Source organism: Phaseolus vulgaris, chromosome 8 (assembly GCF_051622355.1).
Source record: "Phaseolus vulgaris cultivar YP4 chromosome 8, ASM5162235v1, whole genome shotgun sequence".
NCBI lineage: Eukaryota > Viridiplantae > Streptophyta > Magnoliopsida > Fabales > Fabaceae > Phaseolus > Phaseolus vulgaris.
Genome location: NC_143505.1, coordinates 41,048,332 through 41,192,510, shown reverse-complemented (window position 1 = coordinate 41,192,510; position 144,179 = coordinate 41,048,332).

Here is a 144,179-nt window from a genome sequence, read left to right as displayed (position 1 = left end):
CCTTTCACATTTAAAACGCGTTAAAGCGCATTGAAAGCATATCAAAATATTTCTTGGAACGTTTGAATCTTAACTGAATTAGCGCGTACCTTTCACTGAAACCTTTAATGAGCACGTGTGCATTGCCACATGCCCTTCTGACTTGATTGTTATTCTGCGTAGAGGGTCCCACAGCGCCGCAACCCAACTTAGGGTTATTTCATGGTGTGGGCCCTTCTTCTTTCGAAGTGCTTCTGGCGCGTGGGGTGACTTTCTGGGTGCCAACTCATGCGCCCCAATCGCTAGTCACTTGCCCTGGGGGTGCATCTACCTTTCTCTCGTATCATACACGTGGTTCTCCCCTGATCATGGCCCTCTCATGGGTCGTATCTGCACCAGGGTCTCCCAGCAATGGCATGGATACTTCATGAGTCAAGTTTACCCCCTACTGGTATTGGAACTTATGGCATTGAAGCCACCTTTCTTTGTTACTGTTCTGAGCTATTAAGGTCCAAAGCTTCCTCACGGTGTCACCCCCTCCACGGTCTTTCCTATCCATGGGCATCGGGGGGTAACACCATCGATATCTCCGCTTGGCTATGTCTTCTCTTCGCGACGCCTTATCTTGGCGACGCCTTCTTTCGGCGACTGTTCTTCTTGGGCGAAAAGGCACGACGATGATATTGCAGTGCTTCCTTGCACCCTAGGGGAGCCGGTGTGCGGGGATGAGGGGTCAACAACGGGGTCCTCTTTTTCTATTTCTACCAGGTGGTCTTCAAGTGCGTCGGCGTGCGCTTTCCTTTAACACTCCCCTTCATCGCGTTCGACTTTAACCCTTTAGGTAGTGTACCGATCGGGTAATCGGAAGTGATGACGTGGCAGCAAGCGATAATATAGGCGTGTTGAGCGAAACACCTGGCTGACAAAAGGGAAGTACATTGGGAAGTTTGGGTAGTCGCCAATTGTTAGCTTGGTGTTCTCCGATCTCTAGCATGTATAACCGGCGGCCACCAGGCTTGCGTCATGTCGCCGTATGTAAGTTTTAGGCGATCAAGTGGTTAGAGACCGCCGAAAGGGGCACATCGCCGAACGATCAGGAAAGCTTGCTGAAAGCTTTCCAGGGATACAAGTACGAAGGACGAGATTATCAGACGATCATTCCCTAGCCAGAAGTCGGGGCAAGGGAACAGTTTACCAGAACATGCACGATGTGTAAGTGAAGCAGATCGTGATAGCGGCAGGCGAGACCACAGAGAAGGTGTGCATGGTGACACCCCGTACTCGCCGCTTAAGGGGTCGCGCTCCAAGGAAGCTGTAGTTACTCCTCGCATGGGTAACTTAGTCGAATAGCTTGAAGAGTAGAAGTGACGCTCAAGTGGAGAGGGATCCAGATGGTGACACGTGTACAGTTGGATGTGAGCCACGTGTCCAGAGGTGTAACCGTCAGGAGAGAGAAACGCTCAGGTATATAAGGAACTCTTAACAGATTTTGAGGTACGTTTTCCGGAACACTTGAGTACGCTGAGAGAATACTTGCACGGTTCCTTGAGTTTAGATTTTCTCTCCTAGTATTTGGTGATTCCGTCACTGACTTGAGCGTCGAAGCGCGATCGGCCGCAGCGGCGCCACTTTGTCTTTTTCAGGTTCTTGCGGAGAATCGAGGTGTGAAGGACATAAGCTAACGTGGTGCAAAGCTGATCCAGAAGAAGAAACCTTTGACGTGGCAAGGCATTTGCACTCAGGTCAACCGGCAGGATCATCAGGCGCCCACCGTGGGGCCGTGTAAAACGTGTTTCCCATCCACAGCGTGAGTTCTTGAAGTTTCTGCGATTCTTGTGTGGTTGTGTGCTGGTGCAACCATTTTCGGCGTTTTTCACCGTTTGTTTGACCTTTCAATCGGTAGTTTGAAGTTTTTCACCGTTTGTTTGAGCTTTCAATGGTAGTTTGGAGTTTTCCACCGTTTGTTCGAGTTTTAAATCGGTAGTTTGAAGTTTTCCACCGTTCGTTCGAGCTTTCGATCGGTTTCTTGAAGTTTCTCACCGTTTACGCGGGTTTCAATCAGTGAATCGGGAGTTTTGGTGGAGAAGCGGTAGGTTCGCATTGAGATTGCAAGTTTCTGTGGAGGTTTTTGCATCCGAAACAATTTCGTGCTATTGTGGTTGCGTTCTTGGAAGTTCTTTGGAGTTTAAGAATTTTTGACCGATTGATTGCTGGATCGATCGTTCCGCTGGTGAAGGTTTTGGTCGCTGAAGTTTGATTCGTTGATTTTTCATGAGAAAGATGAGAAGTACGCGTTCCAGTCCCGTTGTGCCAGCTGCTGCAGAAGGCGCCATGACCATGGCGCAAATGATGGAGATCATGCGTGCGTTGCAAGAAAATGTGGAGGCATCGCGCATAGAGCAGACGAAGATGCATGAAGACCTGGTCGCCTCTCAGGCCAGAAATGAAGAGCTCAGCAAGGTTACTGAGGAATTGCGTCAAGCTCTTCACGAGCAGAGAGGACACACAACTGTGGAGGAAGTTGTACCGTCATCGCCACCGCGCGTTTTTCCGATGTCGTTCGCTCAGGCGATCACGGACACGCCGATCCCTACGAGTGTAGTACCTGTGAAAGCTTCTTTCACCAGCATGGAGGATCCTGAAGCACACTTCACTGCGTTCCACACGCAGATGATGCTGTCAGGAGGCTCAGATGCTGTCTATTGCAAGATGTTTATGAGCACATTCCAGGGAATAGCGCTGGAATGGTTTGTTAGCCTGCCTACCGGTCACATAACCAATTTCCAACAGTTTTCGAAGCTTTTCGTCGACCAGTACATTGTGAACAAGGCGCCACCTAGGGTGTCTTATGACCTGTTCGACGTGAGGCAGTACCAGGGAGTTCAATCGCCCACCCAGGTGCAAGTTTGTCATGGGGTTGGCAGACCTGATCTTCATTCCCAACATAGCAGCCAGGCTTAAAGCGCCTGAGAAAGTTGGCGACAAGGTGTTAGGGCCAAAACCAAACGCGTGGTGCGAATTCCACCAGAGTTTTGCTCACACCCTTGACTCGTGTTTGGCCCTGGGTTACCAGCTCGACGACTTGGTCAAGAGTGGCTTCTTGAATGACTACCTGCTGGACAAGAGGACGGGGGGTGCGTCGAGCTCTCAGCCGGCGAGAAGTGAGGGCCAGCAGCATGAGATGCCCACTCATGGCGAGATCCACACCATCGCTGGAGGTTTCTCAGGTGGTGGATGCACTGCATCACAGCGGAAGAAGTATGCAAGGTCTGTGATGGCAGTAGATGTGTTCGAGGATCACTCGCCAGATGTGGACATTACGTTCACGAAGGAGGATCTGAGGGACGTTGTACCTCATGACAACGATCCTGATCCGATCGGTCATCAGTAGTCGATGACGTCAGCAGCAGAGAACCACGTGGACCACTCGCAGGGTGACACGTGGACCAGGTGGCAGAGAGGTCAGGGAGACGATCGCCAAGAGCGGTGATCGGTGGTCAGTAACCAAGTGACCACCGACAGATCAGGCGGCAGAGAGGTCGGGGGACAGATCATCCAGAATGGTGATCGGTGGTCAGTAGCCAAGTGGCCACCAACAGACCAGTTCTCAGACTAACGCCTGAAGGCAGAACGCGAGAAGCAAATAAACATTGATCAGTCATCGGGTGTATTGTCATCGGGGTCTCGTGTTACACGCAGTTAAACTGGGACTGAGGTTCCCAGCGAGAGCGTTACGCATGGATCTCGCATGAGCACACCTCAGGGAATCATGCACGAGAGTGGCCTGAGGGAACTAGTAAACCAGTCAGTGATTGGTGATTCCCTCAACCCATTACGTGCGTGACATCGTGAAGGGTAAGCTGTATACGCAGAGAGCAACGTCTGGTGAGTGTGCCTAGACCAGCCGCACCCGACGTTCTCCTAAGAGTATGCGACTTACCCAGATGAGAGAAATATCCTAAGTTACTCTGCAAGGGCGTAACTTAGGCACACAGAGAGAAGCGCTAGAGCCCTTCCAGTAAGTGACACGTGTGTGGTTAGATGTGAGTTGCAGGCCTCCACGTGTCACCATCTGAGAGGGGTGCGGTCCAGACAAAGTGCACTCCGTACCATTAAGGGTACAGACAGGCGCAGCCCAGCGCAGAGACGCACGGACACGCACAGACACCCACACTCTCTGATTCTGCAGGTACACTGTCTCTGAAAAGCATAACAGGGTTCTGACACATGCCAGAAAAGCATAACAGAATTCTGTTATACCCAGAAAACAGAGAGAGAGAGATAAAAAGAAGGGATTAGGGAGAGAAGGGGGGGACGAAAAACAGAGAGCAAGAGTTTTTCACACACACTACTAGTTTTCTCATTTGGTGGTTCTGTGGACTAACTTGATCGTCGGAGTGCAAACGGCCGCTAGAGGCGCCGTCTGTGTGTTTTGCAGGTCACGTTTGGAGATCCAAGAGAAGGTTCTGAGGGTGATTCTGTAGAAAACGCAGTCGTGTAGACGGGACAGAGTGTGCTACAGAGCGATTCCTGCACGTTCGAGTTGCCGGCAGGATCATTTGGCGCCCACCGTGGGGCTCGAGTGAATCGTTGTCCCATATACACCACAGTTTTTGAAGCTCACCAGAGTTTTATCAGTTTCTTTGATAGAGAAAGATGCCTAGAAACAGACAACCATCACCTGCGCCATCTGCTGACGAAGGAGCTGTGACAATGGCGCAGGTCCTGGAAATGGTGCGCACGCTGCAGGATAACGCCGCAACGTCGAAAGTTGAACAAGAAAGGATGCAGACGGAGTTGGCTGCGTCGCAAAGCAGGAACGACGAGCTGAATCGCGTCAACGAAGAGTTGAGAAGGACGCTGCAGGCGCAGAGGGAACGCATTGTTGACGAAAGGGTGTCCAGGCAGCCCTCACCTCCAAGAGCATTCCCCATGCCATTCTCCCCTGAGATCATGGGAACCATGGTGCCTCCCAACCTGGTGGGGGTGAAGGCATCGTTCAAGGGGGTAGAAGACCCGGAGGCGCATCTGACGGCGTTCCACACCCAGATGATGTTGTCTGGGGGCTCAGACGCTGTGTACTGCAAGATGTTCATGAGCACCTTGAGCGGAATCGCCATGGAGTGGTTCGTGAGTTTACCAGAAGGACATATCACGTCTTTCTCTCAGTTTTCAAAGCTCTTCACTGAGCAATATATCGTCAACAAAGCACCTGCAGTGGTGTCATACGACTTGTTCGACGTGCGTCAATACCAAGGTGAGTCGCTAAAAGACTACCTCAACCGCTTTGGGGCACAAGTGGTTAGATTGCCCAGCAAAGATGAAAATATGCTGGTGCACGCGTTTAAGAAGGGAGTGCTGCCTGGCCCCTTCAGCGAGTCTCTCATCAGGAGCCATCCCAGCACCTTTGCAGAGATCCGACGACGGGCGGTGGCGCACATAGTGGCAGAAACAGAGGTTTCTGAGAAGAGGGGAAGTGCTGCACCACCAAGACCGCGTCGAGGGCAAGGAAAGCCACAGCAAGCAAGGGTGCATGAGGCCAAAGAGGGGAAGAAGGTGCGGGAAAAACCTCGTCCCTATGCACCAGGCAAAGATCAGAGCAGGGGGCGTGCAAGGGAGAATAACGCACCCCCGAGATACAACTTCATGGTAGGATTGGCGGATCTCATCGCCCTTCATGCTGTAGCAGCAAGACTACGAGTACCAGAGAAGACAGATAAGGTACTTGGAAGGAAGAAGAATGAATGGTGCGAGTTTCACCAGGCCTTTGGCCATACACTTCACTCCTGTTTGGCACTGGGACACCAACTGGCAGAGTTGGTGAAGTCTGGTTTTCTAGCAGATTACTTGCGTGAGCCGCAGGGTGATCGCGCGTCAGGATCCCAGACTGGAGAACAGCAGCATGAAGTCCCTGTGCATGGGGAAGTGCAGACGATCGCAGGAGGCTTCTCTGGTAGGGGATGCACAGCTTCACAGAGAAGGAGATACGCTCGATCGGTGATGGCGGTAGATGCGGTAAATGAGAGTCACTACCCTGAAGTGGACATTATCTTCAGGAAAGCTGATCTACGGGACGTTGTCCCGCACGACAACGTCCCTGTGGTCATTTCTCTCATCACAGCGGGAAGACGAGTGCATAGAGTACTCGTAGATCAAGGAAGCTCGGCAGACGTCATGTTTTGGCCAACATTCAACAAGTTACAGTTGTCCCCTGATCAGCTAAGACCGTATACCGGGTGTCTCTACGGTTTTGCAGGAGATCAGGTAGAGGTGCGGGGATACATCGAGCTGAGGACAACGTTCACCGACGGAACGACAGCCCGCACTGAAAAGATAAAGTACCTTGTGGTGAACGCCCCTTCTGCGTACAACGTCTTGTTGGGGAGGCCAACACTCAATAGATTGGGCGCAATACCATCGACGAGGCACATGAAGTTGAAGCTGCCGTCGATGGAGGGGACCGTGATAACCATCAAGTCGGATCAGGCTGAGGCAAGACGCTGTTATGAGAACAGCTTGAAGCAAAAGAGAAGTGTGTGCCACGTCACCACGAAACCACCACCAGGCGTGCGGGAAGAGCGATCGGTGGTCAGGGAGATACATGGTGCTCAGAGGATGGAGGATGCTGCGATGGGGGGCTCCCAGGTAGCCCAAGTTGAAAAAGAAGAGGGAGGCGCGATCACTCCTCGCGAGTCAGGGATCGCGAGGGCGGTCATCACCAATGAGAGAAGGCCCCACCCAGCTGAAGGATGGGTTGAAGTGGACATCGGGGAAGAAAGTTCAAGTTAGGGGGATCCCTCGTTGAAGAAGAGCGAAGGCTGATCATGGGTGTGATTGAGAAGCACATGAATGTCTTTGCATGGTCAGCATCCGACATGCCAGGAATCGACCCCGATTTCCTCTGCCATCGTCTGTCGATGGACCCTATGGTTCGACCTGTGCGGCAGAGGCGAAGGAAATTCAACGAGGAGAAGAGGAAGGTGATCCACGACGAAGCGCAGAAGCTCCTTGCCGCAGGGCACATCAGAGAAATCCAGTACCCCGAGTGGCTAGCGAATGTGGTACTGGTTCAGAAGGCAAGCGGCAAGTGGAGAATGTGCGTGGACTTCACTGACCTCAACAAGGCGTGCCCCAAGGATTCTTACCCCTTACCCAGTATAGATGCTCTAGTTGATAGCGCATCGGGGGGAAAGCTACTCAGCTTCTTGGACGCTTTCTCGGGGTACAACCAGATCAGGATGCACCCCATGGATGAGTGCAAGACTGTGTTTATGACGGAACGGTCTTGCTATTGCTACAAGGTCATGCCATTTGGGTTAAAGAATGCGGGGGCTACCTACCAGCGGCTCATGGATAGGGTGCTCTCGCCCATGCTGGGAAGGAACGTACACGCCTATGTAGATGACATGGTGGTTACGTCCCAATAGAAGAAGCATCATGCAGTTGATCTGGAAGAGCTATTCACCACCATTGCCAAGTACAGGCTGAAGCTCAACCCTGAGAAATGCATTTTTGGTGTGGAGGCTGGGAAGTTCATGGGTTTCCTCTTAACAGAGCGGGGAATCGAAGCTAACCCAGAGAAGTGTGCGGCGATCGTGGCAATGAGGAGCCCAACGACGGTGAAGGAAGTGCAGCAGCTCACCGGTCGCTTGGCAGCTTTGTCCCGGTTTATGTCCGCTGGAGGGGAGAAAGGTCACCCATACTTCCAGTGTCTCAAAGGCAACAGCAGATTTCTCTGGACGCAGGAGTGCGAGGAGGCCTTCATCAAGTTAAAGGGGTATCTGGCGAGCCCACCAGTCTTGCGGAAACCTCAGGTAGGCATCGCTCTTCGTCTATGCTTTGCTGTGACGGAGAGAGCAATCAGCTCAGTCTTGGTGCAAGAACAAGACCAGACCCAGAGGCCTGTTTACTTTGTGAGTAAGGTGCTGCAAGGCCCTGAAACAAGGTACCAGGCCCTCGAGAAGGCTGCTCTAGCGGTGGTGTTTTCAGCCAGAAGACTCAGGCATTACTTCCACAGCTTCACACTGGTGGTGATGACTGATCTGCCTATCCAGAACGTATTGAAGAAACCTGATGTAGCAGGAAGGATGGTCAAATGGGCGGTGGAATTGTCAGAATTTGACATCCAGTACGAGCCCCGAGGACCGATCAAGGGGCAGGTGTTCGCGGACTTTGTCGTCGAGCTGTCGTCGATTGCAACACCTACGGAAGGATTAGACTTCTGATGGGTATTATCGGTGGATGGCTCCTCTAATCAGCAGGGGAGCGGCGCGGGAGTCATCCTGGAGGGACCAAACGGGGTACTGATCGAGCAGTCCCTCCGCTTCGCTTTCAAAGCTAGCAACAATCAGGCGGAGTATGAAGCCCTGATTGCAGGAATGTTGCTAGCAAGAGAAATGGGAGCAAGAAATCTGCTGGCCAAAAGCGACTCTTTGCTGGTCACCGGGCAGGTTACAGGGGAGTTCCAAGCAAAAGATCCCCAGATGGCAGCCTACCTGGAGTATGTGCGGCTCCTGAAGACGTCCTTCGCCGAGTTTGAATTAGTGCACGTGCCAAGAGAGCAAAATGCCAGAGCAGACCTGCTTGCCAAGCTGGCCAGCTCAGGCAAAGGGGGGAAGCAGAGGACCGTCATTCAGGAGACCCTGAAGGTGCCGCGCGCGTTCGTGTCAGACAACCAGGTACTTCATGTATGCAAGTCGATGGAGCGTCTAACGATCGGTCATCGATCGTTGACCCAAGAAACGCTGAGAGCACCAAGGGTGAGATCGGGACCGTCAAAGACCGATGAGTCGATGGAGGTCCATGCGGAGAAGGAACCCGACACCTGGATAACGCCATACCAGCTATACTTAGAAGATGGTGTACTCCCGCTCGATGCGGCAGAGGCCAAAAGGATAAAGAGGAGTTCAAGTAAGTTCACTCTTGATCCTGCCGGCAACTCGAACGTTGAGGAATCGCTCTGTAGCACACTCTGTCCCGTCTATGCGACTGCGTTTTCTACAGAATCACCCTCAGAACCTTCTCTTGGATGTCCAAACGTGACCTGCAAAACACACAGACGACGCCTCTAGCGGCCGTTTGCACTCCGACGATCAAGTTAGTCCACAAAACCACCAAATGAGAAAACTAGTAGTGTGTGTGAAAAACTCTTGCTCTCTGTTTTTTTTTTTTCGTATCCCCCTCCTCTCCCTGATTCCTTCCTTTTATCTCTCTCTCTCTGTTTTCTGGGCATAACAGAATTTTGTTATGCTTTTCTGGCATGTGTTAGAACCCTGTTAGGCATTTCAGAGACAGTGTACCTGCAGAATCAGAGAGTGTGGGTGTCTGTGCGTGTCCGTGCGTCTCTGCGCTGGGCTGCGCCTGTCTGTACCCTTAATGGTACGGAGTGCACTTTTGTTTGGACCGCACCCCTCTCAGATGGTGACACGTGGAGGCCTGCAACTCACATCTAACCACACACATGTCACTTACTGGAAGGGCTCTAGCGGTTCTTTTTGTGTGCCTAAGTTACGCCCTTGCAGAGTAACTTAGGATATTTCTCTCATCTGGGTAAGTCGCATACTCTTAGGTGAACGTCGGGTGCGGCTAGTCTAGGCACACTCACCAGACGTTGCTCTCTGCGTATACAACTTACCCTTCACGATCTCACGCACGTAATGGGTTCAGGGAATCACCAATCACTGCCTGGTTTACTAGTTCCCTCAGGCCACTCTCGTGCATGATTCCCTGAGGTGTGCTCATGCGAGATCCATGCGTAACGCTCTCGCTGGGAACCTCAGTCCCAGTTTAACTGCGTGTAACACGAGACCCCGATGACAATACACCCGATGATTGATCAGTGTTTATTTGCTTCTCGCGCTCTGCCTTCAGGCGCGAGTCTGGGAACTGGTCTGTCGGTGGCCACTTGGCTACTGACAACGATCACCATTCTGGATGATCTGTCCCCCGACCTCTCTGCCGCCTGATCTGTCGGTGGTCGCTTGGTTACTGACCACCGATCACCATTCTGGATGATCGTCTCCCTGACCTCTCTGCCACCTGGTCCACGTGTCACCCTGCGAGTGGTCCACGTGGTTCTCTGCTGCTGACGTCATCGACTACCGATGACCGATCGGATCACAAGCCCCCCAGTCTCGAGTCGAGAACTCGTTCTCAGCGAAGAGACTAAGTGGTCGTGCCCTCAGTCCACGTGGCAAGTGGGGCCGCCTCACGTGCCACCTCACGTGCTGCTTCTTTAACGTTTGGACTTCCTTTCTTGATCTCGCGACACGTGGCCCCATCGACGGCCAGCGCTGTGCGTCGCTAGCGCTTCTCTTATTCAAATTGGCGCGCTTCTTTACTGTTCTTTCATCTTCTTCATTCGACTCCCAGACTCTCTACGAACCTTTCCTCTGCGCACCTTTCTTTCCTCAAATCCTTTGTTGCCCAATCTCTTGCGATCATCCAAAGGTATGGTTTTTCTTCTCCCTGACCCCTTTTTGGTCATCTTTACCGATTGCATTTATCATTCTGGTTATCATGCATTCATCTTCTCTATTTCCCTCTCTCGAACCCGCGCTAGGGTTTTTTCACGCCCTCACTCTGGCTTCTGCTTCTTCTTCTTCCTCTTTTCACCTGGGCATCTCCTTCTCCTTTCCTCTTTCTGTTTTCACCGGAACATTCATCATTCCCTCTTCTTCCATTCATTCTGACTTTCGTTTTTCCTCCATTTGCAGCTATCTCGCGATGGCTCGCTTGAAACAAACTGCGCATATAGTTGCCTCGTCCTCTGGTGCACAGCCTTCCGCGAGTGCGCCAGCTTCACCACCGCCTGTTGCTACCTCCTTCCATGACAACGCCAGGGTCTACGAATGGGCCTCCCTGGCGTTGCTCGCTGAAACCTCCACTCTATTGCCCCAGGGCCACCTCACGTCCTTGCTGAGCCACAATCCTGATGAGCCTTCCTGCGCCATCGATAGGGAGAATGACTTCAATATCCGAATTCGCATTCCTCCTCGAGGAATGCCCATCTGCGCGGATGACAGGGCCACCAATGGGGTGCCCTTCGTCTTCATCTACTCCGCTATCTTCAAGAGGTTGAAACTGCGCCTCCCTTTCACCTTCTTCGAAAAGGAGCTGATGATGGAGTTAAACGTCGCGCCTTGTCAACTCCATCCAAATGCCTGGGCCTTCATCCGGGCATTTCAAATCCTCTGCAGTCATTTTGGGCACAACGCCTCCGTGGACGTGTTCCTCTACTTCTTCGAAGCGAAGAACCCTGGGGACAGGTCCTGGGTTAGCCTGAACGGGGTTGCTGGGCGGGTACTCCTGGGCCTGTACCAGCAATCCTTCAAAGACTGGAAGGGCAGATTCTACATGATATCTGCTACCCCTCAAAGTCCAAATCTGCTCGAGGGATACCCCCTCTACTGGGTTCCTGGAGTTGAATTCAAGAAGTCCAGGGACCTCGAAGCTATGGCCCCCTACGAGCGCGAGCTATGTGGGCTGCTCCTGGGGGCCAAGTACAACTCCGCCCGCCTCATCAAGGATGAATTTGATGTGGTGGCTCTGAAAAAATATATAGGTAGCTCTTCTTGCACTTCTTAGGATACTTGTCTCTTCTCATGCATGTTTTTATGTGCTTTTTGACTTACTTGCATAACTTGGCCAACTAACCCTTCCTTTTCTCGTCTATGCAGACTCAATGACGGGGAAAGACAGGAAGCTGGCCTTGCTGGAGCTTGCCAAGCGTCGGGGAACCAAAGGCACTGGGTCCTCCTCTTCCACAACTGAGCCCATCGCAGCCCCTCCACTCTCGGTCGCGCCAGCTGAAGGCCCCGAGCAAGGAAAGAAGAGGAAGAGGCTGGTGGAGGCTTCCACTTCACTTGCTGCTGCTGCTACCGTCGCCTCAACTGAAGAGGAGAGCTCTGGCTCTCCTCTTATACACCGTCAGAGGAAGAAGGCAGCAGTTGAGGGGGCTTCGTCTCTCCAGCCTGGAGAGATCGAGGTAGTGGAAGTAGAGGAAGGGTCTTCCCCACCTCCCTGTGCTCAACCTGCCTCAGAGCCCTCCAGTCTTCCTTCTCCAGGCCAGCAGTTGCCTCCAACTACCCCACTGCCATCTTTCCCCCCAGCAGGCCAATCACCTGGTCCACCTGCTCATCCTGCTGGGGGTCGACCACCACCACTGCCAATCCCCACCGCCACTGCTGAAGGTGGGGGGTCCAGCTTGCGCCCAAGCACTTCTGGGGCCAACCACGAAAACTTCAGCAGGGTCATCACCCTGGTTCGACAACTCATAAGCAACCGGGAGCTTGTCGAGTGGAGTGGTGATGAGGTGGATATGCACCTGGCCAAGCAGGTAGTGCTCTCTCTGGAGTTTTCCACCCAGCATCGCAAGCAACTAGCCCTGGAGAAGAGGGTGAAGGATCTTGAGCACGACAAGGAGTCACTGCGAAGTGACTTCGAAGCTGCCCAAGAATTTGTGGAGTTGATGCGGGGCATGGTGGAGAAAGCTAGGAGGGAGTACCTGGCGCAGGTCCAAGAGACCATCAAGACAGAGATCTTGATGGGGCAAACTGTTAGCTCTTTGGACTGCACGGTGGTGGAGCTGCGGGCCGAGACCTCCTCCCTACGCCAACTAAATTCTCAATTAGTGGGGGAGCTCGAGTCCACCAAAGAAGCAGCTGCTGCTGGGGAGAAGAGACTTGAGGAGGTGGTGGGCAAACTGTCTGAAGCTGCCTCCTCCCCGCGAACTAGAGAAAAGGTCGACCGAACGGGAAACTCTTCTAGGCAAAGTCGAGCAAGATCGGGATAAGGCAGCCAAAGAATTGAATGAGACGGCTACCGAGCTTGCCCGGGTTCGTGAAGAGAACAGCGGGTTCAAACAGAAAGCCGACGAGCTTGAGCTTGAAGTCACCCGGGTTCGCGGAGAAAACAACGGGTTTAAGGAGAAGATCGACGAGCTTCAACTTGAAATCACCCAGGTTCGCGAAGAGCACGACGGGTTCAAGGCAAAGATTGATGAGCTTCAGCTTGAGGCTGCCCAAGTTCTTACTTTCGGCTTTGGAGCAGCTCTGCAGCAGTTTGCTTGCAAGTTCCCTGATCTCGACCTCTCTGAGTTTTCAGTGTACAACGAAGTGGTGGATGGCAAGATTATGCCTCCAACTTAACTGCTCCCATCTGCCACTTCAATTTTATCACTTTGGAACCTCTTGTACTTAACTTTGACTTATATGCAATAATTTTCATTCTGCTCTGATCCTGCCTGTTGACCAGAACGCAAGAGCCTTGCCTCGTCAAATCTGGATCGGCTTTGCACCGTGCTAGCTTCCGTCCTTCACCTTGATTCACCTCAAGAACCTGCAAAAGACAGAACGGAGCCGCTGCGGCCGATCGCACTCCGACGCTCAAGTCAGCGACTGAACCACCAAAATACTAAGAGAAAACTAAGAACTTCAGGAACTGTGCAATGTTCTCTCTCAGCGTACTCAAGTTCTCGCAAGCGTAAAAGAAGTATTCTAAAATGCGCGTACCTCAGAAGTTCGTTAGGATCCCTTATATACATGTGCGCTTTCTCTCTCCTGACAGTTACACATCTGGACACGTGGCTCGCATCCAGCTGTACGCGTGTCACCATCTGGAGCATCCCTGACTTGAGCGTCACTTCTTACTCTTCAGGCTGTTTAACTAAGTTACTCATGCAGGAAGCAACTCAGCGTATAGTTGCCTTGGAGCGCGATCTCTTCTGTGTGGCGAGTACGGGTGTCATCATACACACCTTCCCTGTGGTCTCGCCGGCCGCCATTATATTCTACTTTACTTACTTCACTGTGCATGCTCGGGTAAGCTGTTCCCCGACCTCAACCTCTGGCCAGCTAGGGAATGACCATCTAACGACTTCATCCTTTGCTTCGAAAGCTTGGAACAAGCTTTCCTGATTCTTCGGCGATGTCCTCCTCTCGGCGATCTCCGATCGCCTTATCGCCTGGATTCACATCCGGCGACTACGACACAAACTGGGTGACCGCCGGTTTAGGTATGCTAGAGATCGGGGCGTGCCAACTTAATGACTGGCGACTACACGAGCCTCCCGACTTCCTTCCCTTCTGCCAGCCAGGTGCCCGTTTAACACGCCTATATTATAACCTGCTGCCACATCATCTATTCCAACTACCTGGGCGGTACACAAGCCCTCCAGTCTTAAGCGAAGACTTGTCCAGCGAAAAGACTAAGAGGTCACATCACTGCCGACCTACGTGCCACTGGCACGGAATTCCAAACGTTCGTACCCTCTGCTTTTCTGATGCTCCTCCAAACCCCATTTTCCAATCGCTCGACACGTGGCTTCATCAACGGTCATCTTTAGCTGTCGTTTGCGCTTCCAAAAACGTTTGAAAAACCCTTAAACCCTTTCATTTCTACTGTTTCATCATCTCTCTGCATTCTCAAACGCTCTGAGTTTTCTCTGCGAACCCACGACGCTCCTCAACTCTCTCAATCTCCAACTCCCTTCAACGCTCGTCTGATCATCGAAAGGTACCTCTTTTATTTCCTTTGTTGATGTTTGCTGCATTTTAACCAATTCGCATCATCCATTATCTGTCTGGTGCATACTCTGTGGGTTATTTCATCCTCTTCTTCCTTCTCGTAACTTAGAGCCATTACATTCGTCACAACGAACTCCCGTTCGTTCGTTCTCCATTCTTCGTCCACAATCAAGTCGTTCTCTGTAACCTTTGTTCATCCTTTTTCCTTTTTCCTTTGCAGGTCCTGCGATGGCTCTCACGAAAATCCCCGCGAACCCTCCTCCTCCATCGTGAAACCCTCCACCCCAAGCGCATAACCTACCACGAGCATCTGGTGCTCCCTCTACCCAGGCTGAGAGGCCTGCAACCTCTCACTCCAATCTCGCTCAGGCAACTCCAACTCCACCAGTCGCAGGAGGAGCCTCCATTCCCACACAAGACTACAAAAAGCTCTACCCGTGGGCCACCTCAGCTTTGTTGAAAGAAACCTCTTCCATAAACACAGAGTTGGGCGTGCACCGACTAAGGAAAGGGGACCAATCTGAGCTTTCATTCCATAAGGAGCACGACAGCAAAATGGTCGTGCTGCCTTGCCACCCGGATGAACCAATCTGCGCCGACGACAAAGCGAACAATGGCAAGCTGTTCTGCTTCCTCTACGCGACATTCTTCAAGAAGGTGAAGCTCCGACTTCCCTTCACTCGCTTCGAGAGGGAATTATTAACCGAGCTCGATATCGCCCCCGCCCAGCTTCATCCCAATAGCTGGGCGTTCGTAAGGGCGTTTCAGATCATGTGCGCACACCTTGGATTGCCAGCTTCGGTCGACGTTTTCCTCTTGCTTTTTGAGGCTAAGAATCCAGGAGACCGCCTCTGGATTAGCCTGAACGGGATTGCTGGGAGGTCAATCCTCTCCATCTTCCAGCAATCTTACAAAGACTGGAAAGGAAAATTCGTGAAGGTGTGCGCCAACGACCAAGATCCTTCCCTGCTCGACGGCTTCCCCTTGTACTGGGTACACAAGGGGAACAAAGACGCCAAAGAGAGCTTTAGGAGGCCCAGAAGTCCTAACACCATGGGTGAGCTAGACAGAGATCTATGCCTTTTCTGGAAGAAAGTAGCAGCCGCTAACATCACCTTCCCTACTTCCTCAATAATCTCCTTCGAGTACCTCGAAGGCCAACTTGAAGCTCACATAGGTTAGCCTTTACCTCACAATTTGGGTTTTCGTTTTGCGTTGGGACTGATTTCGCATCTCTGTTATCTGCCATTGGGCATCCTGCTTGTTGCATACTGGTCTTGGCTTTAAGTTCATGTGCTACCTGTTTGCATTATTCGCACATATACTCGTATATTTTGCCTTTGCTTCTGCTTACCTGTCTATTTTTACCAAGTGCAGACTTCATGTTGGGCAAAGGCAAATTAGCTGAACTGAGGGCGCTCGCCCGAACTCATAAGTTGGCGACGGGGTCCCAAACCGTGCCCAACTCGGTGGTGGAGATCGCCGCTACCCAGGGCAGATCGCCTCCTCAAGGTCCAGCTCCTCCAGAGACACTGCCCGCCCCTCAACGAAAAAAGCTCATCTTGAGGAAACCAAAGAGGAAAACCCCTCAAGTGGTTCAAGAGGATGAGGATGAGGATGATGAGGCGACTGAGGACGGCCTTGTCACCAAAAGAAAAAGGGTGGCACACCTTCTTCACCGCCCGTTCTCCCAACACCAACACCGCCCTCTCCCCCAGCTCCAACACCGCCCTCTCCCCAGCTCCAACACCGCCAGTCCAAGCAACACCCTTGGCGGTCGCGCTCCCTGTGGTTGAAGGCAGCGAGCCCAACTTCATAGAGAACCCTCCTAGTGCCTCCACGCCGTTCGTATCTGCTGGAGAGGGTCCTCCTTCAACCACCTCAATTGCTGAAGCCGCACCAGGTGGGGATGAAGGCGCCCACAACACGCCGATACTCATAACCGAGTCCCCCACTTCACCACCACGCCAGGAAGTCCCCCTCGCTCTACCAACTCAAGAGGGTGGTGGCGAAAGTCAGCACCAGGCTCCTTCAGCACCTCCACCAACAGCAGCTGCAAACCTTCCCCCTTGGTCAAAGAAATCTGGGGGCCCTTCACAGCCAAGCTAAAGATGATGGCAGAGGACCTCCCCTCAATCATAACAAAGGCTGTGAAGAGCTCAAACAAGAAGCTTCAGGGCGAGATCTCAACGCTCCAGGAGGAGAATCGCCTGATAAAGATTGAAGCAGAAAAGCTGTCTTGCAATCTGATGATGGCGAAAATCGATCACTCGAGGGTGGAGGACGCCATGAATGCTGAGCTGAGGGTCGCACGCAAGGAGGCCTCCGATCTGCGCCAGAAACTGCACCTCCTAGCTCAAGAGAAAATCGAGCTGGAAAGTAAGCTGGTTCCCTACAGGCTCAAAGTGGCCAACTTGGAGGCATCGATGAAAGCGGATGCAGCCAAGGTAGAGAACCTTGAAAAAAGGTCGGTTGATCGGGAGGTTCTCCTTGGAAAGGTCGAGAAGGAGAGGGACGACGCCATGGATGAGCTCGCCAAGGCTCGAAAGGAAAGCAAGAAAATTGTTGCAGAGCTGGCCCAGGCGCGAGACGAAGGCAAAAGGGTTGCTGAAGACCCTGCTCAAGCTCGTGGGTAAACCGAAGAACTGAAGAAGCGAGCTGACGAGCTGAAGCAACAAACCGAGGGGCTCAAGCAACAAACTGAAGAACTCGAGCAAAGCTCCGCCCAAGTCCTTGCCGCCGGATTCGACGCCGCCCTGGAGCAAGTCGCTTGTCAGTACCCTGAGCTCGACCTCTCCATGGTGTCGATATGCAATGAAGTGGTGGATGGGAAGATCGTGCCTTCTGAAGATTAATCGTCTCCCTCCATCACTTATTTCCTGAGACTTAATGCCTGTTTCTTTTTGCACAATCTTTACTTGTAATAACTTTTCTTTTCTTCTTATGCATTTGAACTGATACCACTTCTATTATAACTTCTTCCGCTTTCGCACCTGGTCTCTCTGTTTACTTCGCTTTTCCTTGTAGAAATCGCTTTAAACAAATTAACTTAGCAATTTCTCGGGCTCAATCGTTTACTCACTGCTTCAAACTCGAGCAAACTATCAGCCTTACATCTACTCATCAATTGTTAACTCAAAGAGAAAAATCGAGCAACTTGTTATTCTTCAAACGATGATACTTAATGTAACTTGCAAACTTAAGGCAATGAACTTCAGCGCGAAACTACTTACTAAACAGTAAGCTTCAAACCAAACTGATTATTTAAGATACATTTCACCTGATCTGCTCCATCGAAATGGGCCCTTACTCCTGTCATCGCCTGGAATTCCCCTGATCGCCATAGGGTTCTGGCGATGTAAGCTCCCTTTGCCTTCATAACTTGGCTATTGTTCCCTCATCTCGGGGGTAGAGGCGCCTTTCGGATCCTGCTCTACTTCCCTGAGTTTCGGAACAAAAAGCCGGATAGCGAGGTGTTCTCTTCGAACCTACCTTACCTATCCTTTAACCTTCTTCCACCCTTCACACCATACCTGAACTCGTTCAAGACGAGAAGGATTTTATCTTGCCTGAACTCGCTCGATGGCGAGAAGGACTTTTTCTTGCCTGAACTCGCTCGACGACGAGAAGGACTTTATCTTGCCTGAACTCGCTCCACGGCGAGAAGGACTTTATCTTGCCTGAACTCGCTCGACGGCGAGAAGGACTTTATCTGGCCTGAACTCGCTCGAGGACGAGAAGGACTTTATCTGGCCTGAACTCGCTCGACAGCGAGAAGGACTTTATCTGGCCTGAACTCGCTCGACGGCAAGAAGAACTTTATCTCTTTCTCGCCTGCACTCGCTCGAGGGCGAGGAGGTCTTTTACTCTTTCTCGCCTCAAAACGCGCGAGGGCGTTGAGGTCTTTACTCTTTCTGGTGCCTCTGATCGTCGAAAGACGATGAGGACTTTAAAACTTTAACTATGCCGCCGATCGCCGAAAAATGATGGGGACTTAAAAACTTTAACTGAGAGCATGCACTTTCCCTACAAACTTCCAACACAAACATGCATGCAAACTCAAAGAACTTAAGCTTGAAAACTCTTCTTTTATTGGGTGGCCTCATTAAAAACCCTCCTTAGGGAAAAAAGAGTGCCCCCTTTAAACTGTTTTAACAGAAAGCTTGCAGATCTCTTCGTGTTTGTTTTTACTTACAAAGCTTTAACTGTAATATAACTTGAGGTGTGTGGCGTTCCAAGTGCGAGGAATCGCCCCTCCTTCCAATGTCTCTAGGCGGTAGGCGCCGTTCCCGAGCGCCTCGATTATTCTGAACGGTCCTGTCCACTTAGGCGACAACTTGTTTTCCATCTCGTACTGGTGGGCTTTCCTCATCACCAGGTCGCTCTCTTTAAACTGCCTTGGCATGACCTTCGAGTTGTATCTTCGTTCGATCCTCCTTTTCACTGCCTCGGCTTTTACTCTCGCCTCCTCCCTGACCTCATCCAGCAAAACCAGATTCAACCTTCTTTCTTCATTCGAGTGTTCCGCTACGAAGTGTTGGAATCTCGACGAGCTCTCCTGGATTTCCACTGGAATCATCGCGTCGCATCCATAGACCAGGCTAAACGGGGTCTCATGGGTTCCTGACTGCTCGGTGGTGTGGTACGCCCAGACTATGCGGGGTACCTCCTCAGCCCACGATCCCTTGGCTTTCTCTAGCCTTCTCTTCAAGCCTCTTAGCAACACCCGATTGGCGGACTCTACTTGGCCATTTGTCTGAGGGTGCTCGACGGATGCGAACACCTGCTGAATTCCCACCTCTTCGCACAGCTTCTTCAGCAGGTGACTTGCAAACTGAGTCCCGTTGTCGGACACCAGGCGCTTAGGCACAACAAACCGGCACACGATGTTCTTCCATACAAAGCTCTCGATCTTGTGTGCGGTGATCTAGGCTACTGGTTCTGCTTCGATCCACTTGGTGAAATATTCAATTGCTACCACCAAGTCTTTCATCTGCCTGATCGCCAATGGGAAAGGTCCCAGGATGTCAATTCCCCACGTATGAAACGGCCAAGAACTGTAAATTCACTTTAACTCTTCTGGGGGCGCTCTGTGCCAATCGGCGTGCTGCTGACATTGCTTGCAACACTGTGCATACTTCTTGCAGTCCTCCCTCATTGTTGGCCAGTAGTAACCTGCACGGAGGGTTCTTACGGCCAGAGCTCGACCCCCGACGTGACTTCCACATATCCCTTCATGGAGCTCGGCCATAATTCTTGTACATTTTTCTCCGTGCACACATTCCAGGAGTGGGTGTGTGAACCCAAACCTATACAACTCGCCATCAATCATTGTGAACTTGCTGGAGTTCTTCTTTATCTTCCTAGCCTCCATCGGATCCAGCGGGAGAAGGCCATCTGCCAGGCAGCGCTGGTACTGGGTTATCCATGTGTCTGGCTCATGCGTGGAACAGACCTGCGTCATGTTCACCCTCTCCCCCCGACATGCTCTTATTCTCGGCGATCTCAAGGTCTCCTGAGTCAAAGGCCTGTGACACCTCGCCGCTTTCTCCGTCGACTTGCTTATTTGAAGGGGTGATCTGCCACAAATGCCCTAGGCGTCTTTAGGGTTTCTTGGATCACCGTCCTCTGCCTACCCCCCTTGCCCGAACTGGCGAGCTTAGCTAGCAAGTCTGCTCGGGCATTCTGCTCTCTGGGCACATGCACCACTTCAAACGAGACAAAGGAACCCTTCAACTCCTGCACATACTCCAAGTACGCCGCCATTTGTGGATCCTTGGCCTGGAACTCGCCTGTTACTTGTCCCGTGACCAATAACGAGTCACTCTTAGCCATCAGCACCCTAGCTCCCATCTCCTTGGCCAGCAAGATTCCGGCGATCAACGCCTCATACTCTGCTTGATTGTTGCTGGCTTTGAAGGCAAACCTCAGGAACTGTTCTATCAGCACGCCGTTGGGCCCTTCGAGAATGACTCCAACACCGCTACCCTGCTGGTTCGACGATCCGTCCACCGAGAGCACCCAACGAAAATCATCCCCTTCAACTCGTGCTGCTTCTGACGAGAGTTCGACCACAAAATCGGCGAAAACTTGCCCCTTGATCGGTCCTCGGGGCTCATACTTGATGTCGAACTCCGACAGCTCCACCGCCCATTTCACCATCCTCCCAGCTACATCAGGCTTCTTCAGGACTTTCTGGATGGGCAAGTCGGTCATCACCAGTATTGTAAAACTAGGAAAATAGTGGCGCAACCTCCTCGCCGAAAATACCACAGGCAGTGCAGCTTTTTCCAAGGCCTGATACCTCACCTCCAGGCCTTGCAACACCTTGCTGACGAAATAAATAGGCTTCTGAGCCTGGTCTTGGTCTTGGGCGAGCACCGCACTCACCGCCCTCTCAGTCACAGCAAAATACAACCTGAGAGGGGTTCCCACCAACGGTTTGCACAAAACCGGCGGGCTCGCCAGGTACTCTTTAAGCCTGACGAAGGCCTCTTCACACTCCTTCGTCCAGGCAAACTTATTGTTTCGCCTTAAACACTGGAAGTACGGATGGCCTTTCTCTCCGCTAGCCGACACGAAACGAGACAGGGCGGCCATCCGACCTGTGAGTTGCTGCACCTCCTTCACAGTAGCCGGGCTCCTCATCGCCAAGATGGCAGCACACTTATCAGGATTTGCCTCTATTCCTCTTTCAGTCAAGAGGAATCCCAAGAACTTCCCTGCCTCCACGCCAAATATGCACTTCTCGGGGTTCAGCTTCAACCTGAACTTGGCGATTGTGGTGAACAACTCCTCCAGGTCCGCAACGTGCTTGCTCGTTTCTGGCGAGGTCACGACCATATCATCCACGTACGCTTGCACATTCCTTCCCAGCATTGGTGCAAGTACCCTATCCATTAATCTTTGGTACGTGGCCCCCGCGTTCTTCAGCCCAAAGGGCATCACCTTGTAGCAGTAGCACGATCTCTCGGTCATGAAGGCGGTCTTCTCTTCATCCATAGGATGCATTTTTATCTGGTTGTACCCCGAGAAGGCGTCTAGGAAACTCAGCAACTTACACCCGGCAGCACTGTCGACCAGGGCGTCTATGCTTGGCAAAGGATACGAGTCCTTTGGGCAAGCCTTGTTCAGGTCAGTGAAGTCGACGCACATGCGCCACTTCCCGTTGCTTTTCTTCACCAGCACGACATTGGCCAACCACTCAGGGTACTGGACTTCCCTGATATGACCCGCGGCGAAGAGCTTCTGTGTTTCATCCCTGATCGCCTGCCTCCTCTCCTCGTTAAACTTCCTTCTTCTCTGCCGCACTGGTTTGACCTGGTTATCCATTGCTAGGTGATGGCACAAGAAGTCGGGGTCGATTCCCGGCATGTCCAAAGCAGACCATGCAAAAGCATCCAGGTGCCGCTCTATCACCTTAGCGATCTGGTCTTGGAGTTCAGCCTCCAAAGATCTTCCCAGCTTGAAGACCTTTCCCCCGATCTCCCTTTCGAGCCACTCCTCGACAGGTTTGGGTCGGGTTTCCCTAGCGATCACCGCCCTGGCGATTCCCAGTTCCCTCGCTTCCTCTGGGCGGTTCCTCGCCTCTTCTTCCCGATCGGCGTTTTCCTCCCTCGCTTCAGCATCTACCATGACGACATCGCTGCCGGCGGTCGCCTCCATCGCCGTCGACCTGGGCTTCACACCGGGAGGCGGGGGTGGTCGTGATGTAACTTACTGACCTCTTATTCTTCAGGCTATTCTCATAGCACTTCTTTGCTTCCTTCTGGTCAGATTTGATGGTGATCACCACCCCCTCCATAGACGGTAACTTCACCTTCATGTGCCTGGTCGAGGGCACAGCTCCTATTCTGTTGAGTGTTGGTCTTCCCAACAGAATGTTATATGCTGAGGGAGCATTCACGACGAGGTACTTGATTTTCTCCGTCCTCGAGCCCGCCTCATCCGTGAATGTAGTTCTTAACTCGATGTTCCCCCTGACCTCCACCTGATCGCCAGCGAACCCATACAAGCACCCTCCATAGGGCCTCAGCTGGTCAAGGGGTAGTTGTAGCTGTGTGAAAGTCGGCCAGAACATCACATCTGCCGAGCTTCCTTGGTCCACCAGTACCCTGTGGACCTTCCTTCCCGCTGTGACAAGCGAGATAACTATGGGATCGTTGTCATGAGGCACAACGTCCCTAAGATCTTCTCTGTGAACGTAATGTCCACATCTGGCGAGTGGTCCTCGAACATGTCCACCGTCATCACAGACCTTGCATATTTCTTCCTCTGTGATGCGGTGCATCCACCACCCGAGAAACCTCTTGCGATGGTGTGGATCTTTCCATGAGTGGGCATCTCATGCTGCTGAGCCTCACCACCCGCCAGCTGGGAGCTCGACGCGTCCCCCGTCCTCTTGTCCAGCAGGTAATCATTCAAGAAACCGCTCTTGACCAGGTCGTCGAGCTGGTACCCTAGTGCCAAGCACGAATCAACGGTGTGACCAAAACTCTGGTGGAACTCGCACCAGGCGTCTGGTTTTGGTCCTAACACCTTGTCGCCCACTTTCTCAGGTGCCTTAAGCCTGGCTGCTATGTTGGGAATGGCGATCAGATCTGCCAACCCCATGACAAACTTATGCTTTGGCGGGCAATTGTACTCCCTGGGGCGCCCTGGGCCCCTTCCCTTGTTTTTCCTTGGATCATAAGGATGGCGAGTCCTTTGATCCCTCTTGGCCGCCGCTGTTTCCAGCACCCTCTGTGGCTGGATCCTAGTCTGGGCACGTGGCCTAGCAGGGGCCACGCTCCCTCTCTTCTCGGCGACTTCACTTTCGTCGGCGATGTGGGCCACCGCAAGTCGCCTAACCTCAGCAAACGTGGCGGGGTGAGCCCTAATCAACGCCTCACAGAAAGGTCCCGACAGCACGCCCTTTTTGAAGGCGTATACCAGCATCTCCTCGTCTTTAGCAGGCGAGCGGACCATCTGTGCTCCAAAACAATTCAGATAGTCCCTGGGGGACTCTCCCTGGTACTGCCTTATGTCGAACAGGTCGTAAGACACCCTAGGTGGCGCCTTGTTCACAATGTACTGCTCGACGAAAAGCTTCGAAAACTGTTGGAAATTGGTTATGTGACCTGTAGGCAAGCTCACAAACCATTCCAGCGCAGTTCCCTGGAGCGTGCTCACAAACATTTTGCAATATACAGCATCCGACCCTCCCGACAGCATCATCTGCGTGTGGAACGTGGTGAGATGTGCCTCAGGGTCCTCCACGCCGGTGAAAGTAGCCTTCACAGGTACCACGCTTGCAGGGATAGGCGTGTCTGTGATCGCCTGAGCAAACGGCATAGGGAAAACGCAAGGTGGCGACGACGGTGCGACCTCTTCAGCGACTGGGCGTCCTCTCTGCTCTTGAAGAGCTTGACGCAACTCCTCAGTCACTTTGCTGAGCTCTTCATTCCTGGCCCGAGAAGCGACCAGGTCTTCATGCATCTTCGCTTGCTCTACGCGCGAGGCCTCCACATTTGCCTGCAGCGTGCGCATGATCTCCACCATTTGCACCATGGTCATGGCGCCCTCTGTAGCAACTGGCACAACGGGACTTGAACGGTTGCTTCTCATCTTTCTCATGAACTCAGCGAACCACACTTCAACGAGCAAAATCCTCCTCCAGCGAACGATCGATCCAGCAATCAACCGGTTAGAAGCTCCCAAACTCTCGAGAATTTCTGCGAACGCAACTGCAACAGCACGCCGGTATATTCGGACGTCCAAACCTTCGCAGAAACTTGCAACTCCACCACAACACCACCACTTCTTCTGCAACTCCCGATTCACTAACTAGAAACGCAATCGAACGGAAGGAAACACCGAACAACCGATTGAAAACCGCGCGAACAGCAAGAAACTCCAAGAAAGCCGATCGAAAGCTTGAACGAACGGTGGAAAACCTCACACTATCGATCAAAACCCAAACGAACGGTAGAAACTTCGAAAACACAGAACAAAATTCGAGCGAACGGTGGAAAACTTGAAATCACCGAACAAAAGCTTGAATGAACGGCGGAAAACGGTTGCACCAGCACACGACCACACAGAAACTACTGAAACTCCAAGAACTCACGCTGTGGATGGGGACAGGTTTTACACGGCCCCACGGTGGGCGCCTGATGATCTTGCCTGTTGACCAGAACGCAAGAGCCTTGCCTCGTCAAATCTGGATCGGCTTTGCACCGTACTAGCTTCCGTCCTTCACCTTGATTCACCTCAAGAACCTGCAAAAGACAGAACGGCGCCGCTGCGGCCGATCGCGCTCCGACGCTCAAGTCAACGACTGAACCACCAAAATACTAAGAGAAAACTAAGAACTTCAGGAACCGTGTAATGTTCTCTCTCGGCGTACTCAAGTTCTCGCAAGCGTAAAAGAAGTATTCTAAAACGCGCGTACCTCAGAGGTTCGTTAGGATCCCTTATATACCTGTGCGCTTTCTCTCTCCTGACAGTTACACATCTGGACACGTGGCTCGCATTCAGCTGTACGCGTGTCACCATCTGGAGCATCCCTGACTTGAGCGTCACTTCTTACTCTTCAGGCTGTTCAACTAAGTTACTCATGCAGGAAGCAACTCAGCGTATAGCTGCCTTGGAGCGCGATCTCTTCTGTGTGGCGAGTACGGGTGTCGTCATACACACCTTCCCTGTGGTCTCGCTGGCCGTCATTATATTCTACTTTACTTACTTCACTGTGCATGCTCGGGTAAGCTGTTCCCCGACCTCAACCTCTGGCCAGCTAGGGAATGACCATCTAACGACTTCATCCTTTGTGTCGAAAGCCTGGAACAAGCTTTCTTGATTCTTCGGCGATGTCCTCCTCTCGGTGATCTCCGATCGCCTTGTCGCCTGGATTCAAATCCGGCGACTACGACACAAACTGGGTGACCGCCGATTTAGGTATGCTAGAGATCGGGGCGTGCCAACTTAATGACTGGCGACTACACGAGCCTCCCGACTTCCTTCCCTTCTGCCAGCTAGGTGCCCGTTTAACACGCTATATTATAACCTGCTACCACATCATCTATTCCGACTACCTAGGCGGTACATGCTCAAATTGTTTTGATACGCATAAATATACGAACATGGTTTCGCCTTCATCTGTTGTGTAATCATCTGATATAACTGACTAACTTTTGTCTTAAAGAAATCAACTTAGCACCAACTGGTGCTTAATTATGTGAAAATCAACTGAACTGAACAAACTATTAGCTCGTAACAATAACACTTAATGCAAGATCACTTACTGGGCAGTAGGCTTGGGTCAATCTTAATATCTGAAACATCGTTCGCCCGAACTGCCAAGTGTCATGCACATTTTTGTGTCATCACCTAGAACTCTGCTAGCTTAGTTCTTGCCATGTACCGCCCTGGTAGTCGAAAGTGATGACGTGGCACCCAGCTACAGTATAGGTGTGTTGACAAGGCGCCAGGTTGGCAGAAGGGAAGGAAGTCGGAGGGCTCGTGAAGTCGCCAGTTATTAAGTTGGCGTGTTCCGATCTCCAGCATACCAGAACCGGCGATCACCAGGTTAGAGATGAAGTCGCCAGATGTAAACTCAGGCGACCTAGTGATTGGAGATCGCCAGAGAAAGCACATCGCCAGAGATGAAGGTGTACCGCCCTGGTGGTCGAGTATGATGACGTGGCACCCTGCCACAGTGTAGGCGTGTTGACAAGGCGCCAGGTTGGCAGTTAGGAAGGAAGTCGGGGGGCACGCGTAGTCGCCAGTTGCTAAGCTGGCGTGTTCCGACTTCCAGTTTACCAGAATAGGCGATCGCCAGGTTAAAGATCAAGTCGCCAGATGAAGACCCAGGGGACCAAGCAGTCGGAGATCGCCAGAACAAGCACATCGCCGAAGATGAAGGAGAAGCAGATTATGAAGGCGGCCGGCGAGACCACAGGGAAGGTGTATGAAGGCCCTAACTCGCCAGTTTCAGTAGAGATCGCACTCCTAAGTTTGCTATGCACTGGGCAGTACCATGCATACGTAACTTAGCCAATGTGAGAGTAGAAGCAGCGCCAAGTCAGGGAACCTCCAGATGATGGCACGTGTATGGTTGGATGCGGGCCACGTGTCCAAGTCTGCAACTGCCAGGAGAGAGAAAGTCACCAGGTATATAAGAGCTCTTAACAAACTTTCTGAGGTACGCACGTTCAGTTCATACAATTTACGCTTGCGAGTGACAGAGCTGTTTGTGAGAGAGAGTTTGCACGGTTCTAGTTCTTAGTATTTGGTGATACCGTCACTGACTTGAGCGTCGGAGTGCGATCGGCCGCAGCGGCGCCGTGTCGTTTCTTTGCAGGCTCTTGAAGTAGATCCAGGGAGGAACGAAGGTGATAAGCGGTGCGCACGTCGATCTTTGACGAGGCATTCTCCAGCGCTCCGGTCAGCAGGCAGGATCATCTGGTGCCCACCGTGGGGCCGTGTAAAACATGCTCCCATCCACAGCGTGAGTTCGTGGAAGTTTTCGAGGTTTTCTGCGCGGTTGTGTGCTGGTGCAACCGTCGTTTGCAGTTTCTTTGAGTTTCGTTCGGTGAGTTTGCGTTTTGTACCGTTTGTTTGGCTTTCAATCGGTGGAGTGAGGTCTTTTGTTGCTTGCGCGCAATCTGTTTGGTGGAAGTTCGGGTTCTTTTGTGGTTTTCTTCGAAGGTTTGCGGTGTTCTTGGGTTCTCGCGCGATTTCTTGAGTTTTCTTCGATTGATCGCTGATTCGATCGTGGTTGAAGTGTTATTTCCTGTATTTCTATGGTTCGCTGAAGTTAATGAGAAAGATGAGAAGCAATCGCTCCAGTCCCGTGGCTCCTGTCGCTGCTGAAGGCGACACCGCCATGACCATGTCGCAGATGGTAGAGATGGTGCGCACGTTGCAGGCAACCGTGGAAGCCTCGCGCGTAGAGCAGGCAAGGATACATGAGGACCTGGTCGCCTCTCGCGCCAGGAACGAGGAGCTCAGCAAGGTAGCTGAGGAGCTGCGTCGAGCTCTTCAGGAGCAGCAGGGACGTTCTTCTGCTGAAGAGGTGGCACCGTCGACGCCACCTCGTGTGTTCCCAATGCCTTTTGTTCAGGCGATTACCGACACGCCAATTCCCACGAGCGTGGTTCCGGTTAAGGCTGTTTTTACCGGCATGGAGGATCCAGAGGCTCATCTGACCACGTTCCACACGCAGATGATGCTGTCGGGAGGGTCAGACGCCGTCTACTGCAAGATGTTCGTGAGTACGCTCCAAGGAACGGCGATGGAGTGGTTTGTGAGCCTGCCTAATGGCCACATAACCAATTTTCAACAATTCTCGAAAATCTTTGTCGAGCAGTACATTGTGAATAAGGCACCGCCCAGGGTGTCCTATGATCTGTTTGATATAAGGCAGTACCATGGGGAGTCCCTCAGAGACTACCTCAATCGCTTCGGAGCGCAGATGGTCAGATCGCCGGCCAAGGATGAAGAAATGCTGGTCTATGCCTTCAAGAAGGGCGTTCAGCCAGGGCCATTCTGCGAGGCCTTGATCAGGGCTCATCCAGCGACGTTTGCTGAAGTCAGGCGACTTGCGGTGGCCCACATCGCCGACGAGAGTGAAGTCGCCGAGAAGAGAGGCAGCGTGGCTCCCGCCAGGCCACGCGCCCAGACCAGGATCCAACCGCAGAGGGTGCTGGAAACGGCAACGGCGGCCAGAAAAGACCAAAGGACTCGCTATCCTTACGATAGGAGAAATAAGGGAAGAAGTCAAGCGCGCCAACAGCCAGCACGCCAACAACCAGCACGCCGAGAGTACAATCGCCCGCCTAAGCACAAATTCGTCATGGGACTAGCGGACCTGATCGCTATCCCTAACATATCTGCTAGGTTGAAGGCGCCCGAGAAGGTGGGCGACAAGGTGCTGGGGTCAAAGCCGGACGTTTGGTGCGAGTTCCACCAGTGCTTTGGCCACAACCTGGACTCGTGCTTGTCTTTAGGATACCAGCTCGACGATCTGGTTAAGAGTGGGTTCCTAAACAACTATTTGCTGGACAAAAGGACCGGAGGAGCGTCGAGTTCCCAGCCAGCAGGTGGAGAAGCCCAGCAACACGAGATGCCTATCCATGGGGAGATCCATACCATTGCAGGGGGTTTCTCAGGTGGTGGATGCACCGCATCGCAGAGGAAAAAGTACGCGCGATCGGTGATGGCAGTGGACATGTTTGAAGATCACTCGCCGGAAGTGGACATTACGTTCACCAAGCAGGATCTTCGGGACGTTGTGCCTCATGACAACGATCCCATTGTTATTTCGTTGATCACGGCGGGAAGGAAGGTCCACAGAGTTCTGGTGGACCAAGGAAGCTCGGCAGACGTGATGTTCTGGCCGACTTTCACGCAGCTGGAATTGCCCCTTGACCAGCTAAGGCCCTATGGAGGGTGCTTGTATGGGTTCGCTGGCGACCAGGTGGAGGTCAGGGGGTACATTGAGCTGAGAACCACGTTCACAGATGAGGCTGGGTCGAGGACGGAGAAAATCAAGTACCTCATCGTAAACGCCCCCTCAGCGTATAACATCCTGTTGGGAAGGCCCACTCTTAACAGGATAGGTGCCATTCCGTCGACTCGGCACATGAAGGTGAAGCTGCCGTCAATGGAAGGGGTGGTGATCACGATAAAGTCTGATCAGAAAGAAGCGAAAAGGTGCTATGAGAATAGCCTGAAAAATAAAAGATCAGTGAGCTATGTAACAACCACCCCGCCTCCCGGTGTGAAGCCCAGACCGCCGGTAACAGAGGAGGCCGCCGGAAGGGATGTAGAGATGGTAGATGCTGAGCTGGGGGAGAGGAATGCTGGCCTGGAGGAAGAAGAGGCGCGGAATCGCCCCGAGGAAGCAAGGGAACAGGGAATCGCCAAGGCGGTGATCGCCAGAGAATCCAGACCCAAACCTGTCGAGCAGTGGCTCGAGAGGGAGATCGGGGGAAAGGTCTTCAAGCTGGGAAGATCTCTGGAAGTCGATCTCCAGGACCAGATCGCCAAGGTGATTGAGCGGCATCTGGACGCGTTTGCATGGTCCGCCTCGGACATGCCCGGGATTGATCCCGACTTTCTGTGCCATCATCTGGCGATGGACAACATGGTGAGACCAGTGCGACAAAGGAGAAGGAAATTCAACGAGGAAAGGAGGCAGGCGATCAGGGACGAAACCCAGAAACTCCTCGCTGCAGGCCACATCAGGGAAGTCCAGTACCCTGAATGGTTGGCGAATGTCGTACTGGTGAAGAAGAGCAACGGGAAATGGCGCATGTGCGTCGATTTCACCGATCTGAATAAAGCTTGCCCAAAGGATTCGTATCCTTTACCAAGCATTGATGCCCTGGTTGATAGTGCTGCAGGGTGCAAGCTGCTGAGTTTCCTGGATGCCTTCTCGGGCTATAATCAGATCAAGATGCATCCCATGGATGAAGAAAAAACAGCCTTCATGACGGAGAGGTCGTGCTACTGCTATAAGGTGATGCCGTTTGGGCTGAAGAACGCGGGGGCCACGTACCAGAGGTTGATGGATCGAGTACTTGCACCGATGCTGGGAAGGAACGTGCAAGCTTACGTCGATGACATGGTCGTGACCTCGCAGGAGAAAAGCAAGCACGTTGCAGACTTGGAAGAATTGTTCACGACGATCGCCAAGTTCAAGTTGAAGCTCAACCCGGAGAAATGCATTTTCGGCGTGGAGGCTGGAAAGTTTTTGGGTTTTCTCTTGACTGAAAGAGGAATAGAAGCTAACCCGCACAAGTGTGCCGCCATCTTGGCGATGAGAAGCCCGGTTACGGTGAAAGAAGTCTAGCAGCTAACAGGTCGGATGGCAGCCCTATCTCGCTTCGTGTCGGCTAGCGGAGAAAAGGGGCATCCTTATTTTCAATGTCTGCGGCGCAATAACAAGCTCGCTTGGACAAAAGAGTGCGAGGAAGCTTTCGTCAAGCTGAAGGAGTATCTGGCGAGCCCGCCGGTTCTGTGCAAACCGCTGGCGGGAATCCCTCTCAGGTTGTATTTCGTTGTGACTGAGAGGGCGGTGAGTGCGGTGCTCGCCCAGGATCAGGATCAGGCTCAAAAGCCTATTTATTTTGTGAGCAAGGTGCTGCAGGGCCTAGAAACGAGATATCAGGCCCTGGAGAAGGCTGCGCTGGCTGTGGTGTTTTCGGCGAGGAGGTTGCGCCACTACTTCCACAGCTTCACAATACTGGTGATGACTGACCTGCCCATCCAGAAGGTCTTGAAGAAACCTGACGTTGCGGGAAGAATGGTGAAGTGGGCAGTGGAGTTGTCAGAATTTGACATTAAATACGAGCCCCGAGGCCCGATCAAGGGGCAAATCTTTGCAGATTTTGTGGTCGAGCTCTCATCAGAGGCGGCGCGGGTAGAAGGAGATGGTTTTCGTTGGGTGCTTTCGGTGGATGGATCGTCGAACCAGCAGGGTAGCGGTGCTGGGGTCATATTGGAAGGACCCAACGGCGTGCTGATCGAACAATCGTTGAGATTTGCCTTCAAAGCCAGCAACAATCAAGCAGAGTATGAGGCGCTGATCGCCGGGATTCTGCTGGCCAAGGAGATGGGAGCTAGGGTACTGATGGCGAAGAGTGACTCGCTGCTAGTCACAGGGCAAGTAACAGGCGAGTTCCAGGCTAAAGATCCACAAATGGCGGCTTACTTGGCGTATGTGCAGGAATTGAAGAGTTCCTTTGCCTCTTTTGAAGTAGTACATGTGCCCCGAGAGCAGAATGCCCGAGCTGACTTGCTTGCTAAGCTCGCCAGTTCAGGCAAGGGGGGTAGGCAGAGGACGGTGATTCAAGAAACTCTGAAGACGCCGAGGGCATTTGTAGCAGATCACCTGGTCCTTCAGATAAACAAGTCGACGGAGAGAGCAGCGAGAAGCCATAAGTCTTTGACGCAAGAAACTCTGAGATCGCCGAGAATTAGAGCATGCCGAGGAGAGAAGGTGGACGTGATGCAGGTCTGCGCCACCCATGAGCCAGACACTTGGATAACGCAATACAAGCGGTGCTTGGCAGATGGTCTCCTCCCGCTGGATCCAACAGAAGCTAGGAAGGTAAAGAAAAATTCCAGTAAGTATACATTGATTGATGGCGATCTGTACAGGTTTGGGTTCACTCACCCACTCCTGGAATGTATACACGGCGAGAAGTGCACGAGAATTATGGCAGAGCTCCACGAAGGAATATGTGGAAGCCACGTCGGGGGTCGAGCTCTGGCCGCGAGGACTCTCCGTGCAGGCTACTATTGGCCATCCATGAGAGAAGATTGCAAGAAGTACGCCCAGTGCTGCAAACAATGCCAACAGCACGCCGATTGGCACAAGGCACCTCCCGAGGAGTTGAAGTCGATCTATAGCCCTTGGCCGTTTCATACTTGGGGAATCGACATCCTGGGACCTTTCCCGCTGGCGATCAGGCAAATGAAGTACTTGGTGGTGGCGATTGAGTATTTCACCAAGTGGATTGAAGCAGAACCAGTGGCCCAGATCACCGCACACAAGATCGAAGGCTTTGTATGGAAGAACATTGTGTGCCGGTTTGGAGTGCCTAAGCGCCTGGTGTCGGATAATGGGACTCAGTTTGCAAGCCACCTGTTGAAGAAGCTTTGTGAAGGGGTCGGAATTCAGCAAGTGTTTGCATCCGTCGAGCACCCTCAGACAAATGGCCAGGTGGAATCGGCTAATCGGGTGTTGTTGAGAGGTTAGAAGAGAAGGCTTGAGAAAGCCAAGGGAAGTTGGGCTGAGGAGGTGCCCCGTATAGTCTGGGCGTACCACACCACCGAGTAGTCAGGAACCCATGAGACCCCGTTTAGCTTGGTCTATGGGTGTGACGCCATGATTCCGGTGGAGATCCAGGAGAGCTCGCCGAGATTCCAGAACTTTGTAGAGGAAGACTCAAATAAAGAGAGAAGGCTGAACCTGGATCTGCTGGATGAAGTCAGGGAAGAGGCAAGGCTGAAGGCTGAGGCGGTGAAGAGGAGGGTCGAGCGAAGATACAACTCAAAGGTGATGCCAAGGCAGTTTAGAGAAGGCGACCTGGTGATGAGGAAGGCCCACCAGTATAAGATGGAGAATAAACTATCACCCAAGTGGACTGGACCGTTCAGAATAACCGAGGCGCTCGGGAACGGGGCCTACCGCTTAGAGACGCTGGAAGGAGGGGCGATTCCTCGCACCTGCAACGCCACACACTTGAAGTTGTACTATAGTTAAGAGCTTTGTAAGTAAAGACAAACACAATGTTATATTACAATGTCTCTGTTAAAACAGTTTGAGGGGGGTACTCTTTTTTCCCTAAGGAGGGTTTTTAATGAGGCTACCCAATAAAAGAAGAGTTTTCGAAGTATAAGGTGTTTTCAGATTGCATGTGCGCTGTTTTCAAAAGTTTTGAAGAAAGACCTTGTCATTTGTACATGATTTAAGGCAAGAAAAGATATATTGCGTGCTTTCTAAAAGATTTTAAGTCCTCATCGTTTTTCGGCGATTAGAGGCACCAGTTAAGTTTTAAGTCCTCATCGTTTTTCGGCGATTTGAGGCACCAGTTAAGTTTAAGTCCTCATCGTTTTTCGGCGATCGGAGGCACCAGTTAAGTTTTCAAAGTCCTCATCGTCTTTCGGCGATCGGAGGCACCAGATGAAAGACCTCAACGCTCTCGCGCGTCTCGAGGCAAGTAAAAGACCTCCTCGTCGTCGAGCGAGTGCAGGCGAGAAAGAGAAAAAGTCCACCGTGTTTCTGGGAGCGAGAAGATGTAACTCCTGGGGCAACGTAGAGGCAAGTTAAAGACCTCCTCGCCGTCGAGCGGGCGCAGGCTAGAAAGTTCCTCAGTGCATCTAGGGGGGAGGAGATGTACACCCTGGGAAAGTTGAGGCACCATATAAAGTCCTTATCGCCGTTGCGCGAGCTAAGGCCAGTTAAAGACCTCCTCGCCGTCGAGCGAGTGCAGGCGAGAGAAAGAAAGGTCCTCAGTGCATCCAGGGGGGAGGAGATGTACACCCTGGGCAAGTTGAGGCACCAGATAAAGTCCCTCTCGCCGTTGAGCGAGTTAAGACCATTTAAAGACCTTCTCGCCGATGAACGAGTTCAGGCGAGTAAAAAGTCCTTCTCGCCGATGAGCGAGTTCAGGCGAGTTAAAAGACCTTCTCGCTTACGTGCGAGCATAGGCAAGATAAAATCCTTCTCGTCGCGAACGAGTTCAGGTACGGCGGAGAGGGTGGAAGAAGCTTGAAAGGTGGCTAAGGTAGGTTCGAAGAGAACGCCTAGCCAGCCGGTCTTTTGCTTTGAAGTTCAGGAGGGCCAAGGAAGATTCCAAAGGGCGCTTCTACCCCAGATAAAGAAACGATTGCCAAAGCATGAGGCTAGCAAAAGCTGATGTCACCAAGGGGTCTTGGCGATCGGGAAAAGTTCAAACGACGGCGAGAAGGTTGAAAGACTTGTTTGATAAAGCAGGTCGAGTGGGACGTTGTTCGAGCCAATGATTAAGTTACAGTTCGTTGCTTAAAGGGTATTCCTGTAATGAGGTTAGTTGCCTTAAGAGTACAAGTTGTTTAAAGTGATTTGTGCTTAAGTTTGAATTGGCTCGAGGCGGTTACGTCAAAGGTCGCATTTGCAAAATCGCTAAGTCAAATCCGACAAAGTTAAACATGCAAAGAAGGCTAAAGCGCTTAGAGGGAGTCAGGGGAGAAAATGTCCAAGTTTTGTGATTAAAATAAGCGTTTGTTCAAAACACATATGCAAGAGTTTTTACAAGGTAAATACAAGTGAATTTATAAAGTAGCAGATGGGGTGGAGTTGGTTGAGCCTTCGGCGGGAACGACTTTTCCATCTACTACTTCGTTGTTTAACGACACCATGCTGAGGTCGAGATCAGGGAATAGGCATGCGAATTGCTCCCGAGCGGCTTCGAATCCAGCAACCAGAACCTGAGCGGAGTTTAGTTTAAGTTCTTCAAATTGCCCTTGAAGTTCTTCAACCTGTTTCTTGAGCTCCTTGTTCTGCTGCTCCAGCTCTTCGACCTGTTTTCGGAGTTGTTCGTTGGTCTCTTGAGCATGGAGAAGGTCGTCAGCAACCTTCTTGGATTCTGTTTGAGCCTGGGTCAACTCGGCAGCCATCTTCCCTTTCTCCTTGTTTGCCTCGGCGAGATCGGCCATGGCGTCGTCCCTCGCTTTTTCTACTTGCCCAAGTAGCTTCTCGCGGTCAACCGACCTCTGCTCCAGCTTTTGCACTCTGGCGGCGTCAGCTTGAATGTGAGCCTCCAGGTCGCTCGCCTTGGTGCGGAGAGGCACGATCTTGCTTTCTAGTTCGACTTTCTCTTGGGCAAGTTCATGGACTTTGCGGCGAAGGTCAGCAGCTTCCTTGCGCGCCAGCCTGAGCTCGGTATTAAGGGCATCTTCCACTCGGGTGTGATCAAGTTCTGCGAGCGTCAGGCTGAATGACATCTTCTCCACCTCGATCTTCATAGTGCTATTTTCAGTCTTGAGGTGGTAGAGATCGTCTTGAAGCCTCCTGGTGGAGCTCTCCACAGTCCTCGTTATGATCGATGGGATATCCTCTGCTATGTTTTTAAGTTTGGCAGTCAGAGGTTCCCACATCCTTGTGACTTCGAGGGAAAGGTTCGCTGCTTGGAGAGGCGCCAGGGGGGCTTGTTGAGGGTTCTCGCCGCCACCTTCCTTAGCAGGATTTTCAGTGTTTGCTTCCTGGCGTGGCGACGCAACCGGGGATTCGGTAATCAGAATTGGAGAGGTGTGAGCAACCTCATCCCCGGTTGGAACGTTTTCTGCAGCTGAAGCGTTTGAAGGGGGGCCCCCTCCAGCTGAGATATGTGGCGTAGAGGCACTTGGGGGGTCCTCTAGAAAATTTGGCTCTTGAGCCTCAGCTGCTGGTGGCCGGTGGAATCGCCTGAACTAGTGATGAAGGGGCTTGTGGTGTTGGCGATGAGGGAGGAGGAGCAGGTGTTGATGGTGGTGTTGAAGCTGGAAGAGGGGGTGGGGCAGGTGGTGAAGGTGGTGCCACCCTTTTCCTCTTTGTAACGAGGCCATCCTCAGTGACCTCGTCGTCCTCTTCCTCTTCCTCTTGGACGACTTGGGGGGCTTTTCGCTTAGGCCTCTTAAGGACCAGTTTCTTGCGTTGGGAGGGTTCCTTGGGCGGTGATCGCCCATGAACGATGGCCTTCTCGACCGCCGAGTTGGGAACTGTCTGGGAACCGGTCGCCAACCCGTGGTTTCGGGCGAGCGCCTTTAAGTCGGCGAGCATGTTCTTACCCAACATATTTTCTGCATGAAACGAAAATGCATGAGTTAGCTCAGAGAAGAAAACGACAAGTGCATGAGGTAATAAAACAGCAAAACAGGTAGTATATGCGGAAAAGGTAAAACCAAAGTCTTGTGCGTATCACACAAGACGCCCAGAAGCAATATCAGAAGTAGTATCAAAGCAACAGTTTGGATGTCCTAACCTATTTGGAATTCCAACTGGTCCTCAAAGAACTCGAAGGAGATCAGGGTGGGGGTCAGGAATGTTATGTTGGCATCTGCCACCCTCTTCCAGAATAGACAGAGGTCTCGGTCCAAAGCTCCCATGCTATCAGGACTTCTGGGCCTCCTGAAGCAGCTCTTGGACTCCTTTTTCCCCTTGTCCACCCAGTACAAGGGGAAGCCATCAAGAAGAGAAGTGTCTTTATCGTTTGCCCGTACTTGGATGAACTTCCCCTTCCAGTCCTTGTACGATTGCTTGAAGATGGTAAAAATGGATCTCCCAGCAATGGCATTCAGGCTGACCCACAGGCGGTCTCCCGGGTGCTTAGCCTCAAAAAGAAACAAAAACACGTCCACCGACGCGGGCAGCCCCAGGTGGTCGCACGTTATTTGAAAGGCTCGAACAAACGCCCAGCTGTTGGGGTGAAGCTGGGCGGCAGCAATGTTGAGCTCGGTTAAAAGTTCCCTCTCGAATCGGGTGAGGGGAAACCTGAGTTTGACCTTCTTGAAGAAAGTTGTGTAAACAAAGCAAAAGGGCCCGTCGGCGCTTACTTTGTCATCGGCGCATACTGGCAGAGCGGCGGGGCAAGGCAGCACCATCATTCTCTCATCGTGCTCCTTGTGAAACGATTGATAGGCCTCGTCCCCCTTTGTCAACCGCAAAACTGCTCCCGCAGTGTTCACCGACGAGGTCTCCTTTAGAAGGGTTGGGGTGGCCCAAGGATATAGTGTTTTGAAGTCTGGCAGAGGCACGGGGGCTCCTCCAGCGTTAGGTGGAGTCGCCTGGGCCAGAGCAGTTTGGGAAGATGCAGGCCTCTCAGCCTGCGAAGAGGAAGCACCACGAACTTGTGTCGGGTCGTGTGCTTGTGAAGAAGGGTTTCGTGCTGAAGGAGGGGGGTTCGGGGTGATCTTTGTGCGAGTCATGATAGCAACTGCAAAGGAAGAAGAAAAAAAAACGATCAGGGAATTACAGAGGCTGACTCGATCACAGAAGGAAGGTGAAAAAACGAACGAGTGTATGTTCGTCGCGACGATCAACAAAGCCCTAAGTTACGCAGAAGGAGAAATGGAAAAACAACCCACAGCGTATGCACCAGGCAGTTACAGGATGATGCAAATCGGTGAAAATGCAAGGAAACCCAGCAGATGAAGGAAAGTAGTTACCTTTCGATGATCAGGAACGCGGTGAAGGGAGATAGTGATCTGGAGCGTCGAGGAACGTCGAGAGCTTTCGCAGAGGGAAGTTAGAGCGTTTTGCAAGCACGAAGGAAAGTGATGGAACAGTGGAGCGTAATGGGTTTAAGGGTTTTCGAAATAAGTTAGGAAGCGCTAACGGCAGATGAAGAGAGTCGTTGATGGAAGCCACGTGTCGAACGATGAAGGAAGGGTTTGGTGGAGCGTCAGAGCAGCAGAAAGTACTATCGCTTGGAATTCTGCGCCAGTGCCACGTAGACCAGTGTTAACGAAGGCTTTTTCAGTCTTTTCGCTAGACAAGTCTTCGCATAAGACTGGGGGGCTTGTGTACCGCCCTGGTGGTCGGGTATGATGACGTGGCACCCTGCCACAGTGTAGGCGTGTTGACAAGGCGCCAGGTTGGCAGTTAGGAAGGAAGTCGGGGGGCACGCGTAGTCGCCAGTTGCTAAGCTGGCGTGTTCCGACTTCCAGTTTACCAGAATAGGCGATCGCCAGGTTAAAGATCAAGTCGCCAGATGAAGACCCAGGCGACCAAGCAGTCGGAGATCGCCAGAACAAGCACATCGCCGAAGATGAAGGAGAAGCAGATTATGAAGGCGGCCGGCGAGACCACAGGGAAGGTGTATGAAGGCCCTAACTCGCCAGTTTCAGTAGAGATCGCACTCCTAAGTTTGCTTTGCACTGGGCAGTACCATACATACGTAACTTAGCCAATATGAGAGTAGAAGCAGCGCCAAGTCAGGGAACCTCCAGATGATGGCACGTGTATGGTTGGATGCGGGCCACGTGTCCAAGTCTGCAACTGCCAGGAGAGAGAAAGTCACCAGGTATATAAGAGCTCTTAACAAACTTTCTGAGGTACGCACGTTCAGTTCATACACTTTACGCTTGCGAGTGACAGAGCTGTTTGTGAGAGAGAGTTTGCACGGTTCTAGTTCTTAGTATTTGGTGATACCGTCACTGACTTGAGCGTCGGAGTGCGATCGGCCGCAGCGGCGCCGTGTCGTTTCTTTGCAGGTTCTTGAAGTAGATCCAGGGAGGAACGAAGGTGATAAACGGTGCGCACGTCGATCTTTGACGAGGCATTCTCCAGCGCTCCGGTCAGCAGGCAGGATCAGAAGGTGGTGCAGATTATGAAGGCGGCCGGCGAGACCACAGGGAAGGTGTACGAAGGCACCCTAACTCGCCAGTTCCAGTAGAGATCGCACTCCCAAGTTAGCTATATACTGGGCAGTACCATGCATAGGTAACTTAGCAAAACGAGAGTAGAAGCAGCGCCCAAGTCAAGGAGGCTCCAGATGAAGGCACGTGTACGACTAGATGCGAGCCACGTGCCCAAGTCTGTAACTGCCAAGAGAGAGAAAGTAACCAGGTATATAAGAGTTCTCAACGAACTTTCTGAGGTACGCACGTTCAGATTATACTCTTTACGCTTGCGAGTTCTAGAGCACACTGTGAGAGAGAATTTGCACGGTTCTTGTTCTCTTAGTATTTGGTGGTTCGGCTACTGACTTGGGCGTTGGAGTGCGATCGGCCGCAGCGGCGCCGCTCTGTTCTTTTGCAGGTTCTTGAAGTGGATCTTGGAGAGGGACGGACGTTTGAAGCGGTGCGCAAGTCGATCCTGTGACGAGGCAAGCTCCTACGTCCTGGTCAACAGGCAGGATCAACACTTAATGCAAGATCACTTACTGGGCAGTAGGCTTGGGTCAATCTTAATATCTGAAACATCGTTCGCCCGAACTTCCAAGTGTCATGCACATTTTTGTGTCATCACCTAGAACTCTGCTAGCTTAGTTCTTGCCATGTACCTCTTCTTTCGAGCTTCAACCACAAAGCCATAGGCTTCCACAGAATCTATTTTCCTTTTAATTGCCAAGGCGTCCTCTGCGGAGCTGTCCTTTTAGCGAGGTGTCCTTTACGATCCTACCTCAGCCAGCCTGTAACCTCTTCCACCCTCTGCACCACACCTGAACTCGTTCAAGACGAGAAGGATTTTAACTACCTTCACAACGACCGCAAGCGTGGAGGCTTTAACTGGCCTTACTAGGTCAATATTGATGTTTCACTCAAGGGAAAAAGCGTCTTCTACCGACCTTCCTTTCCTGCACTTAAGGTCATTAACACCTCTGACCTTTCAGTTTCATCTTGCCTGAACTCACTCGAGGGTGAGAAGGACTTTTCCTGATGCCTCAACTTGCCCAGGGGTTACATCTCCTCACCCCCTAGATGCACTGAGGACTTTCAACTTGCCTCAATTTGCTTACGCAAAGAGGTCTTATGATCTGCTTTTGCCTGTACTCGCTCAGGGCGAGGAGGACTTTAATCTTTTCTCGCCTACATTCACTCGAGGCGAGGAGGTCTTTTCAATCTCTTTCTCGCCTACACTCGCTCGAGGCGAGGAGGTCTTTTTAATCTCTTTCTCGCCAGATAGCGGTCAGAAAGTTTTATACTTGTGCCTCCGATCGCCGGGTGGCGGTGAGGGCTTAAAACACTTTATTCTTGTGCCTCCGATCGCCATGTGGCGATGAGGACTTAAAACTTTTAACTTGCACCTCCGATCGCCAGGTGGCGATGAGGGTTTAAAACTTCATACTTTGAAAACTTTGTACTGGATGAATGCGATTTGGATTCACCATTGTTTAAAACTACACAAGGGCGATAAAGTCTCTTTCTGAAAGCTTAAAAAACGATGAGCATGCAAACTTAATAACTGGGAAACTTTGATAAACTTCGAAAACTTCTTTATTGGGTGGCCTCGTTAAAAACCCTCCTTAGGGAAAAAGAGTGCCCCCTTGAAAAACTGTTCAAACTGAAACATTCTCAACTGTTCAAAGTAATCGCTACTTACAATACTTTCAACTGTAGTAAAACTTGAGATGGGTGGCGTTCCAAGTGCGAGGAATCGCCCCTCCTTCCAACGTCTCCAAGCGGTAGGCGCCGTTCCCGAGTGCTTCGGTTATTCTGAACGGTCCCGTCGACTTGGGCGATAATTTGTTCTCCATCTCATACTGTGGGCCTTCCTCATTACCAGGTCGCCACCTCTGAATTTCCTCGGCCTTATTCTGGAGTTGTACTTACGCTCAACTCTTCTCTTTACTGCCTCAGCCTTCACCCGTGCTTCCTCACTGACCTCATCCAGCAAATCCAAGTTCATTCTTCTTTCTTCGTTCGAGTCTTCCGCTACAAAGTTCTGGAACCTCGGCGAGCTTTCCTGGATTTCGACTGGAATCATCGCATCGCATCCATACACTATGCTAAACGGGGTTTCATGGGTTCCTGATTGCTCAGTGGTGTGATATGCCAACACTATGGAACTTCTTCAGCCCAAGACCCCTTGGCCTTTTCCAACCTTCTCTTCAGACCTCTCAGCAGAACCCGATTGGCCGACTCCACTTGCCCATTCGTTTGCGGGTGCTCCACAGAAGCAAACACCTATTGTGTTCCGATGTCCTCGCACAGCTTCTTCAACAGGTGACTTGCAAACTGAGTCCCATTATCTGATACCAAACGCTTGGGCACACCAAAACGACACACAATATTCTTCCACACGAAACTTTGGATTTTGTGCGCGGTGAACTGGGCTACTGGTTTTGCTTCAATCCACTTCGTGAACTACTCGATCGCCACAACCAAATACTTCATTTGCCTGATCGCTAACGGGAAGGGTCCCAGAATATCGATTCCCCACGTGTGGAACGGCCAGGGGCTGTAGATTAACTTTAACTCTTCTGGGGGCGCCTTGTGCCAATCGGCGTGCTGCTGGCACTGCTTGCAACGCTGGGCATATCTCTTGCAATCTTCCCTCATCGTGGGCCAGTAATAACCTGCACGGACAGTCCTTGTTGCCAGAGCTCGACCCCCGATGTGGCTCCCGCAAATCCCTTCACGGAGCTCGGCCATAATTCTCGTGCACTTCTCTCCGTGTACGCATACAAGAAGAGGGTGTGTAAACCTGAACCTGTACAACTCGCCATCGATGAGGGTAAACTTGCTAGAGCTCTTCTTTATCTTTCTGGCCTCTGTTGAGTCCATTGGGAGCACGCCATCTGCCAAGTAGCGTTGGTATGGCGTTATCCACGTATCTGGTTCGTGGATAGCGCAAACTTGCATCGTTTTTACCTCTTCCGCTGGGCGCGCTCTGACTCTCGGCGTCCTCAAAGTCTCCTGTCTTAGAAATCTATGGCTCCTCGTCGTCCGTTCCATCGATCTGCAAACGTGAAGGACCTAGTGATCTGCGACAAAAGCCCGAGGTGTCTTCAAAGTTTCTTGTATAACGGTCCTCTATCTGCCCCCCTTGCCCGAACTGGCGAGCTTGGCTAGCAGGTCAGCTCGGGCATTCTGCTCTCTTGGCACGTGCACCACTTCAAACAAAACAAAGGACCTCCTCAACTCTTGCACATACTCTAAGTAAGCTGCCATCTGCGGATCTTTGGTCTGAAACTCGCTGGTTACCTGCCCAGTGACCAACAATGAATCACTGTTGGCCATCAGCACCTTTGCCCCCATTTCCTTTGCCAACAGAATGTCGGCGATCAAAGCTTCATATTCTGCGTGATTGTTGCTGGCTTTGAAAGCGAACCTCAAAGACTGCTCTATCAACACACCGTTGGGTCCCTCCAAAGTAACCCCAACCCCGCTACCCAGCTGGTTAGACGACCCATCCACCGAGAGGACCCAACGAAAATCATCCCCGGCGTTCTGTACTGTTTCGGAGGATAGCTCGACCACAAAGTCAGCGAAGACTTGGCCCTTGATCGGTCCTCGGGGCTCATACTTGATATCAAATTCCGACAAATCCACTGCCCATTTCACCATCCTCCCAGCCACATCCGGTTTTTTCAAAACCTTCTGGATGGGTAAGTCAGTCATCACCAACACTATAAAACTCTGGAAGTAATGGCGCAGCCTCCTCGCTGAGAACACAACTGCCAACGCTGCTTTCTCCAAAGCCTGGTATCTTACCTCTAGGCCCTGTAACACCTTGCTAACAAAATAGATGGGTCTCTGGACTTGATCTTGATCCTGGATAAGCACTGCACTTATCGCCTTCTCAGTTATGGCAAAATATAACCTGAGGGGCGTTGCCACTTGAGGTTTACACAGAACCGACGGGCTCGCCAAGTACTCTTTAAGCCTGACAAAAGCTTCTTCACACTCCTTCGTCCAGACGAACCTGTTGTTCCGCTTCAAACATTGGAAGTACGGGTGGCCCTTCTCTCCACTGGCGGACACGAATCGAGATAGGGCGGCCATCCGACCCGTGAGCTGCTGCACCTCCTTCACAGTGGCAGGACTCCTCATCGCCAGAATGGCGGCACATTTGTCGGGGTTTGCAGCGATTCCCCTTTCCGAAAAGAGGAAACCCAGAAATTTCCCGGCCTCCACGCCAAAAATACACTTATTAGGGTTTAGTTTCAGCTTGTACCTGGCTATTGTGGTGAATAACTCTTCTAGGTCAGTCACGTGCCTGCTCTTTCCCAGGGATGTTACAACCATGTCGTCAACGTACGCTTGCACATTCCTTCCGAGCATTGGGGCGAGTACCTTGTCCATTAGCCTCTGGTACATGGCACCCACATTCTTCAGCCCGAAGGGCATTACTTTGTAGCAGTAGCACGACCTTTCTGTCATGAAAGCGGTCTTTTCCTCGTCCATGGGATGCATCTTAATCTGGTTGTACCCTAAGAAGGCATCCAAGAAGCTGAGCAACTTACACCCTGACGCACTGTCTACCAGGGCATCTATACTTGGCAGAGGATAAGAATCCTTTGGGCAGGCTTTATTCAAATCCGTGAAGTCGACACACATTCGCCATTTCCCGCTGCTCTTCTTGACTAGAACGACGTTAGCGAGCCATTCTGGGTATTGGATCTCCCTGATATGGCCTGCTACCAGGAGTTTCTGCGTCTCTTCCTTGATCGCCTGCCTCTTCTCTTCATTGAACTTTCTCCTTCTCTGGCGGACTGGCCTGACTTGGGAATCCATAGCTAAACGATGGCACAAGAAATGTCAGAGGCAAACCATGCAAATGCATCCAGATGTCTACTTATAACCCGGGCAATTTGGTCTTGTGTCTCGCTGTCTAAGGTTTTCCCCAGTTTGAACGTCTTGCCGTTGATTTTCTTCTCAAGCCATTCCTCCACCGGCTGAGGCCTCTTCTCGCTGGAGATCAGCGCCTTCGCGATACCTGACTCCCTGGCGGTCTCTGAGTAGCTTCTCTCTTCCTCCGCCCGAGTAACGCCCTCGGACCTCGCCTCAATATTCTCCATTGGCACATCGGGCACATCGTCCTCGATGACCACCTCCAACGCCATATCCACATCTCGCCGGCTTTCTCGCTCAGGTTCCACTCCAGGGGGCGGTGTTGTGGATACGTGGCATACAGATCTCTTGTTCTTTAGGCTATTTTCATAGCACTTCTTCGCCTCCTTTTGGTCAGACCGGATGGTGATGATCATCCCTTCCATTGATGGTAGTTTGACCTTCATGTGCCTTGTTGAAGGCACAACTCCTGTCCTGTTGAGTGTTGGCCTTCCCAACATGATGTTGTATGCCGACGGAGCGTTCACGACAAGGTACCTGATCTTTTCTGTTCGTGAGGCCAAGCCATCTGTGAACGCCGTCCTTAACTCAATATATCCCCTGACTTCCCATTGATCACTGGCAAAACCGTACAAACAGCCCCCATACGGCCTCAGTTGGTCGGGGGATAATTGTAACTTTTCAAAAGTCGCCCAAAACATCACATCTGCCGAACTTCTTTGATCGACCAGCACACGGTGGACAGTCCTTCCCGCCGTGACAAGCGAGATCACATAGGGTCGTTGTCATGAGGCACAACGTCCCTAAGGTCTCCTTTGGTGAACGTGATGTCCACATCGGGTGAGTGATCCTCAAAAACTTCCACCGACATCACCGACCTGGCGTACTTCTTGCGCTGCGATGCAGTACACCCTCCACCTGAGAATCCACCAGCTATGGTGTGGATCTCACCGTGAATGGGCACCTCGTGCTGCTGTCCTTCATTGCCCGCTGGTTGGGAACCTGTTGATTGGCCCGCTTACTTCTCCAGCAAGTAATCTTTCAAGAATCCACACTTGACCAACTCGGCGAGTTGGTATCCCAAAGCCAAACACGAGTTGATAGAGTGGCCAAAGCTCTTGTGGAACTCACACCACGCGTCTGGTTTTGGACCCAAAACCTTTTCCGTTGTCTTCTCAGGCACCTTGAGCCTGGCAGCAATATTCGGGATGGCGATCAGATCGTCCATCCCCATCACGAACTCATACCTTGGCGGGCGATTAGTCTCTCGGGGCCGCCCCAGACCCTTCCCCTTATTCTTCTTAGGGTCATAAGGATGACGCATCCTTTGGTCCCTCTTTCCCGCCACTGCCTCCATTACCCTCTGCGGCTGGACCCTTGTCTGGGCACGCGGCTTAGCTGGGGCCACGTTTCCCCTTTTCTCGGAGACTTCGCTTTCAGCGGCGATGTGAGCCATGGCACGTCGCCGGATTTCAGCAAACGTGGTGGGGTGACTCCTGATAAGCGATTCACTAAAGGGTCCGGGCAACACACCCTTCTTGAAGGCATGTACAAACATTTCCTCATCTTTACCTAGCAAGCGGACTATCTGAGCTCCGAATCTGTTCAGGAAATCCTTCAGGGACACTCCTTGGTACTGCCTCACGTCGAACAGGTCGTAAGACACCAACGGTGGTGCCTTGTTGACTATATACTGATCAACAAACATCTTGGAAAACTGCTGGAACGTGGTAATGTGGCCAGTAGGTAAACTGGCGAACCAGTCTAGCGCTGTTCCACTAAGAGTGCTCATGAACACCTTACAGTAGACCACGTCCGACCCCCCCGAGAGCATCATCTGAGTGTGAAACGCCGTGAGATGAGCCTCAGGGTCCTCCACTCCGGTGAAACACGCCTTCACCGCCACCGTATTAGCAGGGACCACTGAATCCATGATCTCCTAAGAACACGGCATGGGAAAGCTGCGCGGTGGGGATGGGGGCACAGATTTGTCCCCAACCGCACGTTCCTCCCGTTCATGAAGAGTTTTACGCAGCTCCTCGTTGATCCTGTTGAGCTCTTCATTCCTAGCTTGTGAGGCCACCAGCGCCTCGTGCATCCTTTCTTGCTCAGAGCGCGACGCTGCTACGTTCTCCTGCAGCGTCCTCATCATATCCATCACCTGCGTCATGGACACAACATCCTCATTTGTCGACGGCGCAACTAAACTGGACCGCGTTGTCCTCATCCTCCTCAACAAACTCGGCAACTCAAAGAAACTCCAAACGAACGGTGAGAACTTCGAAAACTGACTGTGACAGCAAGCAGCCGGACATAAAACACCAAAACTTCAACAAACTCGAACTGTGGTTGGGAATCACCTTTTATACGGCCCCACGGTGGGCGCCAGATGTTCCAGCCGGTTGACCTAGCGTAAGAGCGTCGCCTCGTCACGTTCTCCCTCACCAGCTTAGCACCACGTGCCCTTCAAGTCCACGCCACAGATAGCCTCTCTGAGAACCTGAAAAACACAAGGTGGCGCCTCTGCGGCCGGTGGTGCTCCGACGCCCAAGTCAGTGACAAGAACACCCAAAACTTAGAGAAAAATATACTCTGCAGAACCGTACTAAAGTGCACACAACCCTAGCAACGAGCCGTAATGAAAAACGTACCTCTGCAAATTCTGTTAAGTTTACCTTTATAGCTAGGTTTTTTCTCTCTCCAGGCAGTTACGCTTTGGACGCGTGGCTCGCATCCAACCCTGCACGTGTCATCATTTGGGTTGGGGTAGCAGGTAACACCCAAACCTACACGTGTCATCATCTGGCGGGGGTAACTTGAACGTCACTTCTATGTAGCATCGAACCCTACACGTGTCATTATCTGGGTTGGAGTAACAGGTAGCATCGAACCCTACACGTGTCGTCATCTGGGTTGGGGTAACTCGAGCGCCATTTCTACGTAGCATGTAGTTGTGCGACCAAGTGTCCTACTCATGGTGTAACCTAGCACACAACACACTCTGGAACGCCACCTGACAAGGTGAGTATCGGATGCAACAAAGTACACCATCTCTATGATAGTACTTGTCGCAGGTGCCACCTTCCTCTTTGCCATGCCATGCACGTTCTAACTGAGAGGAACTCGCCATCGACGAACGTCCACTCTGGGAATCCTGTCGTCGAGGAGCAAGCTGTTTACTCCAACTCTTTTAACCTTCGCGCCTCATGCTGACGTAACGATCATCTTTACTGAACTCACATGCTTGAACTTCCTCGCCTGAACCCCCAACAGCTACAACTGAGTTTACTGGGAAGTCTGGCGATGTGCTTCTTGCAGTGATGCCAGACCACCTGATCTTCCATTATCTAATACGTCGATGACACACAAACCCGGCGACAACCGACTATGTACACTGCAGAACGCAACTTCCACGAGCGGCGACTATGCTTACTTCTGAACCATTCGTCTTTCTCTTGTCCACGTGTTCTGCTGAGCACGCCCCACATAGTCACGTGCTAGACACGTCATCACACCCGATGACCTGGTCGGTACACTCTCCATACAGCGCCTCTGATTTAGGTTCGCCCTTTAGGTAGCATGTGTGTTTCGTTTGCTGTTCGACCTTGGAGTTAATAAGCAAGAGGGAATGGATGTCTCTCCCCCTTGTTATTTCTACCCCAAGTGAAGGACATTTTCGCGATTTCATCCTTGCTGTATAAATTCAAGGGATATCTGATCTCGACCTTGCTACAAGAGTCAAGGGGCGAGTCTTTGGTATTCGAACCATACTTCTCTTTTCCTTGGTGAACTTATATGAGAGGGCTTATTGGGGAGGCCAAACTACCTCTGCTCTGCGTGTATCACTTCAAGGGAGAAGCTCGTTTAACTAGCGAACCATACTATTCTTTGCCTTGGTGAACTTACACGAGAGGGCTTATCAGGAAGACCAAACTACCTCTGTTCTCCGCGTATCACTTCAAGGAAAGAGGTTCCTTTAGTTTAGCGAACCATACTATTCTTCGCCTTGGTGAACTTACACGAGAGGGGCTTATTGGGAAGACCAAACTACCTCTGCTTCTCTGTGTATCACTTCAAGGGAAGAGGTTCCTTTATTTCAGCGAACCATACTATTCTCGGGCTTGGTGAACTTACGCAAGAGGGAGGTCCGATTGGGGGACCATACTACTTCCGCTCTTGGCTTATCACTACAAGAGAGCGGTTCGTTTAATTGCAATGCACATTTCTTAACTAAATAAATTTTATTCGGGTGACCTCGTTAAAAAACCCTCTCAAGGGAAAAAAAGTATCCCCTTAAACATGTTCAATGCAAGATTAACTAAAATAAAACTTCAGGTTGGTCGCGTTCCAAGTGCGAGGGATCGCGCCGCCTCTCTCGAGCCTGTATGCTCCATTCCTAAGGGCCTCCGTTACTCTGAAAGGACCGATCCACTTGGGAGATAGCTTGTTTTCTAACTGGTACGGGTGGGCCTTCCTCATCACCAGGTCGGCAACCTGGAACTGCCGAGGTTTCAGCTTAGAGTTGTACTTGTACTCCACCCTCTTTTTCAAGGCTTCAACCTTAATCCTTGATTCCTCCCTCATTTCATCCAGCAGGTCCCAGTTCACCTTTCTCTCCTTGTTCGACTCCTCGACCATGAAGTTCTAGAAACGTGGTGAGTTCTCCTGGATTTCTACTGGGATCATAGTGTCCAAACCATACACCAAGCTGAATGGCGTTTCCTTGGTTGTGGACTTAGGGGTACTGTGGTAGGCCCACATGATTCTAGGAACTTCTGTTAGAATATATGGCCTTAAATGAGAGGGGGGTGAATTTTTAAGAGGGATTTTCGCAAACTTTGAAGGTATAATGAAAATCAATGCTGAATTACAGAGAAAAGAATAAAGGAAACAAATACCCAAAACTGTTTTAAGATAATATCATAAAAATAATCGGTTGTTTTATCGAAACAATTGGTTGTTTTTATCAGCAGTTTATAAAAACAACTTAAAAACAGAATTTAAAGAGTTAAGGGTAAGAGATAAGCACGCAAGCAATTTATACTGGTTCACTCTTACACCAAGAGCTACATCCAATCCCCAGAAACCACTGGGTATTCCACTATGCAATCAAAACCATATTACAAACACCACACACCAAAGTAGTGACCTTGAACCCCTCAAGAAACACACTACCTTTGGCAAACCACACCAAGAATGTTGATCTTGAACACCTTAAGAACACACAACATTTCTTGGCAACACAACTACAAAAATAAAGTAATCAAGGAAGAAGGGAATAGAATACACCTGGGTATTACAATGCTTAAAGTTCAAAAGTACAACCCAATCCTATTCCACACTTAAGAAAGATCCAAAGCTCTTTCAAATCTTGGAAAAATTGTTTTGATAAACTCTTTCTGTTACTTCAAGATTAGGAGCGTAAAACCACCTTTATATAGACCCACCAAGTGGTCAAAAGCATTTAATAAAGGAGCCAAGTTAGTTAGGATCATTTAAAACATATTAAAACCGCTTAACAGAATTATGTTAAGGTTTGCAGGAAAATAATCGATTGTTTTGGTTTGACAGCAAAGTCAACCAAGTTTTTCAAAAACAGCTAAGGTAAAACAACCTGTTGAATTTTTGACAGCTTTTAAGAAAACAAATCTTTTCAAAAGGTTAAAGATTCAAATGAACTTGGATAAACTTAAGGAGTTAATTAACAAGTTTCAAACAACTAGACAACACACACACACCCAACAGCAAGGTCTTCAAGCTTTCCTCTTGGATTTGGAGACATCAAAGCATCTTGTTCAACAACTTCTTCTGCCCAGGTCCCTTTGGCTTTGTTCAACCTTCTCTTCAGACCTCTGAGCAGAACTCAGTTGGCCGACTTGACCTGTTCGTTCATCTGGGGGTGCTCTACATATGTAAATACTTGCTTTATCCCCAGTTCCGTACATAGCTTGCCCAATTGCTGGCTTGCAAATTGGGTACCATTATCGGATACCAACCTCTTCAGGATTCCGAAGCGGCACACTATGATTTTCCACACAAAGTGCTGGATTTTATGGGCTATGATATGTGCCACTGGTTCGGCCTCGATCCACTTCGTGAAATATTCTATGGCAACCACAAGGTACTTCATCTGCCGTACCGCCAAAGGGAAAGTCCCCAGAATATCAATCCCCCAGGTATGAAATGGCCATGGGCTGTAGATCGATCTCAACTCCTCCGGGGGCGCTTTGTGCCAATCAGCATGTTGTTGGCACTACTTGCACCGTTGGGTGTATCTCGTGCAATCTTACCTCATGGTTGGCCAGTAATACCCTGCACGAATGGCCTTTGACGAGAGAGATCGACCACCGATGTGGCTACCTCATATCCCTTTGTGTAGTTCTGCCATGATGCGCGTGCATTGCTCACTGATCCTGCCTGTTGACTAGAACGCTGGAAACTGCCTCGTCAAAGGATCGACGTGTGCACCGCTTCACACCTTCGTTCCTCTTCGAGATCCACCTCAAGAACCTGCAAAGAAATAGAGCGGCGCCGCTGCGGCCGATCACACTCCAACGCCCAAGTCAGTGACCGAATCACCAAATACTAAGAGAACAAGAACCGTGCAAATCCTCTCTCACAGTCAGCTCTATAACTCGCAAGCGTAAAGAGTATAATCTGAACGTGCGTACCTTAGAAAGTTCGTTGAGAACTCTTATATACTTGGTTACCTTCTCTCTCCTGGCAGTTACAGACTTGGACACGTGGCTCGTATCCAACTGTACATGTGCCATCATCTGGAGCCTCCTTGACTTGGGCGCTGCTTCTACTCTTGTTTTACTAAGTTACCCATGCGTGGTACTACCCAGTACATAGGCAACTTGGGAGTGCGATCTCTACTGGAACTGGCGAGTTAGGGTGCCTTCATACACCTTCCCTGTGGTCTCGCCGGCCACCTTGATAATCTGCTTCTCCTTCATCTTCGGCGATGTGCTTTCTCTGGCGATCTCCAATCGCTTGGTCGCCTGAATTACATCTGGCGACTTCATCTTTAACCCGGTGATCGCCTATTCTGGTATGCTGGAGATCGGAACACGCCAACTTAATAACTGGCGACTTCACGAGCCCCCCGACTTCCTTCCCTTCTGCCAACCTGGCGCCTTGCCAACACGCCTATACTGTAGCGGGATGCCACGTCATCACTTCCGACTACCAGGGCGGTACACAAGCCCCCAGTCTTAAGCGAAGACTTGTCCAGCGAAAAGACTGAAAGAGTCACGTCAACACCGATCTACGTGGCACTAACGCAGAATTCCAAGCGGTTGTACCTTCTGCTGCTCTGACGCTCCTCCAAACCCCTCGTTCATCACTCGACACGTGGCTTCATCAACGGTTACCTTCAGTTATTGTTTGCGCTTCCCAAACCCATTTTCGAAAAAACTCTTAAACCCATTTTCACTCTACTGTTCCATCACTCTTCTTCGTGTTCTCAAACGCTCTCACCTTCTCCTGCAAAAACTCTCTCTCAGCGCTCTTCAACATCCTGAACCATCATCAACCTTCATCGTCTTCCTGATTATCGAAAGGTACCTACTTTCCTTCTTCTGCTGGTTTTCCTTGCATTTTAACCGATTCGCATCATCCCGTAACTGCCTGGTGCATACGCTGTGGGTTGCTTTTTCCATTTCTCCTTCTACGTAACTTAGGGCTTCGTCAATCATCGCAACGAACCTACGTTCGTTCGTTTTACACCTTCCTTCCATGATCGAGTCAGCCTCTGTAGCCCCTGATCATTTTTCCTTTTCTTCTTCCTTTGCAGCTGCAACAATGACTCGCACAAAGATCACCCTGAATCCTCCTCCTTCATCAAGAAACCCCCATTCTCAAGCACACGACCCACCACGAGTTCGTGGCGCTTCATCTTCCCAGGCTGAGAGGCCTGCGTCTTCCCGCCCTAACCTGGCCCAGGCGACTCCACCTATCGCCGGAGGAGCCCCCGTTCCCTTGCCAGACTTCAAAACCTTGTATCCCTGGGCCAACTCGACCCTTCTGAGGGAGACATCATCTGTGAATACTGCGGGAGCAGTTTTGCGGCTGACAAAGGGGGATGAGCCCAACCAATCGTTTCATAAGGAGCACGACGAGAAAATGATAGTGCTGCCTTGCTCCCCCGATCTGCCCGTTTGTGCTGATGACAAAGTGAGTGCTGACGGGCCCTTCTGCTTCGTCTACACAACACTATTCAAGAAAGTGAAACTGAAGTTTCCCTTCACCCGATTCGAGAGGGAACTCCTTACCGAGCTCAACATTGCCGCCGCCTAGCTTCACCCCAACAGCTGGGCGTTTGTTCGAGCTTTCCAAGTGATGTGCGACCACCTGGGGCTGCCCGCATCCGTGGACGTATTCCTATTTCTCTTTGAAGCCAAACACCCAGGAGACCGCCTGTGGGTTAGTTTGAACGCGATTGCTGGGAGGTCCATCTTTGCTATCTTCCAGCAATCTTATAAAGATTGGAAAGGGAAATTCGTCCAACTGCGCCCTAACGACAAGGACGCCTCCCTACTCGACGGCTTCCCTTTGTACTGGGTGGACAAAGGGAAGAAAGAGTCCAAGAGCTGCTTCAGGAGACCCAGAAGTCCTGACAGCATGGGAGCGTTGGACCGAGATCTCTGCCTCTTCTGGAAAAGGGTCGCGGATGCCAACATCACCTTCCTTACCACCACCCTGATCTGCTTCGAATTCTACGAGGACCAACTCGAAATTCGAATAGGTTAGAACATTCACTGTTGTTTTAATACTGCTTCTATTTGACTGTTTCTGGGCGTCTTGTGCGTTATGCGCAAGACTTTGGTTTTATTTTTCCTGCACCGATTATCTGCTATGCTGCATACTGCCTTGTGCACTTATTTTCTCCTCGAGTTAACCCATGCATTTTCGTTTCATTCAGATAACATGTTGGGCAAAGGTATGCTCGTTGAACTGAGGGCGCTCGCCCGAACCCACGGGTTGGCGACAGGTTCTCAAACGGTGCCCAACTCGGTGGTGGAGACAGCCATCGTCCACGGGAGATCGCCACCTAAGGAACCTGCCCAACGCAAGAAACTGGTCCTCAAGAGGCCCAAGAGAAAGGCTCCCCAGATAGTCCAAGAGGATGAGGAAGAAGATGACGAGGTCACTGAGGATGGCCTCGTTACAAAGAGGAAGAGGGTGGCACCTTCTTCACCACCTGCACCACCCCCTCTTCCCTCGTCAACGCCACCATCCACACCTGCTCCTCCTCCATCATCGCCACCCCCACAAGCTCCTGTTTCACCAGCCCAAGCTATCCCGCTAGCCACTGCGTCGCCTGCGGTTGAGGCCCAAGAGCCAAACTTCATGGAGGACCCCCCGAGCGCCTCCACGCCACATATATCAGCGGGAGGGGGTCCCCCTTCAAATGCCTCAGTCGCAGAGGTTGCTCCAATCGGGGATGAGGTCGCTCATACCTCACCGATTCTGATCACCGAATCCCCGATTCCGTCGCCACGCCAACAAGCGCCCACTGAAGAGCCTGCTAAGGAAGGTGGCGACGAAAACCCACAACAGGTCCCCACAGCGCCTCTGGTGCCTCTACAAGCAGCAAACCTCCCCCTTGAGGTCACGAGGATGTGGGAGCCTCTATCTGCTAAACTAAAGACGATAGCAGAAGACATCCCAGCCATCATCACCAGAGCTGTGGAAAGCTCTACTAGGAGGCTCCAAGACGACCTCTTCAACCTCAAGACCGAGAACAGCACCATGAGGGTCGAGGTGGAGAAGTTGTCTTTCAACTTGACGCTGGCGGAGATTGAACACTCCCGAGTGGAGGACGCAATGAGCACCGAGCTCAGGTTGGCGCGAAAAGAGGCCACTGATCTCCGCCACAAAGTGCAACAGCTTGCTCAAGAAAAGATCGAACTAGAGAGCAAGATTGTGCCTTACCGCGTCAAGGTGGCTGACCTGGAGGCTCTCATGAAGGCCGACGCCGTCAAGGTGCAAAAACTAGAGAAAAGGTCAGCCGACCGAGAGACCCTCCTTGGGCATGTGGAAAAGGCAAGGGACGACGCCATAGCTGATGTCGCCAAAGCCAACGAAGAGAAGGGAAAGGTAGCTGCTGAATTGGCCCAAGTGCAAGCGGAATCCAAGAAGGTTGCTGAAGACCTTCTCCAGGCTCAAGAGACCAATGAACAACTCAAGAAACGGGTTGAAGAGCTGGAGCGACAGAATAAGGAGCTGAAAGAGCAAACTGAAGATCTCAAGAAGAGGATTGAGGAACTTCAGAAACAGATTGAAGAACTCAAGCTAAACTCTGCTCAAATTCTGGCCGCTGGATTCGAAGCTGCACGGGAACAATTTGCCTGCTTGTTCCCCGACCTGGATCTCAGCATGGTGTCGTTGGATAATGAAGTGGTGGATGGGAAAGTGGTGCCCGTCGAAGACTGATTAATTTAATTCATCCATCGCTTTCATACTCTCCCTTGCATTATAACTTGTAATAGACTTTATGTCCTTTTGTATATATGTTTTGAACTGTTATTCACTGTTAATGACAAAGTCCACGTTTTTTCCTCCTTTGACTCCTTCAATCGCTTCAACTTTCCTTGCGTGTTTAATCTCAAAGAAATGTCTTAGCAAAACCGTAGGCACGATCTTTGACTTAACTGCTTCGAACCACTTCAACCTTTAAGCAACAATCACTTTACCGATTCGTAAACTTAAGGCAATTAACCTTATCGTAAAAACGTTCCTTAAGCAACAAACTTTGACTCAGCTGCTGGTTTAAACACTGCTTCACCCGATCTGCTCCACCAAAACGGGTCCTTTAACATTCTCGCCATCGTTTGAACTTTTCCTGGTCACCAGAAACTCTTGGCGATCAGCTTCTCTCTGGCTTCACGCCCTTGCCCTTGCTCTTTGATCTGGGGGTAGAGATGCCTTTCGGATCCTTCTCTGCCTCCTTGTGCTTCAGAGCAAGAGACCGGGTGGCTAGGCGTCCTCTTCGAACCTACCTTAGCCACCTTCCATACTTCTTCCACCCTCTGCGCCATACCTGAACTCGTTCGAGACGAGAAGGATTTTATCTTGCCTAAACTCGCTCGACGGCGAGGAGGTCTTTAACTTGCCTCAGGACGCGCGAGGGCGTTGAGGTCTTTCATCTGGTGCCTCCGATCGCCGTAAGACAATGAGGACTTTTAACTTAACTGGTGCCTCCAATCGCCGAAAAACGATGAGGACTTAAAACTTAACTGGTGCCTCCAATCGCCGAAAAACGATGAGGACTTAAAACTTTTTACAAAGCATGCGATATATCTTTTCTCGCCTTAAATCACGTACAAGCGACAAGGTCTTTCTTCAAAACTCTTGGAAAAAAAAGCAAACATGCAATCTGAAAACGCCTTATACTTCAAAAACTCTTCTTTATTGGGTGGCCTCATTAAAAACCCTCCTTAGGGAAAAAAGAGTGCCCCCTTGAAACTGTTTTAACAGAGACATTGTAATATAACATTGTGTTTGTCTTTACTTACAAAGCTCTTAACTATAGTACAACTTCAGGTGTGTGGCGTTCCAGGTGCGAGGGATCGCCCCTCCTTCCAGCGTCTCTAAGCGGTAGGCTCCGTTCCTGAGCGCCTCGGTTATTCTGAACGGTCCAGTCCACTTGGGTGACAGTTTATTCTCCATCTCGTACTGGTGGGCCTTCCTCATCACCAAGTCGCCCTCTCTAAACTGCCTTGGCATCACCTTTGAGTTGTATCTTCGTTCAACCCTTCTCTTCACAGCTTCAGCTTTCAACCTCGCCTCTTCCCTGACCTCATCCAGCAGATCCAGGTTCAGCCTCCTTTCTTCATTCGAGTCTTCCTCTACGAAGTTCTGGAATCTCGGCGAGCTCTCTTGGATCTCCACCGGAATCATGGCATCACACCCATAGACCAAGCTGAACGGGGTCTCATGGGTTCCTGACTGCTCGGTGGTGTGGTACGCCCAGACTATACGGGGCACCTCCTCAGCCCAACTTCCCTTGGCTTTCTCAAGCCTTCTCTTCAAACCTCTCAACAACACCCGATTAGCTGATTCCACCTGGCCATTTGTCTGAGGGTGCTCGACGGATGCAAACACTTGTTGAATTCCCACCCCTTCGCAAAGCTTCTTCAACAGGTGGCTTGCAAACTGTGTCCCATTATCTGACACCAGGCGCTTAGGCACTCCAAACCGGCACACGATGTTCTTCCATACAAAACCTTCGATCTTGTGTGCGGTGATCTGGGCCACTGGTTCTGCTTCAATCCACTTGGTGAAATACTCAATCGCCACCACCAAGTACTTCATTTGCCTGATCGCCAGCGGGAAAGGTCCCAGGATGTCGATTCCCCAAGTATGAAACGGCCAAGGGCTATAGATCGACTTCAACTCCTCGGGAGGTGCCTTATGCCAATCGGCGTGCTGCTGGCATTGTTTACAACATTGGGCGTATTTCTTGCAATCTTCTCTCATGGATGGCCAGTACTAGCCTGCACAGAGAGTCCTCGCGGCCAGAGCTCGACCCCCGACGTGGCTTCCGCATATACCCTCGTGGAGCTCCGCCATGATTCTCGTACACTTCTCACCGTGTATACATTCCAGGAGCGGGTGAGTGAACCCAAACCTGTACAGGTCGCCATCAATCAACATGTACTTGCTGGAATTTTTCTTTACCTTCCTAGCTTCTGTCGGATCCAGCGGGAGGAGGCCATCTGCCAGGAACCGTTTGTATTGCGTTATCCAAGTGTCTGGCTCATGGGCGGCGCAGACCTGCATCACATCCACCTTCTCTCCTCGACATGCTCTAACTCTCGGCGATCTCAGAGTTTCTTGCGTCAAGGACTTATGGCTTCTCGTTGCTCTCTCCGTCGACTTGCTTATCTGAAGGACCAGGCGATCTGCTACAAATGCCCTTGGCGTCTTCAGAGTTTCTTGAATCACCGTCCTCTGCCTACCCCCCTTGCCTGAGCTGGCGAGCTTAGCAAGCAAGTCAGCTCGGGCATTCTGCTCTCGGGGCACATGTACTACTTCAAAAGAGGCAAAGGAACTCTTCAATTCCTGCACATACGCCAAGTAAGCCGCCATTTGTGGATCTTTAGCCTGGAACTCGCCGGTTACTTGCCCTGTGACTAGCAGCGAGTCACTCTTAGCCATCAGCACCCTAGCTCCCATCTCCTTGGCCAGCAAAATCCCGGCGATCAGCGCCTCATACTCTGCTTGATTGTTGCTGGCTTTGAAGGCAAACCTCAAAGATTGTTCAATCAGCACGCCGTTGGGTCCTTCCAATATGACTCCAGCACCGCTGCCCTGCTGGTTCGACGATCCATCCACCGAAAGTACCCAACGGAAATCGTCTCCTTCAACCCGCGTCGCCTCTGATGAGAGCTCAACCACGAAATCTGCAAAGATTTGCCCCTTGATCGGGCCTCGGGGCTCGTGCTTAATATCAAACTCTGACAACTCTACCGCCCACTTCACCATCCTTCCCGCAACGTCAGGTTTCTTCAAGACCTTCTGGATGGGCAGGTCAGTCATCACCAGTATTGTGAAACTGTGGAAGTAGTGACGCAACCTCCTCGCCGAAAACACCACAGCCAGCGCAGCCTTCTCCAGGGCCTGATATCTCGTTTCTGGGCCCTGCAACACCTTGCTCACGAAATAAATAGGCTTCTGAGCCTGATCTTGATCCTGGGCGAGCACCGCACTCACCGCCCTCTCAGTCACAGCAAAATACAACCTGAGAGGGATTCCCGCCAGCGGTTTGCACAGAACCGGCGGGCTCGCCAGGTACTCCTTCAGTTTGACGAAAGCTTCCTCGCACTCTTTCGTCCAAACAAACTTATTATTGCGCCGCAGACATTGAAAATAGGGATGCCCCTTTTCTCCGCTAGCTGACACGAAGCGAGATAGGGCTGCCATCCGACCTGTTAGCTGCTGGACCTCTTTCACCGTAGCCGGGCTTCTCATCGCCAAGATGGCGGCACACTTGTCTGGGTTGGCTTCTATTCCTCTTTCAGTCAAGAGAAAACCCAAAAACTTTCCAGCCTCCACGCCGAAAATGCATTTCTCCGGGTTGAGCTTTAACTTGAACTTGGCGATTATCGTGAACAATTCTTCCAAGTCTGCAACGTGCTTGCTCTTTTCCTGCGAGGTCACGACCATGTCATCGACGTAGGCTTGCACGTTCCTTCCCAGCATTGGTGCAAGCACTCGATCCATCAGCCTCTGGTATGTGGCCCCCGCGTTCTTCTGCCCAAACGGCATCACCTTATAGCAGTAGCACGACCTCTCCGTCATGAAGGCTGTTTTTTCTTCATCCGTGGGATGCATCTTGATCTGATTATAGCCCGAGAAGGCATCCAGGAAACTCAGCAGCTTGCACCCTGCAGCACTATCAACCAGGGCATCAATGCTTGGTAAAGGATACGAATCCTTTGGGCAAGCTTTGTTCAGATCGGTGAAATCGACGCACATGCGCCATTTCCCGTTACTCTTCTTCACCAGTACGACATTTGCCAACCATTCAGGGTATTGGACTTCCCTGATGTGGCCTGCAGCGAGGAGTTTCTGTGTTTCGTCCCTGATCGCCTGCCTCCTTTCCTCGTTGAATTTTCTCCTCCTTTGTCGCACCGGTCTCACCATGTTGTCCATCGCCAGATGATGGCACAAGAAGTCGGGATCAATCCCGGGCATGTCCGAAGCGGACCAAGCAAACGCGTCCAGATGCCGCTCAATCACCTTGGCGATCTGGTCCTGGAGATCAACCTCCAGAGATCTTCCCAGCTTGAAGACTTTTCCTCCGATCTCCTTTTCGAGCCACTGCTCGACAGGTTTAGGCCTGGATTCTCTGGCGATCACCGCCCTGGCGATTCCCTGCTCCCTTGCTTCCTCGGGGCGATTCCGCGCCTCTTCCTCCTCCAGGCCAGCATTCCTCTCCCCCAGCTCAGCATCCACCATTTCCACGTCTCTTCCGGCGGCCTCCTCTGTTACCGTCGATCTGGGCTTCACACCGGGAGGTGGGGTGGTTGTTACATAGCTCACTGATCTTTTGTTTTTCAGGCTATTCTCATAGCACCTTTTAGCTTCTTTCTGATCAGACTTAATCGTGATCACCACCCCTTCCATGGACGGCAGCTTTACCTTCATGTGCCGGGTCGACGGAATGGCACCTATCCTGTTAAGAGTGGGCCTTCCCAACAGGATGTTATATGCTGAAGGGGCGTTTACGATGAGGTACTTGATTTTCTCCGTCCTCGACCCAGCCTCATCTGTAAACGTGGTTCTCAGCTCAATGTACCCCCTGACCTCCACCTGGTCACCAGCGAACCCATATAAGCACCCTCCATAGGGCCTTAGCTGGTCAAGGGGCAATTCCAGCTGCGTGAAAGTCGGCCAGAACATCACGTCTGCCGAGCTTCCTTGGTCCACCAGAACTCTGTGGACCTTCCTTCCCGCTGTAACCAACGAAATAACTATGGGATCGTTGTCATGAGGCACAACGTCCCGAAGATCCTGCTTGGTGAACGTAATGTCCACTTCCGGCGAGTGATCTTCAAACATGTCCACTGTCATCACCGATCGCGCATACTTTTTCCTCTGCGATGCGGTGCATCCACCACCTGAGAAACCCACTGCAATGGTGTGGATCTCCCCGTGGATAGGCATCTCGTGTTGCTGGGCTTCTCCACCTGCTGGCTGGGAACTCGACGCTCCCCCCGTCCTCCTATCCAGCAGATAGTCATTTAGGAACCCGCTCTTAACCAGATCGTCGAGCTGATATCCCAAAGACAAACACGAGTCCAAGGTGTGGCCGAAACATTGGTGGAACTCGCACCAGGCGTCCGGCTTTGACCCCAGCACCTTGTCGCCCACCTTCTCAGGCGCCTTCAACCTAGCAGATATGTTAGGGATAGCGATCAGGTCCGCTAGTCCTATGACAAATTTGTGCTTAGGTGGGCGATTGTATTCCCGGCGTGCTGGTTGTTGGCGTGCTTGGCTTCTTCCCTTGTTTCTCCTGTCGTAAGGATGGCGAGTCCTCTGGTCTTTTCTGGCCGCCGCCGCCGTTTCCAGCACCCTCTGCGGCTGGATCCTGGTCTGGGCGCGTGGCCTGGCGGGAGCCACGCTGCCTCTCTTCTCGGCGACTTCACTCTCGTCGGCAATGTGGGCCACCGCAAGTCGCCTGACTTCAGCAAACGTCGCTGGATGAGCCCTGATCAAGGCCTCGCAGAATGGCCCTGGCTGCACGCCCTTCTTGAAGGCATAGACCAGCATTTCTTCATCCTTTGCCGGCGATCTGACCATCTGCGCTCCGAAGCGATTGAGGTAGTCTCTGAGGGACTCCCCATGGTACTGCCTTATATCAAACAGATCATAAGACACCCTGGGCGATGCCTTATTCACAATGTACTGCTCGACAAAGATTTTCGAGAATTGTTGAAAATTGGTTATGTGGCCGTTAGGCAGGCTCACAAACCACTCCATCGTCGTTCCCTGGAGCGTACTCACGAACATCTTGCAGTAGACGGCGTCTGACCCTCCCGACAGCATCATCTGCGTATGGAACGTGGTCAGATGAGCCTCTGGATCCTCCACGCCGGTAAAGACAGCCTTAACCGGAACCACGCTCGTGGGAATAGGCGTGTCGGTAATCGCCTGAACAAAAGGCATTGGGAAAACACGAGGTGGCGTCGACGGCGCCACCTCTTCAGCAGAAGAACGTCCTTGCTGCTCCTGAAGAGCTCGACGCAGCTCCTCAGTCACCTTGCTGAGCTCCTCGTTCCTGGCGCGAGAGGCGACCAGGTCCTCATGTATCCTCGCTTGCTCTACGCGCGAAGCTTCCACAGTTGCCTGCAACGAGCGCATCATCTCTGCCATCTGCGCCATGGTCATGGCGGTGTCGCCTTCAGCAGCGACAGGCGCCACGGGACTGGAACGATTGCTTCTCATTTTTCTCATTAACTTCAGCGAATCACAGGAAAGCAGCAAACAACACTTCAGCCTCGATCGAATCAGCGATCAATCGGAGAAAACAGTGCGAAACAGTGCAAGAAAACTCAAGAACACCGTAAGCCTTCAAAGAAAACCACAACTTCGCCAGAAACCACCGCTTCCCCGCGAACAACCAAACAAGCGAAAGAACTCGAACTTCCACCAAACAGATTACGCGTAAGCAGCAGAAAACCTTACTCCACCGATCGAAAAGCCAAACGAACGGTTCAAAACGCAAACTCACCGAACGAAACTCAAAGAGACCGCGAACGACGGTTGCACCAGCACACAACCACGCAGAAAACCTCGAAAACTTCCAAGAACTCACGCTGTGGATGGGAGCAAGTTTTACACGGCCCCACGGTGGGCGCCTGATGATCCTGCCTGTTGACCGGAACGCTGGAAACTGCCTCGTCAAAGGATCGACGTGCGCACCGCTTCTCACCTCCGTTCCTCTTCGGGATCTATCTCAAGAACCTGCAAAGAAACAGCACGGCGCCGCTGCGGCCGATCGCACTCCAACGCCCAAGTCAGTGACGGTATCACCAAAAACTAAGAGAACTAGAACCGTGCAAATCCTCTCTCACAGTCAGCTCTAACTCGCAAGCGTAAAGTGTATGAACTGAACGCGCGTACCTCAGAAAGTTTGTTAAGAACTTTTATATACCTGGTGGCTTTCTCTCTCCTGGCAGTTACAGACTCGGACACGTGGCTCGCATCCAACTGTACACGTGCCATCATCTGGAGGCTCCCTGACTTGGCGCTGCTTCTACTCTCATTTTGGCTAAGTTACTTATGCATGGTACTGCCCAGTGCATAGCTAACTTAGGAGTGCGATCTCTACTGGAACTGGCGAGTTAGGGGCCTTCATACACCTTCCCTGTGGTCTCGCCGGCCGCCTTCATAATCTGCTTCTCCTTCATCTTCGGCGATGTGCTTGCTCTGGCGATTTCCGACTGCTTGGTCGCCTGGGTCTACATCTGGCGACTTCATCTTCAACCTGGCGATCGCCCATTCTGGTAAACTGGAAATCGGAACACGCCAACTTAACAACTGGCGACTACACGTGCCCCCCGACTTCCTTCCCTTATGCCAACCTGGCGCCTTGTCAACACGCCTACACTGTAGCAGGATGCCACGTCATCACACCCGACCACCAGGGCGGTACAAAAACTTTTCTGGAAAACAGCAAGCATGCAATCTGAAAACGCCTTATACTTCGTAAACTCTTCTTTTATTGGGTGGCCTCATTAAAAACCCTCTTTAGGGAAAAAAGAGTGCCCCCTTCAAACTGTTTTATCAGAAACATCGTAAATAACTTTTGTGTTCGTCTTTACTTACAAAAGTTCTCAACTGTAATACAACTTCAAGTGCGTGGCGTTCCAAGTGCGAGGGATCGCCCCCCCTTACAGTGTCTCTAAGCGGTAGGCGCCGTTCCCGAGCGCCTCGGTTATTCTGAACGGTCCCGTCCACTTAGGCGACAGCTTATTCTCCATCTCGTACTGGTGGGCCTTTCTCATCACCAGGTCGCCTTCTCTAAATTGCCTTGGCATCACCTTCGAGTTGTACCTTCGTTCAATCCTTCTCTTCACCGCCTCAGCTTTCAGTCTCGCCTCTTCCCTGACCTCGTCCAGTAGATCCAGGTTCAGCCTTCTCTCTTCATTCGAGTCTTCCTCTACAAAGTTCTGGAATCTCGGCGAGCTCTCCTGGATCTCTACTGGAATCATCGCATCACACCCATAGACCAAACTGAACGGGGTCTCATGGGTTCCTGACTGCTCGGTGGTGTGGTACGCCCAGACTATACGGGGCACCTCCTCAGCCCAGCTTCCCTTGGCTTTTTCTAGCCTTCTCTTCAAACCTCTCAACAACACCCGATTAGCTGACTCCACCTGGCCATTTGTCTGAGGGTGCTCGACGGATGCAAACACTTGTTGAATTCCCACCCCTTCGCAGAGCTTCTTCAACAGGTGGCTTGCAAACTGAGTCCCATTATCCGACACCAGGCGTTTAGGCACTCCAAACCGGCACACGATGTTCTTCCACACGAAACCTTCGATCTTGTGTGCGGTGATCTGGGCCACTGGTTCTGCTTCGATCCACTTGGTGAAATATTCAATCGCCACCACCAAGGTATGAAACGGCCAAGGGTTATAAATCGACTTCAACTCCTCGGGAGGCGCCTTATGCCAATCGGCGTGCTGCTGGCATTGTTTGCAACATTGGGCATACTTCTTGCAATCTTCTCTCATGGATGGCCAGTAGTATCCTGCACGGAGAGTCCTCGCGGCCAGAGCTCGACCACCGACGTGGCTTCCGCATATACCTTCGTGGAGCTCCGCCATGATTCTCGTGCACTTCTCGCCATGTATACATTCCAGGAGCGGGTGAGTGAACCCAAACCTGTACAGATCGCCATCGATTAGGGTGTACTTGCTAGAATTCTTCTTTACCTTCCTAGCCTCGGTCGGATCCAGCGGGAGAAGGCCATCCGCCAGGCACCGCTTGTACTGGGTTATCCAAGTGTCTGGCTCATGGGTAGCGCAGACCTGCATCACGTTCACCTTCTCTCCCCGGCAAGCTCTAATTCTCGGCGATCTCAGAGTTTCTTGCGTCAGGGACTTATGGCTCCTCGCGGCTTTCTCCGTCGACTTGCTGATCTGAAGGACCAGGTGATCTGCCACGAATGCTCTCGGCGTCTTCAGAGTTTCTTGAATCACCGTCCTCTGCCTACCCCCCTTGCCTGAGCTGGCGAGCTTAGCTAGCAAGTCAGCTCGGGCATTCTGCTCTCTGGGCACATGCACTACTTCAAAGGAGGCAAAAGAACTCTTCCACTCTTGCACATATTCCAGATAGGCCGCCATTTGTGGATCTTTAGCCTAGAACTCGCCTGTTACTTGCCCTGTGACTAGTAGCGAGTCACTCTTAGCCATCAGCACCCTAGCTCCCATCTCTTTGCCTAGCAAAATTCCGGCGATCAGCGCCTCATACTCCGTTTGATTGTTACTGGCTTTGAAGGCAAACCTCAGAGATTGTTCGATCAGCACGCCGTTGGGTCCTTCCAATATGACTCCAGCACCGCTGCCCTGCTGGTTCGACGATCCATCCACCGAAAGTACCCAACAGAAATCGTCCCCTTCAACCCGCGTTGCCTCAGACGAGAGCTCGACCACGAAATCTGCAAAGATTTGCCCCTTAATCAGGCCTCGGGGCTCATATTTGATATCAAACTCTGACAATTCTACTGCCCACTTCACCATCCTTCCTGCAACGTCAGGCTTCTTCAAGACCTTCTGGATGGGCAGGTCAGTCATCACCAGTATTGTGAAGCTATGGAAGTAGTGGCGCAACCTCCTCGCCGAAAATACCACAGCCAGCGCAGCCTTCTCCAGGGCCTGATATCTCGTTTCGGGGCCCTGCAACACCTTGCTCACAAAATAGATAGGCTTTTGAGCCTGATCTTGATCCTGGGCGAGCACCGCACTCACCGCCCTCTCAGTCACAGTAAAATACAACCTAAGAGGGGTTCCCACCAGCAGTTTGCACAGAACCGGCGGGCTCGCCAAATACTCCTTCAGCTTGACGAAAGCTTCCTCGCACTCTTTCGTCCAAACAAACTTATTGTTGCGCCTCAGGCACTGAAAATAGGGATGGCCCTTCTCCCCACTAGCGAACACGAAACGGGACAGGGCTGCCATCCGACCTGTCAGCTGCTGAACCTCCTTCACCGTAGCTGGGCTTCTCATCGCCAAGATGGCGGCGCACTTATCAGGGTTGGCCTCTATGCCTCTTTCAGTCAAGAGGAAACCCAAAAACTTCCCAGCCTCCACGCCGAAAATACATTTCTCTGGATTCAGCTTCAATCTGAACTTGGCGATCGTCGTGAACAATTCCTCCAAGTCAGCAACGTGCTTGCTTTTTTCCGGCGAGGTCACGACCATGTCATCGACGTACGCTTGCACGTTCCTTCCCAGCATCGGTGCAAGTACTCGATCCATCAGCCTCTGGTACGTGGCCCCCGCGTTCTTCAGCCCAAACGGCATCACCTTGTAGCAGTAGCACGACCTCTCCGTCATGAAGGCTGTTTTCTCTTCGTCCATGGGATGCATCTTAATCTGATTGTACCCCGAGAAGGCATCCAGGAAGCTCAACAGCTTACACCCTGCAGCACTATCCACCAGGGCGTCTATGCTTGGTAAAGGATACGAATCCTTTGGGCAAGCTTTGTTCAGGTCGGTGAAATCGACGCACATGCGCCATTTCCCGTTGCTCTTTTTCACCAGCATGACATTCGCCAGCCATTCAGGGTACTGGACTTCCCTGATGTGGCCTGCAGCAAGGAGCTTCTGTGTTTCATCTCTAATCGCCTGCCTCCTTTCTTCGTTGAACTTTCTCCTTCTTTGTCGCACTGGTCTCACCAAGCTGTCCATCGCCAGATGATGGCACAGGAAGTTGGGATCAATCCCGGGCATGTCCGAAGCGGACCATGCAAACGCGTCCAGATGCCGCTCAATCACCTTAGCGATCTAGTCCTGGAGCTCGACCTCCAGCGATCTTCCCCCGATCTCTTTCTCGAGCCACTGCTCGACAGGTTTTGGCCTGGATTCTCGGGCGATCACCGCCCTGGCGATTCCCTTGTTCTCTCGCTTCCTCAGGGCGATTCCGCGCCTCTTCCTCCTCCAGACCAGCGTTTCCCTCCACTAGCTCAGCGTCCACCATCTCCACGTCCCTTCCAGCAGTCTCGTCCGCTACCGTCGATCTGGGCTTCACACCGGGGGGCGGGGTGGTTGTTACATAACTCACTGATCTATTGTTTTTCAGGCTATTCTCATAGCACTTTTTCGCTTCTTTCTGATCAGACTTGATCGTGATCACCACCCCCTCCATGGACGGCAACTTTACCTTCATGTGCCGGGTCGACGGAATGGCGCCTATCCTGTTAAGCGTGGGCCTTCCCAACAGGATGTTATATGCTGAAGGAGCGTTTACGATGAGGTACTTGATTTTCTCCGTCCTCGAACCAGCCTCATCTGTAAACGTGGTTCTCAGCTCAATGTACCCCCTGACCTCCACCTGGTCACCAGCGAACCCATATAGGCACCCTCCATAGGGCCTTAGCTGGTCAAGGGGTAACTCCAGCTGCGTGAAAGTCGACCAGAACATCACGTCTGCCGAACTTCCCTGGTCCACCAGAACTCGGTGGACCTTCCTTCCCGCCGTAACCAACGAAATGACTATGGGATCGTTGTCATGGGGCACAACGTCCCGAAGATCCTGCTTGGTAAACGTAATGTCCACTTCCGGCGAATGATCTTCAAACATATCCACTGTCATCACCGACCGCGCGTACTTCTTCCTCTGCGATGCGGTGCATCCACCACCTGAGAAGCCTCCTGCGAGGGTGTGGATTTCCCCGTGGATAGGCATTTCGTGTTGCTGGGCTTCTCCACCTGCTGGCTGGGAACTCGACGCTCCCCCCGTCCTCCTATCCAGCAGATAGTCATTTAGGAACCCGCTCTTAACCAGATCATCGAGCTGATACCCTAAGGACAAACACGAGTCCAAAGTGTGGCCAAAGCCCTGGTGAAACTCACACCAGGCGTCTGGCTTTGGTCCCAGCACCTTGTCGCCCACTTTCTCAGGCGCTTTCAACCTGGCAGATATGTTGGGAATGGCGATCAGGTCCGCTAATCCCATAACAAACTTGTGCTTAGGCGGGCGATTGTATTCCCGGCGTGCTGGTTGCTGGCGCCCCTGGCTCCTCCCCTTGTTCCTCCTATCGTAAGGATGGCGAGTCCTCTGGTCCTTCCTGGCCGCCGCCGCTGTTTCCAGCACCCTTTGCGGCTGGATTCTGGTCTGGGCGCGTGGCCTAGCGGGAGCCACGCTCCCTCTCTTCTCAGCGACCTCACTTTCGTCGGCGATGTGAGCCACCGCAAGTCGCCTGACCTCAGCAAACGTTGCAGGGTGAGCCCTGATCAAGGCCTCGCAGAATGGTCCCGGTAGCATGCCCTTCTTCGAAAACTGCTGAAAACTGGTTATGTGACCGTTAGGTAGGCTCACAAACCACTCCAACGTCGTTCCCTGGAGCGTGCTTACAAACATCTTGCAATACACGGCGTCTGACCCTCCCGACAGCATCATCTGCGTATGGAACGTGGTCAGATGGGCCTCTGGATCCTCCACGTCGGTAAAGACAGCCTTGACAGGGACCACGCTCGTAGGAATGGGCGTGTCAGTAATCGCCTGAACAAAAGGCATAGGGAAAACGCGAGGTGGCGATGACGGCGCCGCCTCTTCAGCAGAAGAACGCCCTTGCTGCGCCTGAAGAGCTTGACGCAGCTCCTCAGTCACCTTGCTGAGCTCCTCATTCCTGGCGCGAGAGGCGACCAGGTCCTCATGCATTCTTGCCTGCTCTATGCGCGAGGCTTCCACAGTTGCCTGCAACGAACGCATCATCTCTGCCATCTGCGCCATGGTCATGGCAGCGGCGCGTTTGGCAGCGACGGGCGCGACTGGACTTGAGCGATTGCTTCTCATTTTTCTCATGAAACTCAGCGAATCACAGAATGCAGCGGACAACACTTACTTCGGCGACGATTGAGTCAGCGATCAATCGGAAAAACTGTGCGAAACTCCGGGAGAGAACTCAAGAACACCGTAAACCTTCAAAGAAACTTGTAACTTCACCAGCAACCACTGCTCTTCCTGCGGACAACCGAACGGATGAAAGAACTCAACTCCACCGAACAAATCGCGCAAAAACAGCAGGAAAACCTCACTTCACCGATCGAAAACCCGAGCGAACGGTGTAAAACGCGAATTCACCTAACAAATTTCAAGCAAACAGCGAACGATGGTTGCATCAGCACACAACCATGCAGAAAACTTCGAAAACCTCCAAGAACTCACGCTGTGGATGGGAGCAAGTTTTACACGGCCCCACGGTGGGCGCCTGATGATCCTGCCTGTTGACTAGAACGCTGGAAACTGCCTCGTCAAAGGATCGACGTGTGCACCGCTTCACACCTCCGTTCCTCTTCGAGATCCACCTCAAGAACCTGCAAAGAAACAGAGCGGCGCCGCTGCGGCCGATCGCACTCCAACGCCCAAGTCAGTGACCGAATCACCAAATACTAAGAGAACAAGAACCGTGCAAATCCTCTCTCACAGTCAGCTCTATAACTCGCAAGCGTAAAGAGTATAATCTGAACGTGCGTACCTTAGAAAGTTCGTTGAGAACTCTTATATACCTGGTTACCTTCTCTCTCCTGGCAGTTACAGACTTGGACACGTGGCTCGTATCCAACTGTACACGTGCCATCATCTGGAGCCTCCTTGACTTGGGCGCTGCTTCTACTCTTGTTTTACTAAGTTACCCATGCGTGGTACTACCCAGTACATAGGCAACTTGGGAGTGTGATCTCTACTGGAAGTGGCGAGTTAGGGTGCCTTCATACACCTTCCCTGATGTGAATGTAACTACAAGAACACATGATTCTTGACATTCTTAGGAACAACTTGAGCTGGATTTGAAAGGCACTTTACTTTAGAATTGGATCAATGTTCTAAATTCAAGAACTCACCAAAACTAAGCACCAACCAAGACTCATATGGAAGTCCATGTATTGTCAAATTGAATCAAAACAAAAGGAAAGAAGAACAAGAATTAAAACTGGACAGAATTTAAAAGCTAGCTACTGAACCAAAACAGAATTAAGAACACAATGCTGGAAACACAAAATTAAACGGTAGAAAAAGGAGTAAACTCTAGGAATCAAAACTACCGAATGGAAAATTGAAGAAAAGGGAAGAAGAACACTTATAGAAGAAGATGCTTGCTGGATTTTGAGAATTGGAAGAAGCCATTCACGCCACTTGGAACCTTGAACCAAGATAAGTGATGGAGTGCCACCACTTGAAGCTCACCATAGCTCACAAGATAAGGCAAAGAAGAGGAAGACTCAAAACTCACAAATTCTCTCCAAAATTGAGTATAGTCTCTCTACTATAAAATTCCAATCTGAATTGTGAAGGACCTAAGCCCTCCTTTTATAGGAGTAAGGGCTGGTCATTTACATAGCTTATTCCCTAAGCTACCCAAAAAACTCCTAAGATCACACCCCCTTACTAAGCTCACTCCCCAAGCTTCTAGAATTTGCTAAGCTAAAGCCTAAAGATGCTTTTACAAAAGAGGTGTCTCATGTTTCCCTCTAAGCACCTTTCTAAACATTATTCTATATTATTTACAATTTAAAAGAAACTATAAAGAGAGATATTTAATATGAAGCCTATTATTTGAGAGTTTGTAGACTTCTTTATCTTTAGGCTTGATCTTCTCTTTGACTTCTTTTAATTTGTGAGAAGACTAGAAGGAAGAACTTCAAATGTGTAGGTGAAAATCCTCTTCCTTCATTAATAAAATCCTCTCCTAGTGGATATCCATCATACTCCCCGAGTTGGAGAGAATTCGTCCACGAATTCAGTACTCCTGCATAAAACAAAGTCAGTTTGCTATTATATAAGAGAAGACAAGAAGAAATGGGCAAACATGACTTATCACTTTGAAATGTTGGGAGTTCAGAAAAAGATGGTCTATACACAGACCATGTTGGAAAAGATTGTTTAGGAATGATATTATTTGGTAAAATAGGAAATATGAAAAAATCATCCTTAACATTCTTTATCCAATATGGTGTGGAAGTAGGAACCTTAGGTAATGAAAATGACAAAGAAGAAGAAGACCTTGTAGGCGTAGCACGAGTCAACAAAAGTGATTGAGTTGAGAAGGTATTAAGACTCGGTTTATCATGTACTTCAATTTCCTTTTCATTTTCTTTTTGAGTTTCTTTGGGATTGGTCCTATATGCTAGACGATGTGGTAAAGAAACCCTGGGCATTAAGTCTATTTGGTGTTCAATCCCTCTTAAAGGTGGTAAGCCTTTAGGAGGATCTTGAATCACATCTTCACAGTCCTTTACCAAATTGTCCAAACATGTGGGACTATCCTTAGCCGACTCACAGTCAATAGTCCTAGGAATAGCTAAAAAAATAGGCTTTTGAGTAACTATTACCCTTTTAACTTGTTGTGTGGACATGAGAAGGCTTCTCTTGGAATTTTTTATATCATTTTCTTTCTCTCTTTTTTCTCTCATTTTAACTTGGTCCTCATGTACTTCCTTTGGAGAGAGAGACTTAAGAGTGACTTTGTGTCCATGGAAGTGAAAAGACATTTTGTTGGTAAAGCCATCATGAAAAACTTTTCTATCAAATTGCCATGGCCTACCTAAAAGAATATGTGTGGCTTCCATTGGGACAACATCACACAAGACCTCATCTTTATATTTACCAATAGAAAATGTAATGAGGACTTGCTTGTTAACAACTATCTCACCCACCTCACTCAACCATTGTAACTTGTAGGGCTTGGCATGAGAGATGGTAGGCAATCCAAGTTTGTCTACCACTCTTGTGCTTGCCACATTCGCACAACTCCCCCCATCCACAATCAAAGAGCATACTCTATCACTAATAAGACACCTTGAATGAAAAATATTTTCTCTTTGAGTTTCATCAAAAGGTTTTAAAACTTGTCCAAGCATGCGTCTTATTACTAATAGGTCACCCTCATGTGGGCTTTCACTTTCACTCTCACTTGGGGATCTAGAAGGTGAGGAATGTCTAGAAGATTCGGACCCATGCTCACTACTATCTACCCCATCATGCATATATATAGCTCGTTTAGAAGGGCAATTAGAAGCAATATGTCCATAGCTTAAGCATTTAAAACACTTCTTACTAGACGATTTAGGTGGTGATTTAGGCCTAGAATTGGAAGTGGAAGGCTTAGACTCTCTAGGTTTGAAAGTAGAGTCCTTAGAAGGGATATTTGAAAAAGAGTTATTTTTATTTTTCCAAGAAGAGTGGTAGTAGTTATCCTTAGAAGAATTTTTGAAAGCATTTTTCCTTGCAAGTTGATTTTCAATTTTGCTAGCAAGGTGCACCACATTTTCCAAAGAAGAATATTCTTGTAACTCTACCACGTCTTGAATGTCCCTTCGAAGGCCACTCACAAACCTAGCTATCTTAGCTTCCTCACTCTCATCCATATTAAGTCGAATTAAAAGCGTGTCTAGTTGTTTAAAGTAATCATCCACACTTAGCGTGCCTTGATGAAACCGTTGGAGTTTCAACATTAGGTCTTTCCTAAAGTGTGGGGGTACGAATCTAGCGCGTAAACATGCTTTCAAATCGTTCCAAGAGACCACGGGCGGCCTCTTGTGTAGGTCAATGTCCATGAGGTATTGATGAGAATCAAATAAAGGAGGCTTTTATTAATGAAGGAAGAGGACATCCACCCTCACATTTGAAGTTCTTCCTTCTAGTCTTCTCAAAATTAAAAGAAGAAATAAAATAAAGATGAGGCCCAAGCCCAAAGCCCAAGCCCAAGCCCAAGAAGGCCAAAGCCCAAAGAGCCCAAGTCCATCCCATGAGGGGCAAGGCCAAGCTTTGAAATACTCTTGTATAGTTTTAGGAGGTTTGGTTATTAAATAAAGGTGTGTGAAAATGTAAAATAAAGTCACATTGTCCATGTGACTTAGGAGAGTGGTGTAGGTGTAGTTTTTGGGAGGTGTCATAGTAGAAAAAGGTCACACCTCCCATGTGACTTGTTTTTGGTGGGAATTTCAAATGAGTTTATTTGAAATTTCCCACCTATTTTTCAGCACCTTAGGCTATAAATAGAGGTGCTTTCTTTGTAAAATTCAGATTTGGAATTTGTAGTAAAGAAACTCTCCCAATTTGGTGATTGAGTGAGTGAGATTTGATTTCTCCTCTTCCTAGTCTCATCTTGAGTGCCTTGGTTCTCTCAAGTGGCGGCATTGCACACTTATCTTGGAGCATTCACACTTCAAGTGGCGTGTTCATCAACCAAGAACTACAACCACATAAGTCCTCTTTCTTCTCCATCTTCTCATTCCATTTCCGTGCCTATTTGAATTCCTAAACATGTCTTAGGTTCCTTTCTTGCTTTCTATTCGGTGTTCTTGCTTATTTTCATGTTTCAATCGGTTCATCTTCTTTCTCCTTGGATTTGTTCGGTGCATTTCAGTTTTGAAGCATTTTAATCGGTTCATTTCATTTGTTAAGCAATTTAATCGGTTCATTTGCATTTTTACATCTTTTAATTGGTTCAATTGGCAAGAAATGGGTCTTCCATGTGAGTTTGGTGTTTGGTGCAAGTTTTGGTGAGTTCTTGAAACTTAGAACATTGATCCAATTCTATTAAAAGTGCCTAAGCTATCTCCAACTCAAGTTGATTCCATAAAATGTCAAAGAATCATCTATATCTTGCTATTGGAATCACATCATGTGGTATCATGAGTCTTAGGTTTGTTCTTGTTTAATTTTGAGTTGTGTTGCACTTTTAATTCAAGAGCTCTATCTTCTTGTTGTTTCTTTTCTGTTTTTAGGATTATAATTGAGTATTCTTGCTGTTTTCTTAATTGTGCCTACCAAGTGTTTGTGTTTTTTCCTTTTTGAATCCATACAAGTTTTGTCATAGTCATGTTTTTCCAAGAATGTCATCACTTCTTGTAGTACTTTTATTGCATTTTTTGTTTCTTGCTTTGGTGTAATACAGTTTTCTGCATTTGTATCTTGATCCTTTGTGCATTTTCTGTTTTAGAATTGAGTTCATACTTGTATTTTAGACCTATACAAGTTCCAATACATCATTTTCTATTATGTCTTTGCTAGTTCATCATTCTGTTTTTTATTCCTCTTAGGATTCCTCTGTTTCTGAAAAGAGTGCTTACTGTTTTTCCTTATTGCAACTGATTTACGTACTGTAAAATTCTGAAATTCTGGATTTGAGATATTCAAAGTGTTAGAAAAGAATAGAAAAAAGAATCATTCAAAAATATGAAGTACACAAAAAATGATAAATAAAATAAAAAAAGTGTACATTCCTGCCGAAAAAAATACGGTAATCTGGCAGTGATTTTAAAAAATTTATTTCTCTCAATTGGCTTACTGTTTTTAATTGATTCCAGTGCCATTATTGAGTTAACATCTTGAAGTTTCTGTGGTATAAATTTCATAATCCAGTTCGCTCTACAACGTTCCAGTTAAATCAGTGAATATCAAGCACAGTTTGCATAAAAAAAAAATTTCCAGTAGCTAAATTTTTTTTTGTTTTCTTCATCTACTCTAGTGCTTTTCCTTAGGTAATCTTTTGTGTGCCTACTTTTCTCATTGAGTTCTTTATTTTCTTGATTGTCTTTCATTCTTACTCTTTGAGTTTGTCTCACATATAGTTTTCCTTTTGCAATTACCTTTCTTTGCTTATACCTTTTCTTGTTTGTCTTTATTGTTTCATTGGTTTTGTGGTGGTTGCTTTTGAGATTGGTGTGCTTGCTTTGACATATTTCATTTGAGGATTCCAAGGCCTCAAGATCAGATTGGAGCAAGAACATTATTTCTTTGAGAGTGATATCTTTTTGAGCCTTAAATTCACTTCAGCAGTTTCAATTGCAAAGCTCACTGTTTTGCTAATTTTTAACTTGTTTGCTGTTTTGTGTGTTTGCTGTTTTTTTTTTTTAATTACAAATGACTGGCTATTCAAGTGGTGCATCTTACAAACAGCATTCTCCTTCCAAAGCTTCAGTCCTTGGTGAAGAAGAACATAGAAGAAGGAGGCATCACCATCATTCTCATGAAGAGAGCTATAACCGTGACCAAAGATATCACCAAGTATTCAACATTGCTTGTAAAAAAGTCCCTAGTTTTAATGGTGATAGTGATCCTAATGTGTATTTAGAATGGGAGACTAAGGTTGACCATTATTTTCATGTGTATAAGGTCCAAGATGACCAAAAACTTAGATTAGTTTCTTTATCCTTTTTGGGCTATGCCAAAGAATGGTGGCATAAAATTGTAATGGACATTATGTATCGCAAGAAACCTCCCGTGGTTTCTTGGAATGCTTTGAAAGAGTGTATGCGCGCGAGGTTTGTTCCTCCTTCTAGGAAGGAACACTTGTTGAAGTTCCAAAGGCTTCCTCAAGGACATAGGATGGTAGAAGAATACTTTAAAGATTTTGAAACAACTTTGACTAAAATGAATATGCATGCTAATGAAGAGTCAAAGATTAAATGGTTTGTACGTGGTTTGAAAAGAGATATTAGAGATTTTGTAGAATTAAAAGAATATTCTTCTTTAAAGAGCGTGTTTCGCAAAGCCATCAAGGTAGAATCATATCTTTTGAACAAAACTTTCAAAAATACTCATGATGATGATTTCTACAACTCTTCTAGGAAGGATGCAAACAAAATTTCTCCTTCCAATTTTTCCAAACAAACCATGTTTCCAAACAAAGTTTCTACTACAAATATTTCTACTCCTAAGTCACCTACCAAAACTTCAAATATCAAATGTTTTAAATGTTTAGGTTTTGGGCACATAGCTCTTCATTGTCCACAAAAGCAAATCTTAAAGATCAACAAGGTAAAACAAGACCTAACTCACCCACCTACCACAAGTAAACAAGAAAAAGACAAAGAAGGTCAAGTTGACATGGGTCTTATCCTTTCACCTCTAAGGTGTTTTCCTTCCTTATCTTTTTCATTACCCAAGGTTCCTATTTCACCACCATCTTGGTTAAAAAATGTTAGGGATGATTTGTTCATACCTCCTAATGGTTGTCACCATTTAAGAGGTCTTTTTCCAAAACATCACATTATTCCCAAACAAATTTTTCCAACTTGGTCGATTTATAGAACCTCCTTTTCTGAAATCCCATTATTTGCAAATGCTAAGTCATGTTTACATTTTTCTTCCACTTTTAATTGTAAAACTAAACTGACTTTGTTATATGCAGGGATTCAGAATTCGTGGACGAATTCTCTCCAACTCGAGGAGTATGATGAGAATCAAATAAAGGAGGCTTTTATTAATGAAGGAAGAGGACATCCACCCTCACATTTGAAGTTCTTCCTTCTAGTCTTCTCAAAATTAAAAGAAGAAATAAAATAAAGATGAGGCCCAAGCCCAAAGCCCAAGCCCAAGCCCAAGAAGGCCAAAGCCCAAAGAGCCCAAGTCCATCCCATGAGGGGCAAGGCCAAGCTTTGAAATACTCTTGTATAGTTTTAGGAGGTTTGGTTATTAAATAAAGGTGTGTGAAAATGTAAAATAAAGTCACATTGTCCATGTGACTTAGGAGAGTGGTGTAGGTGTAGTTTTTGGGAGGTGTCATAGTAGAAAAAGGTCACACCTCCCATGTGACTTGTTTTTGGTGGGAATTTCAAATGAGTTTATTTGAAATTTCCCACCTATTTTTCAGCACCTTAGGCTATAAATAGAGGTGCTTTCTTTGTAAAATTCAGATTTGGAATTTGTAGTAAAGAAACTCTCCCAATTTGGTGATTGAGTGAGTGAGATTTGATTTCTCCTCTTCCTAGTCTCATCTTGAGTGCCTTGGTTCTCTCAAGTGGCGGCATTGCACACTTATCTTGGAGCATTCACACTTCAAGTGGCGTGTTCATCAACCAAGAACTACAACCACATAAGTCCTCTTTCTTCTCCATCTTCTCATTCCATTTCCGTGCCTATTTGAATTCCTAAACATGTCTTAGGTTCCTTTCTTGCTTTCTATTCGGTGTTCTTGCTTATTTTCATGTTTCAATCGGTTCATCTTCTTTCTCCTTGGATTTGTTCGGTGCATTTCAGTTTTGAAGCATTTTAATCGGTTCATTTCATTTGTTAAGCAATTTAATCGGTTCATTTGCATTTTTACATCTTTTAATTGGTTCAATTGGCAAGAAATGGGTCTTCCATGTGAGTTTGGTGTTTGGTGCAAGTTTTGGTGAGTTCTTGAAACTTAGAACATTGATCCAATTCTATTAAAAGTGCCTAAGCTATCTCCAACTCAAGTTGATTCCATAAAATGTCAAAGAATCATCTATATCTTGCTATTGGAATCACATCATTCCCTGTGGTCTCGCCGGCCGCCTTTATAATCTACTTCTCCTTCATCTTCGGCGATGTGCTTTCTCTGGCGATCTCCAATCGCTTGGTCGCCTGAATTACATCTGGCGACTTCATCTTTAACCCGGTGATCGCCTATTCTGGTATGCTGGAGATCGGAACACGCCAACTTAATAACTGGCGACTTCACGAGCCCCCCGACTTCCTTCCCTTCTGCCAACCTGGCGCCTTGCCAACACGCCTATACTGTAGCGGGATGCCACGTCATCACTTCCGACTACCAGGGCGGTACACACACCGTCTATGCATACCAATATAGGATGGGTGAATCTGTGCCTGAATAGTTTCCCATGATTAGGGTGTACTTGCTCGAATTTTTCTTGATTTGTCGAGCTTCTGCGGGTTCTAACGGGAGTATTTCATCGGCTAAGTAGCGCTGGTAGGCCGTCATCCAGGTTTCTCCTAACTCAACCTGGTAAACTTGCGGCGCTATTTCCCCAGCAACTAGGTATTTGCTTATTCTAAGTGTTTTCACTGTCTCTTGCATTAGCGATCAATGAGCTAACCTGTTGAATTTCTGCCACATTGCCTGTGGTGGTTCGAGGTGTCTTTAGGGTTTCCTGAATCACCGTCCTCTGTCTGCCCCCCTTGACCGAACTGGCTAGCTTTGCAAGCAGATCTTCTCAGGCATTTTGTTCCCTGGGCATGTGGACTAATTTGAACACTTCAAACGACTCTTTCAGGACCTGGACATATTCTAGGTATGCGGCCATCTGAGGGTCTTTAGCTTGGTATTCCCCCGTGACTTGGCCCGTGACTAACAAGGAATCGCTCGTTGCCAACAACCCCTTTGCTCCCATCTCCTTAGCCAACAGCATTCCCGCGATCAGGGCCTTGTACTCTGCCTGGTTGTTGCTAGCCTTGAAAGCGAACCGTAGGGCTTGCTCAATCAGCAACCCATCCGGTCCCTCCAAGATAACACCTGCTCCATTACCTTGTTGGTTTGAGAGAGTACCCAACTGAAGTCTGTCCCTTCTTGGTGTGTGGCTGCCGAGGAGAGTTCCACTACGAAGTCGGCATAGATCTGGCCCTTGATGAGGCCTCTAGGTTCGTAGTGTACATCGAATTCAGACAGTTCCACCGCCCATCGTGCCATTCTGCTTGCTACATCTAGTTTTTGAAAGACCTTGCGGATTGGAAGGTCTGTAATCACTATCACGGTAAAGCTCTGGAAGTAATGGCGGAGTCTTCTTGTTAAGAATACGACCGCTAAGGCTGCTTTCTCTAAGGCCTGTATCTCACCTCTGGCCCCTGCAATACCTTGTTGACGAAATAAATTGGCCTCTGCATCTGGTCTTGCTCCTGCAATAGGACCGAACTGATCGCCTTTTTTGTAACTACGAAGTATAAGCGGAGTGGGATACCTAGCTCTGGCTTGCACAACATCGGTGGGTTGGCCAGGTACTCCTTCAATTTGACAAACGTCTCCTCGCACTCACGGGTCCAGACGAACCTGTTGTTCCTCTCCCCGCTGATACGAATCTGGACAAAGCGACCATGCGCCCTGTCAACTGCTGCACCTCTTTAACTGAGATTGGGCTCCTCATGCTTATTATCGCAACACACTTCTTGGGATTTGCCTCTATCCCACGTTCAGAGAGTAGGAACCCCAAGAACTTGCCTGCCTCTACCCCGAACACACACTTCTCTGGGTTCAACTTCAACCTGTACTTTGCTATCATGGTGAACAGTTCTTCCACGTCAGCTACGTGTTGCTCCTTCTGCTGGGAGGTGACCACCATGTCATCTACGTATGCTTGGACATTCCGCCCTAACATGGGCGTTAGTACCCTGTCCATCAGTCGCTGGTAGGTGGCCCCTGCGTTTTTTAGCCCAAAGGGCATGGCCTTGTAGCAATAGCAAGACAACTCTGTCATGAACGTGGTCTTGCATTCGTCCCTGGGGTGCATCATGATCTGGTTGTAACCAGAGAAGGCATCCAGGAAGCTGAGTAACTTGCATCCGGTGGCATTATCCACCAAAGCATCAATACTGGCAGTGGGTAGGAGTCCTTTGGACAGACCTTGTTGAGGTCCGTGAAATCTACACACATCCTCCATTTTCCGTTGGCCTTCTTCACAAGTACCACGTTGGCTAGCCATTCGGGGTATTCGTTGTGCCATATGAAAAATTTCCTCCATGTTTGTTTGACCTTGCTTAAAAACAATTGCATTTCTATGATCCCAAATGCTCCATACAATTGCTGCCCAAATTTCTTTCCAGACAATATTTTGTCTAGAGATAAAATTAGTAAAATAAAAGCTCTCAAAGTGACCTTTTAAGTCCTTATGTTGAGTAGACAAAATTCCAATCCATCTGTAGCAGCTATTCCAAACTTAATGTGCATACTTACACTCCAAAAATGGATGTTGGGATGATTCATCCCAATCTTGGCATAGAGCAAGACTTTGTGTACTAACCAAGATGCCTCTCCTAGACAAATTCACTCTTGTTGGTATTCTATCCAACAAAACCCTTCAAGTTGTGGTTAGCACGTTTGGCAATGCTTTAGAAGTCCAAAGATGTTTAAAAACTACACTATGATTGCCATTGTCGCTATGTCAAAGACTTTCATATGCAAATTTGACTGAGAATTTAGCACCATTCTATCCTCCATCTCCTTGTTCAACCTTATGCTAGAAACAAAACTTAGCATCTTCTTCACTTGTCTACTTTCCCATTTGAATCTTGTTCCTGCCGGTTGACTTGCTCCGCTGGTTGTCTCGAACCGCTGCCACTGCCCTTCGAACTTGGCTGAGAGTCGTACCTTCTTGATCAAGAAACCTCCCACCAGCAAAAGACAAAGGGGCGCCCTAGCGGTCGTTTGCACTCCGACACTCTAGTCAGTATCAGGGCAAAGAAACACCAAGTGTGTATATTAGCTTCAGTCTTGAAAACTGCGTACCTTACTAGGGTTCTTGGCACCCTTTATATAGGTTGAAACTAGGGTTTACCTTTGCGTCATTGCCCTTGACTAGGGTCCCTTGGAGAATGTCCTTGCACCGCTATTCATAGAATCTTAGCGTATCTGGCACATGGACTTCCCTCAACTGGGGTGTAACGATTGACAAAGTGGCCGCTTGGGTACCAACTTATGCACCTATTCTCTTGCGTCGTCTGCTTCGTGGGTGCCCTAAGTGTTCACGTACCATGCATGCAGCTTCCTTTGAAACCCTAACCCTAATGGGCATTAACGCCCCCTAGGATTATCCATACGTGTTGCGCCTTCATGCGTCATACACACCACGTGCATGGATCCCTCGTGACCTAGGCTTCCCACATATCTCATGTATTTAACTGTTAATTTGTCATGGTTGTTAGGCCCACCTTACGTGGCCTTCTACAACGTTCAGATGACCGATGTCCGATCTTCTCCCTCTACTGGCGAGGTCCGATATCGATCTCCTAACATCGGGCTTAGAATACCAATGTCGAAAGACTAACCAATCCTGTGGTGGGTACGTCTGGGGTCCACCTCGTGGCCCCCCTTCCATCACCAAGCATTGGTGCGTGATGTCTGAGGTCAATCTCTGGGTCGATGACCGAGGACTGCATGGGAAAAATCTATTCCATCTCCAACTAAGATTCCATTGCCTAGCCTAGTCTTCCCAAACTCCATTGTCACCCACCTTAAACCCTTGGTCTAAAGATATTGATTATAATCTGGGATATATTTATTTTAGAGTATTATTGTTAACCCAATTATTCTCCCAAAATCTCACTTTATTCCCAGCTCCAATTTTCCACCCTATTGCTTTTTGAACCCATCCTTCCTTTCCTCCTTTAGCACAAACTTTAAGCAAGTCTTTCAACCACCATGACTGATATTTTGTAAGAGCTTGTGTTTGTCCTTTCACACTTCCATACTTTGAATTCGGTATCTTTTTCCACTTCCTTCATTCATTAACCCCTAGACGCCATTTCCACTTTGTCAGAAGTGCATTGTTAAACTTGCAAACATCCTTAATACCTAAGCCTACCTCCTCCGTCGGTTTGCAAAATTGTTCCCAACTAACCCATGATATAGTTCTACTATCCTTCCCCCAGCTCCATAGGAATCTCCTTTGAATGCTAATAATCTTTTTATATACCGATTCTACTGCTTTATAAAAGCATAAGTAGAAGAGAGGTTGTTCTCGCCGGTTGACTTGGATGTCGATTCACTCTAACGGCAGCCTCAGGCCCAGCTTGTCTCCTCATTCTCTCTCGCTCTTCCTTGGGTTGAAGAACGCTTTACCTATAGAAACAAAGAGCGCCCTTACGACAGCTTGCACTCTGAAGCTCAAGTCAATAAGGGCTAAAGAAATAGTAATGTATGTAAGTAGTTTCAGTCTTAGAAACGACGTACATTTTCTAGGGTTCTTACCACCTTTTATATAGGTTGTATCTAGGGTTACTTCTATTCTATTCCCACGTCTCTTAGTGGGCTTAGGGTTCTTGGGAGAATGTCCTTGCGTCGCTACTACACAATCTTAGCGTAATCTGGCGCATAGGACTTCCCTTTACGGGAGTGCATAGACCTAACAGCATAGCTGCCAGGGTACCTACTCATGTACTAGCGTTGCAACATCATTTGTTCTATAGGTGCCCTAAGTATTCACGTGCCATGCATGCAGTCTTTCCCTGAAAATCCTAACCCTAATGGGCCTTAGCGCCTCCAAGGAACACTTGTTTGTGCCAATGTACAATACACACCCATGCATGATCCTCTCATGACTTACGTCTTTTTGGTATCTGGGTGTTAACTCATATTATTTGTTGGGCCCAGCTTACGTGGCCCATTATTATTGTTGGACCACCGAGGTCCGATGTCGACATCTGATGTCGACCTCCTCTTCAGCCGAGGTCCGAGGTCTGGCCTGTACACAAGCCCCTCGGGCTCGAGCTGTAACTTGTTTCAGTGAAGAGGCTAAGTGATTGCCTGCGGCGACCTATGTGGCATTGAGTGACAAGATGTGAACAGTGCACCAAAGTGACGTCTCACCATACTTTATCAATCAGCGTAATCGTGGCAAGATCAATGGCTAAGACTCGTTGTCGCTTGCGCTTCTTCGTATACGTTTAAACCCTTCAAATCCCTACGCTCCTTCACTGTTCCATTACTTAGCATTTCTTACTCTCAAGACACTCTCTCTTCTTCTTCCAACACTTCAACCTTTGAACCCTAATTTGCTCAAAGGTATGCTCTTTACTCCATGATTGCCCTTGCTTTATGATTTCGATGCTCATAACATGCTATAACTGTTCTGGGACTATTTATATTTCTGCACTTTATGATTTGCGCTCTTCGTTTTCGCATCTCTGTTTTTCTGGTTTTCTTGAGTCGTGCCATCTTCCTCCTCTAAACCTTTATTTTTTCTTCTTTTTCTCCTTTCCTTCCTTAGCTTTTCCTTTTGAGATGGCTCAAACCAAAACTACACCAAACCCTCCACCTTCCATTGACTACAAGTCGTTCTATCGTTGGGCTCCCGATAGTCTTCTGGCAGAAACCTCTCAAATATCCTCTTTTAAGGACATAGATGTGTACAAGCAAGGCGAGTCCGACGAGAAATACCGCGTCTTCGGAAGGGAGCATGACGTGTATGTGAAGGTTCTACCTTGTAGGGAAGGCGAACCCGTGTGCGTCAACGATCGCGCAGACCCCGAAGAACCCTTCTTCTTCATGTACTCCACCATCTTTAAACGGCTCAAGCTTCGCCTTCCATTCATGGGGTTTGAGTGCGCACTCCTGACTGAGGTCAATGTGGCCCCTGCCCAGCTGCATCCTAACAGCTGAACCCCGCGGCATAAGCATCAACAACATCCTCGGTCAGCTCAGCCTCAGCCTTTTTGAACCTCTCAGCTTGTAGAAGGAGCTTGACCTCTACACGACCCAGCTAAACTTCTTGATTGGTGGACCTATCTTCAAGCCTCGCCATTTTGGCTTTAGATGCCTCAGCCGCCTCTTGCAACTCGATGGCCCGGGTTCGCAAGGGCAAGATTTTTTCCTCCAGCTCGACAGCCTCTTGGCTCTTGTCATGAAGTCATTTGGAGAGGTCCTTTTCATCTTGGCGGAGGCTAGTCAACTTCTGCTTCTGGGAAGTCTCGCGGGAAGTGAATGCACGGGCCAGCAGGGCCGTTTCCTCCTTAGCTTTGGCCTCTACCAGTGCCATCCTCGCCTCAGTCCTAGTTATGAGGGCGTTGAATTGAGCAAGGAGAGCATCAAAGTTGAGACCCAGCCTTTCCCTCGTCGCGGTCTCATCTGAGTCCTCCGTCACCCCTAGTTGGAAGCCTTTAAGGGCATGTTGCAGGACAACAAGCAGTTCGGGGGCGGATGGGGCTGCAGGAGCGCTCTCACCGCCATCTTCAGGCGTGAGGAGGCCAGGGGGTGAGGAAACGTTTGGTGTTTGGTCCTGGAGAGATGTCGGGAGACCAACAGTGGAGGAGTGGGAGATCATCGTCGTCGTAGGCCTAAGCTTCTTGAAGACCGGCCCCTCAGCGGAGTCCTCATCAGATTCGATATCCACTACCCTTCTCTCACAGGGAGGTGGAGCGGGTGATGCTAGCGCGGTGGCAAGAGGGACCACGACAATAGGAGTGGAAGGAGTAGGGGGCGCAGCAGTGGCAGAGACAAGGGCATGAGGAGCAGAGGTGTCCACAGCCCCAGACACCCCTTGACGGTGAGTAAGGGCGTCATCCAGCTTGGCCCGTTTCTTCTCATTCAGCACCATACCTATTGTACCGTCCCGTCCCCGGGCGTTGACCAAAGGTCTAAGTCAACACATGGTGGAACCCCTCCAGGGACCCATGGAAGAAAGTCAACAGGATGACCGGTCGAGTCATCGCCTCGCTGAGGCATCGCCTAAGTAAGGCGTCGCCCAAGAGAGGCATCGCCAAGCAAGGGTACCGCCAGGTTAAAGCATTGCCAAGCTAAGACATCGCAAGGAGGCTTCGGGCCTCGACAGTTCAGAACAGTTGCAAGGAGAAGAGAAAGGTGGTTTCAAGACCATAAGTTCTAGTACCAGTAGGAGGTAAACCTGACTCGTGAAGTACCCACGCCACTGCTGGGAGGCCTTGGGACAGATACGACCCATGAGAGGGTCATGACCAGGGGAGGACCACGTGCATGATACGAGAGAAAGGTAGATACACCCCCAGGGCGAGTGACTAGTGATTGGGGCGCATGAGTTGGCACCCAAAAAGTCAACCCACGTGACAGAAGCACTTCGCAGAAAAGAGGGCTCACACGATGGAAAAACCCTAAGTTGGGTGGCGGCGCTGTAGGACCCTCTGCACAGAATAAACGATCAAGTCAAAAGGGTAAGTGGCAATACCCACGTGCTCATTAAGAGTTTCAGGGAAAGTTTGCCAAGGTACGCGTTAATTCAGTTAAGATTCGAATGTTCCAAGGAATGTTTTGATACGCCTTCAATGCGCTTTAACGCGCCTTAAAGATTAGAGGTGTATAAAAAGGGACCTTGGGGCATTTGAACAGGGACGGAGTTTTTAACCTAATACACAAAGATACGCAGAGAAAACCCTAGTTGTCTTCGCGGCACACCCACAGTGAGCACAAGGCAATTAGGGCAACACAGTTCTAGTCACACAGTTTCAGTCATTCAGTGCAGTTTTTTTTTTTATTTTTCTCGCTAGCTGACTTGATCGTCGGAGTGCAAACGGCCGCGAGGGCGCCCCTTTGTTCACTTCTCTTTTCAGGTGTCCTTGACGGAGCAAACGAAGGTGCCCTAGCTTGCAAGGACAAGCCACGCGCAAAGACGATCCCGGTCAACCGGCCGGAACATTTGGCGCCCACCGTGGGGCCGATCTAAAACATCAGTCCCACCACACAAGATTCTCAGTTCCAGTTCTTAATACTTAGACAAGTTAAGAAAATTTCCAAAAAACCATGACCACGAGACCAGCACGCGCTAGGAGTGAAGAAATGACCATGCAAAAACTTATGGGCATGATGCAAGGGCTGCAAGACGCAATGGCGGCCTCGAAGGTAGAACAGGATCGCATTCGAGCGGATCTTGCAGCCTCTCAAGCAAGAAATGACGAACTCCATCGTACCAACGAGGAGTTGCGCCTTGGGTGGCGCGGCGGAGATGAACCTGAGGCCGCATCCCCACCTAGGGAGTTCACAACACCAATCTCGCAGGCAATCCTGGAGACGGCGATACCCAGCACGTTTATAGGGCCCAAGGTGACCTTCGCAGGGTTGGAGGATCCTGAGGCACACCTCACAGCGTTCCACACGCAGATGTTGCTGGTAGGCAGTTCTAACGCCGCAAGGTGCAAGCTTTTCATGAGCACGCTGACGGGAATGGCTATGGATTGGTTCATCAGCCTTCCAGAGGGCCACATCACGTCTTTCGCCTAGCTCTCGCGGCTGTTCAGAGAACAATATTTAGCCAACAGAGCCCCAACCCCAGTTTCGTACGACCTTTTCGACGTGAAACAATTCCAAGGTGAGACCCTGAAGGAATACATAAGCCGCTTTGGAGCCCAAGTGGTGAAGGTGGGTACCACCGATGAACCCATGATTGTATACGCATTCAGGAAGGGGGTGCGACCCGGGTCTTTTGGTAAGTCGCTTAACTGCAAGCTTCCCAAGACCTTTGCTGAAGTGAGGCGACGAGCGTTGGAGCACATTGCCTCAGAGGGCGAGGCATACGAGAAGTGTATACCTACTGCACCTGCTCGACCAAGGGCGCAGATACGCACACAACCCGCTAGGGTCCACGAAGCTACCACAGAGAGAAGGAACCCATACAGAAAGCGCACCTACGAGGCGAGGAGGACCCCGCCAAGGGCCCGAGCTGAAGTTAGGAGAGAGGGGAGTAGACCGCTGAGGCACAACTTTGTGGTGGAGCTCAAAGACCTCATCGTTGTGCCCAACATAGCAGACAGGTTGAGGCCACCAGCGAAGTCTGACAAAATTCTGGGGCCTCACAAGGAGTCGTGGTGCGAATTCCACGAAGCATTTGGACATCATATTAACAACTGTTTGGCGTTGGGCTACCAGTTGGATGAACTGTTGAAGAGTGGCTTCCTAAAGGATTACCTCGTAGGATCCCCTACAACGGAAGCCACGGCAGTACAAGAGGAGGGTCAGGCACACGAGATGCTAGTCCATGGAGAGGTTCACACCAGTGGATTTTCTGGTTGAGGGCCCACTGCCTCTCAACGAAAAAAGTATGTGAGGTCAGTAAATTCAGTGGCAGAAGAATTTCCAGACGACCCTTGGGAATCAGACCTTGTATTCACAAGGGCTGACGTACGGGATGTCGTCCCGCACGACAATGACCCCGTGGTCATCTCAGTAGTTACAGCAGGAAGAAAGGTACATAGGGTTCTCGTTGACCAGGGCAGTTCAGCAGATGTCATGTTCTGGGCAACCTTCAACAAGCTACAGTTGTCCCCGGACCTCTTGAGACCCTACATCGGATGCTTGTACGGGTTTACAGATAACCCAGTGGAGGTACGTGGGTACTTGGAGCTGAGAACGATGTTCACTGATGGAACGACGTCACGTACCGAAAGTATCCAGTACCTGGTGGTTAACGCCAACTCAGCCTATAACATTTTGTTGGGCAGACCCGCCCTAAACAGATTGAGGGCAGTACCTTCCACTCGCCACATGAAGATGAAGTTGCCAGACCTTAGCGGCAAAGTGATAGTCATCAAGTCAGACCAAGAAGAAGCCCGAAAGTGCTATGAGAATAGTTTGAAAACAAAGAGAGGCGTGGTAATGGTAATTGAGAGACCTCTCGTTTCAGGCCCGGCAACAGAGCTAGGACCCATAGAAGAGGCGATGCCCGCAGAGTCCACGCCCGACGACGCTTTACCTACAGAGGCGATGCCTGTGGATGAGGTATGCACAAAGGGAAGACGCTGCGGCGCCTTGCCTATTGAAGGGGAGTCGGAGGAGGCGACGCCCGAGGAGGCGACGCCCATGGAAGAGGATCCCATTAACGAGTCTCGCCTGGCAAGCGTGCAACGTGATCAGCCCCAGTCAGAGGACAACGCAGTGGAAAGTCAAATAGGAGGCAAGGCGTTCAAACTAGGACGCCACTTGAGCCAGGAAGAACGAAGGGAGGTAACGGTGGTGATCTTGCGGCACTTAGACACATTTGCATGGACCGCAGCAGACATGCCAGGTATCGACCCAGATTTCTTATCCCATCGCCTTACCATGGACACAGAGGCTCGCCCCGTGCGGCAGAGAAGAAGGAAGTTCAATGAGGAGCGATGCCTCGTCATAAAGGAAGAGACTCAGAAGCTGCTAAACGTTGGGCACATCAGGGAGATACAATACCCGGAGTGGCTGGCCAACGTAGTCCTAGTCAAGAAGGCAAATGGGAAGTGGAGGATGTGCGTAGACTTCACAGATCTGAACAAGGCATGCCCAAAGCATTCATACCCACTCCCCAACATTGACACCTTAGTAGACAGTGCCTCGGGCTGCAAGATGCTGAGTTTCTTGGATGCATTCTCAGGTTACAATCAGATCAAAATGCATCCCAGGGACGAAAGCAAAATGGCGTTTATGACAGATACATGTAGCTACTGTTATAAGGTAATGCCATTTGGTTTGAAAAATGCAGGCACCACCTACCAGAGATTGATGGACAAAATCCTTGCACCGATGCTAGGAAGGAATGTGCAGGCCTACGTCGACGACATGGTGGTGACCTCGGGCGAGAGGGGCCGACAAGCAGCTGATCTGGAAGAGTTGTTCGCTACCATATCGAAATATCACCTAAAGTTGAACCCAGAGAAATGTGTCTTTGGTGTAGAGGCAGGAAAGTTCCTGGGTTTCATGCTCACGGAAAGAGGAATAGAAGCGAATCCTGACAAGTGTGCAGCCATCATCGCCATGAGGAGCCTAACTTCGGTGAAGGAGGTTCAACAACTGACATGGCGAATGGCAGCATTGTCAATATTCGTATCAGCTGGTGGGATAAAGGGGCACCACTATTTCCAATGCCTCGAGAGGAATAGTCGTTTTGCGTGGACGGACGAGTGCGAAGCGGCGTTCCTCAAACTTAAGGAGTACCCGGCGACGCCACCCGTGCTTTGCAAGCCACAAGTAGGCGTCCCCCTTCACCTATATTTTGCAGTAACAGAATGGGCTATTAGCTCTGTACTGGTCCAGGAACAAGACCAAGTACAGAGACCAATATACTTCGTAAGCAAGGCATTGCAAGGCCTAGAGTGAAGATACCAGTCTCTAGAGAAGGCAGCACTGGCAGTAGTATTCTCGGCACGAAGGCTTCGCCACTATTTCCACAGTTTCACGGTGGTGGTAATGACGGACCTTCCCATCTAGAAGGTACTCTAGCAGCCAGACGTGGCCGGGAGGATGGTACGCTGGGCAGTGGAATTGTCAAAATTTGACATCCAGTACGAGCCCCGGGGATCCATCAAAGGCCAGGTCTATGCTGACTTTGTAGCAGAACTTTCACCAGGAGGGGATCTTCAAGAGGTGGAAGCAGGGGCACAGTGGATGCTCTCAGTAGATGATTATTCCAACCAGCAAGAGAGCGGCGCTGGAATAATCCTGGAGGGACCTAATGGGGTGTTAATCGAACAAGCTTTGCACTTCGCCTTCAAGGCAAGCAACAACCAGGCGGAGTACGAGGCGTTGATTGTCGGGATGCTTTTGGCTAAAGAAATGGGTGCTCAGAGCCTCTTGGCAAAAAGTGACTCACAATTACTCACAAGACAAGTAACAGGGGGGTACCAAGTGAAGGACACACAGATGGCTGCGTATCTGAGGTACGTCGAGGTATTGAAAAGAGCCTTCGCTGCGTTTGAGCTGGTGCATGTCCCCAGGGAACAAAATTCCAGAGCTGACCTACTTGCCAAGCTGGCCAGCTCAGGCAAGGGAGGAAAGCAGAGGACCATAATACAGGAGACTCTCAAGACGTCGCGAAAGTTCGTTGCAGACAACAGGGTAGACGTCCTTCACGTTAGTACAACGAGAGGAAAACCAAGGAGTCATCGCTCGTTGAGTCAAGAGACAGTGAGGGTACCTTGCATCAGTACTTATGTAGCCTCGCCAGATGAAGAAAGGAGTGTACAGGTATGCGCTTTGGAGGAAGGTGACACTTGGATGACCCCTTACAGACGATACCTGGCGGATGGGATCCTCCAAACAGAGCCAGAGGAGGGCAAGAAGACTAAGAGGAACGCCGCCAGGTACACCTTAGTGGATGGGATATTGTTCAGGCATGGGTTTATGCACCCTATCTTGACGTGCGTAAGCGGCGACAAGTGCACCAGGATAATGGCCGAACTTCACGAAGGTATTTGTGGGAGCCACGTGGGAGGAAGATCCTTGGCGTCCAAGGTGATACGTGCAGGTTTCTTCTGGCCAATAGTAAGAGAAGATTGTGTACGATACGCCCAGCATTGCAAGCAGTGCCAGAGGCATGCCGATTGGCACAAGGCGCCGCCAGAGGAGTTAAGATCCATATACAGCCCATGGCCTTTCCACACCTGGGGAATTGATATCCTAGGCCCGTTTCCACTGGCAATAAGGCAGATGAAATATCTTATCGTTGGCATCGAATATTTCACCAAGTGGATAGAGGCAGAGCCAGTGGCACAGATCACCGCCCACAAGGTACAACACTTTGTTTGGAAAAACATTATATGTCCTTTTGGGGTGCCAAGGCGTCTCATTTCAGACAATGGCACCCAGTTCGCGAGCCAGCAGTTGGGAAAATTGTGTACAGAAGTAGGAATCAATAAGGTGTTCGCGTCAGTCGAACACCCCCAGACGAACGGGCAGGTCAAATCAGCAAACAGAGTTTTGTTGAGAGGATTGAAGCGCAGATTAGAGAAGGCTAAAAGGGCAAGGGCAGAAGAGGTGCCAAGGATTGTATGGGCTTACCATACCATGCCTCAATCCTCCACCATGGAGACACCCTTCAGCTTAGTGTATGGATCGGACGCCATGATCCCAGTAGAGATCCACGAAAGCTCGCCTCGTTTCCTGGGTGGCGGAAGAATCCAACGAAGAAAGGAGGGTGAACCTGGACCTGATAGACGAGGCTAGGGAAGAAGCAAAAATTAAGGCCGAGGCCGTGAAGAGAAGAGTGGAGCGTCAGTACAGCTCCAAAGTGAAGCTGCGACAATTCTAGATTGGTGATTTGGTCATGAGGAAGGCCCACTCCTACGAATTACAAAACAAGTTGTCTCCCAAGTGGACTGGACCGTTTAGAATAACCAAAGTCAAAGGGAAAGTTTTATTTCAGTTGATGTTATTCCAGTTGAAGTTTGTAAAGGGGACATTCTTTTTCCCTCCCGGGGGTTTTTTAACGAGGTCACCCAAATAAAGAAAGGAAAAGTTAAAATATTTTTGCTCTAGTTTTTGTCTCATTCGAATGTAAGATCAAAGGTTAAAGAAACAAAGACGAAAACTAGAGGCGCCACCAAGATAAGGCGTCGCCCAGATGAGTCGTCGCCAAGTCAAGGCGTCGCCAAGATGAGTCATCGCCAAGATGAGTCGTCGCCAAGATGAGTCGTCACCAAGACAAGGCGTCGCCAAGATAAGGTGTTAGTAGAACAGGGCGTTGCCAGCACAAGGCGTCGCCACCAGATAATCAAGCAGAAGTCAAGTTCAGAGCAAGATAACAGGTATGTCTAGTATAAGTTAAAATCCGGGAGCCTAGTCCTTGATCAGGGGTTAAGGGATTCCTTCGGGATACCCCCTCCTCAAGTATGAACAACTAGCCCCGGTACCGGATATCAGTATAAGATGAAATCCGGACGCTTAGTCCTTGAGCAGGGGTTAAGGGATTCCCTTGGGACGCCCCCTCCTCAAGTATGAACAAATAGCCCCGGTGCCAGATGTCAGTATAAGTAAAATCCAGGAGCCTAGTCCTTGATCAGGGGTTAAGGGATTCCTTCGGGACACCCCCTCCTCAAGTATGAACAACTAGCCCCGGTACCGGATATCAGTATAAGATGAAATCCGGACCCTTAGTCCTTGAGCAGGGGTTAAGGGATTACCTTGGGACGCCCCCTCCTCAAGTATGAACAACTAGCCCTGGTACCAGATATTAGTGTAAGTTAAAATCCGGCGCTTAGTACTTGAGCAGGGGTTAAGGGATTCCCTTGGGACGCCCTCTCCTCAAGTATGAACAACTAGCCCCGGTACCAGATATTAGTGTAAGTTAAAATCCGGGCACTTAGTCCTTGAGCAGGGTTTAAGGGATTCCCTTGGGACGCCCCCTCCTCAAGTATGAACAACTAGCCCCGGTACCAGATATTAGTGTAAGTTAAAATCCGGGCGCTTAGTCCTTGAGCAGGGGTTAAAGGATTCCCTTGGGGCGCCCCCTCCTCAAGTATGAACAGCTAGCCCCGGTACCATTTATTAGTGTAAGTTAAAATCCGGGCGCTTAGTCCTTGAGCAGGGGTTAAGGGACTCCCTTGGGACACCCCCTCCTCAAGTATGAACAGCTAGCCCCGGTATCATATATCAGTGTAAGTTAAAATCCGAGCGCCTTCGGCCGTACGAGGGCCTTAGGCCCCGGAAAAGTAGGTAGGGAGCAAGGCGGAGATTTCACAAGTTCAGAGGGAAAAAGAAACTCGAAGATTAAGAAGAAGAAGCACGGAAGCATGAGTCGTTAAAAGGTGCGCCTCACACCTTAAGAAGGAAAAAATAAGAGGAAGAGACACGCGCTACCTAAAGAATGAAAGAGAAGCAACCGAGAAATACGTTGAAGGCAAGCACCAGTTGGGCCTTTGATGTAGGAAGGAAAGCAAATAAAAGCGCAAGAGAAGTTGGAAGCATGTGAAGATAAAATTTAAAATAAGCACGAATCAAGAGTCATAATTGCAGATAAGGTTCATGGTAGTTGCGAGTTAAACAAAAGGCAATTATATACACATCCAATGTTTGGGTGAAACGCAAAATCAGGCTACTCCTCGGGGGTTTCAAGAGGTTGAGCGGGCGACGCCGAAGCTCCATCTTCAGACCTCAACACTTGAGCCAGCCGCAACCTTCGTTGCCCGTCCATCTTCGAACCTGCGTCAAGAGAACAAATATAGTAAAGGGCGGGCACAAATTAAGGTGCTACGCAAAGAGACAAGATAAACCGTGCAACAAGCAAGAACCCAGCAAAAGCGAAGAATAGAAGATTGTAAAGGGAAGCTCTCATACTTATATATTTTTCCAGGGCATCGGCGTTATACTCTAGGCTTATCAAGGCGGCAACGTCAAAACCCCCCGCACTAGCCAAAATCCGGCAAGCCTCCCGATCGTTCGGAGGCAGCCCCTTAAGAGACCTGGACTTCAGGGTTCTTGCCTCCTTCACCCAATACAAAGGGAAGCCGTCGAGGGTGGAGGGTACGAGGTCGGAGCAGCAAACCTTGAAGAACTTGCCTTTCCACCCCTTGAAGGAGTGCTAAAACAAGGTTAAGAGTCACCCAGAGGTTATTCCTCCCGGGAACGTTGCTGAGAGTCACCCAGAGGTTATTCCTGTGCCTCTTCACTTCGAAGAAATGAAGAAAGATATCAACGCAAGGAGCACACCCGAAAAAACCGAACAGTATGTCGAAAGCTTTGACAAAGGCCCAGCTGTTAGGGTACAGCTAGGTTGGGGCAATATTGATCTCTGTTAGCAGCTCCCTCTCGAACCTAGAGAAAGGCAAGCGCACGCCGACGCACTTGAAGACCACCTGATAGAAGTAGAAAAAGGGGACCTTGTTGTTGGCCCGCTCATCCCCGCACACCGGCTCTCCTAGGGTGCAAGGAAGCACTACGATATCATCGTCATGCCTTTTTGCGAAGGCACGGTGATCGTAGGTGCTTGGGTCCCCTACATGGTCCTTCCATGCTTTGGAAGAAACTAGACTCGAACACTCGTCAAGTAGTTCCTCCGGAGCCCATGCGTAAAGGTCCCTATGATTAACTCTGGAGGAAGGAGGGTTGGCAGTCATCTTGGCGCGCGCCGTCAACGAAGAAACTGAAGGTTAAAGAATAGAAGAAGATTCAGCAATAAGGTAAGGGAAAAAGAATCGTCAAAGAAGAAAGCCATACCTTTTGGAGGTCGAGACAATGAAAGTTGAAGGTGCAAGGAGAGAATGTAGAGAAAGTTCTTTGGAAAGGAAGATGAACAACATGAAAAATGCGAAAGAATGAAAGCAGAAAGTGGAGCGCGGGATTTCGAGGACTCAAACGTTGCAACTGAAGTGCAATGGACGCCGAATGAGCACTGTGCGATTGAGCCACGTGTCAGGAGATTAAAGTACGACCCAAGACGTCACTTTTCTCGCTCAGAAAGTGTCACGTCATCAGGGTCCTCGAATGTATGTCGCGTCAGCGGCGCAGAGAATGTCACGTCAACCGGTTAGAAAGTGACACGTCATTAAAATGCCCCGTGGAATATAGAACAAGGTCTTAGTCTTTTCGCTGAAACAAGTGTCAGCTCAAGACTGGGGGGCTTGTGTACCGTCCCGTCCCCGGGCGTTGACCAAAGGTCAAAGTCAACACATGGTGGAACCCTTCCAGGGACCCATGGAAGAAAGTCAACAGGATGACCGCTCGAGTCATCGCCTCGCTGAGGCATCGCCTATGTAAGGCGTCGACCAAGAGAGGCGTCACCCAAGAGAGGCATCGCCCAAGAGAGGCATCGCCAAGCAAGGGTACCGCCAGGTTAAAGCATTGCCAAGCTAAGACATCGCAAGGAGGCTTCGGGCCTCGACAGTTCAGAACAGTAGCAAGGAGAAGAGAAAGGTGGTTTCAAGACCATAAGTTCTAGTACCAGTAGGGGGTAAACCTGACTCGTGAAGTACCCACGCCACTGCTGGGAGGCCTTGGGACAGATACGACCCATGAGAGGGTCATGACCAGGGGAGGACCACGTGCATGATACGAGAGAAAGGTAGATACACCCCCAGGGCGAGTGACTAGTGATTGGGGCGCATGAGTTGGCACCCAAAAAGTCAACCCACGTGACAGAAGCACTTCGCAGAAAAGAGGGTTCACACGATGGAAAAACCCTAAGTTGGGTGGCGGCGCTGTAGGACCCTCTGCACAGAATAAACGATCAAGTCAAAAGGGTACGTGGCAATACCCACGTGCTCATTAAAAGTTTCAGGGAAAGTTTGCCAAGGTACGCGTTAATTCAGTTAAGATTCGAATGTTCCAAGGAAAGTTTTGATACGCCTTCAATGCGCTTTAACGCGCTTTAAAGATTAGAGGTGTATAAAAAGGGACCTTGGGGCATTTGAACAGGGACGGAGTTTTTAACCTAATACACAGAGATACCCAGAGAAAACCCTAGTTGTCTTCGCGGCACACCCACAGTGAGCACAAGGCAATTAGGGCAACACAGTTCTAGTCACACAGTTTCAGTCATTCAGTGCAGTTTTTTTTTTATGTTTCTCGCTAGCTGACTTGATCTTCGGAGTGCAAACGGCCGCGAGGGCGCCCCTTTGTTCACTTCTCTTTTCAGGTGTCTTTGACGGAGCAAACGAAGGTACCCTAGCTCGCAAGGACAAGCCACGCGCAAAGACGATCCTGGTCAACCGGCCGGAACAGGTTCTTCCCCAGACTTTTAGCCTCGAAAAAGTGGAGGAAGACATCCACAGAGGGAGGATGCCCAAAGTGGTTGCACAGAATTGAGAAGGCTCTCACGAAGGCCCAGCTGTTGGGATGCAGCTGGGCGGGGGCCACGTTGATTTCAGTCAACAATGCCCTCTCGAAGCAAGTGAGGGGGAGACGCAGCTTAGTCCGTTTGAAGTCAGTTTGGTACAGGAAAAAAGTAGGGCTCTCCATTGTTAGTTCGTTCGTCGGAGCACACAGGTTCTCCTTTAGCGTAGGGTTGAACGAAAACATAAGCGTCGCTCTCACACCCGAAGACACGTCCTACACAGTCAGGCTCTTCGCCCCTGTGTTTCCTCACATCCTCGCTAGAGGTGAGGGTAGAGGTCTCAGCGAGAAGCTCTGCAGAGGCCCAGGGGTACAAGGCTTTGTAATCTACTTGGGGTGGAGGGTTGGATGTCGTTTTCGTTCGAGCCATGTCTAAGAAAGCTAGAAAACAAGAAAAATAAGGAAACGAAGGTTCTGGAAGGGGCTGTGGCGTAACTCAGCGAAAACCTAGAAAAACCCCACACTCGAAGAAAACCTAGAAGAACAAAGGAACAGAGAAAAATAGAGATTTCTTAAATGCAAGGAGTTTAAACAATCCCAGGAAGTTATCAAGCATCGAAATTGATAAATAAGGGCGATCAATGGGTAAAGTTCGTACCTTTTGATCAAAGTAGGATGAAAGTTCAGGACTTTGTAGAGGGAAACGTGAGAGCGCTCGAGGAAGAAGACGAAGCAATCAAGGGTGTTTCAGAGAATGATGGAACAGTCATTGGAAGCGCGCGTTTTCGAATACATAACGTAAACTAAGAAGTGCAAGCGACGTTATGCCCTGGCCGTTGATCAAAACACGTGTGCTAGTTAAAACGGGCACAGAGAGGCGTCACTATTCATGTCCTGTCATGCAAAGCCACGTAGGTCACAAAGGGTGACGACTTAGTCTCTTCGCTGAACAAGTTACAGCTCGAGACTGGGGGGCTTGTGTACCGACCAGTCCTCGGGCGTCGTTGACCACTAGTAACGTTGGGGCCACGTAAGCGAGGTCCCACGAGCGGCGTGGGTCAGTGTCTCGCGAGGCACGTGGGCCAAGGAACCAAAGAGTGATCAGACATTGGTCACCAGGATGTATCGATGTGCCACTAGGCAGTGTAGAGAGGTAGGACATCAGGGACACTACAAAAAAACGTGTATAATGCGACGGTTGTTTTCATAAAAACTGGCATTTTTAACCGCCACATTATACGTCTGTGGCGGTACCGCGTACCGCTAGAATTCTTGCTGCCACAAAGTTTAATGTGGCGGTCAATTAAGAACCGTTGTAGCAGACGCCATATTATGCATTGTATAAAGTGGCGGTTTTAAGCGTGTAATTGACGTCAGTTATAAATGTCGTAATTTTAAAACTGGGTACACCAATTCTAACGTAAATAGTGACAGTTTTAACCGTCACTTAATACGATATAATATAAATTTAATTTAATTTTTAATTTTTATAATAATTTATTTAATTTCCTTTTATAATTTGATTTCATAATATTATTTAATTTTATATTATAATTAAATTTCAGTACACAATTAAATTTCATAATATAATTAAATTATAAGATAAATTAATTTTATAATAAAATTATACCTCATAATATAATTAAAATTGATAAATATAATAATAAGAAATGATTTTATTCATTCATTAAGATAACAAAGTTGATAATGTCAAAATAATCCAAAAAACAATTAAACTAAATTGTCAAAATGTAAATTTTATTTGAATATATTACAACTAATGTCATAGTCCTAATTCTAATTTGTCTTGTTGCCTCCATTTGATCCAATAATATTCTGGTTCAGTGATGAAGTACGACTTCCATCATCCGGTGCCTGAAATTAATTAAAATATGTTTAGAGTTAATTTTCAAATTTTAAAAAATAAATGAAAAGAATATTATATATCCAAGGTGTGTGCATGAATTAAGGAGTGTGCATGAAAGCCCATACCCTCTTGGCAATGCATATTCAGCAGATGATTATTCACTTATTGGGATGAAAGGTTTAAGGCCATATTCACTGGTTGCACCAAACTCACTAAGCACTTCTACTGACACATCACCCTCTAGTACTCTCACAACCTAATTAATTAATTAATTCATCCATCATAACTTAAGTTAAACAAAGCTTATTCAAATTATATAAACAACAACAATTAGAAAAGAGAGAAAGAAAAAATAACATGTGACAAATTAATGATTTAAAATAGGAGGAAAGTGAAATGAATGTATAGAGATATTATTAATTACCTGACTCATTTTTTGACACCTCTTTGTTGAGTGCCTTATGCTAAATGCAACACAAGTCACCATACAAGCCATTAGTTACTTGTCATAAATCTCCTCTAAACGTGGATCCACAAGCCCATTGCCTTTGTAATATGCAGACTTGTAATCTTAAAATTGTTTCTTAAATAATAGTTAAACATTCAATGTATTCCTGATTTAAGTAATCATGAAAAAACATTGTTTAAGGCATGGATAGCATATACCAAAAACAACCTATGAAACAGTTCTTACTCCAAAATTCACTTAAAACAATGATGTGGCATCGATAGTAAAAAAACATGTAACCATAAACCAAAAAAATTTAGATTCACCTCAAACAAAGATGAACAAAAATAATTGGGCGCTGCTTCACCCTTATTCATCTCCATATACAACACATCAATGTGAAAACTAATTGAAAGATACTTATAAAGGTTAATCTTTTTGCAAAGAGATGCAAAGAAGCCATACTTGAGTTGTGGAAGAAATCTTGCAAGAGGTAACAGTTTCCTTAGATCAATGTAAAATTTGTCACCAGCTGAATAAGAGGTAGCAACAATGCCTTCCATCATTTTAATCGAGAAGTACTGCAAGTTCACAAAGAAACCACCATAACATCACTATTGCGTTCCAAAATAAAAGCAACCAACAAATTAAAAAAGAAAAAGAAAGAAACCCACTGATTCATTGATGGGGCCGAATATTTCATCATTTTTCCCAATCTGAGTCATGTTTTTTTATATAGATAGTGATCTCGCGGGTGATTCGAACGTCGAAGGATTCGCCACGTCAAGCTCTGTCTTCCGCAAGAACGCTCCAAGCACTCCACAAGAACTCCAAGGGAACCTGCGAAACACAACAAACGGCGCCTCTAGCGGCCGATTGCACTCCAACGCTCAAGTCAGCCTTGCGAAACCACCAAAGAACTAAGAACTATGAATCTCAACGAGACTCGTGTGCACTCTGTGATTCTCACTCTCTCTCTCTGTGTAAACTAGTAACTTGCAAGAATGAATCTTACCTCCCTCTGCATGAGCGCGGAATGCCTTTATATACTCTGTTGCGCGCCTAAGTTATTCGTGTATGAAGTAACTTAGCGCGTTTCTTTCACTAGGTGTCTCGTGCAACCTCAGCGTGAATACCAAGTGTGGCTTGGCTAATCGCACGCACTAGGCATCACCTACTGTGTGAACGATCACCTCTGCTTTGCACCATGCACGTCAGGGGCAAGGAGAGCACCAATCACCGGCTGGCTACTAGCTCTCTTAGACCACCCTCATGCACAACACTGCAAAGCACATAACTTCTCCTTTCTCTGATACTCTGCCACACAAGGCTCGTATACGACGCTCTTGCTGGGAATCACCCCTTGTCTCCATCTTAACTGCGCGTAACACGAAGACCCGATGACCATCGCTCACCCCAGACAACCGATCGGTGCATCATAGCGCCACGCCTTCTGCCTCATGGCGCTTATCTAGGCGCTGATCGCGCTTCCTCTAGGACCACCGATCACCCCCTGACCACCGATCGTTCCCTGGGTGACTTCTCGAAGACACATCTGCTTCCCTGGCCCACACGTCACACTAGGAACGGTCCACGTGGCTATCTGTTACTGACGTCACCGACTACCGATGACCGACCAGATCACAAGCCCCCCAGTCTCGAGCTGTATACTTGTTTTCAGCAAAGAGACTAAGTGATCGTCCTCAGTGGCCACGTGGCAAGTGATGCCACGTCACGTGCCACATCACGTGCTGCGTTTTAAGTGCCGTTGCACTTTCCTCCCTTAATCTTGCGACACGTGTACGCATCGACGGCTAGCATGAAATGTCGTTTGCGTTTCTCATATTCAAAACTTACGTGCCTCTACTGTTCCATCACCTTCTCCAACACTTCTTCTTCTGAACTCTTGAAATTCCTCTCTGCGATTCGTCTTCCCCAACCTCAAGCTTCCAGAAACCGTTTGCGATCAACAAAAGGTACCCTTTTTCTTTATCTAAGGCATATTTCAATACCTTCTACCGATTGCATCATCCAATAACTGCACTGTGCATGCGTTGTGGGTTGTTTTTTCTTTCCCTGCACTGTACCAGGGTTTCTTCTGGTTTTTCTGCATTTTCTGTGTTTTCGATTCTTCCTTTTCGTCTCTTTCGCCTCTCCATCCCCTTCAACCATAGTTTTTTCGTTCTCCGCACCTTCCTCTTGCTTTTCGCTGACCCTCACTCCTTCTTTTCTTTCTCCATTGTAGCTACTGCACAATGGCTCGTACGAAAACCACCGTATGTCTTGCCTCATCCTCTGGCGCACAGCCTTCCGCAAGTGCACCGCCATCGCCTTCGACGAGTGCGCCCCCTTCGGCGAGTGCGCACCCCCGAGCGACGCTTTCCCAACAAGACTACGCGCGGGTGTACTAGTGGGCTCCCCTCCACTTGCTCGCCGAGACATCTAGCCAACTCCCCGACGACCACCTCACCAACCTGCTGAGTAGCGACACCGACGAGCCCACGTGCGCCCTTGACAGGGAGGACGACTCACACCTGGGCGTGTGCATTCCCCCTCGAGGCATGCCAATATGCATGGATGATAGGGCCACCAACGGGGTGCCCTTCACCTTCATCTACTCAGCCATCTTCAAGAGGTTGCGTCTCCGACTTCCCTTTACCTTCTTCGAGAAGGATCTCCTCACCGAGCTGAACGTGGCTCCCTGCCAACTCCACCCGAACGCTTGGGCCTTCATCCGAGCGTTCGAAATTCTCTGCAACCATTTCGGACACCCTCCATCAACCGACGTCTTCCTCCACTTCTTTGAGGCCAAGAACCCAGGCGATCGGTCGTGGGTAAGTCTGAATGGCATGTCTGGGAGGGTGATCTTGGGCCTATACCAGCAATCCTTCAAGGATTGGAAGGGTAGGTTCTAAATGATCACCTCCAACGAGCACAGCCCGACCCTACTCGAGGGCTTCCCGCTCTATTGGGTTCCCAAAGTAGGGTTCAAAAAACCCAGAGGCTTGGAGGCCATGGCACCCTACGAGCGCGAGCTGTGCGGCATGCTCTCGAGCTTGGGCGCTAAGTTCGGCTCCTCCACCCTCATCAAGCATGAGTTCGACGCAGAAATGCTTAAGAAATACATTGGTTTGCCTTCTCTTTTTTCCTTCCTTTTGCTATTTCTCTGGGCATGCATCCTCGCGCTTGTTTTCCATACTTGCACATTTGCATATGTTAATTACTTTTCTGCACTTGTTCGCTTCCTTGACTCCTTATGCACTAACCCCTTGCCATGTTTAACTGATGCATATATGACTTCTAACAAGGAACGACGACAGAAACTGATCGCGCTTGCCAAAAGCCGACGAGCTGTCGGGTCGTCCACTGAGGCCACCTCCGAGCCCATCTTGGCCTCCCCCATCTCGGTCGCGCCAGCTGAACGCCCTGAGACCAGGGGTGATAAGAAGAGGAAGCGGTTGGTGAAGGTTCCCACCACCGTTGTATCTATCGAAGAGGAGAGCTCGGGGTCTCCTTTAGTTCAACGTCGAAAGAGAGAAGCCGAGGGCGATGAGGGAGGTGCTTCTCCAACCCCTCCAGCACAGGTTTCTCCCTCACGCCCCCCTTCTCCAACCCCTATTCCTTCTCCAGCACCGGTTTCTCCCCCGCCCCCAGCCAGTCAACCCCTCACATGGCCATCTCAAACTGCTGGGAGCGGGGTTGCTCGCTCGGAGGGAACCTCTCACCCCTCGAGCTCACCATGATGGAGATCAAGCTCAAGAGGACATGGAGGCCAATCAACAAGATCAAGAAGAGGTAGAGGCACAAATGGAGGACGCCCATGGAGGTCAAAGCCCACCTCAAAGGATTACAAGAAGCGTGTTCAAAGCTTTAGGAGCTAGAGGACATTTATGTTCTCTTTTTGTAATTTCTTTAGTTGAAGGTGCTTAGAGGGAAACATTAGAAACCTCTTTTGTTATAGCATCTTTTAGGCTTTAGTTAGGAGCTTTAGGAGGGGGGGTGTATTAGTAGATAGGTGTAGGAGTAGAATAGGAGGTGCCAAAGTGAATGCTTTGCAAATAGGCGCCGGTTCTAGAATGTTTTAGGAGGGAATTTTGAAATTGTTTAGCTTGCATTTTCAGCACCTTAGGCTATAAATAGAGGTGCTCTCTTTGTAAAATTCAGATTGGAATTAATCTAAGAAAACTCTACTCAAATTTTGAGGGAACTTTGGAGAGCTTTGAGCCTTCTTCTCTTGTCTTATCTTGATGGATCAATGAAGTCCTCAAGTGGCGGCATCACTCTCATCTAGGAGCATTCCACACTTCTAGTGGCGAGATCATCCATCCTCCTTCCATCTTCATGAGCATTCTCTTCTCCTTCCTTCCTTCTCTTTCAATTGTTCATGTTGTCTTATGTTCTTGAGCTTTTTGGTTCGGTTATTTTAATTTTCCAGCAAGTATGTTCTGTTCTTGTCTTTTAATTTCAATTCTGTTCGGCCCTTTTAATTTTACCTCTCTTTGTTGATTCAATTTGACAATATGTGGAGCATCCAAATGAGTATGAGATTTGGTACTAGTTTTTGGTGAGTTCTTGTCTTAGAACAATGATCCAACTCTAAGAAATGTGCCTCTATAATGTCCAGCTCAAGGTGATTCCTAAGAATGTCAAGAATCATTCTCTATATGGCTAGTGGAATCACATCATGTGGTATTATGAGTCTTAGGTTCATTCTTGTTTAATTGTTGAGTTGTGTGCACTTTAAATTCAAGAACTCTTTAATTTCTTGCAATTTAAGTTTCTGTTTTAGATTTTTGCTTGAGTTTTCTTGCTGTTTTTCTTTTACACCAAGTGTTTGTGAAAAGGTTTATGACACTCATTCTTCTTATGAGTATGGTTGCTCTTTTGGAATGGCATTATCCTTCCTAGAGTTTACCTTAAGCTTCCTTTCACTTGTTGTTAAAATTTGTGATGTGTCTTTTAATTTTGTAATCATGTCAAGTTTTGTCTTAGTCATGTTATTCCATATATGTCATTACTTCTAGTAGTACTTTTATTGCTTTGATTGTTTCTTGCTTTGGTGTCATATAATTTTCTGAATTGATATTGATCCTTTGTGCATTTTTCTTTTTAGAATTGAGTTCATACTTGTATTCTAGACCTATACAAGTTCCAATACATCATTTTCCATTATGTCTTTGCTAGTTCATAATTCTGTTTTTCATTCCTATTAGGATTCCTCTGTTTCTGAAAAAAGTGCTTACTGTTTTTCCTTATTGCAATTGATTTACGTACTGGAAAATTCTGAAATTCTGGATTTGAGATATTCAAAGTGTTATAAAAGAATAGAAAAAAGAATAATTCAAAAATTCGAAGTACACAAAAAATGATAAATAAAATAAAAAAAGTGTACAATTCTGCCGAAAAGAATACGGTAATCTGGCAGCGATTTTAAAACATTTATCTCAATTAATTGGCTTACTATTTTTAATTAATTCCAGTGCCATTATTGAGTTAACATCTTGAAGTTTCTGTGGTTTAATTTTCATAATCCAGTTCGCTCTACATCATTCCAGTTAAATCAGTGAATATCAAGCACAGTTTGCATTAAAAAAAATAAAAATTCCAGTAGCTAAATTTTTGTTTTCTTCATCTACTCTAGTGCTTTTCCTTAAGTATTCTTTTCTGTGCCTACTTTTCTCATTGAGTTCTTTATTTTCTTGATTGTCTTTCATTCTTACTCTTTGAGTTTGTCTTACATATAGTATTCCTTTTGCAATTACCTTTCTTTGCTTATACCTTTTCTTGTTTGTCTTTATTGTTTCTTTGGTTTTGTGGTGGTTGCTCTTGAGATTGGTGTGCTTGCTTTGACATATTTCATATGAGGATTCCAAGGCCTCAAGATCAGATTGGTGCAAGAACATTATTTCTTTGAGAGTGATCTCTTTTTCAGCCTCATTTTACTTCGGCAGTTTCATTGCCAAAGCTCACTGTTTTTGCTAATTTTTAACTTGTTTGTTGTTTTTGTGTGTGATCCTGCCTGTTGACCGGGACGCAAGAACCTTGCCTCGTCAAACCTGGATCGACTTCTGCGTCGTGTTAGCCTCCGTCCTTCACCGTGATTCACCTCAAGAACCTGCAAAAGACAGAACGGCGCTGCTGCGGCCGATCACGCTCCGACGCCCAAGTCAGCGACTGAACCACCAAATACTAAGAGAAAACTCGAGAACTCTAAGGAACCGTGCAAAATTCTCTCTCAGCGTATTCAAGACTCGCAAGCGTAAAGAAGCAATCTAAATGTGCGTACCTCAGAAGTTCGTTAGAATCTCTTATATACCTGTGCACTTTCTCTCTCCTGACAGTTACACATCTGGACACGTGGCTCGCATCCAGCTGTACACGTGTCACCATCTGGAGCATCCTTGACTTGGGCGCCACTTCTTACTCTTCAGGTTTTTGGCTAAGTTACGTATGCATGACACAACTCAGTGCATAGCTGCCTTGGAGCGTGATCTCTTCTGAGTGGCGAGTTCGGGTACCTTCGTACACACCTTCCCTGTGGTCTCGCCGGCCGCCTTCATGATCTACTTTACTTGCTTCACCGTGTATGTTCAGGTAAGCTGCCTCCCGACCTCATCCTCGGGCTAGCTAGAAAATGACTATCTGACTTCATCTTCGGCGATGTCCTTGTTTCGGCGATCTCTGACCACCATGTGGTTACGGGTTCGCATCTGGCGACTTCATCTCAAACCCGGTGACCGCCGGTTTAGGTATGCTAGAGACCGGGGCACGCCAACTTAATAATTGGCGACCACACGAGCCCCCCCGATTTCCTTCCCTTCTGCCAGCCATGGGCCCTGCTCAACACGCTTACATAATAGCTCGATGCCACGTCATCGCTTCCGACTACCAGGACGGTACAGTGTGTTTGCTGTTTTTAATTACAAATGGCTGGATTTTCAAGTGATGCATCCTACAAGCAGAATTCTCCTTCAAAAGCTTCAATCCTTGGTGAATTACATGAAGCTCAAAGAACCATTAGAGGGTTGGAGGAGAAATTGCAAAAGATGGAGGTGCAACAAGCTAGACCATATCCTTCAATTCATGATGAGCATCATAGACCTTCAACAAGAGCTTCTTCCAATGATGTTGGCCGTGAAGATGAGCATAGGAGAAGGAGAACTCCACCCCAAGTCCATGGAGAAAGACATCATCACCAAGGGGAAAGAATTCACTACGGCAATGGCTTCTATCATGATGCAAAGTCCAAGCTTCCTTCGGTCAAGCTACCTTGTTTTAATGGTTCTAGTGATCCAAATGTATATTTAGATTGGGAGGCTAAGTGTGAACAAATTTTTGAGATCCATGAGATCCAAGATGAGCATAAGCTTAAGCTAGCCACCCTAGAGTTTAATGATTATGCCATGAAATGGTGGCATGGAATTGTAAAGGACATTATCTATCACAAGGGTCCTCCCGTGGACTCTTGGAACTCTTTGAAGGATCATATGCGCGCTAGGTTTGTGCCCCCACATTTTAGGAAAGACCTCATGTTGAGAATCCAACGGTTTCAACAAGGCACGCTAAATGTGGATGAATATTATAAGGAGCTTGAGACACTGGTGCTTAAAATTGAATTAGAAGAAAGTGAAGAAGCCATGGTTGCTAGGTTTGTGAGTGGTCTTAGGAAGGATATTCAAGACATTGTTGAGTTACAAGAGTATTCATCATTGGGCTCTTTAGTTCATCTTGCAATGAAGGTGGAAGCCCAACTTGCTAAGAAAAACTCTTTTAAAAATGCTTCCAATGATGGATACTACTCCAAGTCTTGGAGAAACAAAACTTCTTTTTCTAAACATCCTTCCAAAGATTCTTCTTTCAAACCCAAGTAATCTAAGCCATCTACTTCTAGACCTAAGTCTCCACTAGAACATCTAACACTAAATGCTTTAAATGTATGGGTTATGGTCATATTGCTGCAAATTGTCCTTCCAAAAGAAGTATGTACATGCATGAGGGCATTGTAGTTAGTGAGCATGATTCGGATTCTCCAAAGCATTCATTGCATTCTCATGCATCTAGTGAGGAAGAGAGCGAATGTCCACTTGAAGGGGACTTGTTAGTTGTGAGAAGACTTCTTGGACAAGTTTCACAACCTTTTGATGAAAGTCAAAGGGAAAATATTTTCCATACAAGATGTCTTATTCAAAACAACATTTGTTCCTTGATAGTGGATGGGGGTAGTTGTGCTAATGTGGCTAGTACAAGAGTAGTAGATAAGCTTGGATTGCCTACTATCTCTCATACAAAGCCCTACAAATTACAATGGCTTAGTGAAGTAGGAGAAATAATTGTTAATAAACAAGTCCTCATCCATTTCTCCATTGGAAAATACAAAGATGAGGTATTATGTGATGTTGTGCCCATGGAAGCCACTCATGTTCTTTTGGGAAGGCCTTGGCAATTTGATAGAAAAGTTTTACATGATGGCTTTACCAACAAACTATCTTTTGAATTCCATGGTCACAAGGTTACTTTAAAATCTCTCTCTCCAAGAGAAGTCCATGAGGACCAAGTTATCATGAAGAAAAAGAGGGAGAGTGAAAAAGATAAAAAAGATAAGAGTTCTAAGCCTACACTCCTTGTGTCTAGGCGTGACATTAAAAGGGAAATAGTGGCTCATCATCCTCTTTTCTTAGCCATCCCTAGAACTCTTAGAGTAGAATCACTTGTTGATAGTCCTCATTGCTTGGAAAATTTGGTAGAAGAGTTCCAAGATGTGTTTCAAGATCCTCCAAATGGACTTCCACCTTTGAGAGGGATTGAGCACCAAATTGATTTAATACCGGGCTCTTCTTTACCAAACCGTCCAGCATATAGGACCAATCCAAGTGAAACCAAGGAAATTCGCCAACAAGTTGAGGCTTTGATTGAGAAAGGGTGGGTGCAAGATAGCATGAGTCCTTGTGCTATGCCTATCATCTTAGTGCCAAAAAAGGATGGCACATGGCGAATGTGTTCGGATTGTAGGGCCATAAATAACATAACCATTAAGTATAGGCATCCCATACCTAGACTAGACGATTTGTTGGATGAATTACATGGTTCTAAAATCTTTTCAAAGATTGATCTTAAAAGCGGCTACAATCAAATCCGTATCAAACCGGGTGATGAATGGAAGACGGCTTTTAAGACCAACTTTGGTTTATATGAGTGGTTAGTTATGCCTTTTGGTTTAACTAATGCACCAAGTACCTTCATGCGCCTCATGCATCATGTTCTTAGACCTTTCATTGGTAAGTTTCTTGTGGTTTACTTTGATGACATTCTCATTTATAGCTTATCTTTGAATGACCATAGGTTGCATGTTAGGCAAGTTTTAGAAACCCTTAGGAAGGAACATTTGTATGCTAACCTTGCTAAATGTATGTTTGCTCTTGATCATATAGAATTCCTAGGGTTTGTTGTGAGTTGTAAAGGGGTCCATGTGGACAAAACAAAGGTGGTGGCCATTCAAAATTGGCCTACACCAAAATCTTTGAATGAGGTCCGAAGTTTTCATGGACTTGCTTCTTTCTATAGAAGATTTGTCCCAAACTTTGGTACCATTGCCGCACCACTCAATGACATAGTGAAAAAGGATGTGGTCTTTCATTAGGGAGAAGCACAACAAAATGCTTTTGATACTTTGAAAGATAAATTGACTAATGCTCCCATCTTGGCCCTTCCTAATTTCACTAAGACTTTTGAGATTGAGTGTGATGCTTCAAGCATAGGTATTGGGGCTGTTCTCCTTCAAGAGGGCCACCCCATAGCCTATTTTAGTGAGAAATTGAAGGGAAGTCATCTCAAATATTCCACCTATGATAAGGAATTATATGCACTTGTTAGGGCTTTGTTTACTTGGCAACACTATCTTTTTCCCAAAGAGTTTGTGATACATAGTGATCATGAATCTCTTAAATATTTGAAAAGCCAAAACAAACTTAACAAGAGGCATGCTAAGTGGGTGGAATTCATTGAGCAATTTCCTTATGTGATCAAACACAAGCAAGGCAAAATAAATATTGTGGCGGATGCTCTTTCTAGAAGATACACCTTGCTAAATCTTTTAACCTCTCAATATCTTGGTTTTGATCACATTAAGGAACTCTATCATGATGACCTTGATTTTTCTCTCATCTATCAAGAGTGTCTTAAGGGAGGACACAAAGACTTTTTTATTCAAGATGGCTTTCTTTTTAAAGGAAAACGTCTTTGTGTTCCCCAATGCTCTATTAGATTATCTCTTGTTAGAGAAGCTCATGAGGGGGGTTTAATGGGACATTTTGGGGTTGCTAAAACTTTGATGTGTTGCATGAACATTTCTTTTGGCCTCATATGCATAAACATGTTCATAGTTTGTGTGATAAATGCATAGCTTGCCGCAAAGCTAAGTCTAAGATGCATCCCCATGGTTTATATAGTCCTCTTCCTATCCCTTCAATGCCTTGGGTATATATATCTATGGATTTCATCTTAGGCTTACCCAAGACATCAAAGGGAAAGGACTCCATTTTTGTGGTAGTGGATCGTTTTTCAAAGATGGCTCACTTTATTCCTTGCCACAAAGTGGATGATGCATGCCACATTGCAAACCTCTTCTTCCAAGAAGTGGTTCGCTTACATGGGATTCCTAGGTCTATAGTGTCCGATAGAGATCCTAAATTCTTGAGTCACTTTTGGAAGACCTTGTGGGGCAAACTTGGGACTAAGCTTTTATTTTCTACCACTTGCCACCCACAAACTGATGGTCAAACCGAGGTGGTGAATAGAACTTTAGGACAACTATTGAGATGTTTCATTTCGGGGAATCCTAGAGTGTGGGAGAATTTACTACCCCATGTTGAGTTTGCATATAATCGTGTAGTAAATTCTACCACCTCCCATTCTCCTTTTGAGGTGGTCTATGGGTTTAATCCCCTAACACCTCTTGATCTTCTTCCTATTCCCCTTCTTGGAGATGTCTTGTGCAAAGATGGTGATGAAAAAGCTTCTTTTGTGAAAACTTTGCATAAAGACATCAAGAAGAAAATTGAGAAGAAGGTTGGCAAGTATGCTGAACTTGCCAATAAAAGGAGAAAAGCATTGTTGTTTGATGAGGGCGATTGGGTTTGGCTTCACTTGAGGAAGGATCATTTTCCTACTCAAAGGAAGTCCAAACTAATGCCTCGAGGGGATGGACCTTTCCAAGTCCTCAAGAGGATTAATGACAATGCTTATGAGTTAGATATGCCTGATACATTCTTAGGTAGTCATACTTTTAATGTCAGCGATCTAACTCCTTTTTCTGTAGGTCTCCAGAATTCGTGGTCGAATTCTCTCCAACTCGGGGAGTATGATGGAGATCAAGCTCAAGAGGACATGGAGGCCAATCAACAAGATCAAGAAGAGGTAGAGGCACAAATGGAGGACGCCCATGGAGGTCAAAGCCCACCTCAAAGGATTACAAGAAGCGTGTTCAAAGCTTTAGGAGCTAGAGGACATTTATTTTCTCTTTTTGTAATTTCTTTAGTTGAAGGTGCTTAGAGGGAAACATTAGAAACCTCTTTTGTTATAGCATCTTTTAGGCTTTAGTTAGGAGCTTTAGGCGGGGGGGTGTATTAGTAGATAGGTGTAGGAGTAGAATAGGAGGTGCCAAAGTGAATGCTTTGCAAATAGGCGCCGGTTCTAGAATGTTTTAGGAGGGAATTTTGAAATTGTTTAGCTTGCATTTTCAGCACCTTAGGCTATAAATAGAGGTGCTCTCTTTGTAAAATTCAGATTGGAATTAATCTAAGAAAACTCTACTCAAATTTTGAGTGAACTTTGGAGAGCTTTGAGCCTTCTTCTCTAGTCTTATCTTGATGGATCAATGGAGTCCTCAAGTGGCGGCATCACTCTCATCTAGGAGCATTCCACACTTCTAGTGGCGAGATCATCCATCCTCCTTCCATATTCATGAGCATTCTCTTCTCCTTCCTTCCTTCTCTTTCAATTGTTCATGTTGTCTTGTGTTCTTGAGCTTTTTGGTTCGGTTATTTTAATTTTCCAGCAAGTATGTTCTGTTCTTGTCTTTTAATTTCAATTCTGTTCGGTCCTTTTAATTTTACCTCTCTTTGTTGATTTAATTTGACAATATGTGGAGCATCCAAATGAGTATGGGATTTGGTACTAGTTTTTGGTGAGTTCTTGTCTTAGAACAATGATCCAACTCTAAGAAAAGTGCCTCTATAATGTCCAGCTCAAGGTGATTCCTAAGAATGTCAAGAATCATTCTCTATATGGCTAGTGGAATCACATCACACCATGTCCTCAAGCTTCTGCTGCCACGACCGAGGGCGGTGGTGAGAGTTCCCACCGAGCCTCAGGTTCCAGCACCGAGGGGCTCACCAGGGTCCTCCAGCTGACCAGGCAGCTGATCCAAAACCGCGAGCCGGTTAAATGGAGCGGAAGTGAGGTGGACCTTCACCTGGCTCGTCAACTGATGCTCTCCTTGGAGTTCTCTACCCAGCATCGCCGCATCGAGAAGCTAGAGGGATAGATGGGTGAGCTGATTAACCAGAAGGAGTCGCTGCAAAGCGACTACGAGGCCCTGCAGAGTACCAATGAGATGCTGAAGAATATGGTGGAGGAAGCCAAAAGAGGGCGTGCCCCGCAAGTCCAAGAAACCATCAGAACGGAGATGATGATGGGGGACGCCATTGCCGCTCTCGACGCCGATCTGTTGGAGACCACGGGGAGGGCCATCCAAATCGAAGTTGAGAACGCCTTCTTGCGCCAACAGATTGCAAATCAGGCAGAGGTTCTCGCAGCGACCGAGAGGCGCGCCAATGATCAAGGGTCCAAGCTTAAGGAGGCCGAGTCCACTATCGCCACCTTGATCACTGAGAAAGTCGTGCTCGAGACCGATAAGGTTGAGCTTGAAACTGAGAAGGCCAAGCTCTGGGAAGAGGCTGCTAATACCTTTGTTGATGGGTTCGACTTTGCCCTTGAGCAAGTGAAGTGCATCTTCCCGGAGGCTGTCTATTCTCAATTTGGTATGGACTTCGAGGTGGTGGACGGCAAGATTGTTCGCCCTTGATCGCTTGTTTATCTAGTTTACATTTCTTTGTATATAAACTTTTGAATGTAAAAACTCTGATTGCATATAACATGCCACTTTCCTCTTACTATTCTTCTGTTGTGTATCTCTTAGTGTTTATCTCTTGCCATGCATGATTAACTGCTAACCTACTTGAACTTGGCGCGAAACTTTACTGTACTTGACTTCTTTTATCTCCAACTTTGATCACAACGAACAACACTTGATAACTGATCTGGCGTGGCCTTGCTTGCTTAGGCCTATCGCGTAAGAACTTGTCTAAAACTCTTAAACAACGTTCTAACAGCCACCCACTCATCAGTCATCGCGCCTCTGCTTCTACCTTATATCTCCCTATATTGCTTGTCGCTCCAGCGCTAAGTGCATAGAACCCACTCATCAGTCATCGCGCCTCTGCTTCTACCTTATATCTCCCTATATTGCTTGTCACTCCAGCGCTAAGTGCATAGAGGACTCCCACACCGATCGGTCAAGGATGATGCCCTGTTTTGGGGAGAAGAGTGTTTCTCGATAACCCCTCTTGCCTGCCCCAAGGTCATCGATCCTTAACACGTCGGGTCGTGCTTCCACCTTCTCACTCCTGGTGTGAGAAGGGTTTTGACTAAGAGTTCTACTGCGCCAATATTGATGCTGTGCCACTTGGGTAAAGGCGTTTCTCGAAATCCTCCCTTTCCCATCTTGGACTTACTAGCACCCCTGGCTTTTCGAACCTTAGCTGCCTGCACTCGCACCTAGGGCGAAGAGGATTTTAACTTTAAAACTTTGCAAACTTTTATCCTGATAACTTCTTTTTTATTGGGTGGCCTCATTAAAACCCCTCTTTTGGGAAAAAGATTGCCCCCTGAACTGTTCAAACTGTTTATACTAGCACCAAAGCGCGACTACTTTACATTTTCAACTGAAATAGAACTTCAAGTGTATGGCGTTCCACGTTCTAGGGATTGCCGATCTCCTCCCAGCACAGCGACCTCCGATCGCTTTTCGTCCACACCCGACGGTGGTGTCGAGGTAACATGGCACACACTTCATTGCTGCTTGAGGCTGTTCTCGTAGCAGCTCCTGGCTTCCTTCTGGTCCGACTTGATGGTGATTACCGCCCCCTCCATCGACGGCAACTTCAACTTCATGTGCCTCGTCGACGGTACGGCTCCCAACCTGTTGAGCGTCGGCCTTCCCAACAGTATGTTGTAGGCGGATGGGTCGTTGACCACCAGATACTTAATTTTCTCAGTGCGGGCCACAGTCCCATCCGTGAACGTGGTCCTCAACTCTATATAGCCTCGTACCTCCACCTGGTCCCCTGCGAATCCATACAAGCACCCCGGGTATGGCCTCAGAAGATCAAAGGACAGTTGCAGCTTGTTGAACGTCGGCCAGAACATCACGTCCGCCGAGCTTCCCTGGTCCACGAGGACCCTGTGTACCTTTCTCCCTGTCGTGACGAGGGAGATGACTATAAGATCGTTGTCGTGGGGCACAACGTCCCGGAGATCCGCCTTTGTAAACGTAATGTCAGCATCGAGGGAATGATCTTCCACCGAGTCGACAGTCATCACCGACCGAGCATACCTCTTCCTCTGAGAGGTTGTACATCCTCCTCCGGAGAAGCCCCCCCGCGATCATGTGCACCTCCCCGTGCACAGGCACCTCGTGCTGCGGATCTTTCACTGGTGGCCCCGACGCCCGATCACCTTGCGTCTTCCGCAAGTAATCGCTCAGAAAGCCACTTTTCACCAACTCCGCGAGTTGGTGCCCCAACGCCAAACAAGTGTGGAGTGAGTGGCCATAAGCCTGGTGAAACTCACACCACATGTTATTCTTTCTTCCTAGCACCTTGTCGGTCTTCTCTGGTGCTCGCAATCTTGCTGCTATGGCTGGAATGGCGATCAGCTCCGCCAATTCCACCACGAAGTCAAACCTGGGGGGCGCGTTGCTCTCCCTCGCGCGCCCCCTGCCCTGGTCCTTCCTAGGCTCGTAAGGGCGAGGCTTCCCCTGAACCTTCTTTCCTTCTTTGGCCTCATGCACCCTCATCGGCTGCTGAGACCTACTCGGTCCTCCGCGCGACTTGGTCGGGGCCGCGCTTCCCCTCTTCTCAGAAACCTCTGTTTCTGCCACAATGTGCGCCACTACACGATGCCTAATCTCTGCAAAGGTGCTGGGGTGATTTCTGATCAAAGATTCGCTGAAAGGGCCCGGCAGAACCCCTTTCTTGAACGCATGCACCAGCATATCTTCATCCTTGCTGGGCAGCCTCACTACCTGAGCTCCAAAACAACTGAGGTAATCCCTGAGGGACTCACCTTGGTTTTGTCGCACGTCAAACAAATCATACGACACCACTGGGGTGCCCTGTTCACGATATACTGCTCCATGAACAACTTGGAAAACTGCTGAAACGAAGTGATGTGGCCATCTGGTAGGCTCACGAACCACTCCAGAGCAATCCCGCTCAGGGTGCTCATGAACAGCTTGCAATACACTGCATCTGAGCCCCCAGAGATCATCATCTGGGTGTGAAACGCTGTCAGATGCGTCTCTGGGTCCTCCACCCCTGTAAACGAGGCTTTCACCCCCACCAAGCCTGTGGCACTACTGCACTCATAATCTCATATGAGAAAGGCATGGGGAAAGTCCTAGGGGGAGACAGTGGCTGATGAGAATCAAGTAAAGGAGGATTTTATTAATGAAGGAAGAGGCCATTCACCATCACACTTGAAGTTCTTCCTTCTAGTCTTCTCAAAATTAAAAGAAGACATAAAATAAAAAGAGAGGCCCAAGCCCAAAGCCCAAGCCCCAAGCCCAAGCCCAAGCCCAAGCCCAAGTCCATCCTATAAAGGGCAAGGCCAAGTATTAAATAATAAAGAATATTGTTGAAGGTGCTTAGAGGGAAACATTAGAAACCTCTATTGTTAAAGCATCTTTTAGTCTTTAGTTAGGACTCTTAGGGGGGGGGGTGTTAGTAGATAGGTGTAGGAGTAAATAAGGAGGTGCCAAAATGAGAGAAGGGATCACACCTTCCTCATGTATTGTTTTAGGCGCCAATTCTAGAAGCTTTTTAGGAGGGAGTTTTTGAATTTGTGTAGCTTGCATTTCAGCACCTTAGGCTATAAATAGATGTGCTCCCTTTGTATTTTTCAGATTGGAATTAAGAGTAAAGAAACTATACTCAATTTTTGAGTGAGCATTGGAGAGCTTTTGAGCCTTCTTCTCTAGTCTTATCTTGAAGGATCCATGGTGTCCTCAAGTGGCGGCAGCACACTCATCTAGGAGCAACCATCCTTCTAGTGGCGTGATCACTCACCTACTCTCCCATCTCCATAAGCTTTTCTCTTCTCTTTCCTTCCTACTCTTTCAATTGTTCATGTTTAGCTTGTGTTCTTGAGTTTTGGTTCGGTTATTTTCATTTTCCAGCAACTGTTCTTATTCTTCTCTGTTTTTGGTTCGGTGTTTTAATTTTCCAGCACTTCTAATTCAGTTTGCTTATCTTTTGTTCCATTTTGTTCGGTTCAATTTGACTATAATTGGAACTTCCATATGAGTTTGGATTTGGTGCTAGTTTTGGTGAGTTCTTGACTTAGAACATTGATCCAATTCTAAGAAAAAGTGCATAACTATTGTCCAACTCAAGTTGATTCCTAAGAAGGTCAAGAACCTTTCTCTTCTTTGCTATTGGAATCACATCATGTGGTATCAAGAGTTTAGGTGTGTTCTTGTTTAACTGTTGAGTTGTGTAGCACTTTATTTCAAGAGCTTTTTAATTTCTTGCAATTTAAGTTTCTGTTTTAGGCTTATTTTGATTTTACTTGCTGTTTTAATTCTTTTTCCTATCACATGTTTGAGTATTTTCCTTTTTGAATCATGTCATGTTTTGTCTTAGTCATGTTATTCCATAATTGTCATTACTTCTAGTAGTACTTTTATTGTTTTTGATTGTTTCTTGCTTTAGTGTCATATATTTTCTAACAGCAAAGCGTGGATGGATTTCACGGGTGATTCGAACGTCGAAGGATTCGCCACGTCAAGCTCTGTCTTCCGCAAGAACTGATGTGATTCCAATAGCCACATAGAACAAGATTCTTGACACTTTGAGGAATCACCTTGAGCTGGAAAATGTAGAGGCACTTTCTTAGAAGTTGGATCATAGTTCTAAGATCAAGAACTCACCAAAACAAGTACCAAATCCCAAACTCATTTGGATGAACCAAATATTGTCAAATTGAATCAACAAAGGAGAAGGAAAAGAACAAACCGAACAGAATTGAACTTCAAAACAAAAGAACCGAACAGAATTTAAAAACTAAACAGAAAATAGGTGCTGGAAAATTAAAGGAACCGAAACAAAAACAACTCAAAACTCAAGGCAATAAGAACAAATTGAAGAAGAAGAAAGGAAGGAGAAGAGAATGCTCATGAAGATGGAGGAATGGTTGGATGATCACGCCACTAGAAGAATGGATGCTCCTAGATGAGTGTGGAAGCCGCCACTTGAGGAAACCATGGTCCTTCAAGATAAGACTAGAGAAGAAGCTCAAAGCTCTCCAAATGCTCACTCCAATTTTGAGTATAGTTTCTTTAGATAAAATTCAAATCTGAATTTTACAAAGGAAGCACCTCTATTTATAGCCTAAGGTGCTGAAAAATAGGTGGGAAATTTCAAATAAACTCATTTGAAATTCCCACCAAAAACAAGTCACATGGGAGGTGTGACCTTTTTCTACTATGACACCTCCCAAAAACTACACCTACACCTATCTACTAATACACCCCCCTAAAGGTCCTATTTAAAACCTAAAAGATGCTATAACAAAAGAGGTTTCTAAGGTTTCCCTCTAAGCACCTTCAACTAAAGACACTACAAAAAGAGAAAATAAATGTCCTCTTGCTCCCAAGGCTTTGAACATGCTTCTTGTAATCCTTTGAGGTGGACTTTGACCTCCATGGGCATCCTCCATTTGTGCCTCCACCTCTTCTTGAGCTTGATGAGTGGCCTCCATGTTCTCTTGGGCTTGATCTCCATCATACTCCCCGAGTTGGAGAGAATTCGACCACGAATTCTGGAGACCTACAGAAAAAGGAGTTAGATCGCTGACATTAAAAGTATGACTACCTAAGAATGTATCAGGCATATCTAACTCATAAGCATTGTCATTAATCCTCTTGAGGACTTGGAAAGGTCCATCCCCTCGAGGCATTAGTTTGGACTTCCTTTGAGTAGGAAAACGATCCTTCCTCAAGTGAAGCCAAACCCAATCGCCCTCATCAAACAACAATGCTTTTCTCCTCTTATTGGCAAGTTCAGCATACTTGCCAACCTTTTTCTCAATTCTCTTCTTGATGTCTTTATGCAAAGTTTTCACAAAAGAAGCCTTTTCATCCCCATCTTTGCACAAGACATCGTCAAGAAGGGGAATAGGAAGAAGATCAAGAGGTGTTAGGGGATTAAACCCATAGACCACCTCAAAAGGAGAATGGGAGGTGGTAGAATTTACTACTCGGTTATATGCAAACTCAACATGGGGTAGTAAATTCTCCCACACTCTAGGATTCCCCGAAATAAAGCATCTCAATAGTTGTCCCAAAGTTCTATTTACCACCTCGGTTTGACCATCGGTTTGTGGGTGGCAAGTGGTAGAAAATAAAAGCTTAGTTCCAAGCTTGCCCCACAAGGTCTTCCAAAAGTGACTCAAGAACTTAGGATCTCTATCGGACACTATAGACCTAGGAATCCCATGCAAGCGAACCACTTCTTGGAAGAAGAGGTTTGCAATGTGGCATGCATCATCCACTTTGTGGCAAGGAATAAAGTGAGCCATTTTTGAAAAACGATCCACTACCACAAAAATGGAGTCCTTTCCCTTTGATGTCTTGGGTAAGCCTAAGATGAAATCCATAGATATATCTACCCAAGGCATTGAAGGGATAGGAAGAGGAGTATAAAGACCATGGGGATGCATTTTAGATTTAGCTTTGCGGCAAGCTATGCATTTATCACACAAACTATGAACATGTTTATGCATATGAGGCCAAAAGAAATGTTCATGCAACACATCCAAAGTTTTAGCAACCCCAAAATGTCCCATTAAGCCCCCCTCATGAGCTTCTCTAACAAGAGATAATCTAATAGAGCATTGGGGAACACAAAGACGTTTTCCTTTAAAAAGAAAGCCATCTTGAATAAAAAAATCTTTGTGTCCTCCCTTAAGACACTCTTGATAGAGGAGAGAAAAATCAAGGTCATCATGATAAAGTTCCTTAATGTGATCAAAACCAAGATATTGAGAGGTTAAAAGATTTAGCAAGGTGTATCTTCTAGAAAGAGCATCCGCCACAATATTTATTTTGCCTTGCTTGTGTTTGATCACATAAGGAAATTGCTCAATGAATTCCACCCACTTAGCATGCCTCTTGTTAAGTTTGTTTTGGCTTTTCAAATATTTAAGAGATTCATGATCACTATGTATCACAAACTCTTTGGGAAAAAGATAGTGTTGCCAAGTAAACAAAGCCCTAACAAGTGCATATAATTCCTTATCATAGGTGGAATAGTTGAGATGACTTCCCTTCAATTTCTCACTAAAATAGGCTATGGGGTGGCCCTCTTGAAGGAGAACAGCCCCAATACCTATGCTTGAAGCATCACACTCAATCTCAAATGTCTTAGTGAAATTAGGAAGGGCCAAGATGGGAGCATTAGTCAATTTTTCTTTCAAAGTATCAAAAGCATTTTGTTGTGCTTCTCCCCAATGAAAGACCACATCCTTTTTCACTATGTCATTGAGTGGTGCGGCAATGGTACCAAAGTTTGGGACAAATCTTCTATAGAAAGAAGCAAGCCCATGAAAACTTCGGACCTCATTCAAAGATTTCGGTGTAGGCCACTTTTGAATGGCCACCACCTTGGTTTTGTCCACATGGACCCCTTTACAACTCACAACAAACCCTAGGAATTCTATATGATCAAGAGCAAACATACATTTAGCAAGGTTAGCATACAAATGTTCCTTCCTAAGGGTTTCCAAAACTTGCCTAACATGCAACCTATGGTCATTCAAAGATAAGCTATAAATGAGAATGTCATCAAAGTAAACCACAACAAACTTACCAATGAAAGGTCTAAGAACATGATGCATGAGGCGCATGAAGGTACTTGGTGCATTAGTTAAACCAAAAGGCATAACTAACCACTCATATAAACCAAAGTTGGTCTTAAAAGCCGTCTTCCATTCATCACCCGGTTTGATACGGATTTGATTGTAGCCGCTTTTAAGATCAATCTTTGAAAAGATTTTTGAACCATGTAATTCATCCAACAAATCATCTAATCTAGGTATGGGATGCCTATACTTAATGGTTATGTTATTTATGGCCCTACAATCCGAACACATTCGCCATGTGCCATCCTTTTTTGGCACTAAGATGATAGGCATAGCACAAGGACTCATGCTATCTTGCACCCACCCTTTTTCAATCAAAGCCTCAACTTGTTGGCGAATTTCCTTGGTTTCACTTGGATTGGTCCTATATGCGGGACGATTTGGTAAAGAAGAGCCCGGTATCAAATCAATTTGGTGCTCAATCCCTCTCAAAGGTGGAAGGCCATTTGGAGGATCTTGAAACACATCTTTGAACTCTTCTACCAAATTTTCCAAGCAATGAGGACTATCAACAAGTGTTTCTATGCTAAGAGTTCTAGGGATGGCTAAAAAAAGAGGATGATGAGCCACTATTTCCCTTTCAATGTCACGCCTAGACACAAGGAGTGTAGGCTTAGAACTCTTATCTTTTTTATCTTTTTTATCTTTTTCACTCTCCCTCTTTTTCTTCATGATAACTTGGTCCTCATGGACTTCTCTTGGAGAGAGAGATTTTAAAGTAACCTTGTGACCATGGAATTCAAAAGATAATTTGTTTGTAAAGCCATCATGTAAAACTTTTCTATCAAATTGCCAAGGCCTTCCCAAAAGAACATGAGTGGCTTCCATGGGCACAACATCACATAATACCTCATCTTTGTATTTTCCAATGGAGAAATGGATGAGGACTTGTTTATTAACAATTATTTCTCCTACTTCACTAAGCCATTGTAATTTGTAGGGCTTTGTATGAGAGATAGTAGGCAATCCAAGCTTATCTACTACTCTTGTACTAGCCACATTTGCACAACTACCCCCATCCACTATCAAGGAACAAATGTTGTTTTGAATAAGACATCTTGTATGGAAAATATTTTCCCTTTGACTTTCATCAAAAGGTTGTGAAACTTGTCCAAGAAGTCTTCTCACAACTAACAAGTCCCCTTCAAGTGAACATTCACTCTCTTCCTCACTAGATGCATGAGAATGCAATGAATGTTTTGAAGAATCCGAATCATGCTCACTAACTACAATGCCCTCATGCATGTACATACTTCGTTTTGAAGGACAATTTGCAGCAATATGACCATAACCCATACATTTAAAGCATTTAGTGTTAGATGTTCTAGTGGGAGACTTAGGTCTAGATGTTGATGGCTTAGATTCCTTGGGTTTGAAAGAAGAATCTTTGGAAGGATGTTTTGAAAAAGAAGTTTTGTTTCTCCAAGACTTGGAGTAGTATCCATTATTGGAAGCATTTTTAAAAGAGTTTTTCTTAGCAAGTTGGGCTTCCACCTTCATTGCAAGATGAACTAAAGAGCCCAATGATGAATACTCTTGTAACTCAACAATGTCTTGGATATCCTTCCTAAGACCACTCACAAACCTAGCAACCATGGCTTCTTCACTTTCTTCTAATTCAATTTTAAGCACAAGCGTCTCAAGCTCCTTATAATATTCATCCACATTTAGCGTGCCTTGTTGAAACCGTTGGAGTCTCAACATGAGGTCTTTCCTAAAATGTGGGGGCACAAACCTAGCGCGCATATGATCCTTTAAAGAGTTCCAAGAGTCCACGGGAGGACCCTTGTGATAGATAATGTCCTTTACAATCCCATGCCACCATTTCATGGCATAATCACTAAACTCTAGGGTGGCTAGCTTGAGCTTATGCTCATCTTGGATCTCATGGATCTCAAAAATTTGTTCACACTTAGCCTCCCAATCTAAATACACATTTGGATCACTAGAACCATTAAAACAAGGTAGTTTGACCGAAGGAAGCTTGGACTTTGCATCATGGTAGAAGCCATTGCCGTAGTGAATTCTTTCCCCTTGGTGATGATGTCTTTGTCCATGGACTTGGGGTGGAGGTCTCCTTCTCCTATGCTCATCTTCACGGCCAACATCATTTGAAGAAGCTCTTGAAGATGGTCTATGAGAATGATGTCCATCATGGATAGAAGGAGATGGTCTAGTTTGTTTGACCTCCATCTTTTGCAATTTCTCTTCCAACCTTCTAATTGTTCTTTGAGCTTCATGTAATTCACCAAGAATTGAAGCTTTGGAAGGAGAATTCTGCTTAGAGGATGCATCACTTGAAGATCCAGCCATTTGTAATTAAAAAACAGCAAACACACAAAACAGCAAACAAGTTAAAAATTAGCAAAAACAGTGAGCTTTCCAATTGAAACTGCCGAAGTGAATTTAAGGCTGAAAAGATATCACTCTCAAAGAAATAATGTTCTTGCACCAATCTGATCTTGAGGCCTTGGAATCCTCAAATGAAATATGTCAAAGCAAGCACACCAATCTTAAGAGCAAACCACCACAAAACCAATGAAACAATAAAGACAAACAAGAAAAGGTATAAGCAAGGAAAGGTAATTGCAAAAGGAAAACTATGTGTAAGACAAACTCAAAGAGTAAGAATGAAAGACAATCAAGAAAATAAAGAACTCAATGAGAAAAGTAGGCACACAAAAGAATACCTAAGGAAAAGCACTAGAGTAGATGAAGAAAACAAAAAAAATTTAGCTACTGGAAATTTTTTTTTAATGCAAACTGTGTTTGATATTCACTGATTTAACTGGAACGTTGTAGAGCGAACTGGATTATGAAATTTATACCACAGAAACTTCAAGATGTTAACTCAAAAATGGCACTGGAATCAATTAAAAACAGTAAGCCAATTGAGAGAAATAAATTTTTTAAAATCACTGCCAGATTACCGTATTTTTTTCGGCAGGAATGTACACTTTTTTTATTTTATTTATCATTTTTTGTGTACTTCATATTTTTGAATGATTCTTTTTTCTATTCTTTTCTAACACTTTCAATATCTCAAATCCAGAATTTCAGAATTTTACAGTACGTAAATCAATTGCAATAAGGAAAAACAGTAAGCACTTTTTTCAGAAATAGAGGAATCCTAATAGGAATAAAAAAACAGGATGATGAACTAGCAAAAACATAATAGAAAATGATGTATTGGAACTTGTATAGGTCTAGAATACAAGTATGAACTCAATGCTAAAAAGAAAATGCTCAAAGGATCAACATCCATTCAGAAAATTATATGACACTAAAGCAAGAAACAATCAAAACAATAAAAGTACTACTAGAAGTAATGACATATATGGAATAACATGACTTAAGACAAAACTTGACATGATTCAAAAATTAAAAGACACAACACAAATTGTAACAAGTGAAAGGAAGCTTAAGGTAAACTCTAGGAAGGATAATGCCATTCCAAAAGAGCAACCATACTCATAAGAATTATGAGTGCCATAAACCTTTCCACAAACACTTGGAGCAAAAGAAAAACAGCAAGAAAACTCAATTAAAATTCTAAAACAGAAACTTAAATTGCAAGAAATTAAAGAGCTCTTGAAATTAAAGTGCACACAACTCAACAATTAACAAGAATGAACCTAAGACTCATGATACCACATGATGTGATTCCAATAGCCACATAGAACAAGATTCTTGACACTTTGAGGAATCACCTTGAGCTGGAAAATGTAGAGGCACTTTCTTAGAAGTTGGATCATAGTTCTAAGATCAAGAACTCACCAAAACAAGTACCAAATCCCAAACTCATTTGGATGAACCAAATATTGTCAAATTGAATCAACAAAGGAGAAGGAAAAGAACAAACCGAACAGAATTGAACTTCAAAACAAAAGAACCGAACAGAATTTAAAAACTAAACAGAAAATAGGTGCTGGAAAATTAAAGGAACCGAAACAAAAACAACTCAAAACTCAAGGCAATAAGAACAAATTGAAGAAGAAGAAAGGAAGGAGAAGAGAATGCTCATGAAGATGGAGGAATGGTTGGATGATCACGCCACTAGAAGAATGGATGCTCCTAGATGAGTGTGGAAGCCGCCACTTGAGGAAACCATGGTCCTTCAAGATAAGACTAGAGAAGAAGCTCAAAGCTCTCCAAATGCTCACTCCAATTTTGAGTATAGTTTCTTTAGATAAAATTCAAATCTGAATTTTACAAAGGAAGCACCTCTATTTATAGCCTAAGGTGCTGAAAAATAGGTGGGAAATTTCAAATAAACTCATTTGAAATTCCCACCAAAAACAAGTCACATGGGAGGTGTGACCTTTTTCTACTATGACACCTCCCAAAAACTACACCTACACCTATCTACTAATACACCCCCCTAAAGGTCCTATTTAAAACCTAAAAGATGCTATAACAAAAGAGGTTTCTAAGGTTTCCCTCTAAGCACCTTCAACTAAAGACACTACAAAAAGAGAAAATAAATGTCCTCTTGCTCCCAAGGCTTTGAACATGCTTCTTGTAATCCTTTGAGGTGGACTTTGACCTCCATGGGCATCCTCCATTTGTGCCTCCACCTCTTCTTGAGCTTGATGAGTGGCCTCCATGTTCTCTTGGGCTTGATCTCCATCAAGAACGCTCCAAGCACTCCATAAGAACTCCAAGGGAACCTGCGAAACACAACAAACGTCGCCTCTAGTGGCCGATTGCACTCCGACGCTTAAGTCAGCCTTGCGAAACCACCAAAGAACTAAGAACTATGAATCTCAGCGAGACTCGTGTGCACTTTGTGATTCTCTCTCTTTGTGTGTAAACTAGTAACTTGCAAGAATGAATCTTACCTCCCTCTGCATGAGCGCGGAATGCCTTTATATACTCTGTCGCGCGCCTAAGTTATTCGTGTATGAAGTAACTTAGCGCGTTTATTTCACTAGGTGTCTCGTGCAACCTCACCGTGAATACCAAGTGTGGCTTGGCTAATCACACGCACTAGGCATCACCTACTGTGTGAACGATCACCTCTGCTTTGCACCATGCACGTCATGGGCTAGGAGAGCACCAATCACCGACTGGCTACTAGCTCTCTTAGACCACCCTCATGCAGAATACTGCAAAGCACATAACTTCTCCTTTCTCTGATACTCTGCCACACAAGGCTCGTATACGACGCTCTCGCTGGGAATCACCCCTTGTCTCCAGCTTAACTGCGCGTAACACGAAGACCCGATGACCATCACTCACCCCAGACGACCGATCGGTGCATCATAGCTCCACGCCTTCTGCCTCATGGCGCTGATCGCGCATCCTCTAGGACCACCGATCACCCCCTGACCACCAATCGTTCCCTGGGTGACTTCTCGAAGACACATCTGCTTCCCTGGCCCACACGTCCCACTAGGAACGGTCCACGTGGCTATCTGTTACTGACGTCACCGACTACCGATGACTGACCAGATCAGATAGGAACACTGAAAAGGGGAATAAGCTTCGTTCCAATCGTTAGTAATGGAAGAAAAACAACCTCGCATTTGGAAGGTGGCCCATCGTTGCAAAAACCGCGCATTCTCCACCGCCACGACCAAATCCACCTCTACCGCGACTGCCATCATCGCGGCCACCCTTGAAATCGCCACCGTTGCGGCCACCCCTAAAACGTCCACCGCACCCACCGCCTCTGGGGGGGGGTCTCATTGTTTAGTGATTAGAGAATGCAGCCACAAAGGGTAGCCAAGACAACGTTTGGAGGTTTTAGGGTTTTGGGGACAACGCTGACGAAAATAGGTTTTTGAAGAGAGATAAATACTTTAATGTTTGGGCCACTATTGGCCTTTCTTGGGACTAAAATGGTGAGTGGGCGGTGAGTTGCAGAGAGAAGATGATGGATGTGGCAGAGAGAAAATGGTGAGTGAGACAATGAGTTGCAAAGAGAAGATGGTGAATGTGCAGAGAGAAGGCGGAGAGCGGCGGGGAGAAGACAGTGAGTACTAGAGAGAAAATGGTGAGTGGGACAGTGAGTTGCATAGAGAAGATGGTGGATGTGGCAGAGAGAAGAAGAAGAGCGGTGGGGAGAAGACGATTTGTGGCAGAGAGAATAAGAAAGGGTTTCGAAGAGAAAGAGAATTTGAAAGGTTTTAGAGAATAAATTTTGGGAATTATTTCAGAATTACGTGGAGGGAACGAAACGCGGGAGAGCACTAATTTAGAAAGATAATTATGGCGCTTCTAAATGTCATATTTTGAAGGATAATTATGGGGGTTATAAAACTCTCGTATTATACAAATAATAGTGGCGGTTTTTAATAACCGCCATATTATAACCGCCACTACATACACACTTTTTTGTAGTGGGACTCGAACAGCAGAGCTAGGCCAGGAGAGGTGGATCCCAGACCACACACCAGTTATCAGTAAGGGAGAAGCCTAGGTCACGAGAGTCCATGCGTGTGGAGTGAATGACGTGTTCAGGCATAACACAAGTATAGAGCCACTGGAAAGGATACGACCTGTGAGGGTCATGTTCTAGAGGTGAGCTGCATGCATGGCACGTGAACAGCTAGGGCGCTCCCAAGACGGGTGACCCCAGAGATTAGGTCCACTAGGAGGCATCCAGGTGGCCATCCCGTCAGAGGTTGCACTACAGTTAGGGAACCATACGCGCTAGGTTATCCTAAGAGTGGGTAACAATGGCGTTGGGGCCCACCCCCTCAGAAAGCCTATTTTACTAATGGAAGAAGAGGCCAACCACCCAAACGTTTAAAGTTCTTCCTTCTAGTCTTCTAAAAAATTAAAGAAGAATTAAATAAAGAGAGGACCAAGCCTAAAGCCAAAAGAAGACTACAAGCATTCAAGAATGGGCTCCAATTAATATCTCTCTTTATAGTTTCTTTTATATAAATTTGTAAATAATATAGAATAGCTTTAGGATGTGCTAAAGAGGGAAACCTTAAAGATACCTCTTTTGTATAGCACCTATAGGCATTAGTTTTAGGAAAAATCTAGAAGGTGCCTTTTCACTCTCCATTTAGGCGCTAAAATTGGAAGAGTTAGAAGGATACCTTGTAAAGCTTCTCTTGTAAGCTTCTTTTGTAATAGGTGACCGGTCCTCCTCACTATAAAAGGAAGGCTTGGGTCTTTGAAATAATATAATTGATTTTGTGAGTAAAGAACCTCTCCCAAATTGGTGAGTGAAATTGTGAGAGACTTGTGTCTTCTTCTCTTCTAGTCTTATCTTGAGTGCATTCTTGGACTCTCAAGTGGCGGCAACTACACTCATCTTGAAGTCATTCATCCTTCAAGATCTCCAACCACATAAGTTTCCTTGTGCTTTTCATCTTCTTCTTCCATTTCCATTCCAAATCAAAACTCTAAAACATGTCTTTGAAGTTTCTTGTCTTTTCAATCGCTAGAACTTGTTGTTTTTTGTTTATGTTCGGTAGTTTCTTTTAGTTTGCTGTTCTTGTGATTGTAGTTGTGTTTTCTTGAGTTTTAATCGGTTCATTTATGTTCTTTCTAGTTTTAATCAGTTCATATGCCATAATATGGGTTTCTACATGAGTTTGGCATGGCTACTTGTGTTTTGGTGAGTTCTTGAATGTTAAGAACATTGATCCAATTCTTAAAAAGTGCCTAATCATATTCCAACTCTTGTTGAATCCATAACATGTTCATATTATATCCATATCATGTTATTGGAATCATATCATGTGGTATCACGAGTCTTAGGTTTGTTTTTGTATGTGTTTGAGTTGTTTTGGCACTTTTAATTCAAGAACTTTACATTCTTGTTGTTACCTTTCTGTTTTAGGTTTATTTTTTAGTATTTCTTGCTGTTTTCTTGTTCTTATTACATTGTGTTTGTGTCATTTTGATTTTTGAATCCTTTTGTTGATAATTTTGGTTTCTTGATTTTGTTTTGAGTACTGTACCGCCCAGGTAGTCGGAAGTGATGACGTGGCATCAAGCTATTGTATAGGCGTGTTGATGGGACGCCTGGCTGGCAGAAGGGAAGGAAGTCGGGGGGCTCGTGTAGTCGCCAGTTATTAAGTTGGCGTGCTCCGATCTCCAGCACACCAGAACCGGCAGTCACCGGGTTGAAGATGAAATCGCCAGATGCGAACCCAGGCGACCTCGTGGTTAGAGATCGCCGAAACAAGGACATCGCCGAAGATGAAGGCAGATGGTCATTTCCCAGCTGGCCAGAGAACGAGCTCGGGAGATAGCACACTTGAACATACACAGTGAAGCAGGTAGGGCAGATCATGAAGGCGGCCGGCGAGACCACAGGGAAGGTGTGTACGAAGGCACCCGAACTCGCCATCCAGAAGAGATCACGCTCCAAGGCAACTATGCACTGAGTAGTATCATGCATAAGTAACTTAGCCAAAGAAGAGTCAGAAGTAGCGCCCAAGTCAAGGATGCTCCAGATGAAGGCACGTGTACAGCTGGATGCGAGCCACATGTCCAGATGCGTAACTGCCAGGAGAGAGAAAGTATCCAGGTATATAAGAGTTTCCAACGAACTTCTGAGGTACGCACGCATTTAGATTACTTCTTTACAACTGCGAGAACGAGAGTACACTGAGAGAGAACTGGTTACGGTTCCTTAGAGTTCTTGAGTTTTACTCTTAAGTAATTGGTGGTTCAGTCGCTGACTTGGGCGTCGGAGCGTGATCGGCCGCAGCGGCGCCGTTTCGTCTTTTGCAGGTTCTTGAGGTGGATCGCGGTGAAGGACGGAGGTTAACACGGCGCAGAAGTCGATCCAAGTTTGACGAGGCAAAGCTCCAGCGTTTCGGTCAACAGGCAGGATCATCAGGCGCCCACCGTGGGGCCGTGCAAAACCTGTTCCCATCCGCAGCGTGAGTTCTTGGAGGTTTCTGCAGTTTCTGTGTGGTTGTGTGCTGGTGCAACCATTGTCCGCTGTTCATCTAGGTTCTGTTCGGTAATTTCGCGTTTTCCACCGTTCGTTTGGGTTTTTGTTCGGTGAGGTGAAGTTTTTTGCTGCTTACGCGAGTTTTGATCGGTGAGATCTGAGTTCTGTTGCTCGTTTGGATTTTCGTGGAAGAAGCGTTGGTTTTTGGTGGAGTTGCGAGTTTCTGTGAGGGTTTGCTGTGTTCTTGAGGTTTTTCGAAGTTTCTGCGAAGTTCTGACCGATTGATCGCTAAATCGATCGTCGCTGAAGAAGGTGTTGTTCATTGCTCTCTGTGATTTGTAAAGTTTTCATGAGAAAAATGAGAAGCAACCGTTCAAGTCCAGTTGCGCCCGTTGCTGCTGAAGACGCCATGACTATGGCGCAGATGGTGGAAATCATGCGCTCGCTGCAGGCGAATGTGGAAGCCTCGCGTATAGAGCAGGCAAGAATGCACGAGGACCTGGTCGCCTCTCGGGCCAGGAATGATGAGCTTAGCAGAGTGACTGAAGAACTGCGTCAAGCTCTTCAGGAGCAGCGAGGGCGTCCAGTCGCTGAAGAGGTCGTGCCGTCAACGCCGCCTCGCGTTTTTCCTATGCCTTTCGCTCAGGCGATTACCGACACGCCTATCCCTGCGAGTGTGGTACCTGTGAAGGCTATTTTTACCGGCGTGGAGGATCTTGAGGCACATCTCACCACGTTCCATACGCAGATGATGCTGTCAGGAGGATCAGACGCCGTGTACTGCAAGAAGTTTGTGAGCACCCTCAAGGGAACGGCGCTGGAATGGTTTGTGAGCCTGCCTACGGGTCACATAACCAACTTCCAACAGTTTTCAAAGATCTTCGTCGAGCAGTACATCGTGAACAAGGCACCGCCCAGGGTGTCTTATGATTTGTTCGACATAAGGCAGTATCAGGGAGAGTCCCTCGGGGACTACCTGAATCATTTTGGGGCGCAGATGGTCCGATCGCCAGCCAAAGACGAAGAGATGCTGGTCTACGCATTCAAGAAGGGCGTGCTGCCGGGACCATTCTGCGAGGCATTGATCAGGGCTCACCCTGCCACATTTGCTGAGGTCAGGCGACTTGCGGTGGCCCACATCGCCAATGAAAGTAAGGTCGCCGAGAAGAGGGGAAGCGTGGCTCCTGCTAGGCCACGTGCCCAGACCAGGATCCAGCCACAGAGGGTGCTGGAGACAGCGGCGGCCAGGAGGGATCAGAGGACTCGTCATCCTTATGATCCAAGGAAGAGCAAGGGCAGGGGCCCAGGGCGCCCTCAACCAGCACGCCGGGAGTACAATCGCCCGCCAAAACACAAGTTTGTCATGGGATTGGCGGACCTGATCGCCATTCCCAATATATCAGCTAGGTTGAAAGCGCCCGAGAAGGTGGGTGATAAGGTGTTGGGACCAAAGCCAGACGCCTAGTGCGAATTCCACCAGGGTTTTGGCCACACCGTGGACTCATGCTTAGCTTTGGGATACCAGCTCGACGACCTAGTCAAGAGCGGGTTCCTGAATGATTATTTGCTGGATAGAAGGACGGGGGGCGCGTTGAGCTCCCAACCAGCAGGTGGTGAGGCTCAGCAGCACGAGATGCCTACCCACGGAGAAATCCACACCATTGCAGGAGGTTTCTCGGGTGGTGGATGCACCGCGTCACAGAGGAAAAAGTATGCAAGGTCTGTGATGACGGTGGATATGTTTGAAGACCACTCGCCGGATGTGGACATTACATTCACAAAGCAAGATCTTCGGGACGTTGTGCCTCATGACAACGACCCCATAGTCATCTCGCTGATCATAGCAGGAAGGAAGGTCCACAGGGTTTTGGTGGACCAAGGAAGCTCGGCGGACGTGATGTTCTGGCCGACTTTCACGCTGTTGGAGCTACCCCTTGACCAGTTGAGGCCCTATGGAGGTTGTTTGTATGGTTTCGCTGGCGACCAGGTGGAGGTCTGGGGGTACATTGAGTTGAGGACTACGTTTACGGATGAGGCGGGCTCGAGAACAGAGAAAATCAAGTACCTTGTCGTGAACGCCCCTTCAGCATACAACATTCTGTTAGGAAGACCCACGCTCAACAGAATAGGCGCTATACCGTCGACCCGGCACATGAAGGTGAAGCTGCCGTCTATGGAGGGGGTGGTGATCACCATCAAGTCCGACCAGAAAGAAGCGAAGAAGTGCTATGAGAATAGCCTGAAGAACAAGAGGTCGGTCAGTTACGTGACAACCACCCCGCCTCCTGGTGTGAAGCCCAGACCGACGGTAATAGAAAAGACCGCCGGAAGTGACGTGGTGATGGTGGATGCTGAGCTGGGGGAGGGGAACACCGGTCTAGAGGAAGAATAGGCGAGGAATCGCCCTGAGGAAGCGAGGGAGTTGGGAATCGCCAGGGCGGTGATCGCCAGAGTAACCTGGCCAAAACCCGTCGAGCAGTGGCTCGAAAGAGAGATTGGAGGAAAGATCTTCAAGCTGGGAAGATCTCTGGAGGTTGAGCTCCAGGACCAGATCGCCAAGGTGATAGAGCGGCATCTGGATGCGTTTGCATGGTCCGCTTCGGACATGCCCGGGATCGACCCCGACTTCTTGTGCCATCATTTGGCGATGGACAACCAGGTGAGACCAATGCGGCAGAGGAGAAGGAAGTTCAACGAGGAGAGGAGGCAGGCGATTAGAGACGAAACCCAGAAGCTCCTCGCTGCAGGCCATATCAGGGAAGTCCAGTACCCTGAGTGGCTGGCTAATGTCGTGCTGGTGAAGAAGAGCAACGGGAAATGGCGCATGTGCGTCGAATTCACTGATCTGAACAAGGCTTGCCCAAAGGACTCGTATCCTTTACCAAGCATAGACGCCCTGGTGGACAGTGTTGCAGGGTGTAAGTTGTTGAGTTTCCTAGATGCCTTCTCGGGGTATAACCAGATCAAGATGCATCCCATGGATGAAGAGAAGACTGCCTTCATGACCGAGAGATCATGCTACTGCTACAAGGTGATGCCGTTTGGGCTGAAGAATGCGGGGGCCACGTACCAGAGGTTGATGGATCGGGTACTTGCGCCAATGTTGGGAAGAAATGTGCAAGCCTACGTAGATGACATGGTCGTGACCTCGCCAGAGAAGAGCAAACACGTTGCAGACTTGGAGGAATTGTTCACTACGATCGCCAAGTTCAAGTTAAAGCTGAATCCCGAGAAGTGCATCTTTGGCGTGGAGGCAGGAAAGTTCCTGGGATTTCTCTTAACTGAGAGAGGAATAGAGGCCAACCCTGACAAGTGTGCCGCCATCTTGGCAATGAGGAGCCCGACCACTGTGAAGGAAGTACAGGAGCTTACAGGTCGGATGGCCGCCTTGTCTCGCTTCGTGTCGGCTAGCGGAGAGAAGGGCCATCCATATTTCCAGTGTTTAAGGCGGAATAACAAGTTTGCCTGGACGAAGGAGTGTGAAGAAGCCTTCGTCAAGCTTAAGGAGTATCTGGCGAGCCCGCCGGTTTTGTGCAAACCGCTGGTGGGAACCCCTCTCAGGTTGTATTTTGCTGTAACTGAGAGGGCGGTGAGTGCGGTGCTCGCCCAGGACCAAGATCAGGCTCAAAAGCCCATTTATTTTGTCAGTAAGGTGTTGCAGGGCCCCGAAACGAGATATCAGGCCCTGGAGAAGGCTACACTGGCAGTAGTCTTTTCTGCAAGGAGGTTACGCCACTATTTCCATAGCTTCACGATACTGGTGATGACCGACCTGCCCATCCAGAAGGTCTTGAAGAAGCCCGATGTTGCGGGAAGGATGGTGAAGTGGGCAGTGGAGCTGTCGGAGTTTGATATTAAGTATGAGCCCCGAGGTCCGATCAAGGGGCAGATCTTCGCAGACTTCGTGGTCGAGCTCTCGTCTGAAGCGACGCGAATTGAAGGGGATGACTTCCGTTGGGTGCTTTCAGTGGACGGATCGTCGAACCAGCAGGGTAGCGGTGCTGGGGTCATCTTGGAGGGGCCCAACGGCGTGCTGATCGAACAATCTTTGAGGTTTGCCTTCAAGGCCAGCAACAATCAAGCAGAATATGAGGCGCTGATCGCCGGTATCTTGCTGGCCAAGGAGATGGGAGCTAGGGTGCTGATGGCTAAGAGTGGCTCGCTGTTAGTCACGGGACAAGTAACAGGCGAGTTCCAGGCTAAAGATCCACAAATGGCGGCTTACCTGGAGTATGTACAGGAATTGAAGAGTTCCTTTGTCTCCTATGAAGTAGTGCATGTGCCCAGGGAGCAGAATGCCCGAGCTGACTTGCTAGCCAAGCTCGCCAGTTCGGGCAAGGGGGGTAGGCAGAGGACGGTGATTCAAGAAACTCTGAAGGCGCCTAGAGCATTTGTGGCAGATCACCTGGTTCTTCAGATAAGCAAATCGACGGAGAAAGCGGCAAGGAGTCACAGGTCTTTGACCCAAGAAACCTTGAGATCGCCGAGAATAAGAGCATGTCGGGGGGAGAGGGTGAACATGACGCAGGTCTGCGCTACACATGAGCCAGACACCTGGGTAACGCAGTACAAGCGATGCCTGGCAGATGGCCTTCTCCCGCTGGATCCGACGGAGGCTAGGAAGATAAAGAAGAATTCTAGCAAGTTCACAATGATTGATGGCGAGCTGTATAGGTTTGGGTTCACTCACCCACTCCTGGAATGTGTGCATGGCGAGAAATGTACAAGAATTATGGCAGAGCTCCATGAAGGGATATGCGGAAGCCACGTCGGGGGTCGAGCTCTGGCCGCGAGGACTCTCCGTGTAGGTTTCTACTGGCCAACAATGAGGGAAGACTGCAAGAAGTATGCGCAGTGCTGCAAGCAATGCCAGCAGCACGCCGATTGGCACAAGGCACCTCCCGAGATGTTGAAGTCGATTTACAGCCCTTGGCCGTTTCATACATGGGGAATCGATATCCTGGGACCATTCTCGCTGGCGATCAGGCAGATGAAGTACTTGGTGGTGGCGATTGAATATTTCACCAAGTGGATCGAAGCAGAACCAGTGGCCCAGATCACCGCACACAAGATCGAGGGTTTCGTGTGGAAGAACATTGTGTGCCGGTTTGGTGTGCCCAAGCGCCTGGTGTCGAACAATGGGACTCAGTTTGCAAGTCACCTGTTGAAGAAGCTGTGCGAAGGGGTGGGAATTCAACAAGTATTTGCATCCGTCGAGCACCCTCAGACGAATGGCCAAGTAGAGTCAGCCAATCGGGTGTTGCTAAGAGGTTTGAAAAGAAGGCTGGAGAAAGCCAAAGGAAGTTGGGCTGAGGAGGTACCCCGTATAGTCTGGGCGTACCACACCACCGAGCAGTCAGGAACCCATGAGACCCCGTTCAGCCTGGTCTACGGATGCGACGCAATGATTCCAGTAGAAATCCAAGAGGGCTCGCCGAGATTCCAGAACTTTGTAGCGGAAGACTCGAATGAGGAAAGAAGGCTGAATCTGGATTTACTGGAAGAGGTCAGGGAGGAGGCGAGAGTGAAGGCTGAGGCGGTGAAAAGAAGGATTGAACGAAGGTATAACTCGAAGGTGATGCCAAGACAGTTCAGAGAAGGCGACTTGGTGATGAGGAAGGCCCACCAGTACGAGATGGAGAACAAGCTGTCGCCTAAGTGGACGGGACCGTTCAGGATAACCGAGGCGCTCGGGAACGGCGCCTACCGCTTAGAAACGTTGGAAGGAGGGGCGATTCCTCGCACTTGGAACGCCACGCACCTCAAGTTATATTACAGTTAAGAACTTTGTAAGTAAGAACAAACATGAAGAGCTTTACAATGTTTCTGTTAAAACAGTTTGGAGGGGGCACTCTTTTTTCCCTAAGGAGGGTTTTTAATGAGGCCGCCCAATAAAGAAGAGTTTTCGAAGTTTAAAGTGTTTTAGACTGCATGCTTTCTAAAAAGTTTCTAAGTCCCCATCGTCTTTCGGCGATTGGCGGCATTAGTTAAAGTTAAAGTCCTCATCGTCTTTCGGCGATCGGAGGCACCAGTTAAAAGACCTCAACGCCCTCACGCGTCCTGAGGCGAGATAAAGACCTCCTCGCCGTCGAGCGAGTGCAGGCGAGGAAGAGTAAAAAGTCCTCAGTGCTTCCAGAGGAGGGAAGATGTAGCCTCTGGGGCAATGTAGAGGCACCAGCAAAAAGTCCTCAGTGTTTCTGGGGAGAGAAGATGTAACCCCTGGGGCAATGTAGAGGCACCAGCAAAAAGTCCTCAGTGTTTCTGGGGGAGAGAAGATGTAACCCCTGGGGCAATGTAGAGGCACGAGTTAAAGACCTTCTCGCCGATGAGCGAGTTCAGGCGAGTTAAAGACCTTCTCGCCGATGAGCGAGTTCAGGCAAGATAAAATCCTTCTCGTCTCGAACGAGTTCAGGTGTAGTGTAAAGGGTGGAAGAAGTTCGGAGGGTGGCTAAGGTGGGTTCGAAGAGAACGCCCAGCCACCCGGTTCCATGTTCTGAAGCTCAGGGAGGCAGAGAAGGGCCCGATAGGCGCCTCTACCCCCAGATAAAGGAATAATGGCCAAATTGTGAAGGAAAGAGGAAGCTGGTATCGCAAAGAGTCTTTGGCGACCAGGAGAAATTCAAGCAATGGCGAGAAAGTCAAGACCCGTTTTGATAAGGCAGATTAGATGAGCTGTGTCTTAAGCCATTAGTTGGGTTGAGGTTCGTTATTTGAAGAGCGATTTCACGTTAAGGTTCATTACCTTGAGGTTACAAGTTGTTAGAGTGTTATTGTTCGAAAACTGATGGTTCGAGGCGAATAAGTATACAATTGCGCTTACGAAGTTACTAAGTTAATTTCGTTGAAGTGAATTATACGAGGAGAGATAAGGCAGACAGAGAAGTTGTAAGAGGAAGCACAAAGACTTTATAATAAAGTATGATCAGTTCAAGATACATGAGCAGAAAAGGGAAAATTTATTACAAGCAAATTGGGTAAGAGAGAGGCAGATGAGTAAGTGGTGAAGGGAAGCAGCGAGCGGCTAGTCTTCAGAAGGAACAACCTTCCCGTCCACCACCTCGTTGTTCAGCGACACCATGGAGAGATCCAAGTCAGGGTACAGGCAGGCGAATTGTTCCCGGGCAGCGTCAAACCCAGCAGCAAGGATTTGGGCAGAGCTCAGCTCGAGTTCTTCAATCTGCTTCTTGAGCCCCTCGTTCTGCTGTGTTAGCTCCTCAGCTCGTTTCTTGAGTTCTTCAGTTGCTTCACGAGCTTGAAGGAGGTCTTCAGCAACCTTCTTGGATTCTGCCTACGCCTGAGCCAGCTTTGTGATGATCTTCCCGTTTTCCTCTTTGGCCTCGGCGAGTTTGGCCATGGTGTCATCTCTCTCCTTTTCGACTTTCCCCAAGAAGACCTCCCGATCTGCTGACCTCTTCTCAAGATTTTTCACCTTGGCGGCATCTGCTTTGATCGACGCCTCCAGGTCAGCCACCTTGACGCGATAAGGGACCAGCTTGCTCTCCAGCTCGATCTTCTCTTGAGCTAAGAGCTGCACCTTATGGCGTAGATCGGTGGCCTCCTTGCGCGCCGCCCGGAGCTCGGTGCTCATGGCGTCCTCCACTCGAGAGTGATCGATCTCCGCGAGCATAAGATTGCAGGATAACTTCTCCGCCTCGATCCTGATTAGGCGATTCTCCTCTTGGAGCACGGAGATGTCATCCTGGAACTTCTTGCTGGAACTCTCCACAGCTTTGGATATGATGGAGGGGAAGTCCTCCGCCATCATCTTGAGTTTCGATGAGAAGGGTTCCCACACCCTTTTTACCTCAAGGGTGAGGTTTGCTCGTGGGGGCGCCAGGGGAGCTTATTGTTGGTTCTCGCCACCACCTTCTTGAGTTGGTTGTTGAATGGGAGCTTCTTGGCGTGGTGGCGACGGCGGGGATTCGGTGATGATGATAGGTGTACCGCCCTGGTGGTCGGATGCGATGACGTGGCATCCTGTTACAGTGTAGGCGTGTTGACAAGGCGCCAGGTTGACAGTTGGGAAGGAAGTCGGGAGGCACGTGTAGTCGCCGATAGTTAAGTTGGCGTGTTCCGATCTCCAGCTTACCAGAATAGGCGATCGCCAGGTTGAGGACGAAGTCGCCAGATGCAGACTCAGGCGACCAGGCAGTCGGAGATCGCCAGAACAAGCACATCGCCGAAGTTAAAGGAGAAGCAGATTATGAAGGCGGCCGGCGAGACCACAGGGAAGGTGTATGAAGGCCCTACCTCGCCAGTTTCAGTAGAGATCGCACTCCTGAGTTAGCTATGCACTGGGCAGCACCATGCATAGGTAACTTAGCCAAAATGAGAGTAGAAGTAGCGCCAAGTCAGGGAGCCTCCAGATGATGGCACGTGTACGGTTGGATACGAGCCACGTGTCCAAGTCAGTAACTGCCAGGAGAGAGAAAATCACCAGGTATATAAGAGTTCCTAACAGATTTCCTAAGGTACGCACGTTCAGTTCATACACTTTACGCTTGCGAGTGACAGAGCTGTTTGTGAGAGAGATTTGCACGGTTCCAGTTCTTAGTATTTGGTGATACCGCCACTGACTTGAGCGTCGGAGTGCGATCGGCCGCAGCGGCACCGTATCGTTTCTTTGCAGGTTCTTGAGATAGATCCAGAGGAGGAACGGAGGTGAGAAGCGGCGCGCACGTTGATCCTTTGACGAGGCATTCTCCAGCGCTCCGGTCAACAGGCAGGATCATCAGGCGCCCACCGTGGGGCCGTGTAAAACGTGCTCCCATCCACAGCGTGAGTTCGTGGAGGTTTTGAGGTTTTCTGCGCGGATTGTGTGCTGGTGCAACCGTCGTTCTTGGTTTCTTTGAGTTTCGTTCGGTGAAGTTTGTGTTTTAAACCGTTCGTTTGGTTTTTCGATCGGTGGATTCGAGTTCTTTCGAGTGGTTGTTTGGTTCGCGAGGAAACGGTGGTTTTTGGTGAAGCTGCGGTTTTCTTCGAAGGTTTGCGGTGTTCTTGAAGTTCTTACGCAGTTTCTTGAATCTTCTCCGTTCGGTCGCTGATTCGTTCGTGGTTGAAGTGTTATTTGCTGTATTTCTGTGGTTCGCTGAAGTTGATGAGAAAGATGAGGAGCAATCGTTCCAGTCCCGTGGCTCCCGTCGCAGCTGAAGGCGACGCCGCCATGACCATGGCGCAGATGGCAGAAATGATGCGCTCATTGCAGGCCACTGTAGAAGCCTCGCGCGTCGAGCAGGCCAGGATACATGAAGACCTGGTCGCCTCTCGCGCCAGAAACGAGGAGCTCAGCAAGGTAGCTGAGGAGCTACGTCGAGCTCTTCAGGAGCAGCAGGTTCGTTCTTCCGCTGAAGAGGTGGCACCGTCGACGCCGCCTCGTGTTTTCCCAATGCCTTTCATTCAGGCGATTACCGACACGCCAATTCCCACGAGCGTGGTCCCGGTTAAAGCTGTTTTTACCGGCGTGGAAGATCCAGAGGCTCATCTGACCACGTTCCACACACAGATGATGCTGTCAGGGGGGTCGGATGCTGTCTATTGTAAGATGTTCGTGAGCACGCTCCAGGGAACGGCGATGGAGTGGTTTGTGAGCCTGCCTAATGGCCACATAGCTAATTTTCAGCAATTCTCGAAAATCTTTGTCGAGCAGTATATTGTGAACAAGGCACTGCCCAGAGTGTCCTATGATCTGTTTGATATAAGGCAGTACCATGGGGAGTCCCTCAGAGACTACCTCAATCGCTTCGGAGCACAGATGGTCAGATCGCCGGCCAAGGATGAAGAAATGCTGGTTTATGCCTTCAAGAAGGGCGTGCAGCCAGGGCCATTCTGCGAAGCCTTGATCAGGGCTCATCCAGCGACGTTTGCTGAAGTTAGGCGACTTGCGGTGGCTCACATCGCCGACGAGAGTGAGGTCGCCGAGAAGAGAGGCAGTGTGGCTCCCGCCAGGCCACGCGCCCAGACCAGGATCCAGCCACAGAGGGTGCTGGAAACGGCAGCGGCGGCCAGAAAGGATCAAAGGACTCGCTATCCTTACGATAGGAGAAACAAGGGAAGAAGCCAAGCACGCCAACAACCAGCACGCCGGGAATACAATCGCCCACCTAAGCACAAATTCGTCATGGGACTAGCGGACCTGATCGCTATCCCTAACATATCTGCTAGGTTGAAGGCGCCCGAGAAGGTGGGTGACAAGGTGCTAGGGTCGAAGCCGGATGTCTGGTGCGAGTTCCACCAGTGCTTTGGCCACAACCTGGACTCGTGTTTGTCTTTAGGGTACCAGCTCGACGATCTGGTTAAGAGCGGGGTTCCTAAACGACTATCTGCTGGACAGAAGCACCGGAGGAGCGTCGAGTTCCCAGCCGGCAGGTGGAGAAGCCCAGCAACACGAGATGCCTATCCATGGGGAGATCCACACCATTGCAGGGGGTTTCTCAGGTGGTGGATGCACCGCGTCGCAGAGGAAAAAGTACGCGCGATCGGTGATGTCAGTAGACATGTTTGAAGATCACTCGCCCGAAGTGGACATTACGTTCACCAAGCAGGATCTTCGGGACGTTGTGCCTCACGACAACGATCCCATTGTTATTTCGCTGATCACGGCGGGGAGGAAGGTTCACCGAGTTCTGGTAGACCAAGGAAGTTCGGCAGACGTGATGTTCTGGCCGACTTTCACGCAGCTAGAATTGCCCCTTGACCAGCTGAGGCCCTATGGAGGGTGCTTGTATGGGTTCGCTGGCGACCAGGTGGAAGTCAGGGGGTACATTGAGCTGAGAACCACGTTTACCGATGAGGCTGGGTCGAGGACGGAGAAAATCAAGTACCTCATCGTAAACGCCCCTTCAGCATATAACATCCTGCTGGGAAGGCCCACTCTTAACAGGATAGGCGCAATCCCATCGACTCGGCACATGAAGGTGAAGCTGCCGTCCATGGAAGGGGTGGTGATCACGATAAAGTCTGATCAGAAGGAAGCGAAAAAGTGCTATGAAAATAGCCTGAAAAACAAAAGATCAGTCAGCTATGTTACAACCACCCCACCTCCCGGTGTGAAGCCCAGACCGCCGGTGAGGGAGGAGGCCGCCGGAAGGGACGTAGAGATGGTAGATGCTGAGCTAGGGGTGAGGAATGCTGGCCTGGAGGAAGAAGAGGCGCGGAATCGCCCGGAGGAAGCAAGGGAGCTGGGAATCACCAAGGCAGTGATCGCCAGAGAATCAAGGCCCAAGCCCGTCGAGCAGTGGCTCGAGAAGGAGATCGGGGGGAAGGTTTTCAAGCTCGGAAGATCTCTGGAGGTCGATCTACAGGACCAGATCGTCAAGGTGATTGAACGGCATCTGGACGCGTTTGCCTGGTCCGCTTCGGACATGCCCGGGATCGATCCCGACTTCTTGTGCCATCATCTGGCGATGGACAACATGGTGAGACCGGTGCGGCAAAGAAGGAGGAAATTTAATGAAGAGAGGAGGCAAGCGATCAAGGATGAGACCCAGAAACTCCTCGCTGCAGGCCACATCAGGGAAGTCCAGTACCCTGAGTGGTTGGCGAATGTCGTGCTGGTGAAGAAGAGCAACGGGAAATGGCGCATGTGCGTCGATTTCACCGACCTGAATAAGGCTTGCCCAAAGGATTCGTATCCTTTACCAAGCATTGATGCCCTGGTTGATAGTGCTGCAGGGTGCAAGCTGCTGAGTTTCCTGGACGCCTTCTCGGGCTATAATCAGATCAAGATGCATCCCATGGATGAAGAAAAAACAGCCTTCATGACGGAGAGGTCGTGCTACTGCTAGAAGGTGATGCCGTTTGGGCTGAAGAATGCGGGGGCCACGTACCAGAGGCTGATGGACCGAGTACTTGCACCAATGCTGGGAAGGAACGTGCAAGCTTACGTCGATGACATGGTCGTGACCTCGCAGGAGAAAAGCAAGCACGTTGCAGACTTGGAAGAATTGTTCACGACGATCGCCAAGTTCAAGTTGAAGCTCAACCCGGAGAAATGCATTTTCGGCGTGGAGGCTGGAAAATTTTTGGGTTTTCTCTTGACTGAAAGAGGGATAGAGGCCAACCCGGACAAGTGTGCCACCATCTTGGCGATGAGAAGCCCGACTACAGTGAAAGAAGTCCAGCAGCTGACGGGTCGGATGGCGGCCCTATCCCGCTTCGTGTCAGCGAGCGGAGAAAAGGGACATCCCTATTTCCAGTGTCTGCGGCGCAATAACAAGTTCGCTTGGACGAAAGAGTGCGAGGAAGCTTTCGTCAAGCTGAAGGAATATTTGGCGAGCCCACTGGTTCTGTGCAAACCGCTGGCGGGAATCCCTCTCAGGTTGTATTTCGCTGTGACTGAGAGGGCGGTGAGTGCGGTGCTCGCCCAGGACCAGGATCAGGCTCAGAAGCCTATTTATTTCGTGAGTAAAGTGTTGCAGGGCCCAGAAACGAGATATCAGGCCCTGGAGAAGGCTGCTTTGGCTGTGGTGTTTTCGGCGAGGAGGTTGCGCCACTACTTCCACAGCTTCACAATACTGGTGATGACTGACCTGCCCATCCAGAAGGTCTTGAAGAAACCCGACGTTGCAGGAAGTGGGCAGTCGAGTTGTCAGAGTTTGACATTAAATATGAGCCTCGAGGCCCGATCAAAGGGCAAATCTTTGCAGATTTTGTGGTCGAGCTCTCTTCAGAGGCGACGCGGGTTGAAGGAGACGATTTCCGTTGGGTGCTCTCGGTGGATGGATCGTCAAACCAGCAGGGCAGCGGTGCTGGAGTCATATTGGAAGGACCCAAGGGCGTGCTGATCGAACAATCGTTGAGATTCGCCTTCAAAGCCAGCAATAATCAAGCAGAGTATGAGGCGCTGATCGTCGGGATTCTGCTGGCTAAAGAAATGGGAGCCAGAGTGCTGATGGCTAAGAGTGACTCGCTGCTAGTCACAGGGCAAGTAACAGGCGAGTTCCAGGCTAAAGATCCACAAATGGCGGCTTACTTGGCGTATGTGCAGGAATTGAAGAGTTCCTTTGCCTCTTTTGAAGTGGTGCATGTGCCCCGAGAACAGAATGCCCGAGCTGACTTGCTTGCTAAGCTCGCCAGCTCAGGCAAGGGGGGTAGGCAGAGGACAGTGATTCAAGAAACTTTGAAGACACCGAGGGCATTTGTAGCAGATCACCTGGTCCTTCAGATAAGCAGGTCGACGGAGAGAGCAGCGAGAAGCCATAAGTCTTTGACGCAAGAAACTCTGAGATCGCCAAGGATTAGAGCATGTCGAGGAGAGAAGGTGGACGTGATGCAGGTCTGCGCCACCCAATAGCCAGACACGTGGATAACACAGTACAAGCGGTGCCTGGCGGATGGCCTCCTCCCGTTAGATCCAACAGAAGCTAGGAAGGTAAAGAAAAATTCCAGCAAGTATACATTGATTGATGGCGATCTGTACAGGTTTGGATTCACTCACCCACTCCTGGAATGTATACACGGCGAGAAGTGCACGAGGATTATGGCAGAGCTCCACGAAGGAATATGTGGAAGTCACGTCGGGGGTCGAGCTCTGGCCGCGAGGACTCTCCGTGCAGGCTACTATTGGCCATCCATGAGAGAAGATTGCAAGAAGTATGCCCAATGCTGCAAACAATGCCAGCAGCACGCCGATTGGCACAAGGCACCTCCCGAGGAGTTGAAGTCGATCTATAGCCCTTGGCCATTTCATACTTGGGGAATCGACATCCTGGGACCTTTTCCACTGGCGATCAGGCAGATGAAGTACTTGGTGGTGGCGATTGAGTATTTCACCAAGTGGATTGAAGCAGAACCAGTGGCCCAGATCACCGCGCACAAGATCGAAGGCTTTGTATGGAAGAATATTGTGTGCCGGTTTGGAGTGCCTAAGCGCCTGGTATCAGATAATGGGACTCAGTTTGCGAGCCACCTGTTGAAGAAGCTTTGCGAAGGGGTCGGAATTCAGCAAGTGTTTGCATCCGTCGAGCACCCTCAGACTAATGGCCAGGTGGAATCAGCTAACCGAGTGTTGCTGAGAGGTTTGAAGAGAAGGCTCGAGAAAGCCAAGGGAGGTTGGGCTGAGGAGGTACCCCGTATAGTTTGGGCGTACCACACCACCGAGCAGTCAGGAACCCATGAGACCCCGTTTAGCTTGGTCTATGGGTGTGATGCCATGATTCCAGTCGAGATTCAGGAGAGCTCGCCGAGATTCCAGAACTTTGTAGAGGAAGACTCGAATGAAGAGAGAAGACTGAACCTGGATCTGCTGGACGAAGTCAGGGAGGAGGCAAGGCTGAAGGCTGAGGCGGTGAAGAGAAGGGTCGAGCGGAGGTACAATTCTAAGGTGATGCCAAGGCAGTTTGGAGAAGGCGATCTGGTGATGAGGAAGGCCCACCAGTACGAGATGGAGAACAAACTTTCACCCAAGTGGACTGGACCGTTCAGAATAACCGAGGCACTCGGGAACGGAGCCTATCGCTTGGAGACGCTGGAAGGAGGGGCGATCCCTCGTACCTGGAACGGCACACACCTGAAGTTGTACTATAGTTGAGAGCTCTGTAAGTAAAGACAAACACAAATGTTATATTACAATGTCTCTGTTAAAACAGTTTCAAGGGGGCACTCTTTTTTCCCTAAGGAGGGTTTTTAATGAGGCCACCCAGTAAAAGAAGAGTTTTCGAAAGTATAAGGTGTTTTCAGATTGCATATGTATTATTTCCAAAAGTTTCGAAGAAAGACCTTGTCATTTGTACATGATTCAAGGCACGAAAAGATATGTCGCGTATTTTCTAAAGTTTTAAAGTCCTCATCGTTTTTCGGCGATTAGAGGCACCAGTTAAGTTTCGAAGTCCTCATCGTTTTTCGGCGATTAGAGGCACCAGTTAAGTTTTTAAAGTCCTCATCGTCTTTAGGCGATCGGAGGCACCAGATGGAAGACCTCAACGCCCTCGCGCGTTTTGAGGCAAGTTAAAGACCTCCTCGCCGTTGAGCGAGTGCAGGCGAGAAAGAGAAAAAGTCCTCCGTGTTTCTGGGAGCGAGAAGATGTAACTCCCGGGGCAACGTAGAGGCAAGTTAAAGACCTCCCCGCCGTTGTGCGGGCGCAGGCGAGAAAGGTCCTCAGTGCATCCAGGGGGGAGGAGATGTACGCCCTGGGCAAGTTGAGGCACCGGATAAAGTCCTTATCGCCGTTGTGCGGACTAAGGCCCATCAAAGACCTCCTCGCCGTCGAGCGAGTGCAGGCGTAAGAAAGAAAAGGTCCTCAGTGCATCCAGGGGGGAGGAGATGTACACCCTGGGCAAGTTGAGGCACCTGACAAAGTCCTTCTCGCCGTCGAGCGAGTTAAGGCCGTTTAAAGTCCTTCTCGCCGATGAGCGAGTTCAGGCGAGTAAAAGTCCTTCTCGCCGATGAGCGAGTTCAGGCGAGTTTAAAGACCTTCTCGCCTGTGCGCGAGTATAGGCAAGATAAAATCCTTCTCGTCTTGAACGAGTTCAGGTATGGCGAAGAGGATGGAAGAAGCTTGAAAGGTGGCTAAGGTAGGTTCGAAGAGAACGCCTAGCCAGCCAGTCTTTAGTTCTGGGGTTCAGGGAGGCAAAGGAAGATCCCGAAGGGCATTTCTGCTTCAGATAAAGAAATGACTGCCAAAGCCTGAGGCTAAGGAAAGCTGGTGTTGCCAAGAGGTCTAGGTGATCGCGAAAAGTTCAAACACGGCGAGAAGGTTGGAAGACTTGTTTGTTAAAGCGGGTCAAGTGGGACGTTGTTTGAACCAATGATCGAATCACAGTTCGTTGCTTAGAACTTTTCTTACGATCAGGTTAGTGCCTCAGGGGTACAAGTTGTTTAAAGCGATTAATTGCTTAAGTTTGAATCGGCTCGAAGCAGTTACGCCAAAGGTCATGTTTGCAAAATCGCTAAGTTAAACGCAGCAGAGTTAAACATACAAAGAAAGTAAAACGCTCAAAAGGAGTCAGAAGAAATGTCCAAGTTTCGCTGTTGAAATAAGAAGCTGTTCAGAATATGTGTGCAAGAGTTTTTTACAAAGTAAATACAAGTGAATTCATAAAGAAGCAGATGGGGTAGAGTTGGTTGAGCCTTCGGCGGGAACGACCTTTCCATCTACTACTTCATTGTTTAATGACACCATGCTGAGGTCGAGATCAGGGAATAGGCATGCGAACTGTTCTCGAGCGGCGTCAAACCCGGCAACCAGAATCTGAGCGGAGCTTAGCCTAAGTTCTTCAATTTGCTTCTGAAATCCTTCGACCTGCTACTTAAGCTCCTTGTTCTGCTGCTCCAGCTCTTCGACCTGTTTTCGGAGTTGTTTGTTGGTCTCTTGAGCTTCAAGAAGGTCGTCAGCCACCTTCTTGGATTCTGTTTGAGCTTGGGCCAGCTCGGCAGCCATCTTCACCTTCTCTTTGTTTGCCTCGGAGAGATCAGCCATGGCGTCATCTCTTGCTTTCTCTACTTGCCCAAGCAGCTTCTCACGGTCGATCGACCTTTGCTCCAGCTTCTGTACCTTATCGGCGTTGGCTTGAATTTGAGCCTCCAGGTCGCTCGCCTTGGTACGTAGAGGCACGATTCTGCTTTCAAGCTCGACTTTTTCTTGGGCAAGTTCATGGACTTTGCGGCGAAGGTCAACAGCTTCCTTGCGCGCAAGCCTAAGCTCGGTGTTTAGGGCATCCTCCACTCGAGAATGTTCCATTTCCGCGAGCGTTAGGCTGAATGACACCTTCTCCACCTCGACCTTCATTGTGCTGTTCTCGGTCTTGAGGTTGTAGATGTCATCCTGTAGCCGCCTGGTGGAGCTCTCCACAGCTTTCGTTATGATTGATGGGATATCCTCTGCAATGGTTTTGAGTTTAGCAGTCAGAGGTTCCCACATCCTCGTGACCTCGAGGGATAGATTTGCAGCTTGGAGAGGCGCCAGGGGGGCTTGTTGAGGGTTCTCGTCGCCGCCTTCCTTAGCAATATTTTCAGTGGTTGCTTCTTGGCGCGGCGACGCAATCGGGGACTCGGTGATTAGGATTGGAGAGGTGTGAGCGACCTCATCCCCGATTGGAACGATTCCTGCAGCTGAGGTGTTGGAAGGAGGGCCCCCTCCTGCTGATATATGTGGAGTAGAGGCGCTCGGAGGGTCCTCTAAGAAGTTTGGCTCTTGGGCCCCAGTTGCAGGTGGCGCAGTGGCCAATGGAACTGCTTGGACTGGTGGTGAAGGGGCTTGTGGTGCTGGTGGTGAAGAAGGAGGAGCGGGTGTTGATGGTGGTGTTGAAGATGGAAGAGGGGGCGGGGCAGGTGGAGAAGATGGTGCCACCCTCTTCCTTTTTGTGACAAGGCCATCCTCTGTGACCTCGTCGTCCTCTTCCTCATCCTCTTGGACAACTTGGGGGGCCTTCCGCTTTGGCCTCTTAAGGACCAGTTTCTTTCGTTGGGTGGGCGCCTTAGGCGGTGATCGCCCCTGGATGATGGCCTTCTCGACCGCTGAGTTGGGAACCGTCTGGGAGCCGGTCGCCAACCCATGATTGCGGGCGAGCGCCTTTAAATCGGCGAGCATGTTCTTACCCAACATGGTGTCTGCATGAAATGAAAGTGCATAAGTTAGCTCAAAGGAGAAAGGGGTAAATGTACAAGACAATAAGACAGCAAAGCGGGCATATGCAGAAAAGATAAAACCAAAGTCTTGTGTGTATTGCACAAGACGCCCAGAAACAATATCAGAAGCGATGTCAAGACAAAGATGTAGCGTCCTAACCTATTTGAAATTCCAACTGGTCCTCAAAGAACTCGAAGGAAATCAGGGTGGGGGTCAAGAATGTTATGTGGGCATCTGCCACCCTCTTCCAGAAGAGACAAAGGTCTCTGTCCAAAGCTCCCATGCTATCAGGACTTCTGGGCCTCCTGAAGCAGCTCTTGGACTCTTTTTTCCCCTTGTCCACCCAGTACAAGGGGAAACCGTCGAGAAGGGAAGGGTCTTTGTCGTTTGCGCGGACCTGGATGAACTTCCCCTTCCAATCCTTATACGACTGCTGGAAGATGGTGAAGATGGATCTCCCAGCAATGGCGTTCAGACTGACCCACAGGCAATCGCCTGGGTGTTTGGCCTCAAACAGAAATAAGAATACGTCCACTGACGCAGGCAGCCCCAGGTGGGCGCACGTTACCTCAAAAGCTCGGACAAACGCCCAGCTGTTGGGGTGAAGCTGGGCGGCAGCGATATTGAGCTCGGTTAAGAGTTCCCTCTCAAATCGAGTGAGAGGGAACCTGAGCTTAACCTTCTTGAAGAGAGTGGTGTAGACGAAGCAGAAGGGCCCGTCGGCGCTCACTTTATCATCTACGCACACTGGCAGAGTGGCTGGGCAAGGTAGCACCATCATTCTCTCATCGTGCTCCTTGTGGAATGATTGGTGGGCCTCGTCCCCATTGGTCAATCGCAGAACCGCTCCCGCGGTGTTCACCGACGACGTTTCCTTTAAGAGGGTTGAGTTAGCCCATGAGTATAACGTCTTGAAGTCTGGCAGTGGGGTGGGGGCTCCTCCAGCGTTTGGTGGAGTCGCCTGGGCCAGAGTGGTTTGAGAAGACGCGGGCCTCACAGCCTGCGAAGAGGGAGCACCACGAACTTGCGTAGAGTCGTGTGCTTGTGAAGGGGGGTTTCGCGCTGACGGAGGGGGGTTCGGGGTGATCTTCGTGCGAGTCATGGTAGCAACTGCAAACGAAGGAGGAAGGAAAAATAATCAGGAGGGTTACAAAGGCTGACTCGATCATGAATGGAAGGTGAAAGACGAACGAATGTGAGTTCGTTGCGACGATCGACAAAGCCCTAAGTCACGCAGAAGGAGAAATGGAAAAACAGCCCACAACGTATGCACCAGACAATTATAGGATGATGCAAATCGGTGAAAATGCAAGAAAACCCAGCAGATGAAGGAAAGTAGTTACCTTTCGATGATCGGGAGAATGTTAAAGGGAGTTGGTGATCTAGGGCGTCGAGGAACGTCGAGAGCTTTCGCAGAAAGGAAGGAGAGCGTATGCAAGTGTGAAGAAAGTGATGGAACAGTAGGAGCGTAAGGGGTTTAAGGGTTTTCGAACGGTTTTGGGAAGCGCTAACGGCAGATGAAGATGGCCGTTGATGAGAGCCACGTGTCGAATGATGCGCGAAGAGTTTGGTGGAGCGTCAGAGCAACAGAAAGTACTACCGCTTGGAATTCTGCGCCCATGCCACGTAGACCGGTGTTAACGAAGGCTTTTTCAGTCTTTTCGCTAGACAAGTCTTCGCTTAAGACTGGGGGGCTTGTGTACCGCCCTGGTGGTCGGATGCGATGACGTGGCATCCTGTTACAGTGTAGGCGTGTTGACAAGGCGCCAGGTTGACAGTTGGGAAGGAAGTCGGGAGGCACGTGTAGTCGCCGATAGTTAAGTTGGCGTGTTCCGATCTCCAGCTTACCAGAATAGGCGATCGCCAGGTTGAGGACGAAGTCGCCAGATGCAGACTCAGGCGACCAGGCAGTCGGAGATCGCCAGAACAAGCACATCGCCGAAGTTAAAGGAGAAGCAGATTATGAAGGCGGCCGGCGAGACCACAGGGAAGGTGTATGAAGGCCCTACCTCGCCAGTTTCAGTAGAGATCGCACTCCTGAGTTAGCTATGCACTGGGCAGCACCATGCATAGGTAACTTAGCCAAAATGAGAGTAGAAGTAGCGCCAAGTCAGGGAGCCTCCAGATGATGGCACGTGTACGGTTGGATACGAGCCACGTGTCCAAGTCAGTAACTGCCAGGAGAGAGAAAATCACCAGGTATATAAGAGTTCCTAACAGATTTCCTAAGGTACGCACGTTCAGTTCATACACTTTACGCTTGCGAGTGACAGAGCTGTTTGTGAGAGAGATT